General features: G+C 39.0%; 2 protein-coding genes across 3 annotated transcripts; one reads left to right on the plus strand and one right to left on the minus strand.

Moving 5' to 3' along the window:
* The first annotated feature begins 8,873 nt into the window (after positions 1-8,873).
* LOC130910809 (polypeptide N-acetylgalactosaminyltransferase 15-like) lies at positions 8,874-51,300 on the plus strand. Of its 2 annotated transcripts, XR_009061907.1 has the most exons (12): positions 8,874-9,293; positions 11,198-11,364; positions 11,449-11,653; positions 14,044-14,211; positions 14,362-14,476; positions 15,966-16,151; positions 16,252-16,383; positions 16,452-16,541; positions 16,602-16,739; positions 18,841-19,032; positions 19,209-19,300; positions 19,413-19,474. XR_009061907.1 is itself a non-coding variant. In XM_057828376.1 (11 exons), the coding sequence occupies exons 1-10, from the start codon at positions 8,923-8,925 to the stop codon at positions 18,994-18,996; spliced, it is 1,728 nt and encodes a 575-aa protein (XP_057684359.1). In that variant the 5' UTR covers positions 8,874-8,922; the 3' UTR covers positions 18,997-19,032; positions 50,761-51,300. The 2 variants fall into 2 exon arrangements, 1 of the variants encoding a protein (XP_057684359.1); XM_057828376.1 differs by lacking the exons at positions 19,209-19,300; positions 19,413-19,474 and adding an exon at positions 50,761-51,300.
* Positions 31,335-102,076, minus strand: kcnh8 (potassium voltage-gated channel, subfamily H (eag-related), member 8). Its single transcript, XM_057828370.1, has 16 exons — positions 101,954-102,076; positions 78,172-78,405; positions 70,725-70,856; positions 70,049-70,176; positions 66,386-66,623; positions 66,166-66,323; positions 63,731-63,935; positions 58,515-58,730; positions 53,442-53,641; positions 52,189-52,438; positions 50,737-50,951; positions 44,838-44,876; positions 41,149-41,402; positions 38,144-38,241; positions 37,916-37,995; positions 31,335-32,134 (listed from the first exon to the last, which is right to left on the minus strand). Exons 1-16 carry the CDS (start codon positions 102,027-102,029, stop codon positions 31,643-31,645), a joined length of 3,015 nt encoding a protein of 1,004 aa, XP_057684353.1. The 5' UTR covers positions 102,030-102,076; the 3' UTR covers positions 31,335-31,642.
* Positions 102,077-105,304: the final 3,228 nt, after the last annotated feature.

Genomic DNA, 105,304 nt, shown 5'->3' on the forward strand with positions numbered 1-105,304 from the left:
ATGACTTAAAGACAGCGTTTCATGCCAGCTTTCCCAGGAATCTGACTGAACTAAAGCTGTTTTGTAGAGAAGAATGGGCCAAGATTAGTTCTGATTGATGTGCCAGACTGATTTGCAGCTACAGGAAGCGTCTGGTTGAAGTTATTGCTGCCAAAAGGGGGGCACAAAATATTAAATGTGATGTTTCACTTACTTATTTCCCCCCCTTTTGTCATTGTTTGCATACTATCCTCATTTAAATATGAAAACCTATAAATGTTATGGTGGTTTTAGTTAGAGGAGACACAGTTTTTTCATCTGAGTGATTTTGACAAAGATCAGATTACATTTGATGGTGATTTTGATGCAGAAATGTGAGAAATTCCAAAAGGTTCAGATACTTGTGCTAGCTTAAATGCAATAAAAGGCTCATGTTTTTTATTTATTCATTTATTTTTTACAATGCTCTTAACAAATGGTTCAAACATCTTTTCCCACAAAAAATGGCTTAATATACCTATAACAAAAATTAGGAATGCATTAAAAAAGCATTAGCTCAAACAAAAACTTAGCTTACTTTGGTCTTAACAGGAAGCAGCTGGATTCAGTCATGTGAAATGAGTTATGACATATTGTGTCCTCACCCAAATCAATAAAACTAAATGCAAACACTTTCAAAACAAACCATTACAACGCCACTTTAATTAACTCGAAACAGCAAAATTTAATTTGAATCTTTTTTTCTCGTTGATGACTTGAGTTAATCGATTAATTGTTGAAGCGCTAATTGACAGTGATGGATATCCAATACATTTGAACTAGGAACGGCTGGCAGTGTTTGTTTGATCGCTGCAAGCCCCTCCCAATTCAAATGGATTGGACGTCTATCACCGTCCATGGCAGGTAATGCGTTAATTAGGTTGTCAAATGTGCTAAATTGAATCAAACAATACTTGGAATTAAAAATATACTCCAGTGTGACGCATTGAATCAAGTCACAACCATCCAATTGAATAAATCGCATTTTCTGTTGAGTTCAGTGATGTTGGTGTCGCCCGTTCTGTGACAGCACCCACGAGATTTTGACTTTGCCCCCACCGATGTGTCCGTTACGCCACAGTCGCAACAAAAGCAGAAGGAACGCGTGTGTGTATTGTGTATTTCGGCCAACATGTGATTCATTTCTCTAGTGCTGATATCACTCACGAGGTCATCACCCTAAATGTATTTATTTCTATTCAGTTAAAATTGTACTCATTAAAGTGTCAAGTCATTACATGAATTTTTTTTTTTTTTTTTTTTTTTGTGCGGTGGAACAAAAAAAAAAAAAAACCTGCACTGAGAATATTTGGACAATGACGATTATCTAAAAACTGTAGGTAATTATAATTGTTTCCCAATGTAAAAGCTTGTTTTCTAATATAATTTGAAGTATACAATAATAATCATATGCTTTTATTGACAGAAATCAGAGTATACTTGCCGTTTTTTTTTCTTTTAAGTGTTTTATTTTTGTTCATATTAATGAAAACATAAGACAATATTTACTGAGTTTCCCTTTTTCAGTTTTTATTTAATGCGTATATTTATATATGTGTATATATATGTATGTATGTATACTAGGGCTGTCAGAATTATCGCGTTAACGGGCAGTAATTAATTTTTTAAATTAATCACGTTAAAATATTTGACGCAATTAATGCACAAATGCCCCGCTCAAACAGATTAAAATGACAGCACAGTGAAATGTGTACTTGTTGTGTTTTTCGGAATTTTGGCGCCCTCTGCTGGCGCTTGGGTGCGACTGATTTTATAGGCTTCAGCACCCATGAGCATTGTGTAAGTAATTATTGACATCAACAATGGCGGGCTACTAGTTTATTTTTTGATTGAAAATTTTACAAATTTTATAACAACGAAAACATGAAGAGGGGTTTTAATATATAATTTCTATAACTTGTACTAAAATTTATCTTTTAAGAACTACAAGTCTTTCTATCCATGGATCGCTTTAACAGAATGTTAATAATGTTAATGCCATCTTGTTGATTTATTGTTATAATCAACAAATAAATACAGTCCTTATGTACAGTATGTTGAATGTATATATCCATCTTGTTTCTTATCTTTCCATTCCAACAATAATTTACAGAAAAATATGGCATATTTTATAGATGGTTTGAATAGCAATTAATTGCGATTAATTATGATTAATTAATTTATAAGCTGTAATTAACTCAATTAAAAATTTTAATCATTTGACAGCCCTAGTATATTTATATACAGTATGTGTGTATATATGTATGTATGTATACATATACAGTATATGGATACAAAATATGGAAATAATCAATTCTATAGATTACCGATAAAATAATAAACAAAATAAAAATCACTATAATAAAGCACAAATTAAAAGCAATGAAACAGTTTAAAATAATATATTTTTCCTTTTTTGTTTAAATTAATTAATTTTTCTGTTTTTCTTTCAAATATGCATTTTAAATATCAATATATATGTCAATAAAATATGACAGAAAATAAAAAAATTAATAAACAGAAAATACTGTAAGAAAAAAAAGGTACAAAAATGACCAAAGACAAATAAATAGCGAACATATAAATATGACACTATTTCCTTTGAAAAATAGAATTTGGACGAGTTTCAAATCAACAGTGGCTCGCAACAATTAATCAACTATCAATATAATTGTCAATTACCTTGATAATCAATTGTTCAATTCATTGTGACAACCTAGTAAACATAGTGTTTTTTTATCATAGTGAAATGGAATGCAGACACATTCCATTGGTGTGTGTTGGCAGGGGAAACTTCAATTCAGTGTATTTTGGCCGGAGCAGAGAACATATGGGAGTGTTCGTTTCGAGAAATGCGTGAAGAACTTTTTAATTATTTTTTTGAATCCCCATTTGACCTACAACAACGTCCCCACCAAAACACCTCTCACTGACCCCTTCTCATGAAGTCCACGTAGGTCTTTCATTTGATTCCACCCTGCCTTTATTCATTCTTCTCCCATTCCCCGACATTTTCTGAAGAGGTCCAAACAATTATCCCAGCGCGCTGCATTAGCAAAGATTGCACGTTAACCCAGAAATGAACTCCTTCCTTCCTTCCTTGGTGCGTGTTTCTCAGATGTCCTTCTTCCTCTTTGTAATCACAATCATGAGAAGGCGCTGCTCTGTCATCCTGAGGAGGAGGGACGCGAGCGCATTTGCCTTCCAGCAGTGTTTCCCGACTGTTCTTGAGACAAAACCATAGGCGGAGTTTGACTTTTGGGGCAGGGGGGCCACAACATATTGATGACCCCAAAACACAGTGTCAGCAATAAAATTAACTTACAAGAATATTTAAAATAATAAGTTGACATTGAGCGTTTTTTGTTTTCCATCATTCTTGAGGGGAATTCTAAATCAGGCTGCTGAAACAATACTTTTCGCCAAGACCGCCATCCATTGAAATTGGTACGCCCAATGGGGTCGTGCCAATGTAGTTACCCCTGTCAAAAATTGTATCCCCTGGGCGGAGCCATATGGAGGTAGATTTGTGTCTTTATTATTCAATCAAAAAAAATGTTGCTTCAATTAAAAAAAAAAAAAAAGTTGCTTCAATCAAAATATGTATTTTCAACCCAAAAAAAGTCGCTTCAATTAAAAAAAATGTGTTTGAATGGAAAAATAAATTTTAAACCCAAAAAACTAAAAAAGAAAAAAACCGCATGTGAAAGTTATTTTTCTTTGATTATTATGATTATTATTATTATTATTTATTTATTTATTTTTTTTTGATTGAAGTCAAGTTTTTTTTTTATTGAAGCAACTTTTTGATTGAAGTAATGCAGATTTGTGTTCGGGCCACATTTTGGCTACGACATTTTTCACTTTATTATTCAATCCCAAAAAAATAAGTTGCTTTAAAACAGACATGTCCAAAGTGCGGCCCGGGCGCCAAATGCGGCCCCTGGTCAAATTTCATCTGGCCCCCAGCCTCTGTCATAAGATCAATAACGTCTGGCCCGCAGACAGACTTAATAAATTGGTCAGCAGTACTGCTACCAGAAAATGAAGTAGCTTCCATATTAAATGCTGCTCCTCATTTACCCACTAAAAGGCAGCAGTACTCTAAGCAACATTAGCCCATGTGACCCTTGACTTCCAATTTTCTAAAATGGTGACAATCAACAAAAAAAAAAAAAAAAAGTTGACTGCGACAGCCAACGCTTCAAGTATAGGTGGAAACTGGACTATTTTTTTCACTAAAATACGCAACATTTGTGTCTGCCTCATTTGCAAAGAGATTGTCACTGTTTTTAGAGAGTTCAATGTGAGGCGATATTACCAAACAAGACACGCTGACATGTACGACAAGATTACAGGGAAGATACGCAGCGAGAAATTGAAGCAACTTGAAGCTAGTTTAATTTCACAGCAGCAGTATTTTGCAAGAGCCCGAGAGCCGAAAGAGAACGCCACAAAGGCTAATTGTGAGATTGTTGAAATTATTAATTTAAAAAATTTATAAAGTAAATGTGACACACAGAATGGCTTGCTAAAATTTGCTTGAATATATTGTTCTACGTAAAGGACGTCAGCCCAGGTCGGCCCCCCACATTTTTACCACACCAAATCTGGCCCCCTTTGCAAAAAGTTTGGACACCCCTGCTTTAAAACAATATAGATTTTCAAAAAGAAAATTCACTTTAATCCCCCCCAAAAATAAATTCAATCATAGAAAAAAAGAAAAATTTGTATTTCAACACTTAATTTTTCATTGAAATAGTTTTCTTCTTCTTCCTTTTTGTGTTTGGGCCATATTATGATTAGGACATTTGTGTCTAAATCATGCAAAGCAAATGACTGTCGAAGGTGTTCGAAAAATAATTTCGACCCATTATAAAAATGTTTTTTTGCTCTTTTCATTTGTTTTTGTTGCAGTCTTATTGCTTTACAACTTGACTATATATATATATATACATATATATATTTGATACTTGGCAGTGTATCAAATACTTATTCTCCCCATTGTGTATATATATATATATATATATATATATATATATATATATATATATATATATATATATATATATATATCCTAAAGTAAAGGGATCCTTTACTACCCTGGGCCTAGTGGGCTGTGGGGGTCCTGCAGTGTGCTGTGTCAGTTGAGGGGGCTGCGGCAGTGGCTGGGGGTCCAGGTGGGCGGAGTTGTGTCCCCTCATCCCTTCCCTGAGTGCCGGTTAATGGGGGCGTGGACGGACCAGGGGACCGCCCTTGGTGCCGCGGGGAATGACTCGTGGCCCCTTTGCCAGTGCTGCGGGGGGGAGGCGAGGGGTGACCCCTCGATTGGCTGGGGCCCTGGAGGAATATGTCCACTTTTCTGTAGCACTAGAACTTGTCTGATTGGGTTTACGCATGACTGCGGCCAATTAGACACACTCAGGTAGGGAGATTGTCAGTGCCAGGATTAGCAATCAGGTACCATAGAATAGGATGTCAACATATCCACACTTATATGTGATATACAGAATACTGGGTTCCCTGACCTCACTTTGCTGAATTGTGTACGCTTCACCCCATCTAAATCAAGATTCCTTTTGACTAACCTCCCCTCCTCTTTCTCCTCGGGTTATCAGCAGTGTTGTTAATAACGGCGTTACAATATAACGGCGTTACTAACGGCGTTATTTTTTTCAGCAATGAGTAATCTAATTAATTACTTTTCTCATCTTGGCAACGCCGTTACCGTTACTGATGCGGGAAAGGCGTGCGTTACTATGCGTTACTAAGTTGGTTGAATAAAAAAAGTCAGAGAGAAACGGAGAGAAACGGACTCACGGGGACGAGAGCAGAGCAGCAGTGGGGAAGACGCCGTTGCAACCGCGATGCTAGGTGGCTCCAATAATACCTGACGCCTACGCCCACATGACACGGTAGATATCATATTATAGAACTAGATGCAAAAACTGACACAGCTGCATTGCCAACATGTTTTAAGGACTACATGCATTAGTAAACAGCCGCCATCTTAAAGCAGTAGACCTCTCAGGAAGGCCCTGATGTAGAGATCCTTCCTAGCGAACCTAAGTATTTTTTTTTTTTTTTGTTAAATCTAAAATGCTTCTAAATCGGCAAAATCTTAACTTAAATCTATCTTTAAATGATGAAACAGTTTTAAAACTTACACATGTTTTAAGTAGACAGAAGGGAACTAATGCAATAACGGGAGCAAATTTAACAACTTTAACGGTTGATTCACAACTTTAAATGACTTCCACACATAGCAAAGGTTACTAGCTAGTTATCGCAATACCCTTGTGTCTAGTTAAGTGGAGGGTAAAGAATTGGGCTAGGGCCAATTGTCCCCCAAATCCTTTAAACTTCACATTGTGTGACCTGTTTTTTTTTTTTTTTTTTTTTTTTTGTTGTTTGTTTTTTTTTTTGAGAAAAAAAAAAATTATCACTAGTTACTTTGCCAAGTAACTAATTACTCTTACATTCAGGTAACTGAGTTACTAACGCAATTACTTTTTGGGAGAAGTAATTTGTAACTGTAATTAATTACTATTTTAAAGTAAAATTAACAACACTGCATATACTGTATATAGATATAACTAGATGCAAAATGACAGACACGGCACTAGATGCGTTAGTAAACAGCCGCCATCTTAAAGCAGTAGACCTTTTATTATGGCTCTGTTGTAGAGAACCTTCCTAAAGAACCTAAGTAACTTTTTATCTAAAATACTACTAAATCGGCAAAATCTTGACTTGAATCTATCTTTAAATGATGAAATAGTTTTAAAACTTTCATTTGTCAAAAGTAGAGAGAAGGGAACTAATGCAATAATGGGAGCAATTTTGACAACTTTTAACAGTTGATTCAGGGTGAAGGGTAAATTAGGGTAAAGAATTGGGCTCTGGCCAATTGTACCAAAAACCTTCACAAAAAAACTTAGCATTAACACATAGTTTGGCCTATGTTTTTTTTTTTTTTTTTGGAGGAAAAAAAAAGTAATTATCACCAATTACTTTGCCAAGTAACTAATTACTCTTACATTCAGGTAATTGAGTTACTAACGCAATTACTTTTTGGGAGAAGTAATTTGTAACTATAATTAATTACTTTTTTTCAGTAAGATTAACAACACTGGTTATCAGGCCCCCACATTTTGTCTATTTATAAATATAATTGGCTAACGATAGCACCACTATGTTCATAGGTAGCATAGGCGTGTAACAATGTACCGTACTGGCCCGAATATAAGACGGCCCTGATTATAAGACGAAAAAAGACTTTTTGAACACCAAATTAATTTTTATACAGAAAATAATTACAGTACATCTGAAACAAATAATTATAACAATATATTTGAGGGATTAACATGTTATTTTGCCTCATTCAAATCTTAATATCTGAACATTTAAATATGTAAACTAAAGTGCAATCACATTCGTAAATGAATAGTTTCTGGTTTTTGAAATGTAAATAAACCTATTGTGATTAAACAACAAAATTGCAATAACTGCATTAACTATCAAAGTGAAGTCTAACTGTAACTGTAGTCTTGAAAAAATCTGAATCAGGAAAAACATTGCAATAAAATAATGCAAACTGGTTAAACTAGTAGCTGAGATCTTTCATGATAGAACATCGCTTCAATGATATTTGGCGCCATCTAGCGTCGTGAAGGTGGAGAGTAGCTGAGATCTGTCATGACAGAACATCGCTTCAATGATATCTGGCGCCATCTAGCGTCGTGAATGTGGAGAGTAGCTGAGATATGTCATAACAGAACATCGCTTCAATGATATATGGCGTCATCTAGCGTCGTGAATGGGTATAATGTCTAGACCGCGGATATAAGACGACCCCCCTCTTTTTCAATCTTATTTCAATGCAAAAAACATCATCTTATATTCGGGCCATTACGGTATTTCTTGTTGTTGTTTGTTCTTTTTCTCTTCTGTCTGCTTCCTTCCTTTCTGTCCTCTTGTAACCCCTTTCTGCTCACTGCTTTCTCCTAGTAAAACAAAACATGATGAACAACCTCAATGGGAATATATCAATCTCCCATGAGATACATTAAAACTGCTCTGACCATAAGGACACTCAGATTCATATTCCCTGTGTCTAAGCAGCTGAACAGAAAGGATAAAAAAATGTTTTATACCAGCACTAGGCAGTGCTATAACCTTAAAATCTCACTTTAATAGCAAAGCAGGGAGAAAGCTCTGATTTTCCACATTCTTATCCTTCATCCAGATGATTTTCTCAGTGCCAAGACAGAACCGTGAGGTCCAAACTGGACCGGACCACCTCTGTTTTCCGGTACCGACAGATGGCCGGCAGCTTGTAAAGCGTCGTTGCCACCAAACGAAGTCTTGCGCACATGTGGGTGGACGCTAGCAACAATAATAGCATGCTGTCATTTTGCAGTCATGTCAAATATTTGAAAGACGGCTTGTAAAAGTTGCCCTGCAAAGAATTTCACAATCTTCTATCCTGCTGTTTTATGAGCTCCTTAACCTCTCAGGTATCAGTTTTCAAATGACAAGTAAAAAGGAAAATACTCAAGTGAGGTTCACCTGAAAAATATGTACTGTTGGCCAGCAGTATATTTTTTTTATGTTAATGTCTGGCAGGTTCATCTCATCTTTTTATTGTGACTTTGAGATTTGCCTCCTTCAACAGTTAGTAGCAGGTGGATGTACACATGTTTTTCAGGAGCCAAATATGTGGGCCGGCTTTAGGACCGTGGGATGTGCAAGATGAGAAGTCCACTGTTTTGGAGTTTGCGGGACTTTAACAACCTGCTTCTGCAGTCTAATGGATACAGATGTGCTTGGTGCATGCACTGTGGACTTGACGGTTAAGAACTAAAGAGCAATATGGGCTAAGTTGCGGTTTCTCTGTCCAATATGGGACAACTCAGGAGGATGCTATGCTTGTGGTTGTTGCTCCTCGGATTCACTTTGGTCCTGTTGATAGTCTCCGACCTTTTTCACAGAGAGAACGAGAGCTCTCTTCAGGATTTTGACAGCCCGCGACATCGCTTCCGCGGGAACCCCGGGCCGCCGGACGACTTGGAGCTGATAGGAGACGCGACATTGGAGCTCCTTCCTGAACTCGTCCCTATCAGCTCGTTGAAAGAAGATCAGCTTTTGTTTGTGGCGTCCACGCAGGAGACAGAAAGCAAGAAGTGGAGTTACAGGGTGCTCTTGCCTGCGGCGAGGAAGGCGGAGGAGGAGGGCGCACCGGATCGCTCGTTGCCTGAGGCGCGACATCCAAAGTGAGGGCATCACACTTTTACGCATGTCTACATAGGTGGGAGTGAGGGGTAATTTTTTTTTTTTTTTGGTTGTTATTATTTACACTTTTCTAAAATCCTTTCAGGGATACTGGTCACTACTGTGGTAAGCTATTCAAAAAGTTGACACTAAAGACCTTTAACCCCTTATAGGGCAAGTGACATCGTGGTCATTGTGGAAAGTGGTCTTTCAAAAAAACTTAAATATTACCAAATATTATTATTTTAAAATTAGTAATCACAATTGTATTTTTTATATTATTGTTTTCTAAAATGATTACAGTGATCCCTCATTTATCATGGTTAATGGGGACCAGAACCCGCTAGGATGAGTGAAAAACCGCGATGTAGCGCGCCCCATCCCCCCAATTTTTTTTTTTTTTTTTTGTGTGTGTATGTTCAATGTATTGATTAGCATTGGAAAGAGATGCATATATAACATGTTTTTTTTAAACTTTTTTCCCCCCCAAAGTATAATAAAAAAAAAAAAACTTATGTATATATACTGTATATTAGAGATGTCCCGATCGGTCGGCATCCTGATCGATCGGGTCCGATCACGTCATTTTCAAAGTACCGGAATCGGCAAAAAAATATCGGCCATGCCTTTTTTAAATATATATATATATATTTTAATGAAATCGTTTTCTAATTGTATTTAACGTTACAGACATAATACGTTACATTCATCCAGAGTGTTTAGTTTAGGCTTAAAGTAGGGTTATCAAATTTATCCCGATGACGGCAGTAATTAATTTTTAAAAAAATGTATCACGTTAATAAATTTAACACAATTAATGCATGCGCTGCACGTCCCGCTCACGCATTGGCGCGCTCAATCTGTAATGGCGCCGTTTTACCTATATAGAGAGATAAAAGGCAGCGTAAAATGAGTAGAGTGAATTTTGGCAGCCTTTGGAGCCTTTTTTTAATTGGCGAGAGCCTTACGATCCCTCTCCCTACGATTAGAATTATCATGGGAAGCAATGTGGGGAAGCAAGGTAGCAATTGATCTTTTTCTTAACACCTTATGTTATTTCCCAACGCAGAGAAGATATATCCATTGGTAGCACTACGCACAGTCATGGTTCCACTTCCCATCATGCATTTGGGCATGCCTACAGTATCATTTACTGAAAGCTCAACAAATACACTAGATGGCAATATTTAGTCACAATATACAAAGTCACAAGTCTTTCTCTCTGTGGATCCCTCTCACAGAAAGAATGTTAATAATGTAAATGCCATCTTGAGGATTTATTGTCATAATAAACAAATACAGTACTGTATATTGAATGTACTGTATGTTGAATGTGTATATTCATCTGAGTTCTATTCATTTTTTTCTTAATGCATTGCCAAAATGTATATGATCGGGAAAAATGACCTTAATGTTAAGTCCACCACCGCATATATCGGTGTCGTTGTGATATCGGCCAATATGCATGTTGCCTTCATAGTGAATGTAGAAGCCTTCTGCCTTTGTACAAGGGCTGGTCACAGCTTAGCACAGCAGTAGATGTCACCAAGCTAAGATGTTTGGGATTTGTTACGTGAGCGGAGTGATTTCGATAATAAATAACTTCGGTTGAAGTTGTTTTCTTATTTTTCACAGAATGTTTATTTTATTTGGAAAACCTTTGAAGTTGTTACATTTATCATTATTAAAGCATGCAGTGGGGCATCACAGTACAATTAGCCATAACATGTTAAGTCCACCACTGCATATGAATGTATCGGTTTCATATCAGTATTGGACTATCGGTTTAAAAAATCATTATCGGACAATTCTATTATGATTATTTTCAAGCTCAAATTCCCTGGTGTTTCACACTTACTTGGCCTTAAGAGGTCGTTCTAGTTCTGATTGTGTTATATTTCAACAGGTGTCTCGGCGACCAATACAGTGAGTCACTGCCTTCTGCCAGTGTCATCATCTGCTTTCACGACGAGGGTTGGTCCACTCTTTTACGCACGCTGCACAGCGTCCTCAACACGGCACCGCGAGCGTTCTTATTGGAGCTCCTCCTTGTGGATGACCACAGCACGCACGGTGCGAGCGCGTTGTAAAAAAAAAAAAAAATTAACAACTGATGTACCTGTATGGATAAACATTCATGTCTTTGTCTACTTTCAGATCACTTGAAGACTCGGCTCTCTGAATATACGTCCCATCTGGACGGGGTGCGATTAATACGCAGCGATAAGCGTCTCGGTGTCGGTGGGTGCCGCAACCTGGGCGCGTCCGAAGCTTCTGGGGAGGTGCTGGTCTTCATGGACTCCCACTGTGAATGTCAGAAAGGCTGGCTGGAACCACTCCTGGAGCGGGTGGCTCAGGACAGGTCAGAAAGGTTCAATTGTAAGCAAGGACGTAGGTTTGGTCTCAACATTGGTAGGGAAGATATATAACTGCATAACGTGCATGTCCACTTGTTACTCGGGATGGGACATTAATAAGACCAAACAGAATGGGTGAACGGGGGTCAGGGCTACATTTCTTACAAAATATGAACCTAATTAGTTGATATGCTAAATCATGGGCACCCCCCCCCAATAAAAAAAAAATTATAGTAGTTTATTGTGATTATGTTTTGTGTATGTTGTGTTGTGTCAGCATCATATGAAGTTTTGCAGCACCTGTCTCTTTCTAAGTAGCTTCTTGCTCAAGTTTTTCTGTTCTATAGTTTCCAGCAGAGTTCAAAACATTTCTCACAGTTTAACATTAACAGAAGAAAACACAAACAGAAGGACACTTCTCTCTAAGGCAGGGGTGGGCAAACCAGTCCTCGAGGGCCGCAGTGGGTCCTGGTCTTTGTTCCAACTGATTCAGCACACACAGTATAACCAATGAGGTTTCAGTGGAAACAAGGAGCACCGGACTGCAATCAACTAATTGCACTTGTAAGAAACCAGATTGGTGAAAGGCTGTCCTCATGATGGGTATGAGCAAAAACCCGCACCCACTGCGGCCCTTTGTGGAATAGTTTGCCCACCCCTGCTCTAAGGAGCTTCCTACTCGAGTTTTGCAGGTTAGCAAGTGTACACAGTTTAATGTTATGCTAACTCTGATGCAGGTCGGACTTTCAGTAGTAAAATTAGTGGTGTGTCTCCCACCGCCACAAGTTTGGCGTCTTTTTAAATTACCTACAGTGGCTGCTGCTGCTGGCTGAAAAAAACTTCTAATATCCCTCCTCTTCGAAGGGGGTGGAGGAGCCGGCATGTTGTCGACATATATTTCTGTTGGGGCTATGTAAGTGTGAGCGTGTGTGTGTCAGGGGTGGGTCAAGTCATCAGCCAATCAAACGTTTGAGGGGGAAAATGGACAAGTGAAAATGGGTAAATGTAGTTTTGAACATAATAAAAATAATTCCCTTAATAATTTAGCCTTATAACTAAAGATGTCCGATCATGTCATTTTCAAAGTATCGGAATCGGCAAAAAAATATCGGACATGCCTTTTTTAAATATATATATATATATATATATTTTAATTGAATCCTTTTCTAATGGTATTTATTAACGTTACAGACATAATGTCTTACACTCATCCAGAGTCTAGTTTTGGCTTAAAATAGGGCTATCAAATTTATCGCGTTAACGGCGGTAATTAATTTTTAAAAAAATTAATCACGTTTAAATATTTAATGCAAGTACCGCATGCGCTGCACGACCAACTCACGCATTGTCGCATTCAATCTATAATGGCGCCGTTTTATCTTTATATAAAGGCAAAAGACAGCGTAAAATGAGTAGAGTGAATTATGGCAGTCTTTGGAGCCTTTTTTTAATTGGCTAAAGCCTTAAAATTCCTCTCTCAGCAATTAGAAATATCGTGAGAAGCAATGTGGGAAAGAAAGATAGTGGTTGATCTTTTTCTTATTTCCCAATTCAGAGAAGATATATCAATTGGTGCCACTACGCACAGTCATGGTTGCACTTCCCGTCATGCATTTGGGCAGAACAGTTAAATGGCTACAGTATCTTTTACTGAAAGCTCAATACACTAGATGGCAATATTTAGTCACAATATACAAAGTCACATTTATCCTTTATGAATTACAAGTCTTTCTATCCGTGGATCCCTCTCACAGAAAGAATGTTAATAATGTAAATGCCATCTTGAGGATTTATTGTCATAATATACAAATACAGTACTTATGTGCTGTATGTTGAATGTATATATTCGTCTGAGTTTTATTCATTTTTTTCTTAATGCGTTGCCAAAATGTATATGATCGGGAAAAATTATCGGGAATGATTGGAATTGAATCGGGAGCAAAAAAAAGCAATCACAACGGGAAATATTGGGATCGGCAGATACTCTAAAACGATCGGGATCGGATCGGGAGCAAAAAAACATGATCGGAACAACCCTACTTATAACATATGGGAATACAGTACAATCTAAATTACCTGGATAACCGAACTCATTATGTAATGCAATCCTGAAATGTTGGTAGTGTTATGTCCTTACCATTCCTATGCAAACCTACGCCCTTGATAGTAAGACAAAACGATGGTCCTCAGTGTGGCTCCAATTAGCCGTCAAATTAGCTTTACTTTGGTTTGGTCATATGTTAGACATTTCTGTTTTGCTCTTTTGTCTCTGTTGATTCTAAAATTACATCACATGATGGAAATATTTCAAACACATGCACGCCAGAGCTAGTAAAAAATGGCATGTTATTGGACCCAGGCGCACACGTCATGAGTGTGGTGTTGTTTTGTGCAGGACCCGAGTTGTTTCCCCCATTATGGATGTGATTCACCGGGAGACTTTCCAGTACAGCGCTACCCAGTGGCCAGTGTGGGGAGTCTTCAACTGGAATTTGGAGTTTTCCTGGGAGTCCAAACCGCAAGTGCTGGACGACGAATCAGACTTGGCGGTGGAAGCTGCGCTGTGAGTTTACAGCGTCTGTTATGGTCTTTTTGTGTCCTGACGACAACCCGGAGTTGAACTTTCGTTGATCATTTTAACACTGTGGTGGAATGTTTTTCTCCAATCTGCTGTGATTACTTCATCCTGTTTTCTGGTTTCGGACTGCAATAGGAGTCCAGCTTTAGGAGGAGTTCTGGCCATTGACAGGCATTTCTTCCACAATGTGGGAGCCTTTGATCCTGGTATTCTGCTGCGGGGAGGGGAACAAATTGAGCTGTCAATCCGGGTAAATGAAATTTTTGTATGAAATCCAGTGAAAATAGGATTCATGTTATGAGATTGAACATTTTTTTCCATTGTGCGTGCTGTGTTAAATTCATGGGCTGGGAATGTTTTGCTTTTTATCAAGACATGACAGATAATATGTGATCATTAGGGGAAAAAAAACATGTTTTAGAGTATGAGTTGTCAAACTCTGCTTTGGTGCGGGCCACGTCGTAGTAGGTTTCCTGCAAAAAGGATGTTATGACTGCCAACAAGGGCTGTCATAATTATTTGACTGATCAAAACATAATCAATTATCAAATTCACAACTATTCTGACATTGGTTAGTCATAGACTTCATAAAGTATTGACGGCTCAGATCGACTGCACCTCACAGTCAAGTAGGGGGCTGCCCACATCTAGACGAGCTATTCACAAACACATGCAGCTATCTAACGCCGGATTTCTGTTAAAAAAGTATGAAAGCTTTACCGGCTACAAGCAGGAAGGATTTTCTCAAGAGTGATTTGTTCGAGGATTCAATGTAATTATTATATTTTTTTGTACCATGCATGCATTTTATAACGTGAAAAAAATCAGTGGGAGAAATTAGCCGCTCCTGCATTGTCGTCGCAGTTCGCAATATTTACGTAAAATAAATGCTAACTGCACATTTTTTTTGCTTTTAACCAAGAATCGAGACTTTTACGTCCATATCTGTAAAGAATTTGGGGATTTAAGCATTTATTCACAAGAAATTTCAACGAAAAAAGCTGTTTACATCAGGCGGCCGCTAGCTGCATTCTTCTCCAAAACGCAAAAAAAAAATAAAAAAAAATTGATTACTGGCACCACATGCAATGACTACTTACTTCCGGTGATTATTTAAAAATAAAATAATTATTAATAATTATTATACTACTGTTATATATCGTATACTATAGTATTAATGCCAGATATTTTTTTTTAAGAATTGTTTTGAATTATGTTGGAAAGGCGAAGTCAGTGTTCTGAATCTGTTTACATTCCATTCTTTTGCACTAGGTAATGGTATCAGCATTTGACGTCATTGTTTATTTGTGATTTATTGATGTTTTTACGTGTTTATTTGTACTTTAACTAAGAAGTTAAGCGTTCCAAAAGGTTTTTGTGAATAATTAAGCGTCATCAAAAGTTTCATTGCTGAATTAGTAAAAAAATAAAAAATAAAAAAAAGGAGGGGAAAAAAATTATTAAATTAGTCGACTAATCGGGAGAAAATTTGTCGTTTGGGATAGGCCTAGTTGTTCAGTGTACCGGAACATATTTCCTCCACACCCTTCTCACCTTTTTAACCCCTCACCCATTTTCATGCCTGATAATAAAGTAAATGTTCTCTGATTTTCTTTAGTCTTTATTAAGGACTACTACAGCCAGATCTGGCCCCTGGGCCTTCAGTTTGACATCAATGTGTTAGAAGTAAAACAATCAAACAAAACCTAATCCTGCTGTTATTACTGATTCTCTCCAAGGTCTGGTTATGTGGAGGTTCCATGGAGGTGGTCCCCTGCTCTCGTGTGGCTCACCTGGACCACTCCCTCCCTTCCCAAGACCATGAGCAGCTCGAGAGGAACAAAATCCGCGTAGCTGACACCTGGTTGGATAATTACCGGAGTATCTTCTACAGGCGGGACACACTGGCGCATTTTATTCGGCAGGTGTGTGATCATTTAGTGCTAGTCCCACCCAGTAAAAATGGATTGGACATCTATCGCCGTCAATGGAAGAGGAACATTAAGAGATATTGTTTATGTGCAGTCTGAGAGGCCCAATATTACCGAACGTTTGCAGCTGATGAAGAAGTTGGGTTGTCGGGACTTTCATTGGTACCTAACGACAGTTTATCCTCAGCTTTATGTTCCGCAAGATCGACCCGAACTTTCAGGCGAGGTATTCAATTGTTATTTCTCGTACGTCAGCCCAGAATAAGAAAACAATAACAGTAAATATGTTCAAAGATGTACAACGTCGCAGTCGGCGGATGCGTCGACCGACTCCCGGGTCGAGACGCTATGATTCTGGCGCCGTGCACCGGCACTGGAAGTCAGGTAACGGTGACGAGTTTCACCTTTACTTCTGCGAAAAAGTTAACACGTTTGTTATGACAGCATTGTGATTTCAACTCGGACGGAGAAGTAAGATGGGGCCCCGCGGGGGCTCTGTGTTTGGACGCCGTCGGAGAACAGGTGGTCCTCTCTGAGTGTCAGCGAGCGATTGGTGAAAGACTTCAGTGGACGTACATAAAGGTAAATAGGAATTTAAGTAATTATGTCTGAGTTAAGTCACAATGCATTTGATCATGTTAATTGTTCGGTAATTAATTGGCTGCCATTGACGGAGTTAGACGTCCAATCCATTTAGACTGGGAGCGGCGAATGAATGAATTTCATTCGCCGCTCCAAGTCAAAATGAATTGGACGTCTAGTGCCGTCAATGGCACTGAAAGATGAGGATTCACAGCCAGTTTAATTTAATTTTACGTCTGTCAATGCCAGGAATGAGTTAACATAAGAGCCAGTAAAGACAAATAGGCCTAGTACTATGTACAGTGGTATGAAAAAGTAGCTGAACCTTTTGGAATTTATCACATTTCTGCATAAAATCACCATCAAATGTGATCTGATCTTTGTTAAAATCACACAGATGAAAAAACAGTGTCTGCTTTCACTAAAACAACCCAACCATATATATGTTTTAATATTCTAATGAGGATAGTATGCAAACAATGACAGAAGGGGGCAAAATAAGTAAGTGAACAATTCAAATTTTAATATTTTGTGGCCCCCACTTTGGCAACTTCAAATAACTTCAACCAGGTGCTTCCTGTAGCTGCAGATAAGTCAGGCACATCGATCAGGACTAATCTTGGCTCATTCTTGTCTTCAAAACTGCTGTGGTTCAGTCAGATTCCTGGGATATCTGACATGAATCGCTGTCTTTAGGTCATGCCACAGCATCTCAATGGAATTCAAGTCTGGACTTTGACTTGTGCCACTCCAGAACGTTTATTTTGTTCTTCTGAAACCATTCTGAAGTTGATTTACTTCTGTGTTTTGGATCACCATCTTGTTGCGGCATCCATCCTCTTTTTAGCTTCAGCTGTCTGACAGACTGCCTCAGGTTTTCCTGCAAAACATGTTGATAAAGATAATGATTGCAAGTTGTCCAGGCCCTGAGGCAGCAAAACAGCCCCAAATCATGATGCTCCTCCCTCCACCATGCTTCACGGTGGGGATGAGGTGTTGATGTTAGTGAGCTGTTCCATTTTTCCTCCACACATGACTCCCAACCAATTCAACTTTGGTTTCATCAGTCCACAAAATATTTTGCCAAAACGTCTGTGGAGTGTCCAACTGCCTTTTTGTGAACATTAAACGAGCAACAATATTTTTTTAGACAGCAGTGGCTTCCTCCGTATAGGCCTCCCATGAACACCATTCTTGGCCATAGTTTTACATATAGTTGATGTTTGAACAGATATATGACTGCCAGTGATTTCAAGTCTTTAGCAGACCCTTTAGGGTTCTTTTTTTACCTCTCTGAGTGATCTGCACTGAACTCTTGGCGTCATCTTTGGTGGACGGCCATTCCTTGGGAGAGAAGCAACAGTGCCAAACTCTCTCCATTTGTAGACAACTTCTCTGACTTGATGAACATTCAGACTTTTAGAGATGGTTTTGTGTCCTTTCCCAGGTTTATACAAATACACAATCTATGATAGAAGGTCTTCAGATGACCGAGCCATGATGCACATCAGACAGTGCTTCTCATCAAGACAATTCTTACCAGGTGTGTGTTTTATAGAGGGCAGGGCAGCTTTCAACCACTCATCAGTGATTGGGCACACACCTGATTTAAATTATTTGTTAAAAATTGGTTTTAATTGCTTTATAAGTCTCATTCGGCAGAGGGTTTACTTACCCCCCCCCTCTGTCCTTGTTTGCATGCTATCGTCATTAAAATATGAAAACCTGTAAATGTTAGGGTGGTTTCAGTTAAAGCAGACACTTTTTTACATCTGTGTGATTTTGACAAAGATCAGATCACATTTGATGGTGATTTTATGCTGAAATGTGAGAAATTCCAAAAGGTTCAGATACATTTTCATACCACTGTACATATACAGCTGTATGTATATGCTACCTTGCTATAAATAGCATTGCAATTGCAGGACAGATTTGGGTATGTTTATTAATATTACATGTCTGTATTTCTTTGTCTGCGATTAATTGCTGTTAATCTGAATTGGGATTAAAAAATTGTAAATTTTGCCGTTCATAACACGTGTTTACAAATTGATTTTAATGTTAATAATCTTAAAACAACTCGATTCTGGTGTTTTTGCAGTCGAGTGGCCAGTTGCTCCACCGACTGTCCCAGTTGTGCGTGGAGGCACTGAAGGACGGACAGCACCCGGGGAGTGGTGCGGGTGACCTGGTCTTGCGGTCGTGCACACATCATCCCGCGCAACAGTGGCATTTTGAGCAACTGGTGTCTCCCTAATGAGGAATGATAAAGAGTCGTGACATGTGTGACAAGGTAGGATTATGACGAAAGCTTGACTCACACTTGGAAATCTCAAGACCTGTCTTGGTCCTGGTCTTATCGCGTCTTTTTTTTTCTTTTTTTTTTTTTTTGAATAATTTTATTGTCATCATCATCGGTATCATTGACAATCATTGACAATTACAAAATGTGATATGATTTGCCCGAAGGAACCGAAGAAGAAGACAAAGGCGGACGGGAAGAAGCATATGCTTATCAGTTTCCCGTCCCCCATACAACTAAAGACGCACATTCAGACATGGTACATACATCAGATGGCCACAAAACTGTACAATAAACAATCTGGGTTTAGTAACTCGGCGTCCAGTCAAACTCATAATAGCTTTAATATTCATATCTTGCATCTTGACAAGGATCCTGCAATCCGAGACCCAGGTGTTGGCTATCTTCCCATTGGTCTGCCAGCTTCGTGAGCACCATCGCCGGTCCTCTCCCCCCAGATGGGAGCAGAAAGCAGCGACGGATGTCCAGCGGTTCCATTTTTATTCCATACTCTTTCAGCTTAGCAATTGCCAGTTGCGCCACTGTGTCATCTGGGCTAGGCGTCAGTTGTAATCCAGAAATGATGAGCTCATTTGCCAAGGGCACTGGTCGAGATCGTCAGCCAAAATTTCCAGCCTCTTGATGCGGACATCTCTCTCCTCGACCGCCTGAGTTTCTCGTTTTCAGCGCGAATTAACTGGAGCTCTCTGACGCTTTCTTGATTCTGGTTTTGAATCAAGCCAGTCAAGGAGACCTCCAACTTCTGTATGGAGGATTTTATTTCATCCAAGTCTCCAGGTTTCAAATTCTTTGGAGCCATAGTGGGAGTCGAGCTTGCTGGCCCTGAGCGCTTGAGAGTGCTTCAGGAGCTCAGAGAGTGCATCTGTACACGGTGAAGTTCAGCCACGGTCTTATTAATAAAATATGTAAGACTACAGAAATCCGAGCATATTCAGTTTCTCCCGTTTTTCTTCATTCATTTAAAATATGTAAATTAAAGACAATGTAGGAATTAGACTTTTTAGCCAGACTGCCAGAATCCCGCCAGCCAAACCGCCAGAACCACGCCGGCGCAATTCCAACGACCCGGGCCGGCGGAAATCCGACAACCCAGCCAAAAGGCCAAACTCCGCGCGTTCACCTCAGTTTTAACCCCTTGTACTGACTTAATTTTAGAAGCTGGAAAAAGGCTTCGAAACACAAGTTGACAATTTATTCCAAATTGACAGCAATCAGACAGCAAGCCAAAACGGCAAATAGACCCAGACGAGGAGGAAAACTGGCTCCAGGGTCGACAAACAACAAGTACAACACAAAAATGTTCCCGAAAAAAGACAGCGCTAGCTAAGGAATACAGTCTTTTGAAGGCTCTGCTACGGCTGTGGTCTGGAAGAAGAGTGTGTTTGGGCGTTGTTTAGGATTATTGTCTGTTAGGGATTGGACAGGAGAACCCGGGCGTTACTGGTATAAGGGCAACGAGAGTTGAGGATTTTGCCACCTCAGTGAGTGCTGAGTGCCAACTTCTCAGTCGCGGGTTCCTCCGTTATCAGATGTTCCTTGTAGCGTGACAGGATGATCATTGATCTGGACTAGGCATGTGCTGTTATGATAATATGATGGTATGATAACCTTAAGCCAAAACATCATGGTTTCACGGTATCACGGTATTGCAATTACAGGTCTAAAATGTGTTACTTTGAAATACCTGGGTTTAAAAAATGCATTGAAGAGGATTTTTGTTTTTCATAACATTAGCAAAATGGAACATAAGTCTAATGTTAAAATACATAAAAAAAAAAAAAACTATTCTAAATAAAATAAAAATAAATGCAGTCCTTTGGGTGAGCCTAAACCCACACCACAGCTCAACATTATTACCATCAGAACAAAAATAAGTGAATTATTTTCCATAAAAAGCACATGTGTATGACTCGTATCAATGTTTTCATTATACATACACTCTCTTTCTCAACACAGACAGTTGCCAGAGAGAAAAAAAACCATGTTTTATCACCGCCAGACACACTAAACACTCTGGAGATAACTCTCGTAGCTGTTGGGAAAAGTTCATGACAGTGTTTAGTATTTACAAACTTTTAATTTTGTATGAACGCGAAATCATATTGGAGGTATTGCTTCCTCGGTAGCCACCCTCCGCAAACATGTTTTACGTGTCAGTTGCCCTCACTTCCAACACGCAGCCGTCTGTAATTTTTCTGTAGCCGAAGTATTCCAATTCCAGCGATTGTTTTCTTCAATGGGAGAAAAAGTTCTGAAGTTTCACCTCCTCCAGCCATCGTGTAGCACAGCTGACTCATTGACACTGAGCAACAACCAGTGGGGTAGGGTGGAGCCTTACAGCTGCAAGCGAGGGCTTTCTCCGTGCATTTTTGGAACATAAAAAAACAGCTAATACCTTAAGGACGGTATGACGGAAAATTTTTGCGGTTTTTGAAACCTTGACGTTTTCATACCACGGTATACCTTGAAACCAGTAATCGACACATGTCCAATCTGGACTCTCCATTGTTGGCCCCCAGAAGATCTGATGGTGGGATTTGGTGGTCCAGATGTCTTGGCATCCCTTGCTTGTCTCGCCCCGTTAGCGTCAATCTCACTCTGCTGCATGATGCGCACGTAGTGCCCTTCAATCAGCATGACGTTCTTGATGTTTGTCTTCTCCAGATATGATAAGGCTGTACTGACCCTGCAACTCTCAATCATTCGCGTTCAGGCTGTTTTGTCTGCCCTCTCACCTCATTTATACTTCGAATATAGTCCATTTGTTGTCCTTAACTATGATTAAATGCCTTTCTATTATATTGAGTGTGTTAGAGTAATAAAAAACAGTCAAACAGTAAATACAATAAACCTTTCAACAATGTTTAATGTTTTTGACTTTTTAAAATTTAAAACAAACAAACAAAAAAAAAAGAAAAATAACATATAGAATCATAGACTTCATAATGATATTGACGGGACACAGGGCGGGGGGCCAATAAATGGTGGGCCTGCATTGTTGCCGTGGCTGTCATAGCTGACCGTGTTGAATCGCAGACAAAGAGCTTTTTTCGTTGAAAATTCTTGTGAATACATGCCTAAATCCCTGAATTCTTTATAGATTTGGACGTAAAACAGTCTCGATTCTTGGTTAAAAGCAGAAAACCCCCTGTGCACTTCGCATTTATTTTACGTAACTATTTTAAAGTACGATGCTAGTCTGTTAGTCAATGTGGTGGCCAGAGCTTTTCTGGTGAAAATTCTTGTGAATAAATGCTTAAATACCTGAATTCTTTGTTTTACGTCCATATCTATAGTCTCGATTCTTGGTGAAAAGCAAAAAAATAAAACAAAAAACGTGTAGTTAGCATTTATTTTACGTAAATATTTCGAAGTACGATGCTAGTCTGTCAGTCAATGTAGTGGGAGCCTTAAAACAAAGAGCTTTTTATGTTGAAAATTCTTGTGTGAATAAATGGTTAAATCCCCGAATTCTTTATAGATTAACGTAAAACAGTCTCGATTCTTTGTTAAAAGAGCAAAAAAAAAAAAAAAACGGGCGGTTAGAATTTATTTTACGTAAATATGTCGAAGAATTATGTTAGTCTGTTAGACAATGTGGCGGCAGCCTTACAACAAAGAGCTTTTTACGTTGAAAATTCATGTGAAAAAACAAAAAATATAATAATTACCTTAAATCCTCGAACAAATCACTCCTGAGACAATCCTTCCTGTTTATATGCTGTACAGCTTTCGTACTTTTTTAACCTAAATCCGGCGTTGGATCGCTGCATGTGTCGCTGCGACCGACTACTAATAACTGAAGCGGATTGTGTGAGGGCCCCCTACTTGAAGGCGTGGCGCAAAGAAGGTGTAATCTGACCTGTCAATATCATTATGAAGTCTATGACAGAATACTTCGTTTTCTTGTTATTTTGAGTTATAAATTATTTATAAATTGGGAAAAAAATAAAAATAAATGTAGATAAAAAATCAAAAGTAGCTTATTATCCTTTTTGTTTTTTAATTACAAAAATATAAAAAGTTAGTTAAAAATAGAAAGTTAGTTAATCATGGCAGCCCAAGTTTGCAGGCATTATGGCCCTAGTCTTCAATTTCAACCCTAACATTCTGTGGGCGGGGCATATATTTTGCCACCAAGTTCACCTCGTTTCTCCTCAAAATGTCCCTTAATTTCCTTCCCAGAACAGTTATGAACACCAGAGGGAGCAGTCTACCTTCATATGCTCACCACCGTCTTTGTTGTAAACCAATCATTTTTCACCTTCACTTTATTCCTCTCCTCCTGCATTACATCTCACGTTATTAGTTAACATGTCAAAAATTCCCTTTGGAAACTAACATGTGACTGTCATTGCTGCTGCCTAAAATGAGATCAGCCTCCAGTAAACACTGTCATGTGCCTAATAAAGTCAAACAAGGATTTATAAGAGACAGCGCGGCCATGAGGGGAGACCTTGAGCCTACTATGGGGAGTGATGGTCTGTCTCATTGCTTGCGGCCATTGAGATCGAATAGCTTCTTTCAGGGTGTCACCATAAAAAAGTGCTTCCTGCACTTAACCTAGTAAAGGACAGAAGGCTGTCTACAGCTCGAAGGCAAGAAGGTCAAACATTCAGAGAGACTGATAGTGATGAGGAAGCCGCTGTTTAAACGTTGGCTGCCATTGACGGCGATAGACGTCCAATCTGTTTTGCCCCGTCGCCATCAGTGGCAGTGAATGAGTTAATCTCAAGCTTCTGACAAAGCCATTTTTCGACCACCCATGGGAGAAATGCCTACTCATTCATCAAACATAAAAGTGTTGTGTGAGCGTCCCCGACGCGTTCACGCGGTCTCCTTTGTCTGCAGTGCAAACACAGCAGCCGGAATCTCACACGGGAACTGGGAAACACTTAATTGATTTGGATTTAACAATATTGAGGTGGCTGCACACACAAGCACTTGTTAAGCATGTAAATCAATGAGGTTAGGGTTAGGCCGAAAATAACCTTAGCGTCTCTCACAAGGAAATAAAACCCCCATACTCAGCATAAAAAACAAAATAAAACTGATCATATATCAAAATTACCTCACACACACAAAACAAAACAAAACCTCAAACTCTATTTTTTTGTTTATAATCACTCACCACTTAAAACTTCTAAATCTCTGAACCAAAATTAGCGTGAAATAACAGAAACTGGGGGGAAAAAATCATATATATCCATCCAGCCATCCAGCCATCCATCCATCCATCCATCGCTTAATCCGGGATCGGGTCGCGGGGGCAGCATTTTTAGCAGGGGGGCCCGGACTTCCCTCTTCCAAGCCACTTCAACCAGCTCCTCAGGCGGGATCCAAGGCCAGCCGAGACATAGTCACTTCAGCGTGTCCTGGGTCGTCCCGGGGGCCTCCCACTGGTGGGATATACCCAGAACACCTCTGCAGGGAGGTGTCCAGGAGGCATCCGAACCAGATCCCCGAGCCACTTCAACTGGCTCCTCTCAATGCGGCGGAGTAGCGGCTTGACACCGAGTCCCTCCCGGATGACCGAACTTGTCACCCTATCGCCAAAAGGAGAGTCCGAACACCCTGCGAAAGAAAAATTATTTCGGCCGCTTGTATCCGCGATCTCGTTCTTTCGGTCACAACCCACAGCTAGTGACCATAGGTGAGGGGAGGAACGTAGATCGACTGGTAAATCGAAAGCTTCGCCTTTTGGCTCAGCTCATTCTTAACCACTATGGACCGGTGCAGAGTGCACATCACTGCAGACGCTGCACCGATCTGCCAGAAAATCTCTCACTCCCACCTACCCTCGCTTGTGAACAGGATACTTGAACTCCTACACTTGGGGAAGGATTTCATCTCAGGTTCATCCCACACTTTTCCGACTGAGGACCATCGTCTCAGATTTGGAGGTGCTGATCTTCATCCCAACCGCTTCACACTCGGCGGCAGAGGTTGCGCTAGACATTTTCGTTGTCTGTCATTTTGACTGACAGGGTCATAAAAATCAGGTCATAATCCATTTTTACCCGTCACTTAAATTTTTTGAATGATAATGATGACATATTCAATAGTATTTAGTTTTCATTCATTTTTAATTAATATTGTAATAGACACGGAAGTCGTGGTATTTTTCTCCCTCTTTTTACTCTGCTTACCGCCAACAACACCAACAAAACAACTCCGCCCCCAAAGAAAAAGAGGCAACTATATAGACCCCAATCACCAACGTCACACAATAGGCTTAATTGTTGTTGTCAGCCCAAAATCTTCTAAATATATATTAAATGCATCTTACCAGATATAAAATGACTACGACATAGTCTGTGGTGATCATTTGGTGCCCAGATTTCTTGTCGAAATACAGCAGTCCATCTCGCTCTCCTCTTCGGGTCTCTCAGAATACGGTAGAACTTCAAGTCTCTCCGTCTATCTTCTCTGTTACTACAACCAACTGCCACACACGCCTTCACCATTTTGATTATTAATGTTAACGAGCAGAAAAACACGCCGTAATAGGAGGCATGTACATAGCGGTAATGTGTAAACACGACGAGCTGACACACAATATGGCGGCTCCAGTCAGGGGGGCGGAGTTGTGACGTCATGTGATTGGGGTCTATACACAGGCGGCAATCTAGTCCACCAATTGGATGACGCGCTGGCACACCGGGTGCACCAATAAGAACCTCGCGTTGATGTGTCAATCACGGTGCCGCCGCCAGACCCCAGTGACGCTACAATATTCTGACAGAATAGCCAACGACGTCATGTATTAAGAGAGACAATAGCTAATTAATATGCTCACTCGCCACCCTATGGTCTGGGGTGTGAATTGCAACCTGTCAAAATGACGGACGGACTTCAGTTTTTTCCGTCACCGTTTTAAAAAACCGGTCAACGACGGAAAATATTAGGTTAACGCGACCCCTGCTCGGCGGCAAACCGCTCTAGTGAGAGTTGGAGGTCACGGCTTGATGAAGCCAACAGCACCACATCATCTGCAAAAAGCAGAGATGCAATGCTGAGGTCACCAAACCGGACACCCTCAACGCTTCGTTTGCGCCTAGAAATTCTGTCCATAAAAGTTATGAGCAGAATCGGTGACAAAAGGCAACTCCTACTGGGAACGAATCTGACTACCAAAGGGCTCGGTACCAAGTACTCCTGAAGCACCCCCCATAGGGCTTCCCGAGGGGACACAGTAAAACGCCTTTTCCAAATTCACAGAACACATGTAGACCTGTTGGGCAAACTCCCATTCACCCTCGAGGACCCTGCCAAGGGTGTAGAGCTGGTCCACTGTTCCACAGCCGTGACGAAAACGATACTGCTCCTCCTGAATCCGAGATTTGACTTCCCGACTAGCGCCGCAGCAACTAACCAGGTTCACGGAAAGCCAGCCAAGCCGGGGCAGGAGGCTGCTACCGTGGCAGCTGCTGGTTAGGTTCAGCACCAACCGGAGTGGTGGCCAGCTACAGTACCCTGATGGGACGTCCGGGTTTGGGCTGCACAATTTGTAAGGAGGTGGGAACTTTGGGGCCAGAAAAGACTGGGGGATGAAACTCGCAAAAGAATGAGTTTGTGTTATTTATTGTAATTTCTGATTTTTTTTTTTTTTTTTTACAAGTTAGACTTGTTCAGAAGCTATTTGCTGCTTGTGTACTGTAAGTCCCACCTGTGGTTATGTGGGCAATTGCCCGTGCTGTGCAGAGTATAGCGTAAATAATTGTAAATTGTTGTCATAACATTTATGCCATGGATATGAGCTGAAATTGAGGCTTGTAAGACCCACAGCATGGCAAGTGGGCATTTGCGTGTTGTTTTCAGCACCATTTTCTGCGTATGTTCCGGGACCTGTGCTCGTATAAGTACTTTGCGTTCCAGCACCTTATAATTTAAGCACTGCACAGATGAAATAATCAATTCAACACACACACATCCCCTCATAAAACATCACACTAACCCCCCAAAAAAACCTCTCAGATAAAACAATATCTTTTAGCGCTAAAAAAAAAAAAAAAAAAAAACGAATTGAAAATACATTAAAAAAAAAAACTTACAAAAACTTTACCATCTTATCTCTCACGTACATACTGTAACCCCCCCCCCCCAGCAAAAATCTATAACCAAATATAAAAACTCTCTCACACAAAACCTTACTCAAATACTCACCCCAAAATATCTTCCTGTCCAGTTCGTCTTCCTGTCCAGTTAGATTCCATATTGCAATGCTAACATGCTATCGCGTGCACTTTGGATGAATATTTTCTAACAGTTACTACAAAAAAGACTCTGATTTAACAGTCATATTCGTCGTTTATTAGCATAACAACTATCAAAATTGAGAAGGAGGGTAACTGATTGATTCCAGTACATTCCATGTGCAGAGTAGCTTCATTCCAAAACTGCAACTACCTCATATACAGAACCATATTTCTAAAATCTTGCATTCGTCAAGGTAAAAAAATACATCATTTCTTTGAATACATTCATATAAATATAAAAGCCTTAAACATTGTGCATTTGAATGGGAATATTGCCTCCGCTCTTTGCTTGTGTAAATTCACCCTCCGAGCCGGTAACCCTTGATCAGAATCGGGGAATAGCCTATAAAATGGACCATGAACCAATTTATTATCGGCCCGCTCCAGGCTAATTCCCAATAAGGATGCCTACCTTAAATTACTCGGCTCTTTTGAAATGAACGTGTGCATCAGTAAATGTCAAGTTTGCTTATTAAAATAGTGTTTAAATAGAAGGATAAATGGCGAGCTGGATTGAGACATGCGGCGAGAGCTACTCGAAAAGTGCATGCAGAGAGAGAAGGAAGGGCGGCAGAGAGCCAGGGAGGATAAAGGGGAGAAATATTGGAAAATCGTCAGAGAGCGAGAGTCAGACCCTGCTTAGTGTGACAGACTACAGCAGGACCCGAGTTTCTTGTAGAAGCTCCCCACTGATTTCCCCTTCCCTGAGGACTGATGGTAAAGAGCGCAATATGTCCAGCGTTTTTTCCTCAAAGGGGAAAGGGTTTGGTAGAAAAGTTTCTTGTCACCAAAGATCGCTTCCACGACTTATCATCATGTGAACGGTTCCTCTGAAATATTATCTTTTGTATCCGTAAAATACCTGCATCATTTTCCTGAAAAATGTACACAGTTAAAAAAAAGTATTTGGTGGTTGAAGTTACGGTAAAATACTATCAGCTGCGGTTTGCCGGAATTGAACTACTGGATAAAATTAAAAACATAATTAAAACTATCTCTCCAATCAGGTTCCATCACTGTGGAAGTCAAGCATGCTGACTGCTGAGCTAATAGCCCAGTTACAGTGGGGCAAATAAGTATTTCGTCAACCAATAATTGTGCAAGTTCTCCCACTTGAAAATATTAGAGAGGCCTGTAATTGTCAACATGGGTAAACCTCAACCATGAGAGACAGAATGTGGGAAAAAAACAAAAACAGAAAATCACATTGTTTGATTTTTAAAGAATTTATTTGCAAATTATGGTGGAAAATAAGTACCGTAATTTTCGGACTATAAGCCGCTACTTTTTTCCTTCATTTCGATACCTGTGGCTTATAGTCCAGTGCGGCTTATTTGTTGATTTTTTTTTAGGTAACACTTTATTTGACAGCAGTGTCATATGACTGTCATAAGATCATCAAAATTATGACATGACACTATCATGGACATTACTGAATGCTTATGTCATTAAGTGTCATTTGGCAAATTATGTCACTAAATTTTTGTCCATCTTGGATCTTTTGCATCCATTCAAAAGTGAGATCATTTGCCGGAAAACACTTAATGACATCTGTTATAAGCATTCATGAATGCTCAGGACAGAGACATGTCATAATTATGATTGTGTAATGACAGTCTTATGGCACCACTGTCAAATAAAGTGTTAGCAAATACCATAACTAGCAATTGATGAAACAATTGGAACAGTAACTGAAGAAATATTTAGCACAGAACATAATTTTTTATTGTTATTTACATCTGTAGCGCTGCAATGCATGCTAAGAGGCATGTTGAATGACAACAGTCAACAGCAGTTGGCAGCAGAGGTTGACTGTCTCCCCCAAGGGAGCAGTGATGTCCAAATGAAGCTTCTTGAAGCAATAAAGCTTTGCAGTAATTGGTTCAAAGTTTAATGATGGTTCATTTGGTCTTATGACAGTCGGTCGTATGATGCCGCTGTCAAATAAGGTTGTACCGGTTAATATCCTTTGGTGTAAATATTCCATGATACAGTGAGGACAGCTGCGGATTATAGTCCAGTGCAGCTTATCTATGAACAAATGCCATTTTCTTGCCAAATTTGGTGGGCTGCGGCTTATAGTCAGGTGCGCCTTATAGTGCGAAAATTAGGGTATTTGGTCAATACCAAAAGTTAATCTCAATACTTTGTTATGTACCCTTTGTTGGCAATAACGGAGGCCAAACGTTTTCTGTAACTCTTCACAAGCTTGTCACACACTGTTGCTGGTATTTTGGCCCATTCCTCCATGTAGATCTCCTCTAGAGCAGGGATGTTTTGGGGCTGTCGTTGGGCAACACGGACTTTCAACTCCCTCCACAAATTTTCTATGGGGTTGAGATCTGGAGACTGGCTAGGCCACTCCAGGACCTTGAAATGCTTCTTACAAAGCCACACCTTTGTTGACCTGGCTGTGTGTTTGGGGTCAATGTCATGCTGAAAGACTCAGCCACGTCTCATCTTCAATGCCCTTGCTGATGGAATGAGATTTTCACTCAAAATCTCTCGATATATGGCCCCATTTATTCTTTCCTTTACACAGATCAGTCATCCTGGTCCCTTTGGAGAAAAACAGCCCCAAAGCATGATGTTTCCACCCCCCATGCTTCACATTGGGTATAGTGTTCTTCAGATGCAATTCAGTATTCGTTCTCCTCCAAACATGAGAACCTGTGTTTCTACCAAAAACTTCTATTTTGGTTTCATCTGACCGTAACACATTCTCCCAGTCCTCTTCTGGATCATCCAATTGCTCTTTAGCGAACCGCAGACGGGCCTGGACGTGTACTTTCTTCAGCAGGGGGACACGTCTGGCAGTGCAGGATTTGAGTCCCTGGCGACGCATTGTGTTACTGATAGTAGCCTTTGTTACTGTGGTCCCAGCTCTCTGTAGGTCATTTACTAGGTCCCCCCGTGTGGTTCTGGGATTTTTGCTCATTGTTCTTGTTATCATTTTGACGCCACGGGGTGAGATCTTGCATGGAGCCCCAGATCGAGGGAGATTATCAGTGTTCTTGTATGTCTTCCATTTTCTAATAATTGCTCCCACAGTTGATTTCTTTACATCAAGTGTTTTACCTATTGCAGACTAAGTCTTCCCAGCCTGGTGCAGGTCTACAAAAACATGTAGCCTTGTTTAGGATCCAGAATTGTCCCTCCGTCGTCTGTTTTTGCCTTGTTTTTGACCACTGTCGATGAATAAATTGTTCTTCCTTCCCGGTTGGCGCTCGCGGAGGCAGCATCGGCCGAACGGCACTTGTTTTGGCTGTCGCTGTTTCCGTGCATCTTGGCCGGGGGGGGCGAATTTCAACACCAGCCTGGTGCAGGTCTACAATTTTGTCTCTGGTGTCCTTTGACAGCTCTTTGGTCTTGGCCATAGTGGAGTTTGGAGTGTGACTGACTGACATTGTGGACAGGTGTCTTTTATACAGATAATGAGTTAAAACATGTGCCATTAATACAGTAACGAGTGGAGCCTCGTTAGACCTCGTTAGAAGAAGTTAGACCTCTTTGACAGCCAGAAATATTGCTTGTTTGTAGGTGACCAAATACTTATTTTCCACTCTAATTTGGAAATAAATTCTGCAAAAATTGAACAATGTGATTTTCTGTTTTTTTTTTTTTTCCCCACATTTTGTCTCTCATGGTTGAGGTTTACCCATGTTGACAATCACAGCCCTTTCTAATCTTTTCAAGTAGGAGAACTTGCACAATTGTTGGTTGATAAATACTTATTTGCCGTGCTGTATATTCTGGCAGCCAGGACGCTCTTTTAACTCGCTGGCTGCCACTGACGGCAATAGACGCCCAATTCATTTGAACTGGGAGATTTAGCAGTGAATTAACAAATGTTTATTCACTCCCAGTTCAAATGGATTGGATGTCTTCAAGTGATTAACTAATTTCAATTCATGAATTCATGAGTGAAAAATCAGCAAAAATCTTTACAGAAAAACTATCGTTATTACGTGAAATTTACATTTTTCCCGAGTTTTAACGGTAAATTTCCTTCCACTGCCAGTATTTTTAATATTGTAGTCCCATAATGAGAAAATAGACTATTGCTTTAAAAATTTTTTAAGGTGCATCAGGGTTGGTCAGGTGACAGAAAGGAGAGAGTAGTTTGTTAGCGTTGTCATTCACTGCCAATGATGTGTATAATTGTCAATGGCAGTGAAAACATTAATCTTTAAACCTATTACACACTTAATGCTATAAGGTAACACGAACACAACTAATTTCTTTACATGCATTTGAATTTGTAGCATTATCGCAATCTTGCATCCCAGTAATAAAAATGTCTAATAATAAAAACAGGCCCGCTACAAAGTCTTATTTGGGTTCTGGTGGATCTCCACGAGTCCACATTCGGAGCTCCAATGGGGGCTGGCGTCACTCCCGACCCGCGGAGGTGGACTGCGTCCCCTTGACCTGATTGAGGTAGAAAGCCCGTCCTCGTTTCTGTACGTCTCCGGTGAAGAAGTCAGTCGAGACTCTACGATGATGGAGGAGGTGTGTGTATGGAAGGGGGCAGGGTGGGAGTACCCCGTCTGAAGGTCCCGGGGTCCATGTGCGTGGGAGGTGGGCGGCGACGTAGGCGCGTCCGTCCAGATGGAAGGAGTCCGAGATAAAAGGGGGGAAGGGTAGTGCGGAGGCGAGTTAGTGTCGGGCGGTTGGACGCAGTCGCCTGCGGAGGCGTATGGGCGGCACGCAGGTGTTGTTTGGGGGGTAGATGACATGAGGGTCTCCATGAGCTGGGCCATTCTCTTCATCACTTGGCCGAGGTCGGCGACTTCCCTGCCGAGATTCAGCACCTGGCAAGTGAAAGCAAAAACTGTGTTCAATCAGCCAATGATTTGATGATTGTGATTCTGTCCATCTTATTTTTCTGTCACCTGATAAATGAAAAGGTCTTTATAAACATAAGAGCATCAATTATCCAACCAACTAGTCATTCAAACATACACCCACGTATCCCTTTTTCATCCATCCAGACATCATTCCACCCTATTCCGCAGTCCTCCATCTATCTGTCCTGTTCACCATCCTCAATCATTTTTTAAATCATCCATCCATCCTTCCATATCCTCCATTCCTCTGTCCACATCTTCAATATTTTTTTAAAGTCTGTCCATCCATCCAAACAGCTATTTGTCCATCCATCCATCCATCCATCCATCCATCCATCCATCCATCCATCCATCCATCCATCCATCCATCCATCCATCCATCCATCCATCCATCCATCCATCCATCCATCCATCCACACAGGCATCTGTCCATCCATCCACAGCCCCTAAATAGCCTCCCATCCATCCATCCATCCATCAATTCATCTAGTCATATTCTCCATTCCTCTGTCCATCATCTTCTGTAATATTTGTTCAACCATCCATCTGTCCATCCATCCACACAGCTATCAGTCCGTCCCTCCATCGTCCACACAGCTATCTGTCCAGCCCTCAAATAGCTATCCATCCATCATCCATCAATCCATCCATCCATACATCCACACAGCTATCAGTCCGTCCCTCAATCCATCCATCCATCCATCCATCCATACAGCTATCAGTCCGTTCCTCGATCCATCAACACATCCGTCCATCCATCCATCCATCCATCCATCCATCCATCCATCCATCCATCCATCCATCCATCCATCCATCCATCCATCCATCCATCCATCCATCCATCCATCCATCCATCCATCCATCCATCCTTCCAGTCCCCAAATAGCTTCCCATCCATCCATCCATCCATCCATCCATCCATCCATCCATCCATCCAGTCCCCAAATAGCTTCCCATCCATCCATCCATCCATCCATCCATCCATCCATCCATCCATCCATCCATCCATCCAGTCCCCAAATAGCTTCCCATCCATCCATCCATCCATCCATCCATCCATCCATCCATCCATCCATCCATCCATCCATCCATCCATCCATCCATCCATCCATCCATCCATCCGTCCATCCACACAGCTATCAGTCCGTCCATCCATCCATCCGTCCATCCACACAGCTATCAGTCCGTCCATCCATCCATCCATCCATCCATCCATCCATCCACACAGCTATCAGTCCGTCCATCCATCCATCCATCCATCCACACAGCTATCAGTCCGTCCATCCATCCATCCATCCATCCACACAGCTATCAGTCCGTCCATCCATCCATCCATCCATCCATCCACACAGCTATCAGTCCGTCCCTCCATCCATCCGTCCGTCCGTCCGTCCGTCCGTCCGTCCGTCCATCCATCCATCCATCCATCCATCCATCTGTCCAGTCCCCAAATAGCTTCCCATCCATCCATCCATCCATCCATCCATCCATCCATCCATCCATCCATCCATCCATCCATCCATCCATCCATCCATCCATCCATCCATCCATCCATCCGTCCAGTCCCCAAATAGCTTCCCATCCATCCATCCGTCCGTCCATCCATCCATCCATCCATCCATCCATCCATCCATCCATCCATCCATCCATCCATCCATCCATCCATCCATCCATCCATCCATCCATCCATCCATCCATCCATCCATCCATCCATATCCTCTGTCCACCACCTTATTTTTTTTAAATCCATCTGCCCGTCCGTCCACACAGCTATCTGTCCAGCACCCAAATAGCTTCCCGTCCATCCGTTCATCGATCCATCCGTCCGTCCGTCCATCCACCCACCCACCAATTCGCCCACCACCTTAACTACCAAACAACATTGCCAATATAATTCAAACTTTTTAAAATCAATCAGCCATAAAAATAACACAATCACCACTTTTTTTTACCCATGTAACTACCCACTTACTCCAAACCTTACTGCGCTGTGTGTGTGAGGGAACTAGGGGGTTGCCTTGCCTCCTGCGAGTCAACAGAGGGCCACGAGGCTATGCCAACGCGCCATCTGCCTCTGCCAGTTGAAGCGCTCATTACCATTCATCAGGTCAATCATGCGTACTGGCAACCGGAGAGAGACCACCAGCCCTCCCAGCAGTAGCCACTCAGCCAGGTGGGAAGCTATGTTTCAGTGCCATTGACGGCAATAGACGTCCCTGTCCAAATGGTTTGGACGTATATCGCTGTCAATGATAGAAAATGAGCTCAGCGATATTATCTTATTAGTTAGAAAAACATGCTCAATACGTTTAGATGCCAACACAAACTCTTACTCTGATTGGAGCGTCTGACAAAAAGCCCGACCTGAACTCCAGCTCGGATAAAAATAGAAACGGCGAGAGCGACAGTCCAATCTGACACGCCGTCAATACGCTGGCAGTTCTGCTTTGCCACCTCCAAAAGGAATTATGGGAAGTGGTCAGCAAGAACGCCATCATTTTACAAAGTACTCGCCACGAGGCACACCATTAGGTACCCCTCAGCCATTTAATGTGTCAAAGTCATCTGTGTCACGTACTACGTCGTTGTTATGGTTTCAATCAGAGGGCCGTTATGTTAGCAAACTAAGACTGTTGAAATGGATGATTACTCGATTATTATCAAATGAATCCACAACTATTTTGATGGTAGTCATTGTTTCCTCTTTTTTGAGTATTTTTTTCTCATAGTTGTAATTAAATAAGGGATGAAAGGGGAAAACAGGAAATCTTTAAATTTTTCTATTTATTTTATTTGAACAATGAAAAACCAGTGAATATTCTTCATATCTTCATCTATTTTTACTTTTTTAAAATGGTTTCATTTTTTTAAAATATGAAAAAAGAAAAAAAAGCAAATAGTATATATATTTTTACTTTTTTCAATTGTAAAAAATAAGTATTCTCTGATTTCTGTAGACCTTAATCTTTCATTGACGACTACCTATAATGTATTCTAATAGGGATATCTCGAACCGATAACATGATCGAAAATAAGGCCGACCACGCCATTTTTCAAAGGATCGGAATCAAGTGAAAAGGATCGGGTTTTTAATTTTAAGAAATATGTTTTTCTGCTTCATACTCGTACAGCGCCACAGCCTCTCTCTTGCTAAGTAGTGGTACCAAACTGTCCAGCTTGAGAGTGGTACTTAAAGTTCACGATGATTGACAGGTTTGTAGCTGTGTAGCGCTAAAATCAAAGGCATACATGCGTCAATCATCCTTAAACTTGCATTGGTGTGCTGTGGCAACTCATTGCGTAAGTGAGAGGCTTTTCTCAGCAGTGTGAGTGTCAAAGTGTGAGTGGATTTGAGTGTACTCACTAATGGATATTGAGACCCCTCTTGATGTTTTCGTTTTTATACAATTTGTAAAATTAGTTTAACTAGTAGGTCACCATTGTTGTTGACGTCACATGGTTACGCTGCTGGCTTCCAGAGTATGACTGTAACGACATAAACATGTCATCTGTGGAACCCATTCAATTTGAACCCGAGAGGAACGTTAATGAGCATGACAGCACTGTTGCTATTTCACAAAACTAGCAGCAAAAGCAAAATGAACGGGGAAAACGGGATGAGACGAGAGTAGGTAAAAAAATTAAGTGTTCTGCCAAAATGTGCTACACCGGCAAAATGTCCTACAAGAGGCAAATTTGGCACCCAAAGTACTAAAATGCGTTTTTAGTTTGTTTTGTTTAGATGTATACAGACAGAAGATGCTAAAGATCCCTTAAGAAAATACTGAAACCTAGTAATATCAAATAAGGGGGGTTTAAATATGCTACATGATTAATGCGGTCAACAGATCAACAATCTGCTTTAAAGCTACCACAAGAAAACACAATGCTTAAAAGTATGAGAGGGAAACACATGCAAAAAGTATTTTGAGGCAATGAAAAGGTAATAAAAAGACTCAATAAAAACACAACTAGTAAGTACTCGCTGCTTTTAACCGATATGCGCATATGTTGGATGTTTCGCCGCGTAGAAGGAATTGGAGCAATCTGATAGTGTTCGTCTAGTGACAGTGACAATCTACGTCATCAACCCGAGCGTCCATTGCGCGCATAAAACATGGCACCCTCCATAGGTCAAAATATGTGTTTCTAATAACAAATTTTAGTAATAGAGAACAACAGTGGCTTATTAGAGCCTATAAGTCAGAGGTGGGCAAGCCGGTCCTCGAGGGCCGCAGTGGGTCCTGGTCTTTGTTCCAACTGACCCAGCACAGATAGTTTAACCAATGCGGTTTCAGCAGAAATGTGAAGCACCTGACAGCAGTCGACTGATTGCACTTGTAAAACAGCAGATTGGTGAAAAGGTGTCCTCTTAATGGGTTGCACCCAAAACCCACACCCACTGCGGCCCTTTGTGGAATAGTTTGCCCACCCCTGCTATAAGTCTTTAAGTTCGAGGTTCCCTTTAATAAAGACAAGGGGATTTGAGTGGACTCACTCAATAAAGCATTTTATAAAGACAAGTATTTTTCTAAGTTATTCTTATTTAAAAATAATTCCCATTATGAATGTGGCACGGTGGGACAGCAACATGTTTGGAACTTTTGTTAAAAAAAAACATAATTCACATTATGAATGTGGTACGGTGGGACAGCAACATGTTTTGAACTTTTGTTAAAAAAACAAACTTTTATTCAGTATCGGATCGTGACTCTGTATCGGCAGATTCTCAAAATCAGAGACTCGGACTTGGATGCAAAAATATGTGATCGGCACATCCCTAATATTTAATGTTTATTTTTGCAAGAAATATGAAAACAAAGCACATGATATACTTTCGCGGGCCACACAAAATGATTTGAATGGACCAGATCTGGCCCCCCACCTGCAAGCTTGACACCAGTGACCAATTAACTGATTCATGTATTCCCAACTGCCTATTATTAGTACTTTACCCCGAAAAATGCCACATACCCCCCCCCCCCCCCCCCCCCCCACAAACCGAAATGCATTTTGCCACATTTATAAAAAATGCCACATGGCAAAAAAAAAAAAAAATGCCACATGGCCAAAAATTTTTGCCACATGGCCAAAAAATGCCACATGGCAAAAAATTTTAGCCACATGGCAAAAAAAATGCCACATGGCAAAAATATTTTGCCAAATGGCAAAAAAAATATTCCACAGGGCAAAAACATTTTGCCATATGGCAGAAAATTATACCACATGGCAAAAACATTTTGTCACATTGCAAAAAAAAATTGCCACACGGAAAAAAAATTGCCACATGGCAAAAAAAATTATCAAATGGCAAAAAAAGGCACATTGCAAAAAAATTTTGCCACATGGCAAAAAAAAAAAATGCCACACGGAAAAAAAAACTGCCACATGGCAAAAAAAAAAAAAAAAATGCCACGTGGCAAAAAAAATTTGCCACATGGCAAAAACCACTTTTGGTTTTCGCCCCTGCTGTATTATGTAGCTTTCATCATTGCATTTTTCTTTTGAGTTATATGCCACAATGTGCGACTTCAGCAACATATTGTCACCTCAGGTCAACGCATGTTCTCGACATTATCGCGCAATTATCCGCCTCCTCCGAGAACTGCCGCATAATATTTTCTTACGCGTGTTCAATCTGGCGTCCGCATTTTTAATGTCTTTAATTAACCTTCAGGGATTTGCATGCGTGTGTCGGGTTAAAAAGCAAAGTTGAGAGGTTCATTCATGAAAATTTGTACTTACCTGTTGGTTAAGATGCCCGAGTTGTCCTCTGGTCTCCTCCGCTTTCGCAACTAATTCCGCCGTGCTGACGTGCGACGTATCTGTGACAAAAACGGGCGACATTACAAATCAGCTCTGGAAGTGCCGACGTGCAAATTTTAAAACAGAGTGTGCCGGTGAGACTTTTTCGCTAAGTCACATTAATCATAACTAAACAGGCCAAGGCAAGTAAGCATTTTTTGGGAGGACCTGTGGTGGATGCTGAGGCACTGCTGGGATCATTGTCATGGCAACCACGCTTGGATGAACTTTCTGTCCTCTTATTGTCTTCTGTTCCGTCTACTATCCTGTAAAAGGGAATCATGTGTGAGTTTGTGGTTTAAAACTGTCACTTTGGTGTCCGTTCTTAATCTTCAGGGACATTAAAACAATAAGGCGGGTTTTCACAGATGTCCAAATCTCATTTTGTCTTTTGTTGTCCCTCCTTGGCACTTGAAAGCAAGCACACAGAGACCTTTTTTTAATTTCTTTTGCTGTCCCTCAACCACTGAGGAATGTTGCATGATGATAAATTGCCGAGTTCACTCTGTAAATGCTTGTTGACACGGTCGTCCCTCTTGGTTTGGACTCATGGCAAAACAGCCATTTTTTTTTTTTTCTTGTGGTGCGATGACTGAAAGTAAACAGCCACTCCAAATCGATTTACTTGTACAGTATGTGTCAAACTCAGGGCCCGTGGGCGAGAACTCATCTGCCACGTCTTATTATGTTGCCCTCGAAATAAAATTGTGATCGACAAAGTGTTTCTTACTAAAATAAAAATTTTTTAAAAATATTTGAGAATGTTTTTTCCTCCTTTTTTAAGTAAAAAAAGAATATAAACTGTTTCACTTTTTGCTTTTAAACAAAGAATGTAGATAAATTTAAAAAAAAAACCTAAAACCAAAAACATTTTTTCAAACAATACAAAAACAATATTTTTATAAAAATAATTGTTACCGTTGTTTTTTTATTATTTAAAATGAATAAATTAACTGACAATATTATCACTTTTTTTTTCTTTAATGTATATTAAGAACGCACATGAAATAAAATAATGTTTTCTATTAAGAGCCTAAAAAATAGATTTGAAATTTTTTTTCATGAAAAAATCTGCCTTAAAAAATGAATAATGCATCAAAATAGTCGATTAATTTAGAATTTATAAGTGATTGATTAACTCATTCCCTGCCACTGCTAACAATTGACAGCAAATCTATTGGCATTAAATGTTCACGTTAGACATCCAATCCACTTCGATCTAGGGGTGCAGCTATCGATTATTTTAGTAGTCCATTAATCTATCAACTAGTTTGTTCGAGTAATCGAGTAATTGGATTAGGAACATTTAATGTGTTGCAGGATCAAATTTAGTAGACGTAAAACAAAGGCTCGCTAAGATTGCACTTTCAAAAGAGCATTAAATGCAAATATAAAATAAAATTCCCAAGTGTTTCTTCAAACTATGCAGAAATGCACTTTCATTTAAAAATACATTAAAATACCAGCTCTTAGCCTCAAACTGTATAAAAGAATTAATAAATGAGGATATAAGTACAACAAGAAAACAATTGGCTAACTCAAGTAGTCCACAAGCTTAAACGCTATTTAAAAATGATATTTTTTTTTTTTTTTTTTTTTTTTTTTTTTTTACAATGCTCTTAACAAATCGTTCAAACCCATATTCCCACTAAAAACAGCTAAATATACTGTACCAATAAACTAAATTTCAAAAATTTCAAGACACGTGTGCCGCTTGGACACCGCACAAGATTACGATATGGCTGCAGCGGAAGTTACTGAGCGAAAGATTTACCCCTGTTCAAATGACTCGAAAATAGATTTGTGTATGACAGGCAGGGACCCGGCAGTTGCGCTTTGGGTCCTCTTCTGCGCGTAAGCTATTTTTTAGAGCGAGAGGGGAAGAGAGAGTTCGTTGCTCCTTGCCTTTCAGTTGTCTAGCAGTAGGTTCAAGTCGTGTTAATTGGAAAATGCCCCTTGTGTGTTGCTAAGTCCCATGTGCGTCTATAAGAGGTAAGTACACGAACCCTCTTGTTCTGTTTAGCATTTATTGTTGTTGTTTTCGAGTTACCAGTTAGCGCCGAGGGCTATGCTAATCAGTAAATTAGCTAACGTGTATGTCCATTTGTGCGTTGTTTGGTTGGGTATGAAAGTTACTCTAGATGCAGAACGTGTAAAACCAGGATTAAGTACAGCGGTAACACTACAAACATGTGAAATAGTACATAAATCTGTTCAAACAAAGTATATTGGTTAAAAGAAGTCAATTATTTTTACTGTTAATTGTACAACGTGCCAGAAAGGCGCCTTCAAATAAAATTGATTATTATTATTTCTAAAGGCACTTTGTTTGTTTCCAGAAAATGTGGAATTCATTCCACCAGTGTAAATTTTATTGTATTGTTTAGAGAAATAAATACTGCCTTTGAAACAGCTAATGTTTTTGCACCTTCTTGTGAAAAAGCAGTTTAAGGTCATCTTCGTGTTGTATAGGCATGTTGAGAAATAAGTACTGCCTTTAAGATGGTTAATGTTTTTGCACTTTCTTGTAAAAACAAAACCAAAAAAAACTTTTTGTTGTTTGAGATTGTTTCTATCGTTCCTGTTGACTCATTAGTTGTTATTTTTAAAATAAATAATGGACATACATTTCTTTGCCTACTTTATCAATGAATAATGTATGATGCATCGACAATCGTGATTATCGTCAATACCGTGATCATCATTCAATGATCGAATTGTAGTACCCTGAATCCTAATCGAATCGAATCGTTGATTAGATGGCACACCCCTTATTACGAATGCATAAAAATATTAGCGCAAACAAAAACCTTACCCCAAAACTTATGTTGGTCTTGACAGGGAGCAGCTGGATGCAGCTATGTTAAATGAGTTATGTCATATTCACTGTTGCCACTAGAGAACAGTGTATCCATCCTTAATGCAAACAAGTTCAAAACAAACCATTACAACTCCACTCTAATCAAATGAATAATCGAACCAGCTAATCGAATTACTCAAATTAATCGATTAATCATTGCAGCACCAAATCGAATGAATTGCTACCAGCCCTCCTTGAGTTAAACAGTTTGAGCAACTGTCTTTCACATGAAGGTCAATTATATCAAGTGTTGTCTGTCCCTTTAAATGGGAGAATTCTAAAGGCAGACCCACTGACTAGTTCTCCAACTCACCTGGGGCTGAGGTTAGAAGGGTCTAACGTGAGCAGTGTAATATCCTCACTCGTCCTTCGAGACTTCTCGCAGTTCATTCCCGCGTCTCCGTGACCCACCGGAGACAACCCGCCAGCGCTCTTGAGGGTCACTACTCTCTTCTGCTCCAATGACGGACGATCGTCATCCTCCCTTTTGTCCTTGTCACGTCCCCCTTGGGCCTCGGCGACAGGCGGGCAACCCTGAACGAGTCGTCCGTTCCTTTTCGCACCTGACTGGAATGGAGCCAGTCATTAGCACCGTAATTGTTGGACTGTAAGCTGCTACTTTTGAATCCTATGGCTTATTTGTTGATTCATTTGGGGTAATAGGTAGCACTTTACTTGACAGCGTTGTCATAAGACCGTCATAATTATGACATGACACTATCAAGGGCATTCGTGAATGCTTATGACAGATGTCAATAACTCATTCACTCCCAGCCATTTTCACCGGAGCAAGGCCCTTCGCTCCCGGCTATTTTTCTGGATTTTGACTGATTTTGCAAGGCCCACAGAAAATTCTGTTCTATTGCTATATACATTGCCTTGCAAAAGTATTTGGCCCCCTTGAACCTTGCAACCTTTCGCCACATTTCAGGCTTCAAACATAAAGATATAAAATTTTAATTTTTTGTCAAGAATCAACAACAAGTGGGACACAATCGTGAAGTGGAACAAAATTTATTGGGTAATTTACACTTTTTTAACAAATAAAAAACTGAAAAGTGGGGCGTGCAATATTATTCGGCCCCCTTGCGTTAATACTTTGTAGCGCCACCTTTTGCTCCAATTACAGCTGCATGTCCCTTGGGGTATGTTTCTATCAGTTTTGCACATCGAGAGACTGACATTCTTGCCCATTCTTCCTTGTAAAACAGCTCGAGCTCAGTGAGGTTGGATGGAGAGTGTTTGTGAACAGCAGTCTTCAGCTCTTTCCACAGATTCTCGATTGGATTCAGGTCTGGACTTTGACTTGGCCATTCTAACACCTGGATACGTTTATTTTTGAACCATTCCATTGTAGATTTGGCTTTATGTTTTGGATCATTGTCCTGTTGGAAGATAAATCTCCCTCCCAGTCTCAGGTGTTGTGCAGATACCAACAGGTTTTCTTCCAGAATGTTCCTGTATTTGGCTGCATCCATCTTCCCGTCAATTTTAACCATCTTCCCTGTCCCTGCTGAAGAAAAGCAGGCCCAAACCATGATGCTGCCACCACCATGTTTGACAGTGGGGATGGTGTGTTCAGGGTGATGAGCTGTGTTGCTTTTACGCCAAACATATCGTTTTGCATTGTGGCCAAAAAGTTCAATATTGGTTTCATCTGACCAGAGCACCTTCTTCCACATGTTTGGTGTGTCTCCCAGGTGGCTTGTGGCAAACTTTAAACGAGACTTTTTATGGATATCTTTGAGAAATGGCCTTCTTCTTGCCACTCTTCCATAAAGGCCAGATTTGTGCAGTGTGCGACTGATTGTTGTCCTATGGACAGACTCTCCCACCTCAGCTGTAGATCTCTGCAGTTCATCCAGAGTGATCATGGGCCTCTTGGCTGCATCTCTGATCAGTTTTCTCCTTGTTTGAGAAGAAAGTTTGGAAGGACGGCCGGGTCTTGGTAGATTTGCAGTGGTCTGATGCTCCTTCCATTTCAATATGATGGCTTGCACAGTGCTCCTTGAGATGTTTAAAGCTTGGGAAATCTTTTTGTATCCAAATCCGGCTTTAAACTTCTCCACAACAGTATCTCGGACCTGCCTGGTGTGTTCCTTGGTTTTCATAATGCTCTCTGCACTTTAAACAGAACCCTGAGACTATCACAGAGCAGGTGCATTTATACGGAGACTTGATTACACACAGGTGGATTCTATTTATCATCATCGGTCATTTAGAACAACATTGGATCATTCAGAGATCCTCACTGAACTTCTGGAGTGAGTTTGCTGCACTGAAAGTAAAGGGGCCGAATAATATTGCACGCCCCACTTTTCAGTTTTTTATTTGTTAAAAAAGTTTAAATTATCCAATAAATGTTGTTCCACTTCACGATTGTGTCCCACTTGTTGTTGATTCTTGACAAAAAAATTAAATTTCATATCTTTATGTTTGAAGCCTGAAATGTGGCGAAAGGTTGCAAGATTCAAGGGGGCCGAATACTTTTGCAAGGCACTGTAAACATGGAACCCACCAAAAGAAAGCTCAGACTCTCTTCTTTCAGCAGAAAAAAACGTCATATCTTTTTCCATTCTTTAAAAATCAGCATTAGAAAATAGCTTAGTTTGACCAATTTTCCAATTTCTCATGAAAAAAAAACGAGAAATTGAGCTTTTTGTAAAAGCATACATTTCAAACAACTTTGACTTTAAAACAGCTAGTTTTTGCTTTAGTTACATCCCAGACATCTGAATAATGTTTTCCTTTTACAGAATAACAAAAACAACAAGACAAATAGAGCTTTTGATAGCAAAGTAACAATTTATGTACATATAACTAACTGAAAAATGACACTGTTCTGGCCGGTTAAACTTTTCCCTCATCGCCGCCTGTCTCATAAAGATTAATTTTTTTGAGTCTCTGTGGGCTCTGCTCGCAAGCAGCATGGACTCAAAGGCATCGTCCGCTGCACAAGTGGTCCCGGTCTTTCTGCTCGGTCGTCCAGCGCCTAGCATCCCGGGCGTCCTCCCGGTTTTTCTGCTCAGTCGTCCGCCACTGGCATCCATTCGGTCGTCTTCCGCTGGTGCCACAGCCGTGCGGCTTGGCCGTTTGTTGCGGTTGAATCGGGTTGCGGCTCATACCAAACGCGCTACTGCCCTCCAGTGGCCAGTTTTATCGCTTTAAAATGGAGTTTCAGCTTTGTGCTTTGGAGCTAAATTGAATCAGAACCCAGTGATGTCTTTTTTGGGGAAAAAAAAGAAAAAAAAAACGTAAAAGACGTATAAATACATCTTTTGGGACTTTTGGGATTTAAAATAGAATGTATTTATATGTTTTTGGGAGCTAATGAGTTAAGTGTCATCCGGCAAATTATGTCACTAACTCCTGCTCGGATCTTTTACATCCATTCAAAAGTTAGATAATTTGCCAATTTGCTAACCCAACACTAAATGACATCTGTCATACGAATTTATTAACGCTATTGGCAGTGTAATGTCATAATTATGATTGTCTAATGACAGTCTTATGGTGCCACTGTCAAATAAAGTGTGACCAAATAATGAATGTATGAACAACTGGAACAGCAACTGCAGAAATAATTAGCACAGAACATGATTTTTGATTATTATACACATCTGGAGTGCTGTAATGTATGCTAGGAGGCATGTTGGACAACAACAGTGTTGACAGCAGGTGGTAGCAAAGGTTGACTGCAGTGATGGCCACATGAAGCTTTTTGAAGCAATGAAGTTTTGCAGCCAATTGGTTCAAAGCTTCATGGTGGTTCATTTGGTGTTATGACAGTCGCATGATGCCGCTGTCGAATAAAGTGTTACCGGTTAATATCTTTTGGTGTAAATATCCCATAATACAGTGAGGACAGCTGTGGGTTTTAGTCCAGTGCGGCTTGTTTATGTTAAATTTAGTGGGTGGCGGCTTATTGTCAGGTGCGCCTTATAGTCCGAAAATTACGGTAAACATTTGATAATGGGAAAGAGTGTTTTTTCAGTGTCGCACCTGAGCGTCAAGAGCTGCCGTGGACAGTCTAGCCTTCACCTGGAAAACAACCAAAGATGGAAAATTACCTTTTAAAGGAGCAATCAAGCCATTTCTGTCCGTTCTCGTGGTTACTTTCATCAATAAGCATGCAACACTTTGTGGACAAAAGTCTCTGCACACACCTCTTATCAGTTCATTAATCTTCTGAAAAAGATCCTAGATTCAATCTTGTGTTTGGGACTTTGCAGGAACGCCACGAAACTTCCGCTTCCTCATTTAAACTTTGCCAAGTTGTCATACTTGAGTCTCGGCGCGAAAGCTTCCCCGAAAAGTCAATTTGTTAGTTGGTGAAAGTGGGTTACTGTTGTGAGTGGATACAACGTACTCTCGCCTGACTGTAATTACAGCACTGCACCTTCTCCCCACTTTTCACCCGTGTGCTATATTTGGATTCAAGTCATGTGATTCTATCCCTTATTTTAGTTTGGATGTTACTTTTTTTTTTTTTTTTTAAACTGGAATTGTTTATCGTCATTTACATTTACAGATAATTAAAACCTAAAATTCAGTGTCATAAAATTCAAATGACTTTTGAGCATTGTGAAAGAGTCCAGTGTTATTATAGTTTATTGTTATTGAAAAAAAATATATATATAGATGTGCTGTCCTGAGCCGATCGTGTCGTCTCTCCCCCCCCCCCCCCCGCTGTTTGTCAGGCAGTGCACTGGAGTTTCTTATTAAAGTTAAAGATGATTGACAGATGTTTGGGTTTGATCTTGCCAGAGACACGGAGTTCAAAAGCGACACATGCGACAATCATCGTTTAACTTGTTAAACAGTTGCTGTGGCAACTTATTGTGTGTAAGTGAGCAGCTTGACTGGGTTTGGGTTGACTAACTCAATGAAGCATTTAATAAAGCAAGCATTTTTCTAGTACTTTATTCTTGTTTAAAAACAATTAGGTGGCATAGTAATATGTTTAAAACTTAATTTTATTATTACATTTGAAGCGCTGTTTTAGGTTTCTATGAACCACAACACGTGGCAGTTTGAAATCAAATCAAATCAATGGACAACTATTTTGATTGTCCCTCAATTTTTCAAAAACATTGTTGAGCTGATCATCAACAAAACAAAAGGGAATAAACAGTAGATGCTCTTTTACTTATTACTTTTTGTTTATTGTTAATTAAATTAAAATAAAACATAAATGTTATTTTTAATATTTTAAAACGTATTCATTTTCCATTTTATTCAAAAAAGAGGGTAAAACAATATAAACGGTAAAGTATTTTCATTTATATTTGTCATTTTTTGGGGGTTTTCTAATTTAAGATAAAGAGTGTAGCAATAAATACTAGGGGTGTTAAATCGATTCGGAGATATATCATGATTTACTTCATGCAATTCTCGTATCGATTCAAAATCTGTATCGATCCTTACACGTGTTTTTTTGTGGAAATAAACAATTCAGTGGCTACACTTCTACTCCCATACAGTAGTTGGCAGCGTGCAGCAGCATTGCCTTGCAGTCTGCTAAAGTAACAAGAACATTAGACTAATCAGAGTAAAGAATTGTAAAGGTCAACCTCTAGTAACGTTACTTCAAAATCATATTACTCAAGTAAAAGTAAAAGTAGTCGTCCAAAAAACGTACTCAAGTACAAGTAAAAAAGCGGTGAAAAGAATACTCAAGTATTGAGTAACGTGAGTAACTGCTTATAATTGTGTTGGATTTTTTTTTTTTTTTTTTTTAAACAATGATATTTTTTTTCTGAGCACAAAGTTATCTATATGGACTGTTGTTACAATACTTTACAATAATCCATCACATAACCACATTAAGCCCAAAAAAAAATAAATAAATAAATAAATAAAAAAGCATTGGATTCTGAGGAGAGAAAAAAAAATTACATAAATGAGGTATTATTCGTCCAAAGAGCATGACTGCCCTCTGGTGGAAAAATAGTTCCTAGTTTGAATAGTGAAGAGTTCCTTCATAATTACTATTTTGAAATTAAAAGGATCATATTTCCGGTTTTCTGTGGTCAATCGGTGCCAAATAAAAACTGGGAGGTTAAAATCCGTGCTGTTGAGTCATGTTGAGGGCAGCGCTCTATAGGAAATACTTAATTTTTTACGGTACTTTAAAGACACCACATGATTAAACAGGCTGGCGTGAAGCTAGAATGGCATGCTTTCGTCTGATTGGTATAATGGAGTCATGCTATTGGTGCAACATCTCATTGGTGAAATCGGGAGAGCTACCCCGGTAATACACCAGGTACGTCTCTACTCTTGGCATTGTCGCAGTGAAGAAAGATCCTAAGATCCAGCATAAGCAAATCTTTTCACTTTCTCCATTTTTCTCCATTTTCCATGAATTTTCCTTTCCCGTCTTTACCACTGACTCACCCTTTTTAGAACTTTAATGTAGTCACCCCTGGTGCCACTAGATAGAGTGCCACCTAAGAGTTGGCCTCTCATGATCCACTAATAGGGGGATGGAAGCCAGGTATGTCTGTTATATAGGTAAGGGGAATCAGGTGTGTCTGTAAGCACTCAAACAACAGAGCACAGACGTTGCTGGTGAGTTGCAGTTTGCTTTCCCATTCCGAATAATGAATGATCAGACTGCTAGAATAAGCCTTTATGAGTTTCAGAGTTAGACAGATATAGGCTGCTAAGTTTGAATTTAGGTATTGATCAGAGTGGCCTGAGAGGCTGCCCTTTGCTTGTAAGCATTTTCTGTTAGAATTTGAATCTGTTTAGTAAAACATGATATAAAGACCTTTATTTCCGGGTAATAAATACAAGTATAGTTCGGCTTGAATGCAAACAATGACAAGTTACTTCATGTTAAAACAGGCTTGACTGAACTTATGAAATTAATGATAATTAATTAAATAAGTTGATTAAGTGATTAATTGGTCTAGTTTAAAAGAGGTTAGGATTTTTTATAAGTTCATGACACTGATATTTTGATTATTGGACTGTAAATATTTCACTGCAAAAGTACATACAGTAAACATTTTCACTCTTCACTGTTTCATTTTCTTCAATGTTTTCAACCTGCTATTCTCCTTTCTGATTATTCAAACGAATAAAAGTGGAATAAGCGGAGTTGGCCTCCCTTCATATCAAGCAGGACAAACATTTAAGATCTTGACAGGCATCGCTGGAAAAAAAAAAAAATCTAAATATGTATAATAAAGAGGAAAAATGTAACGACTCTTCTGTAGCCCAAAGTACATTTTTCTTCACAAATCTACTCAAGTAAAAGTAAAAAGTATAGCTTAGTAAAACTACTCTTAGAAGTACATTTTTCTCAAAAAGTTACTCAAATATAACAGTACATGTAACGCGTTACTACCCACCTCTGCTCGGACCACACAAAATGACGTGGCGGGCTGCATCTGGGCCCTGAGGCTCGAGTTTGAAAGTTACGGATTTGTTCGACAAGATTTTTTTTTTTTTTTTAGAGGGAATCTGTGTGGACTGAATTGGTGTTTTGTGACACAAAAAGTATAATTAACATTTTATTTACGGTACAAAATTCCTTTTGTTAGGTTCTCTATTTGCAACTACGTACACATCTGAATAACCTGTGACTCTTTTGTTCTTCATTCACTGCCATTGACGGCGATAGATGTCCAATCTACAGTAGTATGAAAAAGTATCTGAACCTTTTGGAATTTCTCACATTTCTGCATAAAATCACTATCAAATGTGAGCTGATCTTTGTCAAAATCACACAGATGAAAAAAACAGTGCTTTAACTAAAGCCACTCAGTAGCCACGTTTACATGCTGACTTTTATTCATACCGATTCAAATCATTCCGAATGGAAATTTCACATCAGCTGTTTACATGTCACTTCATCTATTCCGATCCAGCGTTTGCATGTGTCTGCCTTTATTCCGAAAGGACGTTTGACAACTGCCGTCTGACATGCGCAGATTAATCAAAACAAAGCGTCACGTTGCAAAACATGGAGATCGATCGTCAGATCAGCTGCTGTTTTAACTTTTCGAGTGGAAACAAAACTTCAGAATGATACGCCGTTCATTTAAAAAGTTGTGTGGGTGCGCTGTGCATGTGCTTGGAAGCCATGTTGCAAGTGACGTTACTTACGTCAACAAGTGACGCCACAACGTCAGTACGGAGCATGTGCAGAAAGAACGCAACCAGACACCATTCCGCTTCCCTGTTTACATGATATAATTTTACTTCTAATCGGTTTGGGAAAAGGAATATTCCACCACTGTGAATCGGAATGAAATTCCATTCGGTTTGGGCCTGTTCATTCCGAATGAGGTGTTTATATGGAACACATTTATTCGGTTTGAACAAATATTCCGATTGTAATTGGAATATTTGGCTCCATGTAAACGTGGCAAGTGATAGGTTTTCATATTCTAATGAGGATAGTATGCAAACAATGACAGAATGGGGAAAAATAAGTAAGTGAACATCACATTTGATATTTTGTGGCCCCCCCCTTTGGCAGCTTAAACTTCAACCAGATGCCTTCCTGTCGCTGCAAAGTCTGGCACATCGATCAGGAGTAATATTGGCACATTCTTCTATACAAAACTGCTGTAGTTCAGTCATATTCCTGTGATGTCTGGAATGAATCGTCATGCCACAGCATCTCAATGGGGTTCAACTCTGGACTTTGACTTGGCCACTCCAGAACATGTAATTTATTCTTCTTAGACCATTCTGAAGTTGATTTACTTCTGTTTTTTGGATCATTGTCATTTTGCAGCATCCATCCTCTTTTTAGCTTCAACTGTCTGACAGACGGCCTCAGGTTTTCCTGCGAAACATCCTGATCAACTTTTGAATTAATTCTTCCATTAATGATTGCAAGTGGTCCAGGACCTGAGGCAGCAAAACAGCCCCAAATCATGATGCTCCCTCCACCATGCTTCACGGTGGGGATGAGGTGTTGATGTTGGTGAGCTGTTCCTTCCAAACAATTAAACTTTGATTTCATCAGTCCACAAAATATTTTGCCAAAACTTGTGCAGTGCTTTTTTGCGAACATTAAACGAGCAACAATTTTTTTTTATTTTTAAGACAGCAGTGGCTTCCTCTGTGGAGTCCTCCCATGAACACCAATCTTGCCGATAGTTTTACATATAGTTGATGTGTGCACAGAGGTATTGGACTGTGCCAGTGATTTCTTTGTCTTTAGCAGATACTCTAGGGTTCTTTTTTACCTCTCCAAGTATTCTGCGCTGAACTCTTGGCGTCATCCCACTCCTTGGGAGAGAAGCAACAGTGCCAAACTCGCCATTTTTAGACAACTTCGCTGACTGTTGATTGATGAACATCCAGACCTTTAGAGATGGTTTTGTATCCTTTCCCGGCTTTATACAAATCAGCAATCCTTGATTGCAGGTTTTCAGACAGCTCTTTTGACAGAGCCATGATGCTTCTCAACAAGACAATATTTACTAGGAGTGTGTTTTATAGTGGGCAGGGCAGCTTTAAAACACTCATCAGTGATTGGGCACACACCTGACTTAAGTTGTCCGGTAAAAATTGGTTTCAATTGCACTTTAAGTCTCCTTAGGCAGAGAGTTCAATTCCTTATTTCCCTCCTTTCTGTCATTGTTTTCATGCTATCCTCATTAAAAAATGAAAACCTATAAATGTTTGGATGGTTTTAGTTAAAGCAGAGACTGTTTTTACATCTGTGTGATTTTGACAAAGATCAGATCACATTTCATGGTTATTTATGCAGAAATGTGAGAAATTCCAAAAGGTTCAGACACTTTTTCATACCACTGTATGTCGAATGGAAGGGCTGACATCGAATGATCAGTGCCAGCCCTTCCGGTCAACTTGGATTTGACATCTATCGCCGTCAATGGCAGCCCAATGCAACAATATATGAAGTACTCACGTGCGTCTCCTGTCCCTCTCTTAGGTTATAAGTGAGATCCTGCTGGATATCCTGCACAAAGTGATGCGAATACTCCGGGTAGAGATCCAGCACTTCATACAGCCCCTTCAAGTTAATACACTGGAGGTCACAGTAGGTCAGCGCTTTGACATCCGCGTTGGTTTTTATCACTCGCTCGTCCAAGGACAGGTTCGCCCCGATCAGGTCGCCTTTACCTGTTCGGGACACACACGAGTGAGTCTTTCCGAGGCGTGTCCTCAGTTGAGTTTGCTACACCTTCATTCAATGACCTTCACAAAGGACGGGGACTAAAAACGCCAAGTCTTGCATCGTAAACAATGTAATTGTTGATTCAAGGCGAGATGTTTTGTGCTTGGAAATTCCCCATTATGGGAATCAGATGGTTTTGGATAATTTTTCAGATTAGCTTTGAGAATTGAGACTTCTGCTATAATTACACTGCTTCTGACTAGAATCATAGATTTCATAAGATGGTTTCTTCTGTCTTTTATAATTAAAAAAATTACATTTTCAAAAATAAAACAGAACACCTTTAAGTTTAAATTAAAAAAAAAGTGTAAGGTAAATTTAAAAAATGAATAAAAAGAGAATGTTTATCATATTTTCTCCTTTTTTTTTTTTTTTTTTTTTTTTTTAAATCTAAAATTATTAATAAAATGGGAAATATATTCAAGAATATTTGCCATTTAGAGATTCATACAATTTTAGGTCAATAATCTCTCCCCCAAAAATTGTTAATTTAAAATGGTATGTTTTCATTAAAACATTTTTTTGCTTTTTTTTTTTTTTTTTTTAAATAAAGATTTACTGTTTTTCTTCAAGTTCGATGATTACACAATGTAAATAAGTAAAATAATAAATTTGAAAAATATAAAATAAAAATATTACTGTATTTTTTTTTAATTATAAATGAAACAATGTCAATAAATATAAAAAAATACAATATATCAGTATATGTGATATTAAGTTTTTTTTTTTTTTTTTCAAAAATAAAACAAAAAAAAACACATGAATTGACCATCCGAATTGTTGTCAATTGATTTGATAACCGAGTAGTTGATAATTAGTTGATTAATTGTGGCAGTTCTATTTGAGACATAATGGCTCTCTGATTGATGGTTCTTTTAGATAGAGGAAATTCACTATAGGAGTCACAATAAAAAAAAAAAATAATAATAATAATTGTTCGCCTGGTCTAAAGAGGTACAACAACAAAAAATATTTTTTGTTATCCATCCTATAATTTGCTTTTTCTTCTAATTAAAACTTCAAAACACACCATCATCATAATGACTTGTATTATTAATACACCTTCATTTTAGCTGACTTGCATTTTCCCCAAAAGTTTCCAGCTCATTAACGAGACTGAAACATTTTCTCGGACTTTTACCACATTGCGAGCGCGTATTTATAGTCCGACGAGTATCTTACCGAGAATGGCCAACACCATGCCGTCCTTGAGGACCTCCATGCTGCCGGAGCACACGAAGAAGATGGCCTGAAGAGCGTCGCCTTCTCTGAGGAGATACTCGCCGGGAGCGCAGAAGGTGGTTTTGATGTGAAGCGACAGGGATCGAAGGCAGCCGCGACTGGCCGAAGCGAAGAGGGACAACTCCAGGATCTCCTTGTTGAGGTGCATGGTGATATCAGAGCGAAGTTCGTCCGGGAAGTCCTTCAAAAGCTGGCAGACAATTGAAAAAGAATGATTATTCTATTAGATTATGAGCTTCAATTGAAGGTGATAGACGTCCAGTCCATCTAGACTGGAAGGGGCGAATGAGCGAATGTTGCCAGTCTAAATGGATTGGACGGCTATCGCTGTCAATGGGGAAGGAGTTCATTTTTGATGACCAGGAAAAAGTGAATGCTACCTGGGGAAAATATTTCTTCATTAAATTTAAATATGTATTAATGTACATTAAAAATACATCACAACCATATCGTAGTATATGAATATATACTGTAAATATAGCAATAATAGCGTTATTAGTCATTCAATTGATTTACATAGACTTCATAATATATTAACGGGACACGGGGCGCAGGACTGATTAATAGGGGGCCTATCTCCATCAAAGCTGACAAAGTGGAAACAGCTTTTTACGTTGAACATTATTGTGAATAAATGCTTAAGTCCCTGAATTCTTTATAGATATGGACGTAAAACAGTCTTGATTCTTGGTTAAAAGCACAAAAAAAAAAAAAACATCCAAATAAACGGTATTTTTGGCTTTACTGTTTTAAAATAAATCATGAATGAACAAACAACCCATGATTGCCACACTTAGAAAAACCTTCAAATCCCAGCCAAAACACGGCTATCTCGTCTCGCCTTCCCCAAAAAGACGTCTGTCTCCTTCCTTGTCATGACTGAAATCAGGAGCCGGGCAACCCCATAAGACTGATCAATGAGCCATCAGAGCCCGGCCGACTGTAATCAAGAAGCTCATCTTTAATTCATCTGTCTGAGATTCATCAGCGTCGCTCCGTCTAGCCGTCGTGACAGCTGGCGTTACACTTCAGCCGATGCCTGCCTCGCGCTTCCGAGGGTTGATTCCCCATCCCGGAGCAAATTTAAAATATACATTTTTCTATATACCCCTGAAAAGTTCAACACTCAATACATTCATCCAATTTTAGTGGCTTTTAAGCAACCAAAGTAGACGGGGACCTCTTGCTTGTACCTCATTACAGTCGATGCCGTTGTTGACTGACCAGGTTGTCTGAAAATACTCCAACATTCGTTGTTTCAGGCCATGCGGTAGATGATGCACTCGGATAAAGTCCTTGAGGTCTTTGGTTCGGGTGTGGTACTGCGACCAGCGGGAGTACATCCTCTGGATTATGGCTGTCACGTTGCCAAAGACCAACGCGTGCATCAACGCTGCAGGAAGAAACAGGAAAGGTCATGCACTTAGGGAAAGTTAGTGGAGATCACGAGTAGAAGGGGCGTATTTGCCTTTTGTTTTGGTGCTTGTGAAAGCTTGTTTGTCGCTTTTCAAAAATATACAGTGTAATTTTCACACTATAAGACGCACCTGATTATAAGCCGCAACCCACCAAATGTGACACAAAAACGGCATTTGTTCAAAGATAAGTCGCACTGGACTATAAGCCGCAGCTGTCCTCACTGTATTATGGGGTATTTATACTAAAAAATAACCGGTATTATTTTGACAGCAGCACCATGCGACTGTCATAACACCAAATGAACCATATTGAAGCTTTGAACCAATTGGCTGCAAAGCTTCATTGCTTCAAGAAGCTTCATTTGGTAATTGTGGTTGTTAAAAATTGACGTAGTATTGAAAATGGTATTGAGTATTTTTTTGACGATCAAATGTCAAGTTGAAAATTTTAGTATCATGACAACAGTCCTGCAAACAGTAGCAGCATGGTACCATACTTTTTTCCTCAAATGTAAAGATATGTAATTATTAGGGCTGTCAAACGATTAAACTTTTTAAGAGTTAATCACAGCTTAAAAATTAATTCATCGTAATTAATCGCAATTAATCGCAATTCAGACCATCTATAAAATATGCCATATTTTTCTGTAAATTATTGTTGGAATGGAAAGATAAGACACAAGACGGATATATACATTCAACATACTGTACATAAGTACTGCATTAGTTTATTATAACAATAAATCAACAAGATGGCATTAACATTATTAACATTCTGTTAAAGCGATCCATGGATAGAAAGACTTGTAGTTCTTAAAAGATAAATGTTAGTACAAGTTATAGAAATTTTATATTAAAACCCCTCAATGTTTTCGTTTCGTTTTAATAAAATTTGTAAAATTTTCAAACAAAAAATAAACGAGCTCGCCATTGTTCAGCACCACCAATTCTCATGGTGCTGAAAACCATAAAATCAGTCGTACCCAAGCGCCAGCAGAGGGTGACAAAACTCCAAGAACACAAGTAACAAGTACACATGTCACTGTACTGTCATTTTAATCTGTTTGAGCGGGGCATGTGCGTTAATTGCGTCAAATATTTTAACGTGATTAATTTAAAAAATTAATTACCGCCCGTCAACGCGATGATTTTGCCAGCCCTAGTAATTATATATTACTTGTGACTGCGTAATTTTCACACGATAAGGCGCACCTGCCTATAAGCCGCCACCCACCAAATTTGACACGAAAACAGCAATTTTTCATAGAGAAGCCGCACTGGACCATTGGTTGCAGCTGTCCTCACTTTATTTTATAAATGTCAGTCAAAAGACCAAATGAACCACCATGAACCAATTGGCTGCAAAGCTTCACTTCTTCAAAACGCTTCATTTGGCCATCACTGCCCCCTTGGAGGAGACAGTCGACCTCTGCTGCCACCTGCTGTCAACACTGTTGTTGTCCAACATGCCTCCTAACATGCATTGCAGTGCTACAGATGTAAATAACAAAATCGTGTTCTGTGCAAATTATTTCTTCAGTTACTGTTCCAGTTGTTTCATTAATTTCTAGTTATGGTATTTACTAAGTCTTTATTTGACAGTGGTGCCATAAGACTGTTAGGAGACGATCATAATTATGACATGAGTCCCATGACATTGTCATGAGCATTAATGAATGCTGATAACAAATGTCATTTAGTGTTATCCAGTAAATTGTCTCACGTTTGAATGGATGTAAAAGATCTGAGATGGACATAAATGGAGTTAGTGACATCATTTGCCGAATGACACTTAATGACATCTGTCTTAAGCATTGAGTAATGCCCATGATAGTGTAATGTCACAATTATAACGGTCTTATTATGACAGTCTTATGACGCCGCATCAAATAGTGTTACCAAATACCATAACTAGCAATTAATGAAACAACTGGAACAGTAACTGAAGAAATATTTAGCACAGAACATGAATTTTGAGTGTTTTTTACTTCTGTAGCGTTGCAATGCATGCTAGGAGGCATGTTGGACAACAACAGTGTTGACAACAGGTGGCAGCAGAGGTTGAGTGTCTCCCCCAAGGGAGCAGTGATGGCCAAATGAAGCTTCTTGAAGCAATGAAGCTTTGCAGCCAATTGGTTGAGAGCGTCAATTTGAGAGCTGTATGATGCTGCTGTCAAAATGTTACTGGTTAATTTCATTGGTTATTTACATCTGTAGTGTTGCAATGCATGCTAGGAGGCATGTGTTACCTATTAACCCAAATAAATCGACAAGTAAGCCGCACTGAACTTCAAAATGAAGGAAAAAAGTAGCGGCTTCTCGTCCGAAAATTACTAAATTCTTTAAAAGGATTTTTATTGTGTAGGTCAAAGAACAGTTTTTTTTTGTTTGTTTTTTTTGCCTTTAAAATAATGTTATTGTAAATCATTAAAAAAAAAAAAAAAATGGGAGAATAAATAAATGTATGTTTTGTAGACTATAGGGCTTTTTTGTGCAGGCTAAACCCTAGTATTGGCCATTCAGGAATTGAAAAGAAATTATAATGCATTTTTCAAAATCTTTTTTGGCGGGTGTAATATTTTAAACATATTCATTCTTTTTTTGAAACTAAAATTTGATCAGTGTGCCTATTTGTGGTGTTTCAGAAATATTTCAAATAATTTTCCATTTCATCCCTTTCTTTGTGTAGATACATGTTTGGGCCCTCTCAAAAATGATTTTCATTAAAAAAAAAAAAAAAAAATTCTTTAGTGTAAATAAAAAATGTAAAAGTGTTTTTTGGAAGCAGATCAAAACCTGTTTGTGGCCTTTCAAAGGTGGGGGTTGATGGGTAACATTTTTTTTTCCTTGACTGGGCAGCATAGGCGGAGTTTGACTTTTGGGGCGAGAGGGCACAACATGTTGATGACCCCGAAAATTTCAATCATAGAAAACGTTTTTGGATGCGAAAAAAATATTTGAGATTGAAAATTTGCATTTGAACACTGAATTTTTCATTGAAAAAGTTTTCTTTGATTGAAGCAATCCTTTTTGTGTTTGGGCCGTATTATGAGTAGGACATCTGTGTCTAAATCATTGAATCCCAAAAAAGGTGCTTCAATCAAAAAAAAAAAAAAATTCAATCAAAGAAAAAAATCATTTGAAAAATATAATTGCCCTCCCCAATTTTTTTTTTTAATTATATGCAAAGCAAATAACTGTCTAAGGTGCTAGTCACATGATCTGTTCGAAAAATAATTTTGACCCATTATAAAAAATTTTTTTTTTGTTCATTTCAATCATTTTTGTTGCAGTTTTATTGCTTTACAACTAGGGCTGTTCCGATCATGTTTTTTTGCTCCCGATCGTTTTAGTTTGAGTATCTGCCGTTCCCGATATTTCCCGATCCGATTGTTTTTTTTTTTTTTTTTTTGCTCCCAATTTAGTTCCAATCATTCCCGATAATTTTTCCCGATCATATACATTTTGGCAATGCATTAAGAAAAAAAATGAATAAAACTCGGACGAATATATACATTCAACATACAGTACATAAGTACTGTATTTGTTTATTATAGCAATAAATCCTCAAGATGGCATTTACATTATTAACATTCTTTCTGTGAGAGGGATCCACGGATAGAAAGACTTGTAATTCTTAAAGGATAAATGTGACTTTTTATATTGTGACTAAATATTGCTATCTAGTGTATTTGTTGAGCTTTCAGTAAATAATACTGTAACCATTTAACTTCTGCCCAAATGCATGATGGGAAGTGCAACCATGACTGTGCGTCGTGGTACCAATTGATATATCTTCTCTGCGTTGGGAAATAACACAAGGTGTTAAGAAAAAGATCAAGTACTACCTTTCTTCCCCACATTGCTTCCCACGAGTAATCTAATCATTGGGAGAATGATTGTATGGCTTTAGCCATTTAAAAAAAAAAGGCTCCAAAGGCTGCCAAAATTCACTCTACTCATTTTACGCTGCCTTTTAGCTCTATGTACTGTATGGGTAAAACGGTGCCATTATAGATTGAACACGACATGCGTGAGTGGGTCGTGCAGCGCATGTGTTAAATATTGTAACATGATAAATGTAAAAAATATTAAATCTCGCCATTAACGCGATTAATTTGAAAACCCTACCTTAAGCTTAAACTAAAGACTCTGGAAGAGTGTCACACATTATGTCTGTAACGTTAAATACAATTAGAAAACAATTTAATTAAAAAAAAAAAAAAAAAAGTATTAAAAAAAGGCATGTCCGATATTTTTTTGCCGATTCCGATACTTTGAAAATGACGTGATCGAACCCGATCGATCGGGACATCTCTGTTTACATCTTTTATATACATAGGAAAATCAGTTTCACGCAATGACACTTTGCGGCCACCAGGGGGGCCTGGCCCCCCTTAAAATCCACTTATGCTGGGCAGTATGTTTTCACAATTTCTAGCAATAACATAGCTTCTCTTTTGCGTGTCTGTCACTCAAAAGTAAAACACTTCTTGCTACGCGTCTGCTGAATAATGGGACATTGCCACTGTGTGTATGTAAAAGTGAGCGCAGGTGACTGGAAGCCTCCAGGCGTTGGAGAACATTTAACATTTTGCAGGAGAGAGGGTGAAATGTCCACAGGGGAAAGCCCCGCCACCATTACCTCTATTCACCCCCCCTTAAACGCAAATGCTGGCTCAACCAGCAGAAACTGGATCAGACTGACCCAATTAGATCGACTTGATTAATGGACCTGCAAAATTAGTATCAACCCCACCGCGTGCGTAATTGTGCGGGTTCAGCATCCGGGATGGAGTAACTCGATTTATCCATTCAGAAATTCTGCTATCAGACTTGACTTCTTACCTCCTATAAGCATGACGCAAATGGAGAAGATCTTCTCCACGTCGGTGTTGGCCGACACGTTGCCGAAGCCCACGCTGGTGAGGCTGCTGAGGGTGAAGTAGAGGGAGGCCACGTAGACGCTGCGGATGGGGGGGCCGCTGCCGCCGCCGCTATTGTTCACACTTCCCATGGGGAAGTACGGCGACTCCAGGCGCTTTGCTAGCTCGTGCAACCACCCTGGTTATATTAGAAGAAGACAGCATATGCGTTATGATTTATTTTTCTGGTTCAGGCACCCATGGAGTTGCTGTAGTTGCTATTTATGGGAGGAATTATGGATAACTATTGTCTGAATTTTTACTGTGTGTATTTTTTTTCAATAAATGTCGAAATGAAAAAACAAATATGTATATTAGGGCTGGTACTCATTAATCATGATTTAAGAGATGACAAAAGTTTTAGCTTTAATCGCATTTTGCACAGAATATAAACGTTCAACTTGAAACATGGGTACTTGAAGTTTTAAGCCTTTTAGTTGAACTTTTAAGTTTTTGGTTGTTTTTTTCATTGTGTGCCAATGGTGGCGCTAGACGCTTTGATTTACGTGCTCGATTAGATTTATAAGTAAGATGGGAAAAGCAGGAGGTTCTTTTGTGTTCATATCTAGGACATGTTATGTAAAGGGTGGAGGAGATAACATATTTGCAGTGGAATTTTTCACATTTCTGCATAAAATCACCATCAAATAGGATCTGATCTTTGTCAAAATCACACAGATGAAAAAACTGTCTGCTTTTACTAAAACCACCCAAACATTTATAGGTTTTTTTGATATTTTAATGAGAATAGCATGCGAACAATGACAGAAGGAGGAAAAATAAGTGAGCGAACCCTCTTCCTAAGGAGACTTAAAGCAATTGAAACCAGTTTTTACCAAACAATATAAGTCAGGTGTGTGCCCAATCACTGATTAGTGGTTGAAAGCTGTCCTGCCCACTATAAAACACACACCTGTTAAGAATTGTCTTGATGAGAAGCATTGTCTGATGTGCATCATGGCTCGGTCAAAAGAGCTGTCTGAAGACCTGCGATAAGGAATTGTTCATTTGTATAAAGCTGGGAAAGTGGATGTTCATCAATCGGCAGTCAGAGAAGTTGTCTACAAATGGAGAGCGTTTGGCACTAATGCTTCTCTCCCAAGGAGTGGCCGTCCACCAAAGATGACACAAGAGTTCAGCGCAGAATACTCAGAGGTAAAAAAAGAACTCTAGATTGTCTGCTAAAGACTTACAGAAATCACTAGCACAGTCCAATATCTGTGCACACATCAACTACATATAAAACTATGGCTAAGAATGGTGTTCATGGGAGGACTCGATGGAGGACACCGCTGTTGTCTAAAAAAAACATTGTCGCTCTTTTATTGTTGGCAAAAAGGCACTTGGACACTCCACAGATGTTTTGGCTAAATATTTTCTGGACTGATGAAACCAAAGTTGAACCGTTTGGGAGTAACACACAACGTCATCTGTGGAGGGAAAATGGAACCGCTCACCAACACCTCATCCCTACTGTGAGGCATGGTGGAGGGAGCATCATGATTTGGGGCTGTTTTGCTGCCTCAGGGGCTGGACAACTTGCAATCAATATTGGAAGAATAAATTCAAAAGTTTCTCAAAATGCTTTGCAGGAAAACCTAAGTCCGTCTATCAGACAGTAAGCTAAAAAAATGATAGAGGCCGCAACAAAGCAATGATCTAAAACACAGAAGTAAATCAACTTCAGAATGGTTTAAGAAGAAAAAATACATTTTCTGGAGTGGCCAAGTCAAAGTCCATATTTGAACCCCTTTCAGATGCTGTGGCATGACCAAAGACAGCGATTCATGCCAGGTATCCCAGGAATCTGACTGAACTACAGCAGTTTTGTAGTAAAGAATGGGCCAAGATTAGTCCTGATTGATAGGCCAGACTGATCTGCAGCTACAGGAATCGTCTGGTTGAAGTTATTGCTTCCAAAGGGGGGGGCCACAAAATGTTGAATGTGATGGTTTACTTACTTATTTTCCCCCCTTCTGTCAATGTTTTCATACTATCCTCATTAAAATATGAAAACCTATATATAGGGATGTTCCGATCATGTTTTTTTGCTCCCGATTCAATTCCAATCATTCCCAATAATTTTTCCCGATCATATACATTTTGGCAATGCATTAAGGAAAAAAATGAATAAAACTCGGACGAATATATACATTCAACATACAGTATATAAGTACTGTATTTGTTTATTATGACAATAAATCCTCAAGGTGGCATTTACATTATTAACATTCTTTCTGTGAGAGGGATCCATGGAGAGACTTGTGACTTTGTATATTGTGACTAAATATTGCCATATAGTGCATTTGTTGAGCTTTCAGTAAATGATAATGTAGCCATGGCCAAATGCATGATGGGAAGTGGAACCATGACTGTACGCAGTGCTACCAATTGATATATCTTCTCTGCGTTGGGAAATAACTTAAGGTGTTAAAAAAAAGATCAAATGCTACCTTGCTTCTCCACATTGCTTCCCATGAAATTTCTAATCGTAGAGGGAGGGGTTGTAAGGCTTTAGCCAATTAAAAAAAGGCTTCAAGGGCTGCCAAAATTCACTCTACTCATTTTATGCTGTCTTTTACCTCTCTATATAGGTAAAACGGCGCCATTACAGATTGAGCGCGACAATGTGTGAGTGGGTCGTGCAGCGCATGGATTAATTGCGTTAAATATTTTAATGTGACACATTTTTTAAAAAAATTAAATACCGCCATTATCGGGATAAATTTGATAACCCTACCTTAAGCCAAAACAAAAGACTCTGGATGAGTGTAACATATTATGTTTGTAACATTAAACACAATTAGAAAACGATTTAATTAAAAAATATAAATATATTAAAAAAAAGGCATGGCCGATATTTTTTTGCCGATTCCGATACTTTGAAAATGACGTGATCGGACCCGATCGGGACATCTATACCTATAAATGCTTAAGTGGTTTTAGTTAGAGCAGAGTTTTTTCATCTGTGTGATTTGACAAAGATCAGATTATATTTGATGGTGATTTTATGCAGAAATGTGAGAAATTCCAAAAGGTTGAGATACTTTTTCATACCACTGTATGTCACACTGCTGTTGCCATATTTCTGCCCTCCCTGTTGTTGTAGTATTAAGGTAAAAAGAAACCTTAGTGATGAGTCGTGTGCACATGTGATGAAAAGCACACTGAATAAAGAAATGTTGTTCCACTCAAGTCTTTACCTTGAATAAAGAAATGTTGTTCCACTCAAGTCTCTACCTTAAATGTACTTCGATTGAGGAAGTACATCACAAAAAGTCAAGTGCCACCCCTATATACATATATGAAATTATTATCAGTTTCAAGTCAACATCACATGGCGGTCCATGTATAATTGGTGGTGAGCTAATTAATATAGCCCACAGGCTGCTAGTTGCTTACACAGCACATGAGCATCCTAATTGTAAACTGCTACCTAGCGTGCTATTATGTCACAGCATGGATTTAAACAATAATAGCGGACTAGCTGCAGGCCAAATTGTTTAAAAGATTAGCCATAATTGTGCTCTACCTTTCCACACAGCATGCTCATACACTTTGTAGTGGAAGGATAAAATAATCCAAAAAGTAGACTATATCGAAAACAATGGATTCAACGGAACCATATCGGATATTGTGGAAGCAGAACTAATCCCTGGTCAAGCCATGCTGCTGATCCCTCGAGGGTCCCCCTGCAGACACTGATGAATGGTAATTGGATGGAAGCCCCTCACAGCTGCCCGACTTCAACGCGCATTCGGCATCAAAAATGCATAATTAGGAGACGATGCATTAATCCTGCCTCCTGTATTTTATGACACCCAGACGCGGTAATTGTCAAGAGAAATCGCCGCCGTTCTCGAGGCTGACCCGGAACCGCTCGTGGTAATTGCAGACACCGCGGCTCATCGATACTGACCGGGGATCAGCTCTGAGGGTCTCATTATATGCTGGACCTGCGTACTGAGGGGAAAACCTTTAATTATTGGGAAGAATCGCAGCGTTCTTTCCATTTTACGCTAAAATCAGTTGTCTGCGTAAACGTCGGAATCGATACCGCTGATGATTCTTTATCTGTGGCACTGGTGTCAAACTTAAGGCATGGGGGCCAGATGTTGCCGGCCATGTCATTTTGTGTGTAAATCGTGTGAATCAACTTCATGATTTTTCGGAGGGAAAAAAAAAAGAGAATATTGACATTTAAAAAAAAAAAAAAACGTATTTACATTTTTAAAAATAACGACTACTTACTCTTCCTTTGTTGTTGTTTTTTTTTTAATTAAAAAAAAAAAAATCCCCTCTTTTTTAAATTTTTAATTATGAAATAACAAAATAAAATAAAATAATTAAATAATAGAATTGAATAACCTTAAATAAAAGAATACTGCATTTTAATAAAATAATTAAATAATAACATTATTAACTTTAAATAAAATATTTTTTACTGCATTTTACCTTTTAAAATAAAATAAAAACATAAAATAGTTGAAATACAAAATATTTACTGTTTTCTCCATTTTTAATAAATATAAAATACATTAATTCTTAGATTAAAAATAAAAATCTTTTTCTTGCTAATTAAAAATACATTTTAACAGGAGAATATTTACTGTATTTTTCTTTTTTAATAAAAATATTTAAAATGTTCTAAAAATACATTAAAAATATTTACTATTTTCTCCATTTTTGATAAAGATAAAATACATAAATTCTTAAAATAAAAATGTCTTTTTCTTGCTAATTAAAAATACATTTTAACAAGAGTATGTACTGCATTTTTTATTTTAATTAAAAATATATAGAAATTAAAAAAAAAAAAAACATTAAAAATATTTACTGTTTTCTCAAATTTTAATCAAAATTCTTACATATAAAAAAATGTCAAAAGTATTTTTCTTGCTAATTAAAGATAAATAATAAGAAAATATTGTTTTTTTGTCCTTTAAAAAAATGTTTAAAGAATAATCATAAAGAGGATACTGAAAACTATGAGGTCAACAATGTCACCAAGTAATTAATTGACCATCAAAATCTGTCATTTCATTGGATAATTGATTATCTGTCAGTAAGTCGATTAACTGTAGCCTGTGACAATCATGTGTTTAAAAGCCCGTTGAACGTATACGCTCATTTCCTCACCAATATCCCAGTTGTAAGCGTTGGCCTCCATTTCCATTTTCCCAATAATGTACCAAATGCAGGCCATCCAGTGGGCCAGCAATGCGAACATGGACATGAGTAGGGTCAGAACCACGGTGCTGTGTTGCGAGTAGCGGTCCATTTTCTGGAGGAGGCGGAGCAAGCGCAGCAGGCGCACAGTTTTCAACAAGTGCACCACCGACACCTGGCGAAAAAAGACAAATGACATGACGGTAGCACTTGTCGAGATGTTAAGTTGCCTATTTGCGGCTTTCAGTCATTTATCACGTGGCCGCTCCTGGTTATTATTTAGTAGGATGTAGGACAAGGATGATGGGTAACCTTATATAGAGAGCGCCACAGTATATGTTTCATGTACATTTGCGCATATGGAAGCACAACTGGGAGTGTGAAAGTGGGACATAAATGATATAGAAGATTTTATAAACTGTACATGTGTCAAGAAGGAAGAGTGAAAACAACATTAGCTCATTGGCTGTCGTGTGGCTCTTTTTATCCTTCTGCTTTGATTTCATATTAGTTTATCACTTGTCGACATCCAATCCCTTCGAAGTAGGAGGGTGGCAGCGAATGAACGAACGTTCATTCGCTGCCACAAGCTTGATTTTGTGTCTGGTGAACCATTAGATTTGGCCATATGTTTAGGGTCATTGTCTTGCTGAAAGACCCAGTGACGACCCATCTTCAGCTTTCGGGCAGAGGGCAACAGATTTTGATTTAAAATGTCCTGGTATTTCAAAGCATTCATGATGCCATGCACCCTAACAAGGTTCCTAGGGCCTTTAGAACCGAAACAGCCCCACAGCATCACTGACCCATACTTCACAGTGAGTATGAGGTGCTTTTCAGTATGCACATCTTTCGTGGCACGCCAGACCCACTTAGAGTGTTTGGTTCCAAAAAGCTCAATCTTGGTCTCATCTGACCAAAGCACACGGTCCCAGGCTTCAACTGGGACCGTGCCACGAAAGATGCGCATGCTGAAAAGCACCTCATACCCACTGTGAAGTATGGGTCAGTGATGCTGTGGGGCTGTTTCGGTTCTAAAGGCCCTAGGAACCTTGTTAGGGTGCATGGCATCATGAATGCTTTGAAATACCAGGACATTTTAAATCAAAATCTGTTGCCCTCTGCCCGAAAGCTGAAGATGGGTCGTCACTGGGTCTTTCAGCAAGACAATGACCCTAAACATATGACCCTAAAATCAAGCTTGTGAAACACAGGAGATGATTAGGTGCTGTTTTGTTGACAAAAGGGGGTTGTACAAAGTATTAACACCAGGGGCATATACAGTATCAGTGCCCTCCATAATTATTGGCACCCCTGGTTAAGATGTGTTTTTTAGCTTCTAATAATTTATTATTATTTTTTTTTTAAATAATATGGGACCTTAATGGAAAAAAAGAGAATCCAACCTTCAATACAAGTGCATTCATTCAGTGGGGGAAAAAAATCCCACATAAAGAAAAAATTATTTGACATCAAATAATGTGTGTCACAATTATTAGCACCCCTGGTGTTAATACTTTGTACAACCTCCTTTTGCCAACAAAACAAGGTCTGGGGACTGAGATGGCCATGGGAGGAGCTTGATTTTGTGTCTGGTGAACCATTTCTGTGTAGATTTGGCCATATGTTTAGGGTCATTGTCTTGCGGAAAGACCCAGTGATGACCCATCTTCAGCTTTCAGGCAACAGATTTTGATTTAAAATGTCCTGGTATTTCAAAGCATTCATGATGCCATGCACCCTAACAAGGTTCCCAGGGCCTTTGGAAGCGAAGCAGCCCCACAGCATCACTGACCCACCCCCTTTCTATCCGTGGATCCCTTTAAAAGGGTTTGTTTAAAGCTGTATAATTATATATTTCATTCCATCGCATTTGATCTGCTGTACTTCATGAGAGTTCTGTGGCTTCTTAAACGCGCTTAAGTCAAAATTATCGGCAATTTTTAAAATATCATTTTTATTTTGCAAAAAAATCAAACAAAAACACCGCTAATGAGAATATTTAATTAGTCGTAGAGCTCAGTCATCAGTCAGTGGTTAAATCTCAATTTATTTCTCGCAAGTCAAAGCAACATTATGGGGAAAAACTCACGAGTTGTTTTTTTTCATATCTCAATTAGCCACTTTGTTGTACTTATTTTTTTCGGTGTACCTTGCAAACATCCTGTAAGTAAAAATAAAAAGCAAGGTATCTGTCAGCGAGGGTCAAGTCTTACCGCTCAAGCTAATTGCTCCACCAACTGTGCGCTTCGCACTCCTTAAGGGCGTCTAGAGTTCGAGTCAAAGTGTGCAGAAAAAGTTTTAATGATGCAATGAAATACAATTGAAAGTCTCAGTATGTGGAATCGATAGACATAAAGTTGCCGTGCGGGAATTTCAGAACAAAAGCTGGATAGCTTACTCACCACGCTGACTTTGAAGGCATACAGCAGGTCAAAGGGCAAGGCGGCCACCAGGTCGATGACGAACCAGGTGGTCAGGTAGTGAAAGCAAATCTGCCGGGCGTCAAAGATCACTTGGCCGGATTTGCTGACGTAAGTGGTGCGGAAATTGAAAACGATATCTGGGGAGCGAGAAAACGATCGGCTCAGCGACACATTTGAATGTCATCGATCCGAAACTCACCCAGAATGAAAAGGATCTCCACGGCGATGTCGCTGACGGTTGTGCTGCGAGTCAGGTCGTCGTCGTCGCCGATGAAGCACACGTTGTACGGAACGGTGACGGCCACGTAAAAAGTGGCCAGGAGGATTAGCCAATCCCAGCCGGCCTTGCATGTGCTGTAGTGCAGCAGGATGAATTTGGATTTTTTGGCGTCGGCTACCTTGTATTCGGGTAGGGCGGGAGGGTCGCCAAATACATTCTTAAGAGGACAAACAAACAAAAATGAAATGTTGGCTGCCATTGACAATCACATTGTTTGATTTTTAAAGAATTTATTTGCAAATCATGGTGGAAAATAAGTATTTGGTCAATACCAAAAGTTAATCTCAATACTTTATTATGTACCCTTTGTTGGCAATAACGGAGGTCAAACGTTTTCTGTAACTCTTCACAAGCTTTTCACACACTGTTGCTGGTATTTCGGCCCATTCCTCCATGCAGATCTCCTCTAGAGCAGTGATGTTTTGGGGCTGTCGTTGGGCAACACAGACTTTCAACTCCCTCCACAGATTTTCTATGGGGTTGAGATCTGGAAACTGGCTAGGCCACTCCAGGACCTTGAAATACTTCTTACGAAGCCTCTCCTTTGTTGCCCTGGCTGTGTGTTTGGGATCATTGTCATGCTGAAAGACCCAGCCACGTCTCATCTTCAATGCCCTTGCTGATGGAAGGAGATTTTCACTCAAAATCTCTCGATACATGGCCCCATTCATTCTTTCCGTTACACAGATCAGTCATCCTGGTCCCTTTGCAGAAAAACAGCCCCAAAGCATGATGTTTCCACCCCCATGCTTCACAGTGGGTATGGTGTTCTTCGGATGCAATTCAGTATTCTTTCTCGTCCATCCACGAGAACCTGTGTTTCTACCAAAAAGTTCTATTTTGGTTTCATCTGACCATAACACATTGTCCCAGTCCTCTTCTGGATCATCCAAATGCTCTCTAGCGAACCGCAGACGGGCCTGGACCTGTACTGGCTTCAGCAGGGGGACACGTCTGGCAGTGCAGGATTTGAGTCCCTGGCAGCGCACTGGGTTAAGGATAGTAGCCTTTGTTACTGTGGTCCCAGCTCTCTGTAGGTCATTCACTAGGTCCCCCCGTGTGGTTCTGGGATTTTTGCTCACCATTCTTGTTTTCATTTTGACGCCAAGGGGTGAGATCTTGCATGGAGCCCCAGATCGAGGGAGATTATCAGTGGTCTTGTATGTCTTCCATTTTCTAATAATTGCTCCCACAGTTGATTTCTTTACACCAAGCGTTTTACCTATTGCAGATTCAGTCTTTCCAGCCTGGTGCAGGTCTACAGTTTTGTCCTTGATGTCCTTTGATAGCTCTTTGGTCTTGGCTATAGTGGAGTTAGGAGTGTGTCTGACTGAGGTTGTGGACAGGTGTCTTTTATACCGGTAATGAGTTAAAACAGGTGCCATTGATACAGGTAACGAGTGGAGCCTCGTTAGACCTCGTTAGATCTCGTTAGAAGAAGGTAGACCTCTTTGACAGCCAGAAATCTTGCTTGTTTGTAGGTGACCAAATACTTATTTTCCACTCTAATTTGGAAATAAATTCTTTAAAAATCAAACAATGAGATTTTCTGTTTTTTTTTTTTTTTTACCCACATTCTGTCTCTCATGGTTGAGGTTTACCCATGTTGACAATTACAGGCCTCTCTAATCTTTTCAAGTAGGAGAACATGCACAATTGATGGTTGTTTAAATACTTATTTGCCCCATTGTAAATCATAGACTCCACCATCAGTTGACAAGACAACTCCCACAGACTTTGCGCCACGCCTTACAAGCATACAAGCGGGCAGGAGTGTTTCAAGAGTGATTTGGTCGAAGAGTCAATGTAATTATATTTTTCGCGCCATGCATGCACTTTGAAACGTTGTGAATACAATGAAATGAATGGAAAAAATTAGCCTAGCTTTAGTTTTAAATATTTACGTAGAATGAATGATAACTACCCGTTTTTGTTTTTTTTTTTTTGCTTTTTGCTCATATCAACAGAAATTCCGTGATTTAATTTATTTGGAGAATTTTCAACTTAAAAAGCTCTTTGTTCCATGATGGCTGCCTTGTTGGATTAAATAAGACCGTAGGTTGACTTGAAATATTTACCGGTACGTAAAATGAATGCTAACTGCCCGTTTTTTGCTTTTAACCAAGAATCTAGACTGTTTTACGTTCATATCTATAGAAATTCCGCGATTTAAGCATTTATTTGCTAGAATTTTCAACTTAGAAAGCTCTTTATTTCGTGACGGCCGCCATGTCGGATTAAACGATGTCGCAACTTTGGCTTCAAATTTTTCCATAAAATGAAAAATAACTGCCCGTTTTTTGCTTTTAACCAAGAATCTAGATTGTTTTACGTTCATATCGATACAAATTCCGCGATTTAAGCATTTATTTGCTAGAATTTTCAACTTAGAAAGCTCTTTATTTCGTGACGGCCGCCGTGTCGGATTAAACAATACCGCAGCTTTGGCTCCAAATATTCACGTAAAATGAATGATAACTGCCCGTTTTTTGCTTTTAACCAAGAATCTAGACTGTTTTACATTCATATCTATAGAAATTCCGCGATTGAAGCATTTATTTGCTAGAATTTTAAACTTGGAAAGTTCTTTATTTCGTGAGGGCCGCCATGTCGGATTAAACAATACCGCAACTTTGGCTTCAAATATTTATGTAAAATGAATGCTAACTGCTTGTTTTTTTGCTTTTAACGAAGAACTAAACTGTTTTACGTTCATATCTATACAAATTTCGCGATTTAAGCATTTATTTGCTAGAATTTTCAACTTAGAAAGCTCTTTATTTCGTGACAGCCGCCATGTCGGATTAAACAATACCGCAACTTTGGCTTCAAATATTTACGTAAAATGAATGATAACTGCGCGTTTTTTGCTTTTAACCAAGAATATAGACTGTTTTACATTCATATCTATAGAAATTCCATGATTTAAGCATTTATTTGCTAGAATTTTCTACTTAAAAAGCGTTTTGTTTTGTGATGGCCGCCATGTTGGATTTTGTATCTCTACACACTAGTGGATTTTAACCAAAATAAGTTGTGATTTTACATAGAAATTTGCAAATTTTGCTTTTTTTTTTTTTTGAGTAAAGTTAAGATGATTCTGCATGCTCTCCTCAAGTATTAAGTTTCTGATGTGAAAATTGAGTGTTTAAGTTAGCCGTTGAAAACTTACACTAAATTAAAAAAAAATTAAGTTGCTATTTTGGACAAAAACTTTAATTATGTTAAATATTAGCTATTAGGTGATAGGTTGTCCTAACTTTTTCCTCAGTTAGAATATGCATTTTTGTTGATATATTTGGTTTAATGAGTAAAACAATGTTAATTTTTGTTGTTTACCTGCAATTAAATTACTTTTTCGCAGAAGTAAAACAAGATCAGACATTGATATGTGAACATTTCTTAACAAAGAACTGAATATTTTATGGGGTGTCTTAATTTTTCCACATGACTACATATTTTAAAAAATCATAAATCAGAAAACAAATGACTAATACACATTTTAAATGTCAAAAACATTTTTAAAAATTATATGCATACAATAAACAAGGGATAAAAATAATATTTCCAAAAACATTTTACCTTATTGAGCTTTAATTTTCTCTTCTCTCTGCTATGAAGATGCCCCGAAACATGATAAAGCACCGCTCCACTCCGCATTCGTGTAGAACCAAACGGTGATCCTGTTTTGATCCGGCCACGCCGCCTCTCTACCAACACAAATTCACCAAAACATTTGTGCACTTGGTTGGTTCACCGACTGATTGATGAACACCTTCTCCAACAAGGCACTTCAGTAAACTATGATGGATTTTTTTATGGTAAATTGCTGCCGCTTTAGCTATTTCATGTGCGCTTTTTGTGCTAATCCTATGGAAAGTGCATTTTCCGATGGCATCCAGATGAGACCAACAGACAGAACCCATCCATAAAGCGGGACCGCCTTGGGGGACCCGACACGGCAGGAGCACACAGAGGCCGAGAGATGCTTTATTTTTAGACTAATGAATATCCCTTGACTGTTACAACCATTCCTACAAGGGAATTTAACCATGTAAGAAAAGTAACATCCACCTTATTTACAGTAACGTCTGCAATTAATGGATGCTTGCAAAAACGCACGTATACAATGACCTACTCTGGCTAAATTGAGCTCAATGTCATTCACGTAATCCTTAAGTAACTGGAGCCTAATATGTTTTCAAGGGTAACGGAAGTAAACAATCCTGCTCTTGGACTGTTTTCTGCATTGACTCACCTTCCTTCTTGTCCTCTTGAATGCTTTTGGCTTTAACGTCGGTAATGTCTTTAAACGAAGCCAGAAAGAGTACAACGTCCCCCTTTTCATTCTTAATTGGTACAATGTCCAATAGGCACCAGAAGAGCACCGCTGAAAGGATGAAGAAAACTCTTATCAACACACGTTTTGAGCAGTTTTTGAAAATTGTGTTGAACATTGACTGTAATAGATGTCCAAATTCGACTGGGTAAGGCATTGATTGTTGTGAGCCCTCCCAGTCAAATTGGATTTGGACGTCTGTCGCCGTCAATGGCAGTAAATGAGTTAAGAGGAAAGGAAGGCAACCATGTCCCCAAACTTTTTCCTGTGTGGGCCACATAACTTTTTCCTTCTCTGATGAGGGGCCGGGTCAGTTTGTAACAGAAAAAGTGTGACGATTGCAGGAGTGCCGAAATGTAAAAAATTATTGTTTTTCAGAAAGCCACAATCAAATAACCCTTTCTGAATTCTTCACGCAAAAGTAAAAAAAATTTTTATAAAAATAAAAAATTAATATAATATAATATATAGGGCGTTCAAAATTATCGCGTTAACGGGCGGTAATTGTTTTAATTAATCACGTTAAAATATTTGACGCATTTAACGCACATGCCCCGCTCAAACAGATTAAAATGACAGCACAGTGTCATGTCCATTCGTTACTTGTGTTTTTTGGTGTTTTGTCACCCTCTACTGGCCCTTGGGTGCGACTGATTTTATGGGTTTCAGCACCATGAGCATTGTGTAATTATTGACATAACAATGGCGAGCTACTAGTTTTTTTGTTTGAAAATTTTACAAATTTTATCAAAACTAAAACATTAAAAGGGGTTTTGATATAAAATGTCTATATCTTGTACTAACATTTATCTTTTAAGAACTACAAGTCTTTCTATCCATGGATCGCTTAAACAGAATGTTAATCATGTCAATGTCATCTTGTTGATTTATTGTTATAATAAACAAATACAGTACTTATGTACAATATGTTGAATGTATATATCCGTCTTGTGTCTTATCTTTCCATTCCAACAATAATTTACGGAAAAATATGGCATATTTTATTGATGGTTTGAATTGCGATTATTTACGATTAATTAATTTTTAAGCTGTGATTAACTCGATTAAAAATTTTAATCATTTGACAGCCCAAAATATAATATAATAATAACACTATTAATTAAATAGATAATAACCAAATAACCCTCTCTGGGTTCTTCACAGAAAAAAGCCAGGAAATAACACTATTGGAGAAAAAAAAAAAAGAAGAAAAAAATTGCTCAGGGGGTCGGACCAAATGTGGAGGCGGGCCGTAGTTTGGGGACCCCTGATGTAAAGAGTCAAAATAATTACCGTATGCGCCCGAATATAAGATGGCCCTGATTATAAGACGACCCCCTCTTTTTCTATAAGAGTCCTTTTTTCCCCCCAATGGCATTTCTTTAGCGCACCACCCAACCAAAACAATTAATAAACCAAAACGACTGGAATTCTTATGTGACGCAGGCTTTTTTTCCTTTGATTAAATGCATTCGTCAAATCAATGAATGGATGTGCCAGAATTTTCTCCAGTTAAATGTAGAGAAGACAGAGGTGATCATTTTTGGGCCAAAAAAGGAAAGGTCAAAGATAAGCAGCCAACTTAGCACAATGTCACTAACAGCTACAAATCAAGTCAGAAACCTTGGCGTAATTATTGACTCAGACCTAAAATTTGATAGCCATCTAAAGTCCGTCACTAAATCCGCTTATTACCACCTAAAAAATATAACCAGAATTAAGGGGCTTCTGACTCAACAAGACATGGAAAAACTTATGCATGCATTCATTTTCAGCAGATTGGACTACTGCAACGGTATATTTACAGGTCTTGATAAAAAATCAGTCAGGAAGCTGCAGCTAGTACAGAATGCTGCAGCCAGAGTCCTCACAAATACAAGGAAGCTGGACCACATTACACCGGTTTTGAAATCGCTACACTGGCTTCCAGTGAGTCAAAGGATAGACTATAAAATACTACTGCTCGTCTACAAAACACTTAATGGCCTTGGACCAAAATACATGCTTGACTTGTTAGATTCCTATGAGACATCTAGACCCCTAAGGTCGTCTGGAACGGGTCTTCTGCATGTTCCAAGAACAAGAACCAAGAGGGGTGAGGCAGCATTTAGTTATTATGCTCCTCACCTCTGGAACAAGTTACCCGAACGTCTGAAGTATGCTCAAACTGTTAGCTCCTTTAAATCAGGGCTAAAAACGCTTTTGTTTGGCACTGCATATCCATAACTGTCTATATATTTCAACCTACCTGCCTTCTATTCCTATTGTGCTTATCTCCATTGCTGATTTCAATTATTATTAGTAGTAGTAGTTTTTGCTTTATTTTTATTTTTGTTTTATTTTTATTTATTTATTTTTATTCTGTGATTAGACGTGATCATTTGTCTTGGTTTTTACGTTGTGTTGATTTAAATGTGATTTTTATGGTCTTCATGTGATGTAAAGCACTTTGAATTGCCTTGTGTTGAATTGTGCTATATAAATAAATTTGCCTTGCCTTGCCTTGCCTTGCCTTGATTGTTTGCCTAAAAACGCAGGTTTTTTGGGAAAAAAAAGTGAAATTTCAAAACGCTATTTGTCCTACAATTTATCCCTAAATCACATCATTAATCCATTAAAAATTTTCAGGACCCCACAAAAGTTCTATACAGTTTTGCTAAAAATGTACGGTTCGGCCAAAATTAGCCAAAAACATACCCATTCACTTCTACCGTATTGGCCTAAATATAAGACGGCCCTGATTATAAGACGACCCCCTCTTTTTCAAGACTCAAGTTTGAAAAAAACTTTTTGAACACCAAATTAATTTTTATACAGAAAATAATTACAGTACATCTGAAACAAATGTTTATAACAATATATTTGAGAGATAAAGCATGTTATTTTGCCTCATTCAAATCTTAATATCTGAACATTTAAATATGTAAAGTGCAATCACATTCGTAAATGAATGGCTTCTGGTTTTTGAAATGTAAATAAACCAATCTATTGTGATAAAACAACAAAATTGCAATAACTGCATTAACCATCAAAGTGAAGGCTAACTGTAACTGTAGTCTTGAAATAAATCTGAATAAGGAAAAACATTGCAATAAAATAATGCAAACTGGTTAAACTTGAGAGTAGCTGAGATCTGTCATGACAGAACATCGCTTCAATGATATCTGGCGCCATCTAGCGTTGTGAATGGGGAGATTAGCTGAGATCTGTCATGACAGAACATCGCTTCAATGATATCTGGCGCCATCTAGCGTCGTGAATGGGTATAATGTCTAGACCGCGAATACAGTATAGGACGACCCCCAATTTTTCAGTCTTATTTCAATGCAAAAAACACCGTCTTATATTCGGGCCAATACGGTATGTATCATTCGGTCAATCAATCAGTGTTTTCGTCGACGATGACGATCACGAAAATATTTCGTCAACAAACAATTTTTTCATGATGATAATGTGACGATGGCGAGCTAAAAACATGTCCCGGGAGGCTAAAACATTACGAGATGGATGCCAGTTTTCATCTGACGAGACGAGAATGAGCCACAAATTGACCATTGCTTCAGTCATATGTTCAGAATGTGTAACATTTTCTAATTCTATGTGTAGTTAGCACGCATCATAGCAGTGTTTGATTGTGTCACTCATGTGACGTGCTGCGCCTCCCCCCAACCCACACACAAGCTTACTCACCGACTGGTGAATAAGTGTGTGACCTCTCTTGGCTCCAGACAGGTAAGTTCTGTTTTCTTATCTTGGCTAGATATGCCATGTTTATTTAGCCTTCAAACGTCTCTACTGAGTGAACGTCAGACAATAAATGTAACTTGTAGCATTATCATGGCATTAGCATTTCAACTCTTGGAAAACTTTTTACATACAGTTCATGGCGTCCAGGTGAGTTTAATTAATTGAAAACAATGTACTGTTTTCCTGCTTGAGTGTGTATTATCACGAAGATGACGATGTCCTTGTACACTCGACAATTATGTGCTCGTCTGTCAATGTTCATTCGATATTGTTTATTTATTCATTAAAACTTTTGACGTTTATAGACGAAAACATTTTTAGACTAAAACGCTGCCAAAACAACACTGTTTCAATTTAAAATCAAAAGTGAAATTGGAGAGAAATGTCAACTGTTCACAGAAGAGCTTCAAAGCTTCTCCATATTTGTGAAACCGGTTGTCACAAAATTCCGTTTCTGAATTCTGTGACCTTTGACCTCATTAACCCAAAAATGTAATTGCCACTTCCGTGTCATATTACACAATATCCTGCAAGTTTAATAATGAACCCGAGCTCGGCTCTTCCTACCCCTTTCCGAGCTACATATGTATGTATATATATTTTGTTATATGGGGCTTTGATATAGCAAAAGCCCAGATAGTAAAATTCTATTTTAATTTTTTTTTTTTTTTTAATTGCTTTTCTTTGGCGCACCGCACAGCCCGAACCGTTTGACCGATCGGCACCATTCAAATATCGAAACGAACGGAATTTTCGCGCGACGCAGGGACTTTTTCGAACGACCCTGAAGAATTTTCCGTTCGCCCGTAAGCGCCGATCTTTCGAGAAAAAAAAAATTTTTTCAAAATGTATCTAGTCTTACAAATTTTGACCAAATTTCAATGCCATTGATGGCCATGGACGTCCAAATTTCCCATTCATTTCCAATTACATTTATTTTGGTTAATGCCATTGACGGCATGTTGTTGTATGTTGTATGTTGATTCTATTGATGCCAATGCACCTGGATTCCATTGATGCATATGTAAGTCGATACCATTGACGGCCACGGTTGTCCAAATTTCCCATTCATTTTCAATGGCAAAAAAAAGTATGCCCAAATCAACAGGAAATTACCAGATATCAACAGGACGCGTCCCCCAAATGTCGCCGATTCCATTGACGCATATGGAAGTCGATGCCATTGATGGCCTTGGATGTCTAAATTTCACATTCATTTCCAATGGCATTTACATTGCATTGATGCCATTGATGGCCATGTATGTCGATTCTATTAATGCTTATGTACTTGGATTCCTTTGACACATATGTAAGTCGATGCCATTGACGGCCATGGACGTCCAAATTTCCCATTCATTTCTAATGGCAAAAAAACATGTGTCCTCAAATATTGTCCCGGAAATATCTCTAAATCAACCTGTGAGGGGCTAAGATCTGTATCTTCCCTCAGCAAAGCCCCATATTAATTTCTCCAGAAATTGCATTTTGTAGTTATTATCATTATTACTATTTGTTTTATTCTCTAGTTGTATTTTATAACTGCTCGAAATAATCAATTAAACCCTTTTTTCATTCAAGTTATACCAAAATTCCTTTTCTGACGTATGTCGTCTTTGACTTCAATTACTAAAATTTAACCATTCCATTCCATACTACAGACATATCCTGCAAGTTTGATAATATCCCCTTATTCATTCTTGAGTTATTGCAAAATTACTTTCCTGACCTTTATGACCTTTGACCTCATTAGACCAAAATTGAATCGTCTTCCATTTCATATTAAAACCTTTTCAGGCAAGTTTGATAATAATAATCCCTTTATTCAATTTTGAGTTATCGCTAAATTACTTTCGTGACCTTTGACCTCATTAGACCAAAATTGAATCTTCTATTTCATATTACAAACCTTTCAGTGGGTTTGATAATAATAATGCCTTTATTGATTCTTGAGTTATTGCAAAATTACTTTCCTGACCTCTGTGACCGTTGACCTCTGACCTCATTTGACCAAAGTTTAATCACCTATTCCATTTCATTCCACAAACATTTTGTGTAAGTTTGATAATAGTTATCCCTTTATTCGTTCTTGAGTTTTCTTGAAGATCCTTGAATTCGATGAACAAGATTTCAAAATGATGTGAGTCAGTCTTGACCCCTGGGTCTTGAGTTTGAAACCTGACGGTTCACGTTTATACCTTATTTTTGCCATTGATTGTTTTTTTTAGTGTGTTTTTTTTTGTTTTTTTTTCTGACATCATATAGTAATTGTGTCTTGTAATTTTGCAAGTTGAAGACACCAAACTCTTTTTGTTGAAAAACACAAGTTTTGTTCTCTTCCTTTCATGGAATCGGAATGGAATGCAAATGAAGAGAATCTCCCATGGAGTTTCCTCCACTCACGCCGGCTCACACTCACACTTGCCTGCTGATCAGGCAGTTTGCATTTGACTCACAAGGAGACACTTTTAACAGCATATTGATTCATCTTGAGCATCTTGCTCACCCGAAAAGGAATCAAACCGGCGTCACACCTTTATTCGATTTCCATTTTTTTTGTAATGAAGTAAAACAAAACCAAAAAAAAAAATCACAAATCAGGTAAATGAAGAGTTTCAACATTGCACAAACAGCATGGTGTCCTCAGCATAACAATGAGCTAATGTTTTGACGTCAAGCTGCGATGACAACAAAAGAACATCGTAAACTGCTCCATTCGGAAATACATTTACAAACACTAGAAAGTTCAAACCGAGACAAATGTTGCGTTCAAGTCTAGGAAAAAAGTGGTCTCACACGGTGTGACCGCACATTATTTGCCATTCCAGCTGCTAAATGCGCTTTTTCAAGTCATGTGACTCATTGTTTATCCAATAGTAAAGCAAGTTATTTTCTACCTTTTGTGACTTGAGTTTCCAACTACTTACCCGTTTTACTGTAAAACATAATCTCGTCCTTGAACTCCTTGCGTTCCTCCAAGGCGTCGTCGATGCTGATAATGATGCCTTCGCTGGTTGAAAATTTTGATTGAAGCAACTTTTTTTTGATTGAATAATAGACACAAATCTACCTCTATATGGCTCCGCTCAGGGGATACAATTTGTGACAGTGGTTACTACATTGGCACGACACTGGCGGGCGTACCATGACGATCTTGGCAAAAAGTATTGCCTAAGCACCCTGATTTAGAATTCCCCTTAAGAATGATGGGAAACAAAAACCGCTTATTGTCAATTTATATTCTTGTAAGTTAATTTTATTGCTGACTCTGCGTTTCGGGGTCATCGACATGTTGTTCCCCCGCTGCCCCAAAAGTCAAACTCCGCCTATGAATATCAGTCTTTGAACTTTAATATGATGAAGTATCTTTCCAGAGGAGTGCCCTTTCACAAAGATGTTTATTTTTTAAAAGCTCACAGAGAAAAAATGTAGACATATTCTTTTGCCTATGTTTTAGAGTGTCATATGCTGCAGGCATTTTTACAGGTTATTGAGCTCCCATTAATTGGCTAACCTGGTGCAGAATATCAAACAAACAAAAAAAAACAACTTGTATAACCCAGTCTAGATTAGCTAGCAAGTTATTTTATACCTTTTGTGACTTGAGTTTCCAACTACTTACCCGTTTTACTGTAAAACATAATCTCGTCCTTGAACTCCTTGCGTTCCTCCAAGGCGTCGTCGATGCTGATAATGATGCCTTCGCTGGTCTCGGGGCCGTACAGGAATTTGCAGGCGCAACTTTTTTGCATGACTTCGGCTCGGGAGAAACCGGTGAGCTCGCAGAAGCCATCCGAGCAGTAAACGATGGGGAAGCCCTTGGACACCTGAGCGTTGGCCAGAATGAAGTTACTGTCTGTAGGGGTGAAGTAGGAGGCGGAGTCAGTTGTATAGCCGCGATTGATGGAGATAGACATTTAATCCATTTCCACTGGGATGGGTATTGAATAGGGCTGGGAACCTCTGGGTACCTCATGATTAGGGTTGGGCATCGATTGAATTTGAACGGTTTCGATTCCAGTTCCAAACAATTCTCGATTCCGATCCTTTTTAATAGGCAGGTTTAAAAAAAAAAAATCGCATAGCTTATATTATTTTCTTAAATTAGATTATTTTTTTGAATTATATGAACTTTCAATTAACTTTGCAATAAATTTCTCACAGGGCTATTTTTAACTTGCGTACAAATATCAGAATTAAGCAGATTTTAAGGGGGGGGCCAGGCCCCCCGGTGGCCGAAAAGTGTCATTGCATTTAATTGACTTTCCTATATACAGTGGGGCAAATAAGTATTTAGTCAACCACCAATTGTGCAAGTTCTCCTCCTTAAAAAGATTAGATACGCCTGTAATTGTCAACATGGGTAAACCTCAACCATGAGAGACAGAATGTGGGGAAAAAAACAAAATCACATTGTTTGATTTTTAAAGAATTTAGTTCCAAATTAGAGTGGAAAATACGTATTTGGTCACCTACAAACAGGCAAGATTTCTGGCTGTCAAAGAGGTCTAACCTCTTCTAACGAATCTAACTTCTAACCTGTATTAATGGCACCTGTTTTAACTCATTATTGGTATAAAAGACACCTGTCCACAACTTGTCAGTCAGACTCCAAACTCCACTATGGCCAAGACCAAAGAGCTGTCGGAGACCAGAGACAAAGACGAAGACTGAATCGGCAATAGGTAAAACGCTTGGTGTAAAGAAATCAACTGTGGGAGCAATTATTCAAAAATGGAAGACATACAGGACCACTGATAATCTCCCTCGATCTGGGGCTCCATGCAAGATCTCACCCCTTGGCGTCAAAACGATAACAAGAATGGTGAGCAAAAATCCCAGAAACCACACGGGGGAACCTAGTGAATGACCTACAGAGAGCTGGGACCCAAGTAACAAAGGCTACTATCAGTAACACAATGCACCGCCAGCGAATCAAATCCTGCACTGTCAGACGTGTCCCCCTGCTGAAGCCAGTACACGTCCAGGTCCGTCTGCGGTTCGCTTGACAGCATTTGGATGATCCAGAAGAGGACTGGGAGAATGTGTTATGGTCAGATGTAACCAAAATAGAACTTTTTGATAGAAACACAGGTTCTCGTGTTTGGAGGAGAAAGAATACTGAATTGCATCCGAAGAACACCATACCCACTGTGAAGCATGGGGATGGAAACATCATGCTGTTTTTCTGCAAAGGGACCAGGACGACTGATCTGTGTAAAGGAAAGAATGAATGGGGCCATGTATCGAAAGATTTTGAGTGAAAATCTCCTTCCATCAGCAAGGGCATTGAAGATGAGACGTGGCTGGGTCTTTCAGCATGGCAATGATCCCAAACACACACAAAGGAATGGCTTTGTAGGAAGCATTTCAAGATCCTGGAGTGGCCTAGCCAGTCTACAGATCTCAACCCCATAGAAAATCTGTGGAGGGAGTTGAAAGTCCGTGTTGCCCAACGACAGCCCCAAAACATCACTGCTCTAGAGGAGATCTGCATGGAGGAATGGGTCAAAATACCAGCAACAGTGTGTGAAAAAATCAAACAATGTGATTTTCTTGGTTTTTTGTCCACATTCTGTCTCTCATGGTTGAGCTTTACTCATGTTGACAATTACAGGCCCCTCTAATATTTTCAAGTGGGAGAAATTGCACAATTAGTGGTTGACTAAATACTTATTTGCCCCACTGTACATTTCAAACATAACTTTGACATTAACACAGCTATTTTTTGCTTTAGTTACATCCCAAACATCTGAATAATGTTTTCCTTTTACAAAATAACATAAACAACAAGACAAATAGAGCTTTTGATAGCAAAGTAACAATTTATTTACACATAACTAACTGAGAGATGGCGCTGTCGTGGCCGCGACAGCCGGGTGAACTTTTCCCTCATCGCCGCCGGTCTCATAAAGATGGATTTTTTTGAGTCTCTGCGGGGTCTGCTCGCCGAGCAGCACGGACTCAATGGTATCGTCCGCTGCACTGGTGGCCCCGGTCGTTCTGCTCGGTCGTCCAGCGCCTAGGATCCCTAGGTTGTTCTGCTCGGTCATGTGCCGCCTGGCATCCTTCCGCCGGTGCCCCAGCCGTGCTGCCCGACCGTTTGTTTCCGTTGAATCGTGTTGCGGCTGTTACCAAATGGGCTACTGCCCTCCAGTGGCCAGTTTTATTGCTTTAAAATGGATTTTCAGCTTTCTGCTTTGGAGCTAAATTGAATCAGAACCCATAGATAGAAAAAAAAAAAAAAAAACGTAAAAGACGTGTAAATACGTTTTTGGGGCACTGAAACAATTAAAAATAGAATGTATTTATACGTTTTTGGGAGCAAATGAGTTAAGGGTAATGAAAATCTAAATTTACCTCATGACGACAAATAAGCGTGTATCGATACTTTTGCAGTCAAATATCGGATCCGGATACAACATTTCAGTATCGATACTTTGATACCTTTCGATACTGTTGACAACCCTAGTTTACACTGGATAGTGTTGGCTTTCAGCAGTACTTGATACATTTAACATTTATGGCAGGTCCGTCTAATGTCAACTAAAAAAAAAAAAAAAAAAATCTTTATTGGCTGCCATTGACAGCACTAGATGTCCAATCAATTTGAAGTGGGAGGGTTGGCCTCCCAGTTTAAATGGTTTGGACGTCTACAAGGGATGAACTTAGTTTTGATTGAATTTTTAAGAGCTACATGATATCTCAATGAAAGATTCATATTTTGATTTGCCAACCCACCAGCACGCAAGAACATTAGATAAAAAAAAACAACCTCTTGAGGGACAAATACAATCCGAAACCTTTTGTTCTAATATTCCCACTTGTAATCTGAGTTTAGGTGCTTTCCTTCAACGCAGCCTGACATGGAACATAAAACAATTAAATACCGGGGCTGTTGGGAAAAAATGAAATTACTGATGCAGAAAATAGATTTTTGTAATGACATTATGAGAACAAGTCACTTTGCGGGATGACTCGTGCCGTGAATATGAGCAAGTTTCAACACTTGTCTGTTTTAATAACGTTACACCTTTGGAGTCGGAGGTTGTTGTTGTTGTTTTTTTTTTTTTTTCCCAGCCAGTGAGTGATCACGCTTCATTGCCATTGACAGATTTAGACGCCCAATTCATTTGGAATCGGCAAATCTCTATATTGGAGTACACAATTTGTTAGGTTCACCTGTGTGATCTATCGACAAACAGAAATTACCGTAATTTTTGGAATATTAGCTGCTACTTTTTCCCGCTCGTTTTGATTCCTGCGGCATTAACTAATGCTCATGACAGTGTCATGTCATAATTATGATTGTCTTATGATGTCACTGTCAAATTAAGTGTTACCAAATACCATAACTAACAATTAATGAAACCAGTGGAACAGTAACTGAAGAAATAATTAGCACAGAACATTAATTTTGAATGTTATTCACGGTAGCGCTGCAATGCATACCAAGAGGCATGTTGGACGACAACAGTATGGGCAGCAGAGGTTGACTGTCTCCTCCAAGGGAGCAGTGTTGGCCAAATTAAGCTTTTTGAAGCAATGAAGCTGTGCAGCCTATAGGTTCAAAGCATCATGGCGGTTCATTTGGTCTTATGACAGTCTTATGATGCCACTGTCAAATAAAGTGTTACCTGTTAATATCTTTTGGGATTATCCATAATACAATGAGGACAGCTGCCGTTTATAGTCCAGAAGGACTTATCTGTGAAAAAATGCTGTTTTCGTGTCAAATTTGGTGGGTGGCGGCTTATAGTCAGGTGCACCTTATAGTCCGAAAATTGCGGTACATAGTTATATCAAGAGTGTAACGGTATTTTTACTTCTGCACAGTCAGACGGCGAATATATTTGATTAAAGAAAATAATAATTAATGTCGGAGTTAGTCCTCCTCTAATCTAGAGAGCGATAGAGGTAACGCGCTTAAACCAACAACCGACAAACCAAAACAGACAAGGAAGTTATCATTGATCACGACTAGAAAAGTTATGGTGAATGCTCAGAGTATGAGTACTATCAAATGCAGTATTACAAGTTTTTTTGCGCATTTCTTTTATCCAGGTTGTATCCGACTTACATGATTGCGACTTTACTTCGCCGAAGTCTTGTCCGCCATTTTGTTTCCTGTTGTTTTTGAGGTTTTTTGTCACATAAAAAGTTCCTCATTGTACCTCACAGTATCTTAGTTTTATACTTAATTTTATTAATATGACTGTTCTGCTTTTTGCGAAATGTGTATTTGATTATAATGTTGACTTTTGTTTTGTGATGTATGCTTTTATCTTGGCACATGAAGCAGGTAGTACTCCCGCCGCGAGTACGAGCACATGTACACACAAAGAAGTCACGCAGCTGAGCGAGAGAGAGAGAGCTAAGGAGGGGAAAGATTACAGCTTAACTTGCTATCTAGCTAGGATTTAGCGCCAACGTATAATACATGTTTTTGGATAGTTATTTTGAAATTTAGGGGGTATTTAAGGGTAGTTAAAGAGTTAACTCCGACTTTCATGTCATCAGTGTAGGAACGTTACGCATTCGTAACCCAGGGACTGCTTGTAATTTCAAATCAGTAAATGTTTATTTTGCTCTAGTCCTAGGGTGAAGTCATGAAATGGTCATGGCAACAGACAGAGACGTGGACATGGGCCTTAAAATGTAGTATTACAAAACACTGACCAACCTGAAAGGAACTGGACATGTAAGTATAGGTAAAATGGGTGACTCTCTGGTGCCACTAGTTGCCGCTGTAGGGTTGATGCATATGACTGAGTATGATGGATATGACTCTCATCAAGCACGGGAAGTTTGGCGCAGATATGTTGTTTATATGCCAAGTTATGACTGTTCAAAATTTGCGGGACAAATGGTGATGGTCATTTTCACTTTCCTGATGTACACCTCTGCTTCAACAAAACCTCAATATTTTTGATCAGATACCTGAACACATTTAAGGCTCCCATGATGCAGGTTTGAGGTTGATTTTTTTCCCTGTCTAGTAAAAATGGGGTTTTCCTATTCCCAGCAGGGGGCGCTAGGCTCAATGCAGCCGTGTTCAGGCTGGGATACCTCATACACATGCCAAATATTAGAAAGTCTGAACCTTGGATCTGGGAGTTTTTAGTCATTTGGAGTGTAGCCAAAAAAAGGCTGACTTCGGCACCCCACCCAGGTGAGGCCCTTGAATGAAAACACACCATTTTCATAACTTTAGATCTCATATGCCTCATGAACAATCTCACCAATTTTGAGGAGGATCCAACGAACTCCCCCATTCAATCCAAAATATCGAATTTCCTGTTGGGTTTTGGATATGGGGCCAAAGACTTTTTGGTGCAGTTTTGCACAAGGTATTGACTCCCCAATTTTCAATAGGAGAGGCCTTTTTGAAACCTTCAAGGGGGCAACGTTGAGCCATTTTGTTACGGGTTTTTTGCAAGGTCACAAAATTATCGAAATGTACACTTTACAAAATGAATACTACAACTGCAAGCGATGCTACTAAGCAGACTACCTCCACTTCTATTTGACAGACAAGTGCTCAAAAATATATCTAAACAGCAGAATATTCACCGCAGCCCTCATAAATGAATGAAATCCAGTGACAAGGATTTTATGGAGTGGACGCACATGCCAGGAATGTGTTGTCAGCAGCCATACAAGGGCCAGACAGATGGTCACGAGCGGTCACTGCACTGGGACCAGCTGCCAGTGACAAGGCCCCGCAAGGGTCCCGCGTGGTAAGCAAAGACCAACATAACCGCTGGCCTCCAAGGGTCCAACGTGGAGCCTTACTTTGTTCATGTTTGCAAAAGTGTGCCATTGACGTCTATTGCTGTTAATCACAAAGTTTTTTTCAGCACTTACTCTGTGAATAAAAAATTAAAAAAACCCTGAATCATCTCTTTACTTTTTTTAAATGTATCCACTTCTATTTCAGTCTCCTCGTCACCCTCAATTTTCCACCTCTCTCCACTCGGAATTTCTTTAGCCTAATTGTTCCGATGCGGGAGCTCATATATCATTTCCTATCATGCTCACAATAGTGCCCGACAGCTGTTGAGGGAACCCCCACAGGACAGGCAGAGGTGAGAGAAGGAAGAACAATGTAAGGGGAAAAAATGGAGGCGAGAGGAGGCTCTTTTTTGCTATGACGAATGAGAACATTTTTCAGTGAGAATTCATGACGGCCACTCGGAAAGTAATACAGAGCAGTCTTACAGTGTATTGGAGCCACAAAAATGACAACCTAGAGCAGACGAAGTTAACAGTGAGGCATAAAGTGGCAACCAGGGCTGGCAATCATTGATTTTGATAATTGATTAATCGTGACATTGATGGCCAAATATTGTCAAAATTTATCGATTGTATTTTTTTAAATATTTTTATTTATTTACATTTTCACACAAAACGGTAAAATATTCTCTTAAATATTTTAGTTTCTTTAGCTGACATAAGTAAAATCTTACTGACAGTATATTTTCTTTTCACTAAATATGATAAAGCATGACTGTAAGATAAGCTTGTTTTCGTATGCCAAATATATTATGCCAGTTGGCTCTCCCACAGCTATTATACGCGCATTCCCATGCTATTATGAAGAATACAGTTTTAGCCCATAATCATGTGCTTACATTTTTATTACCGGCAATTGCTCACATTCTGCTGATAAATAGATACACATATGTTGATTCATCACACTACGTCTCAGTACTTTTCCACCAAGCTACAGTACTTTGAGTACAAATGTGTGTTCAAAACAAAGCTATCTTGCCCGCTCAAGAGTGTGACTGTTAATTCAATCAAGAGTGTGACTGTTAAATCAATGACTAGAATAAGGAACTTGCCCGATCGAAACTGCCACGTTGGACAACAGTGTTGTAACTATATTCTGCCTAGCAACAAGCCCTCAATAAAAGTTAGCAGCGCGGGGGAGCTCGGAGAGAGACTTCGATAAGACAGCATTGATCGCGGAACTCTGTGTCCTGGCTCTCCCAACCTGCAGGTTGAAAAACGTCAACTCTGACTCTGTCTCACTTCATGCCCTGCCTTTTCTCAGCTTGCCTTGGGTAAATAAGTTAAAGAATGAGTTTTAGACCCAACATTTTAAAATAAACATTAATTTGTAAAATTATTTTTCAATTAAAAGAGCAAAACCATATATTTTTGTTTTACTTTTTGAATAGTTTAACATTTTAAATGGGTGGAAAACTAAATACCATACGATTTATTGTTTAGATTTTCAAAATGTTTTTTCTTTCCATTTTTAAATTTAAAAAAGTTTAACAGTAAATAAAAATACTACATTTTAGTTTATATAACTACAATTTTTAGCAAAGTCTTAGATTTTTAAAATGTTTTTATATAGTATATAAAGTATTGGCCCGAATATAAGACAGTGTTTTTTGCATTGAAATAAGAATGAAAAAAAGGGGGTCGTCTTATATTCGCGGTCTAGACGTCATACCCATTCACGACGCTAGATGGCGCCAGATATCATTGAAGCGATGTTCTGTCATGACAGATCTCAGCTACCCTCCCCATTCACGACGCTAGATGGCGCCAGATATCATTGAAGCGATGTTCTGTCATGACAGATCTCAGCTATTCTCAAGTTTAACCAGTTTGCATTATTTTATTGCAATGTTTTTCCTTATTCAGATTTGTTTCAAGACTACAGTTACAGTTAGACTTCACTTTGATGATTAATGCAGTTATTGCAATTTTGTTGTTTTATCACAATAGATTGGTTTATTTACATTTCAAAAACCAGAAGCCATTCATTTACGAATGTGAGTGCACTTAGGTTTACATATTTAAATGTTCAGATATTAAGATTTGAATGAGGCAAAATAACATGCTTTTTCTCTCAAATATATTGTTATACTCATTTGTTTCAGATGTAATGGAATTATTTTCTGTATAAAAATTAATTTGGTGTTCAGGAAGTCTTTTTTCAAACTTGAGTCTTGAAAAGGTGGGGGTCGTCTTATAATCAGGGCCGTCTTATATTCAGGCCAATATGGTATTTTATATATATGTCATCATCATTATATAAGTCGGTTATATAATAAAAAAATGTATGGAATAGAATAGGCCTTTATTGTCATTATACAGTTGTTCAATGGAATTATGGAGCATCTCCCTTTGTAGTGCAAGAAAAGGAAAGTTAAAATCTCAAAAGTTACAAGTATAAAAGTGTAAAAAATATAAATACATGTGTGTGAGATAGTCCTATGTTCAAGCAGTGCAGATAATGGAAGTGAAGTCGCAACAGTTGACAGTGAATATTGCACGTAGGTAAGTATTGCACATAGAATATTGTATGTAAATGAATATTGGACATTGTGTGATGTGGTGTTGCATATGGCAGTTCAGGGTAGAGATTGCTTTCGCCAAAAAATTCCATCCTGAACTGCATTATTTTTATTTTATATGCAAAATAATACATATATTAGGGTTGTCAAAAGTATCGATGCTGAAATGTTGTATCCAAATACAATATTTGACTACAAAGTATCGATACCCCCTTATTTGTTGTCATGGGGTAAATTTTCATTTTGCACAACTCTTGATAGTAATCGACCGTAATTTTCCTTGTTAACTCATTGGTTGCAGTTGATGGTGCTAGACATCGTACATGACTACAATACTCTTAATTCTACATACATTATGAGGCAATAATAAAATAGTAACACAAAAACACTAAGGGAATTAATCAGATTACTGGTTTGGAAAAATGAACACGTTAGATTACTTTTTACTAAAAGAAAGTCATCAGATTACAGCAGAGGTCCCCAAACTTTTTCCTGTGAGGGCCACATAACTTTTCCCTTCTCTGATGAGGGGCCGGGGTCAGTTTTTAACAAAAAAAAAAAAAGTGTGACGATTACAGGAGTGCCTATATGTAAAAATTTATTGTTTTTCAGAAAGCCACAATCAAATAACCCTTGCTGGATTCTTCACGGAACAAAAGTAAATAAAATAAAAACAATAAAAATAAAATATAATAATACAATATAATGTAATTTAACTAGGGCTGTCAAAACTATCGCGTTAACGGGCGGTAATTAATTTTTTTCAATTAATCACATTAAAATATTTGACGCATTTAACACACATGCCCCGCTCAAACAGATTAAAATGACAGCACAGTGTCATGTCCATTTGTTACTTGTGTTTTTTGGTGTTTTGTCACCCTCTGTTGGCGCTTGGGTGCGACTGATTTTATGGGTTTCAGCACCATGAGCATTGTGTAATTATTATTATATATAATATTATATTATCAACAATTGCGAGCTACTAGTTTATTTTTTGTTTGAAAATTTTACAAATTTTATTAAAACTAAAAAATTAAGAGGGGTTTTAATACACATTTTTTCTATAACTTGTACTAACATTTATCTTTTAAGAACTACAAATCTTTCTATCCATGGATCGCTTTAACAGAATGTTAATAATGTTAATGCCATCTTGTTGATTTATTTTATAATAAACAGATACAGTACTTATGTACAGTATGTTGAATATATATATATATCCGTCTTCTCTTATCTTTCCATTCCAACAATAATTTACAGAAAAATATGGCATATTTTATAAATGGTTTGAATTGCGGTTAATTACGATTATTTTTAAGCTGCTATTAACGCGATTAAAAATTTTATCGTTTGACAGCCCTAAATATAATATGATATAATATAATATTATAACACTATTAATCAAATAGATAATAACCAAATAAACCTCTCTGGGTTCTTCACAGAAAAAAACAGAAAATAAATTACACAAGTAAAAAAAAAAAAAAAATTTTAAAATGGTTCTGGGGGCCGGACCAAATGTGGAGGTGGGCCGTATCTGGCCCGTGGGCCTTAGTTTGGGGACCCCTGGATTACAGTAACGCGTTACTAAGTAACAACACTGGTTGCGATCTTATTTGTTTTATTTTATTAATATGAAGAAAATACATATTTTTGGATCGTTATTTTGAGATTTTGTGGGTATTTAGGGGTACTTAAAGGGTTAATTCCGATTTAAGCGGAAATTCGAGTTTACATCGCCAGCGTAGGAACGGAACTTGTTCATAACCTAGGCATTACTTGTATAAGCAAACTAAGCCAATCTTTGCTTTGGAAATCAAGCATAATTACTGCCATCATTTCCTGCCAGTGTGTTTCTTTCTTTCTGACCACCGTAGTCAGAAATAGAGGCAAAAAATGTGCGACTTGCCCCAGAATTGCACTGGTGGAATGGTTGTGAACAGGCTGTGAGACGTGCTGATTAAGGCTGGAATTTGGCTAATTAGACGCGCTAGAACTGCTTTCATTCCCGAATGTGTTTATCTCGAGTTGTCAGTCATAATGCTGTTGTGTGACCTTGTGAGTTTGTCACTAGTCGACGTCCAATCCATTTGAACTGAGAGTGCTGGCAACGAAGGAACAAACTGTCATTCACTGGTTCAAATGGATTGGACGTCTATCGCCATCCATGAGTTAAATTCCGTAATTTTCTGATTACAGTATATCACAAAAGTGAGTACAGCCATAAGACTGTCATAAGACCATCATAATTATTCCCCGGAAATTTGACAAAAACTTGCCCATTCATTTTGAATGGGAAATGTCCCATTAACTTTCAATGGGATTTCCAATAGAATTTACATTGCATTGCTGCCACTGACGGACATGTATGTCAAATCTATTGATGCTAATGTACTTGGATTCCATTGGCGCATCTGTGAATCGATGCCATTGTCGGCCATGGACGTCCAAATTTTTTCCCATTCATTTTTAATGGGTAAAAAAAATGTCCCCAAATCAACAGGAAATGACCAGATATCAACATGACGTGCCAACCCTCCAAATGTCCTCGAATCCATTGACGCTTATGGAGGGTGCTGCCATTGACGTCCATGGACGTCCAAATTTTGTCCCATTCATTTTCAATGGGTAAAACAAAATGTCCACAAAGAAACAGGAAATGACCAGATATCAATAGGACGTGTCCCCCAAATGTCCCCGAATCCATTGACACTTATGGAGGGTGCTGCCATTGACGTCCATGGACGTCCAAATTTTGTCCCATTCAATTTCAATGGGTAAAACAAAATGTCCACAAAGAAACAGGAAATGACCAGATATCAATAGGATGTTTCCCCCAATTGTCCCCGAATCCATTGACACTAATGGAGGGTGCTGCCATTGACGTCCATAGACGTCCAAACTTCCCATTCATTTCCAATGGCATTTAATCATGTTTTTTTTTTTCTATTGATGCTAATGTACTTGGATTCCTTTGACACCTATGTAAGTCGATACCATTGACGTCCATGGACGTCCAAAATTCATTTTCAAAGGCATAAAAAAATAATTTCCCCAGATCAACAGGAAATGACCAGATATCAATACGACGTGTCCCCCAAATGTCCCCGAATCCATCGACGCTTATGGAGGGTGCTGCCATTGACGTCCATGGACGTCCAAATTGTTTCCCATTTATTTTCAATGGGTAAAACAAAATGTCCAGAAAGCAACAGGAAATGACCAGATATCAATAGGACGTTTTCCCCAATGTCCCCGAAACCATTGACACTTATGGAGGGTGCTGCCATTGACGTCCATGGACGTCCAAACTTCCCATTCATTTCCAATGGCATTTAATCATGTTTATTCATTCTGTTGATGCTAATGTACTTGGATTCCTTTGACGCCTATGTAAGTCGATACCATTGACGTCCATGGACGTCCCAAATTTTTCCCATTCATTTTCAATGGGTAAAAAAAAAAATGTCCCCAAATCAACAGGAAATGACCAGATATCAACAGGACGTGTCCCCCAAATGTCCTTGAATCCATTGACGCTTATGGAGGGTGCTGCAATTGACGGCAATGGACGTCCAAATTTTTTCCCATTCATTTTCAATGGGTAAAAAAAAAATGTCCCCAAATCAACAGGAAATGACCAGATATCAACAGGACGTGTCCCCCAAATGTCCTCGAATCCATTGACGCTTATGGAGGGTGCTGCAATTGACGTCCATGGACGTCCAAATTTTTTCCCATTCATTTTCAATGGCATTTAATCATATTTTTCATTCTATTGATGCTAATGTACTTGGATTCCTTTGACGCCTATGTAAGTCGATACCCTTGACGGCCATGGACATCTAAAAATTTTCCCATTCATTTTCAAAGGCAAAAAAAAAAGTCCCCAGATCAACAGGAAATGACCAGATATCAATACGACGTGCCCCACAAATGTCCCTGATTCCATTGACGCTTATGGAGGGTGCTGCCATTGACGTCCATGGACGTCCTAATTTTTTCCCATTCATTTTCAATGGCAAAAACAAAAAAAAAGTCCCCAAATCAAAAGGAAGTGACCTGATATTGTCCACGAAATGTCCCCAAGCCAACCTGGGCGCGGTTAAGATCTGTATCACCATAGAGCAAAGACCCAGAGTAATTTCTCCAGAAATTTCTTGTTCATAATGTCATTAATACCCATAATAGTGTCATGTCACAATTATGACTGTCTTGGCAGTCTTATGACGCCGCAGTCAAAGAAAGTGTTATCTATTCACCCTAATAAATAAAAAAAATAAGCCTAATTGGACTTTAAGCCGCAGGATTCCAAATGAGGGGAAAAAGTAGCGGTTTATCGTCCTAAAAATTACGGTAATTACTTACTATGCACTAGTCAAAGGAAGTCAATATTGTGTTATACGGCGCTGTGCTTTGTGCAGGTTATTTATGGATTCTCCATTCTTTTTAATCCAGAATCCCGCTTGCGATTGTATTGTCTGTTATTACAGCAGCAGCAGTGGCAGCGGAGACTACTTCCCGTGAAGCAATAATGTCATTTAGTGTAGAGACGGAGTCCATATTAGATGTGCCTCCAGCCAAATCCAACTGACACTTAGTTGTAATAGAAGCTTGAGTGAGCGAGCCACACCGGACCGCTTGTTGAGATCTTTATTTTATAACTCGGAGCTCCACTTTCAAAAAAAGACTACATAGGGAGCAGCGTGTTGCGCCGGATGAAGTCACCGAGGACTAAAAAGCAAAGCGAGATGCTTTTTCAGCACTTTGGTGCGTCACGGAAGCTCATTTGTCTCTGTCTTTGAACGCAAGGCCACACAAGAACAAGTTTGATTCGGAACTTTTTGTTCATGGCGGCCAGTCTAATCAAGTCGTTAATAAGATTCTGCGGGAATGCCGCTTTGTGAGGGGAAAAAAACTCGTTTTGAATATCTCGAACAATAAAGGAGTTCATCTGGTTTAGATCTTGCGGTGTTGCTAGAAGAAAAAAAAACTCATTACTAAGTGTGAAATGTCGGGGGGGGTAGATTGAATGATAACACAGATTAGGATTTGCGTCAAGGTTGCCCACTTTGAATTTGGCAGTTTTCACAGGCATTTTTTTTATTCTGTAGTCGTTGTGTTCTCCAGTAAGGTTAAGGGAAATTGGGTGAAGGCAGATCTGAAGTTGTCCGCAGGCAGAGAGTGGCGAAGAAACCAGTGGAGTTATGAGCCTGTGAGGTAGTAATCAATCATCATTGAGTGGAGTGCTGCAGGCGGCACATGGGGCGCTCATTTCCTGCCAGGCGATTGGTTGGATTGGATCCCGTTGGATTCCAATCCCAGCAAACTCATTGGCGGCCATTGAGGGCGATAGACAACTAATCCGTTTAGTCTTGAGATGAAATGGATTGGACGTTTATTCCCGTCAATGGCGACCAGTGATTTCATGACAAGGTTAAAAGTTTGCTTATTAAAGCACAAAACAATAAAAAGCTGAGCATTTTTTAACTGTAAAAAAAAAACAAAACATAAGAGTATGTATTATCAATGTTTAATAAACTTAAATTAGAATTTAAAATTAACAAAATCAGGATTTAATCGTTTGATTCTTAGTTACAAGACTAGAATGTAAAAAAAAAAGTGAATCAGAAATTAAAGAAGTACTCTTAGAGGTCACTCTGTGACCTTTGACACTTTCTCTCTTCATTATGTTACCTACCATCGAAATGTAAATTAAAGCAACACTAGGTAACTTTTCAACCTTCTTAAATATTTTTCATAACATTTGTGATAATATGTCGACTGACAACTAGTTGAAAGACACCTATTTTATCTCTTGAGGGGGTCTGTATCGCTTTCACCAGACCTAATGAACTTTAAGGTGGGTGGCAGGAGCACTGCCACACAAAAAAAAAAACTAAAAATGTGCTAGCAGCGTCATACGTCACTTCCCCTCCCCCCTTCTTCATTCAGTATAAAGACGGAAGTCGATGCGAACGCCTTAGCGCAAATTCTGCAAAGATGGCAGAGCAACAAAAGAGACAAAAAGTTTTGTCTGAGGACGGAAAAAAACAGACAGGCTACCAGAATATACAGAATAAACATTGGCCCTGCTTTTTTTTTTCACTAGAGTGACACCCCCACCCACAGCCGAACTTCTCAGCGCTGGTTAGCCACAGTAATCCACATGGTTGCAAACCATCATATGCTATTGTTTAGCCACAACTGGATTCATTAACTTATTACTATTCATCCTTCACACAGCCGCTGGAAACGGAAATGTTTAATTTAATCCCTCTGCAGCGACTGAGAGATTGATTTTTGATTGATTGATGATTTTGCAAAACTGTACAAGTGTGCGCTGGCCCTCATGGGAAAACGCTGCTCTGGTCCTCATGGGAAACGCAGTCTTCCTCAAGACAAAACACTATCACTTTTTTCCACCGGCGTCGCTAGAATCGACCAAAACTGAAAAGTTACCAAGTGTTGCTTTAATACGCTAATCTGTTATCAAGGTATTGCGAAATTGTTTTTCTGAACCTATTAACAAAAAAAGGACCTTTTCTGTTTCATACCACAAACTTATCCTGCAAGTTAGATTGTAATCCCTTTATTCAATTCTTAAGTTATCTTGAACACAAACATACTGAACTGAAAAAAAACTTACTTGTAAAGGTTAAAAACATATTAAGAGGCTCAAAGAACAGTACAGGTCGTGCACGGTTTACGAACAAGTTCTGTTCCTGCGTTGGCGATGTAACTCGTTTTCCGCGTAAATCAGGATTAACCTTTTAAATACCTAAAAACACCCTCTAAATTAAAAAAACAAAAACTATCTAAAAACATGTGTTATGCGTCATTGTACTGTCCTCGCCAAGACACTGGAGCTAAGTCCTAGCTAGACAGTGAGCTAAGCGCCGAAATGACAATGTCAGTGTGGTTTGCTGATTTTATTCAGCTGCTCATGACATCAACACTCACATATGAAACTAAAATCAAATCAGTCTCATCTTCAATAACAACCATTCAAATTTGCGTTTACAAGTAGCTGCTGATGCAGCAATAACAAACGATTAGCATGTATCAGTTAGTGTCTGCACATCATCAAAAACAATCACATAAACTCGCCCCAAGTATTCGACCACAATAGAAAACGCACGATAAACAGTACAAAAGGGTTTATATACAGTCGTCGCCTCTGGATGATTCACAAGCAACAAATGTGTGCGCAGGCTATCACCTCTGTTACTCTGCTGTTCTGTGTGCGCGGGGTGCGTCTGTAAATGTGCTCACTTCCTGTTCTACGCCTATTTGTGCCAAAATAAAAGCATTCAAAATAAAAGAAACAGTCAGCATTAAAAAAAAAAAAAAGACGAGACGAAGGCGTCGTAAAGTCAATTTCACGCAAGTCGGGTCTGTCGTAACCCAGGGACTACCTGTATTAACTAGTAAAACATTTAAAGTAAAATATTCTTTTAAAAAAGCCACACACATAAAGAATACAAATTAAAGTAGTATGAAAAAGTATCAGAACCTCTTGGAATTTCTCACATTTCTGCATAAAATCACCATCAAATGTGATCTAATCTTTGTCAAAATCATACAGATGAAAATAGTGTCTGTTTTAACTAAAACCACCCAAACATTTATAGGTTTTCATGTTTTAATGAGGATAACATCCAAAAAAATGACAAAAGGGGGAAAAAATAAGTGTGTGTCCATTCACTGATAAGGGGTTTAAAGCTGCCCTGCCCACTATAAAATACACACTGGGTAAGAAATGTCTTGATGTCTGAAGACCTGCGATTAAGGATGGTGGATTTGTATAAAGCTGGGAAAGGATACAAAACCATCTCTTAAAGTCAGGATGTTCATCAATTGACAGTCAGAGAAGTTGTCTACAAATGGAGAGAGTTTGCCACTGTTGCTTCCCTCCCGAGGAGTGACCGTCCACCAAAGATCACGGCAAGAGTTGAGTGCAGAATATTCAGAGAGGTAAAAAAGAACCCTTGAGTGTCTGCTAAAGACTTATAGAAATCACTGGCACAGTCCGATATCTCTGTGAACACATCACATCAACTATATGTAAAACTATGGCCGGGAATGGTGTTCATTGGAGGACTCCTCGGAGGAAGCCACTGCTCCACTGCTGTCCATAAAAAACGTTGTTGCTCGTTTAATGTTCGAAAAAAGGCACTTGGACACTCCACAGAAGTTTTGGCAAAATATTTTGTAGACTGATGAAACCAAAGTTGAATTCTTTGGGAGTAACACACGACGTCATGTGTGGAGGAAAAATGGAACAGCTCAGCAACATCAACATCTCATACCCAACGGGAAGCATGGTGGAGGGAGCATCATGATTTGGGGCTGTTTCGCTGCCTCAGGGCCTGGACAACTTGGAATCATTAATGGAACAATTAATTTAAAAGTTTTGTAGAAGGCCGTCGGTCAGAAAGTTGAAGCTAAAAAGGATGGATGCTGCAACAAGACAATAATCCAAAACACAGAAATAAATCAACTTCAGAAGAACAAAATACAAGTTCTAGAGTGGCTAGGTCAAAGTCCAGACTTGAACCCCATTGAGATGTTGTGGCATGACCTAAAGATGGCAATTCATGCCACATCACAGGAATATGACTGAACTGCAGCAGTTTTGTATAGAAAAATGGACCAAGATTAGTTGTGATCGATGTGCCAGACTGATGTACAGCTACAGAAAGCATCTAGTTGAAGTTATTGCTGCCAAGGGCGGGGGGGGGGGGGGGGGGGGCACCAAATATTAAATGTGGTGGTTCACTTACTTATTTCCCCCCTTCTTCATTGTTTTTATACTATCCTCATTAAAATATGAAAACCTATAAATGTTTGGGTGGTGTTAGTTAAAGCAGATACTGTTTTTTCATCTGTGAGATTTTGACAAAGATGAGATCACATTTGATGGTGATTATAATCAGAAATGTGAGGAATTCCAAAACGTTCAGATACTTTTCATACCACTGTATTAGGTCAACAATGGCTCTAAACCAGGGGTGTCCAAACTTTTTGCAAAGGGGGCCAGATTTGGTGTCGTAAAAATTTGGGGGGCTGACCTTGGCTGACGTTTTTTAAGTAGAACAATTAGGGCTGTCAAAATCATCGCGTTAACGAGCGTTAATTAATTTTTTAAAATTAATCACCTAAAAATATTTGACGCATTTAACGCACATGCCCGCTCAAACAGATTAAAATGACAGCAAAGTGTCATTTTCACTTGTTACTTGTGTTTTTTGGTGTTTTTCCGCCCTCTGCTGGCTGGATTTTATGGGTTTCAGCACTTTCAGGCTTCAGCATCATAATTATTATTGACATCAACAATGGCGAGCTACTAGTTTATTTTTTGATTGAAAATTTTACAAACTTTATTAAAACGAAAACATTAAGAGGGCTTTTAATATAAAATTTATATGACTTGTACTAACATTTAGCTTTTAAGAACTTCAAGTCTTTCTATCCATGGATCACTTTAACAGAATGTTAATAATGTTAATGCCATCTTGTTGATTTATTGTTATAATAAACAAATACAGTACTTATGTGCAGTATGTTGAATGTATATGTCCGTCTTGTGTCTTATCTTTCCATTCCAACAATAATTTACATAAAAATATGGCATATTTTATAGATGGTTTGAATTGCGATTAATTACGATTAATTAATTTTTAAGCTGTGATTAACTCGATTAAAAATTTTAATCGTTTGACAGCCCTAAGAACTATATATTTAAGCAAATTTTAGCAAGCCATTCTGTGCGTCACGTTTGCTTTATTTTTTTTTTTTTCCTTTGTGGCGTTCTTTTTCGACTCCCGGGCTCTTGCGAAATACTACTGTGAAATAAACTAGCTTCAAGTTGCTTCAATTTCTCACAATGTATCTTCCCTGTAATCTTGTCGTACATGTCAGCGTGTCTTGTTTGGTAATATCGCCTCACATTGAACTCTTTAAAAACAGTGACTGTCTCTTTGCAAATGAGGCGGACACAGTTGTTGCGTATTTTAGTGAAAAAATAGTCCAATTTCCACCTATCCTTGACGCGTCGGCCATCACAGTCAACTTTCTTTTTTTTTTTTGTTGATTGTCGTCATTTTAGAAAATTGGGAGCAAAGGGTCACATGGGGTAATGTTGCTTAGAGTGCTGCTGCCTTTTAGTGGGTAAATGATGAGTAGCATTTAGTGTGTAAGCTACTTCATATGCTGGTAGCAGTACTGCTGACCAACTTATTAAGTCTGTGTGCGGGCCAGACGTTATTGATTTTAGGACAGACGCTGGGGGCCGGATGAAATTTGACCACGGGCCGCATTTGGCCCCCGGGCCGGACTTTGGACATGTCTGCTCTAAACAATCTACTTTCAAAATAGTTGTTTATCAGATAGATAGATAGATGACATCACATCACGAAATCGCTCCAAATGCGCTTTATTTAAAGGGGAGATGTTCATTTTTTACTCAAATGATAATTCTGTTGATAAATTGAAGCACACTATAGTCTAAACCGCATAAAAGTCCTTGTTCAGAGTTCAGCACCATGGACAGTAACCACACAAGCTTTTGTATGCAAAACATGCAGCAAATAAATGATTTCTACTGTTGTCCTCACAATTTTTGGAACCTTTTACCTGAAAATTCCCGCAGCTTTAAACAAGCCAGAACATCCATTACAAATAATTAAACAGCGGGCAACTGTATTTACTTCTAGCAACACATTATATTACTTAATGTAATCATCACCTATAAGAAGAATCTCTGTTCGCATATCTCTGGCATTTTAGAACATATTTATGTATAAATAGCTTACTTTTTTGGCATTAAAATGCCAATGCAACCTTTGCGAGTTGACATTTCAGAGCGTACACTTTTCAAGTTAACAAGAGATCATCTTTACACATGACGCGATAATAAAATACCATGGGGTGACGTCTTAGCAAGAAATGTAAAAGTGGGAAATCTGCTGAATTAGCACATTCCATTGATAGTCTTTATTTTAGGCTCCGTAACAGCAATGGCTTCCCAGAGCGACTGTTCTGACACTAGGGAATTGTTCCTGGGCCTGTAGCACATTGGTTTGTCAAGCAAGTGTTGCCCTTGAGTTGAAAGGAAGGAAATTAACATTGGATTTGGACTCTGAGATGGGATGGAGGCAGTAGGGCTTGACGGGACAAATTGGCTGTGATGGCCTCGCCAGGAGCAAATTGAAAGGGGTTCGACCTCACTAGGACCGCACGTGGGGAAGGAGATGATAAGCTGCCATTGACAGTGATGGACGTCCAATCCATTACTGTCAATGGCAGCTAAAAGAGTTAATGAGTGTTCTCAATGTTAGAGTTGTTCGATATTATCAGGTAGGCGAATGATATCGGATAATATTAACATTGGCTTTTCATTATCGGTTTCGGGCCTATATTCATGTTTCCTATAAAGTGAATGTAGATGCCTTCTGCTTTTGCATATGATTGGTCACGGTTTAGCATTGCAGTTATGTTTATTGACCATTAGATCGTCCCTAACTAAGATGCTTGGGATTAATGCATGCAGACCATTTGCATTCATGGTTCAAAAATTAAATGAACAATCAATGATTGGAGAATGATAAATTATAAACTCATTACATATAACTACTGCGTTACCAGAAAGAAGTAGTCACTAAGAAAAGTAATAAAATACACACATCTGCAAAATCCTAGCAAAATGCATCTTGGGAATTGTCATTGCATTGGCATGTCCTATGATTGCTTGCCTATATTTGTAATATTTTGGTTGCCCCCTAGTGGCGCTTTGTGGCAGCTACTGTACACGTGATTTAATTGTGAATGTTTCATTTTCATTTAATTATGGACATTTTGGCTTATTTCAATTGATATTATTATTTATATGTGACATTTTTTTGAAAACATTGAAGTTGTTACATTTATCATTATTAAAACATACAGTGGGGCATTACATTACAATTAGCAATAACACGTTAAGGGCGCGACCGCATATATAAGGTCAAGTCTGTATCGGTTTGATATCGGATATCAGATCTTCGGCGTTGGACAATATCAGGATATCGGTTAAAAAGTCAATATTAGACAACTGTACTCAATATGAATTTGTCTTCTGTTAGCGATCGTTTGATTCCTGCAAGCCCCTGCCAGTCAAAATGAATTAGACATCCATTGCTGTCAATGGAAGCCATTGTATTTTTCTATTACTAACTACCACAGCATATATTCTGTGAATATAAACTTTGAATATGTAAGCGCTGAAATGTTAGACACCGATATCCTGCCGCTGTAAATTTCAATGAGTTCATCACTAGTAGACGCCAGTCTATTTTAACTAGGAATGAGTTAAGAACTGTGGCATTCCCCAGGGGTCAATCTCAGCACCGCTACTGTTCATTCTGCATCAAAAAATATTGCTAAAATCAAAGATAATCAAATGCATTGGACGTCAACAGCAGGCACTTAGCAAATCACAGTTGCTTTGACATTGATCAAATAATCGGTTGAGAAATAAGCCAGTTATAACTTCATTTTAATGTCATTGCTTTGACTTTGATTGGAATGCCGCTCCTACCAACATGGCCACTGTGAGGCCATGTTGGTCAGGGCGGTAAAAGGTCTTATCAGACATCTGCTATGAAGTGACATAAGTTTATCACTAGTAGACGTGGGATCACACTCTTCAGCCTCCCTGGTAAAGTCTGTTCAGAGGTGCTGGAGAGGAAGGTCCGTCGGGAAGTCGAATCTCAGATTCAGGAGGAGCAGTGTGGTTTTCGTCCCGGCCGTGAAACAGTGGACCAACTCTACACCCTCGGCAGGGTCCTCGAGGGTGCATGGGAGTTCGCCCAACCAGTCAATGTGTGTTTTGTGGATCTGGAGAAGGCGTTCGACCGTGTGCCTTGAGGAGTCCTGCTGGGGGTGCTCCTGGAGTACGGGGTACCGAGCCCCTTGGTAAGGGCTGTTCGGTTCCTGTACGTGTCAAAGTTTGGTCCGCATTACCGTCAGTAAGTCGAGGTAGTTCCCAGTGAGGGTTGGACTCCACCAAGGCTGCCCTTTGTCACCGATTCTGTTCATAACTTTTAAGGACAGAATTTCTAGGCACAGCCGAAGCGTTGAGGGGGTCTGGTTTGGTGACCTCGGCATTGCAGCTCCACCTTTTGCAGATGATGTGGTGCTGTTGGCTTCATCAGGCCATGACCTCCAACTCTCACTGGAGCGGTTCGCAGCCGAGTGTGAAGCGGTGGGGATGAAGATCAGCACCTCCAAATCTGAGACCACGGTCCTCAGTCGGAAAAGGGTGGAGTGCCCTCTCCGGGTTTGGGATGAGATCCTGCCCCAAGTGGAGAAGTTCAAGTATCTTGGGGTCTTGTTCACGAGTGAAGGTGGGAGGGAGCTGGAGATTGACAGGCGTGCAGCATCTGCAGTAATGCGGACTCTGCACCGGTCTGTAGTGGTGAAGAAGGAGCTGAGCCGAAAGGCAAAGCTCTCGATTTACCAGTTGATCTACGTTCCTACCCTCACCTATCACCGGGATCTTGTTCTTTCGGTCACAACCCACAGCTTGTGACCGAAAGAACAAGATCCCGGATACAAGCAGCCTAAGTGATGTTTCTCTGCAGGGTGTTCGGGCTCTCCCTTAGAGATGGGGTGAGAAGCTCGGTTATCCGGAAGGGACTCGGCGTCAAGCCGCTACTCCTCCGTGTTGAGAGGAGCCAGCTGAAGTGGCTCGGGCATCTGGTTCGGATGTCTCCTGGACGCCTCGCCGGAGAGTTGTTCCGGGCATGTCCCACTGGCAGGAGGCCCCAGGGACGACCCAGGACACGCTGGAGAGACTATGTCTCTCGGCTGGCATGGGAACGCCTTGGGATCCCGCCGGAGGAGCTGGTTGAAATGGCTGGGGAGAGGGAAGTCTGGGCTTCCCTGCCAAAGCTGCTGCCCCTACGACCCGACTTCGGAGATAGCAGAAGATGACGGATGGATAGATGGATGGACTAGTAGACGTCGAATCCATTTCAAGTTGATTGGACAGTTATCACCGTCAACGGCAAGTTGTTGATTTGAATTTGAATTGGATTGTGCAGTTCTCAAACTTAATTCTAAATTTAAAGATGATAGTACAGACCATAAGCAAAGTAGAGATAAACTAAAAAAAATGATTACATGTCATAGAGCTTTTGTTGCTCCTGGTATTTTTATTTTGGGGGGAGATGGTCAAAATGGCTCTTTGAGTATCTAAGGTTGCTGACCCCTAGCCTACACTAACTCGACATATGTTGGTTCTATTGTTTGCTTGTTGTATTTCCGGTTGACACCATGTGGGGGACATGATTACGAGCCACTTGGTCTACAACCCAGTATTTGTGTGAATCCCTTGTGAGTGTGAGTATGTTGGCATCCTATCCTATGATGTCTTATCGCTAATCCTGATACCGAGCTTTTCTACTTGAGTGTGTCTAATTTCACCTACTCATGCGTGAATCCATCTAACATGTGATAGACGAGTGGTGGCTCCGCGTGGGCGCCGCCCCAGGGCTATGGCCCTACCCCAGCCAATCGGGGGGGCCCGGCAAAGGGGCCATCGTCATCCCCCAAGGATCCAGAGTGTCACACTTAGTTTGAAAAAAAACAAAAACAAACAGGCTATATTTTGCCATATAAAAAGTATGTTAATACAAGTGTCTTTAAGAACACGTTGCAGTACAATATTTGCAATATTTAATACCTCTATCACATATTTTTTTCTAATTCTGAGCAGCGCTAATATTAATACATTTAAAATATTTCAGTGTTTTTTTTCTAATTAAAAATAAAAAATACTCAATTTTTTTTTTTTAAATAGCACTGAAACATGGCAACTTCAAAATGTTCAGACATCCATCACGGTCAATCGCAGTGATAAATAACTTAAGGAAAAACTGACAAGTAATAGATCAGTCTGTTTTGTTTTCAGATTAGTTTTAAGCAGATTGACGACACCCTTTGCAGCAAAGCAGCCCCAAAAAACAACAACACAACTCAACAAAGCCGACAACACCCTGAACCATTCACACCGAGGCAAATTCGAAAGCGACTACTCACGAGTGCCATCAAAGCGCGTGGCTATAGTATCCAGAAAGGTGTTCTGCGGCGCAAGTAATCCTTTCATTACAGGCATTTTCCCTGCTTATTATTCGAGTCCCCATCAAAGTGAGCGAAGCGAAGTCTCCCCAACGTGTCAAGTGGCGGGTGGTCGAGTCGCGTCTCCGCTTCACTCAGCGCAGATGCGACGCTCGTGCTCGGGGAGGCGCACCAGTGCGACTGGAGCGCCGATTGCGTGCGTAGATGAAAAGAGGAGGTGAAGCCCACAGGTGGGGGAGGATGCCTGTCAGCGGTGTTGTTATTGGGAGCGGATACAATAATTGTCTGTGGTGAGTGAGGCTGATGTTTTTTTGTTGTTGTTGTATTTTTCATACTTACAGCCATTGGCAGTGATGGACGTCTGATCCATTTTGACTGGAAGGGCCGGCAGCGAGTGATCGCTGCCGGCCCTTCCAGTCAAAATGGATCGGACGTCCATCACCGTCAATGGCAGCCAATAATCTATACGTGAACGGACTTGACCTTATTAATGCTCTTCCTTTGGAGACAGATGGATGACTCGTGAATATTGTGTTGATGATGGGACTGTCAAGCTTTCTTTTCATGCAAACACACCTGCTCTCAGCTGGACAGCTGCTGGATACACAAGTGAGTTTTGAGCACCATCTAGTGGCGAGGGAAAGGAGAAGGAGTGAAATGGCGAGGGAAGTTTGAGGTAACAGTGACCTCTTGTGGATGTGAAAGGGACGTGTTGAACCTTGCAGGTACCTTTACTCGAGTACAAAAACACAAAGTAGAAATAATCAAGGATGAAATTGGCTAAATTTCCTGCCGGAAATCCCTAAAATAAAGGTCGCCATATATATATATTGGTAACACTTTACAATAAAGGTCCCTTTTAGGCAATAACTGATCTTTAAGTAACATTACAATAATTAATATAATTGCTTACATTTATTAAAATATTAATAAACACGAGTTAATGTATTAGTTAAGAATGCATAACCAGACAGTAACTAATGATTTGGTAAAATTTAAAAAATATATATATAGGCCTTTTTAGGGTTAGGGTTAGTTACCTTGAGCATGCGTTATTTGTTAGTTAAGGGACACACGTGCTACACTTTACAATAAGGGTCCAAAAAGCATTCAGTAATGGTTAATAAAGATTAAGGGGAGGGGGGCTTAAGCATTTATAATTTCTTAGTTAAGGGACACATGAGCTACACTTTCCAATAAGGGTCCAAAAATCATTCAGTAATGGTTAATTAAGGTTAAGTAATACTTATGAGGTACGTTGACATGAAATAATACCATACTTAAGGGTAGGTTAGCAGCACCCAAGGACTCACAGAGCAATGTTTCTAATTTTAAAATGACAATCACTTACTAGTACCAGTATACATTAATAACGATTTATTAATGCACTCATGTATATGTGAATTAATGTTAAGTAATGTATTATATATATGTCATATATTATAACCTTACCTTAAGTATGGTAATATTTCACGTGAACGTACCTCATAAATATTACTTAACCTTTATTAACCATTATTGAATGCTTTTTGGACCCTTATTGTAAAGTGTAGCACATGTGTCAATGCTCAAGTTAATAAACCTAAACCCTAAAACTAAGCCTATATATATATATATATATATTAGGGGTGTCAAACGATTAAAATTTTTAATCGAGTTAATTACAGCTCAAAAATTAATTAATCGTAATTAATCGCAATTCAAACCATCTATAAAATATGCCATATTTTTCTGTAAATTATTGTTGGAATTGAATGATAAGACCGAGATGGATATATACATTCAACATACGGTACATAAGTACTGTATTTCTTTATTATAACAATAAATCAACAAGATGATTAAGATGAAGATTAACATTCTGTTAAAGCGATCCATGGATAGAAAGACTTGTAGTTCTTAAAAGATAAATAAAAATAATAATTAAAATATATAAATAAATAAAACATAAATATTTATTTAAAAAATTATAGAAAATAAATAAAAGATAATAACTAGTACATGTTATAGAAATTTTAGATTAAAACCCCTCTTCATGTTTTCGTTTTAATAAAATTTGTAAAATTTTCAATCAAAAAATAAACTAGCAGCCCGCTATAGTTGATGTCAATAATTACTTACACAATGCTCATGGGCGCTGAAGCCTATAAAATCAGTCGCACCCAAGCGCCAGCAGAGGGCGGCAAAACTCCGAAAAACACAGCAAGTACACCTTTCACTTTGCTGTCCTTTTAATTCTTTTTGAGCGGTGAATTTGTGCGTTAATTGCGTCAAATATTTTAAAGGGATTAATTTTAAAAACTAATTACCGCTCGTTAATGCGATAATTTTGACAGCCCTAATATATATATATATATATATATATATTTTTTTTTTTTTTTTAATATTACAAAACTATTAGTTACTGTCTGGTTATGCATTAACTAATGCATTAACTAATGTTAATGAATATATTACTGAATGTTAAATAAGGGATTATATGAATTATTGTAATGTTACTTAAACATTAATTATTGTCTTTAAATGCATTAACTAATGCATTAACTCATGTTAATATATTAATAAATGTTAGATAAGGGATTAAATAAATTATTGTCATGTTACTTAGACATTAGTTATTGTCTAAAAATGCATTAACTAAGTTAATTAAGAGACCCTTATTGTCAAGTGTTACCTATATATATTTTTTGGAAACCTTTTACAACCACCAAAATGTAAAGAAAACTGCTTTGGCACAGTTATATCTAAAATACACAATAAAACACATGCATTAGGCTACGACAATAGACGTATTGTAACAAGGCATACTGTACACTAGGAACTGATTTTCATTCGAAAGGTATTTTTTCAATGATGTGCAGACTAACAATTAAGAAAAACACCCCAACCTCTATCTCCTAATTGTATTTTCCCTCACTATCTGAGGCCATGTCTACACCGAGCAGGGCTTTAAAAAAACAACAACAAAAAACAAGGCTCCTGCTATGATACGTCGGGAAAAAATAATTACGTCCACACCCGCATGTTTGTTAAAAAAAAAAAAAAAATCCACAGCCAACCACATTCATTCATTTTTAAGTACATATATAACAACGCGCGAAAAATATTTCTCCATAATACCCCCATCCTTCGCATGGGTTCTTCAATATGAAGCACAGCAAGAGTTTGTAAAAAAAAAAAAAAAAAAAAAAAATGGAAGCAAAAAAAGCACCCATCTAATTTACTCCAAATGTAAACATTGGTCTCATGTGTGACGTAGGGATAAAGTTTGTCGCAGTCAGTGATGTTTCCCCAGTTACAGTGGTATGAAAA

This window comes from Corythoichthys intestinalis, chromosome 22 (genome assembly GCF_030265065.1).
Source record: "Corythoichthys intestinalis isolate RoL2023-P3 chromosome 22, ASM3026506v1, whole genome shotgun sequence".
NCBI classification, from domain to species: domain Eukaryota; kingdom Metazoa; phylum Chordata; class Actinopteri; order Syngnathiformes; family Syngnathidae; genus Corythoichthys; species Corythoichthys intestinalis.

Bases quoted from the DNA above. Each gene is read 5' to 3' on its own strand.
- LOC130910809 (XM_057828376.1), top strand. From the start codon at position 8,923: ATGGGACAACTCAGGAGGATGCTATGCTTGTGGTTGTTGCTCCTCGGA. The intron at 11,654-14,043 runs GTCAGAAAGGTT...TGTTTTGTGCAG, and splicing joins GAGCGGGTGGCTCAGGACAG to GACCCGAGTTGTTTCCCCCA. The intron at 14,477-15,965 runs GTAAATGAAATT...ATTCTCTCCAAG, and splicing joins AAATTGAGCTGTCAATCCGG to GTCTGGTTATGTGGAGGTTC.
- kcnh8 (XM_057828370.1), bottom strand. From the start codon at position 102,029: ATGCCTGTAATGAAAGGATTACTTGCGCCGCAGAACACCTTTCTGGAT. The intron at 78,406-101,953 runs GTGAGTAGTCGC...TCACCCCTACAG, and splicing joins CACGCGCTTTGATGGCACTC to ACAGTAACTTCATTCTGGCC. The intron at 70,857-78,171 runs GTAAGTAGTTGG...TCATCCTTTCAG, and splicing joins TATGTTTTACAGTAAAACGG to CGGTGCTCTTCTGGTGCCTA.